A 141,671-nucleotide genomic window follows, 5' to 3' on the forward strand; every position below is an offset into this window, starting at 1 on the left:
GTTCTAAGCACGTATGCCAGTACTCTCAACTAGCTGTCTCACACCAGAATTAGACATTTATCCATATTTCTAAAGCATCACATTTCGACGTGTCTAAGGTTACGTTTATGCATTAACTCAGAATGGTTAAGGTTTGGGGTAGGCTTAAAACCAAAATCTCAACTTTCTATCAGTGTATTGAAACATGCAACCTTTGGCACCAGAGGCAGATGTTAACACCCATCCCTGTCCACAACTATAACCTGCTAGATGGTAAAAGCTCTCACTGTTGCCGCTGGTGGCCGGTTTCCATGTCATGGGCATGTGGGTTGTGTTTCTCTTGGTGTGGGTTACTCTTTCAGTATGTGGGATACTTATATTCTACTGGTGTGGGGTTGATGATTGTCTTTATGAAGGTCAGTGTATATATTTCACCCACCTCTACTTCCTGTTACCCATCACCCCCAGGGCCTGACGGACAGTAAGATTGTGGGCAGCGGCTTGCGGTTCAGCCCTATGTCGGTCCTCCGCGTGCCCAGCAAATCACAGCTCAGCCACCCCTACTCCCAGAACTTCTTGTGTCAGTCAGCTGATCGAACAGGACAGGATGTCTCTGATGGGGAGGGAGGACAAGACTCTGGTGTGGTGAGGAGGGAGAGGAGGAGGGACACGACCCTGGACTGGTGAGAGGGAAGTAGGTGGGGAGGAGGGAGAGGAGGGTGGACACGACCCTGGACTGGTGAGAGGGAGGTAGGTGGGGAGGAGGGAGAGGAGGGTGAACACGACCCTGGACTGGTGAGAGGGAGGTAGGTGGGGAGGAGGGCTGAGTAGAAGGTCCTACAATGTGATGCTAAAATCCCACTGATCTCAGATTGTCTTTCATTATAGGATCTCTGACCATGATGAGGTTACTGTTGCAGTATGTGGAGGATGATGAGTTTGTTGAGCCTTCAGCTCTGTGAGGAAGAAAGACATACACACACACACCTCTACCTGGGGACCCCACACCGACACACACCTCTACCTGGGGACCCCACACCGACACACACCTCTACCTGGGGACCCCACACTGACACACACCTCTACCTGGGGACCCCACACCGACACACACCTCTACCTGGGGACCCCACACCGACACACACCTCTACCTGGGGACCCCACACAGACACACACCTGTACCTGGGGACCCCACACCGACACACACCTGTACCTGGGGACCCCACACCGACACACACCTGTACCTGGGGACCCCACACCGACACACACCTGTACCTGGGGACCCCACACCGACACACACCTGTACCTGGGGACCCCACACCATCACACACCCCAGGGATCTCAAACTCAAATTGGGAATCCTGGAGTCCCAGGATTCATTTCCATGAATCTCCAAACCCACTCGGAATAAGAAAATACTTATTATTATTACTTATACTTACGCCAACTGACCTGGAAATAGGAAACCATTTCAACAAGTGTAGAACTCAAAGCAATGCCTCTCACCTCTTCCATTTTAACCTCAGAGTTAAACTACTGTACGTGTGTGGTAGCTGTGCCTAGTAGACCTAGCAGCGATAACCATTTTAGACCTAGTAGACCTAGCAGCGATAACCATTTTAGATGGTATTTGTGACTAGACCGTTTTCATGATCAGTGAAAATAAAGATGATGCAAGCCGATTCATGATTTCAACTGGCTGAGAATCGCTGCCTGCCTGTTTCTCGTCCCTACTGGGGCAGCTGGAGATCAAATTTCAATATTAAAACAATGTGGCAAATGTCAGAGAGACAGAAAGGTTTATACAAATCTCCACTGTTGAAAACTAAATGTTAGTCTAAAAGAAATGTGAGTTAATGTCTAGATGCTTTTTATAGTGGAGATCAAGTTTGTAAATTACCTGGCTGGGCTGATGAGACAGTGGATTGCGCAGTCATAGATTTAGCTGGTGGTAACTTGTGGAATAGACACCAGCTGGAATGCCGTTTTAACCAATCAGCATTCAGGATTAGACCCACCCGTTGTATAATCATGAAGGTAAAGAGTATTCTATATAGTGTATAATTTTGTTTGTATGTGATCTGGCCTATGTTAATAAGTCTGATGTTTTATTACTGTGTTATATATCTCCATCATCTTCAACTCAGCTTTGAGTCAGCTGTTTAGCCAAGACAACAATCCTTAGTCCAGAGTACAATAGTTGATTTTAGAAGACATTACCTAGAGAGGACTATAAATAGCAAATAGTTGGGTGATCAGTGTAGACGTAGCTGAAGAGAGACAGTCCACTTTAAGTGTATCCTCATTTAGACTCCTCTCACTCTCCCCTTATTCTGCCCCTATGCTGCTCCTGGCCTGGTTAGAACATAAGACAGGGTCCGTTTGACTAAAACTAGTTGACTCTTCTCGTGCAGCTTTGTGTAGAGAGCTGGACATCGATGGTTTATCAAAATTCTAGGTACTGGAATGCTTTTGAACTTTTTCATGATGAGACACGTCACATTGTATTGAAATTGTCTAATTAAGCAATAAGGCATGAGGGGGTGTGGTATATGGCCAAGATACCCCGGCTAAGGGCTGTTCTTAGGCACGACGCAACGCAGAGGGGCTGGATACAGCTCTTAGCCATGGAATATTGGCTATATACCACAAATCCCTGAGGTGCCTTATTGCTATTATAAACTGGTTACCAACCTAATTAGGTTGGTCAGCATTCAGGGCTCGAACCACCCAGTTTACAAATTGTATTTTAGTACATCTCCGAATATTAATGTACTTGGGAAATAAAGTGATATTTGATTTGAAATGCTGCGGTTGTTGGCGGGAACAAAAAAAACAGAGGGTGGCACATCCGCACACTTTATAATATAAACATAAAACCAAAAAGATTGGAGTGAGGCATGAAACAAGTGCGATGACTTGTCCCAGTTGTGCTTGGTGTTTGAGGACAAAGACAGAGACAGCTGACATACTGGGTTATTGTGTTTTACTCCATCAGTACAGAGATGAGGAGACGTCAGAGAGAGGACAGACGCAGCAGCTAAAGTGACAGAACACACACACACACAAGTACCTATTTCATCTCAACGCTGTTTAACACAATTCCTATGAAGGGTCGACGTGATCCATTACACTGAAAAAGTCCTCATTAGCAACAGATTAACAGCATGCTTTTGACATGAACAGGGTTCTGTGGCACTCCTAACCAATGTTAAAGCCACACTAAACTGTATGAAGACCCCGTATAATGTAGTCGGTATATATTCATTGATTTATTCAGCGTCCCCAGCGTTAACCTGGAACTAGATTTTACCCACATCCACAGTGCCCTCTAGTGGATTCACATTGTAGTACCGTCTACCAAGCGGTAGGGATGGAGATGCGGAACTATGGCCTGCCATTCAACTAGTATCAGGTCCTCCGTGTCACCCAAATCACATCACGGGCACGCGCACAACCAACAGTATGTGGACACCTGCTCGTCGAACACCCCCCCCCCCCCCCCCAACAAAAAAAACCAATCATGGGCATTAATATGGAGTTGGTCCCCCCCTTTGCTGCTATAACAGGGACCTATGGGGACGGTATTGTAGCTGTATAGCGGTCAGTTTTGTTTTTGTCTTTTAAAAAAAGGGACACACCAAACTGGCAGTTACGACTGTGTCCCAACTCAAGGACGCCATTTTGACAAGGGCATAGTAGCTGCACGTTCACAGCTATCGTCAACGAAAAAAAGATGTTTTGTAAAGTAAAAACAGAGTGATTGTAGCAGACAGTGTGGCCCTTGGCAGCTCACACATTCAGAAGCAGCAACACCACTTTATTACGCTCATAAATCACACAGCTATCAAACACCATTTTCAGCTAACAAAGTTGCTAACTTTTCTGAAGGGAAGGTTACACTGCTGAGAGCCCAGCGCTGCTTTGGAGTGTGTCACACTGGTCTGGGATACACACACACACACACACACACACACTTTGACAAGAGTATCCACACTAACCTGGTGCTCCCTCCTTGCACTGTCACCCACTGAAAGAGACATAAGACACGTTGATCCCATGATAGAGGCTACAGCTGAAGACTTAGGATTAGTGCTGGGATGGAGCAAAAGCCTGCATGCCCTGCAACCCTATTACACCCAACGTGACAATACAAGGCTACCAGGTTTGTGTGACTACCGCTTGTCAGATAAACCCAAGCTGAACTAAAAGAGTTATAAACAGGTCCTGTGTCAGTCTATAGGGCTCTATTCAATCCGTATCGCGGAAGATCCGTTTTACAGCGCGATTGAAATTTAAAGGCAATGTTCCCTCTTTAGCGGAGACTGCCGCATATGTCGGCTCAAATCGGGAATTACCTTTTATATATTTCTATGGCGCAATCTGCAACACTTCAGCTTTACAGACTGAATAGAGCCCCAAGATGTCATCCTACACGTCTAGCCAGCTCAAAGACAACGGCAATTCAGTGCCAACAGGTGAGTAACAGGCTTGCACTATACCATGTAGACTAGCAAGCACGAATACATAGCGACATAATAACGCGTTGGTACATACATGTTATCCAAAATGTTATAACGAGTGACATAAATAGATCTATTCCTTTTTAGTATCCATCTGAGGTGAAAGTGTAAACACAGCCAGAGAAGAGATATAGCTGAGGCCTAGATTTCATCCGATCGGGCCGAAAACCTCTTAAAAAGGCAACGTTCCCGCGTTCACGGTAAATGCTGCATACTGTGTCGGTTCAATCAGGGGGATCTAACATGGGATCAGAACGAATCCAGGCCTTAGACGCGCAGAGATATAGAGAGGGATAGGCATTACTCCTCAACGGGCTGAATGTCATCTCATACCAAATAAAATGTTACCTCGTCACTTAGTCGTCGTAGTGCGAGGTGCAAATGCAATTTAGGTACGATAAAATACTGTTAATATGAATAGCTTATCTGAGAACAAGCAGATGTCACAAACAACAGCAAATATGTAGACAGAGTTACACACACATTTAAATGCATCAGGATGGTTACATATTATATCGATTATGTAGGTATATTCTCCATATATAATCCGATTGCATATTATTGAGATTTACACCTTTGTACATGTTGAACCCTCAGCTTGGTCTCATTCCATCTCTTACTAAACAGCTCGGTAGAAGACAGACCTGGGTCAAATACTGTACTTTCAGAAACAATGGGCGCGCTTGATTTAGTTCGGTGGGACTATTCCATTGGTTCCATTGCACTGGACAAGCTAAATCAAGTGCACCTCAAGTTGTACGTATTTGACCCAGGTCTGGTCTAGTGATGAGGTGGAGGGAGGATGGGCCCCGCTGACAACTCCTCTCTCTTCATCTGAAAGCTACTGTTGGGTGACAGGAGTGAGGATAATAGCAGCTATCCAACTTGTGACGTCACTGGACAGTGAGAACAACACACTGCGTAGACTACAGACAAATATCCTCCATTCAACCTTTGGTCTACTTCCTCTCTACATCACGGAAAAGGACAGCTGGATATTTAGACTATGGCTAATGTTAAAAAAAAGGCACTAAGCATGTTACATTTCAAATAAACATAGAATGCCATGCAAAGTCACTTTGACCTTCAGCATGAGATGTCGGTCTGTTTCGACAAAAGGAAAAAAAAAAGAGAAATAAGGAGATTTACTGTGTAGCGTAGAATTCAGGCAGGTCTAAAACACAACGCGCACGGCTACTGGCTGGTTGAACAGCACGACTATGTGTTGTGTGGCGGTTCACAGCCGGTGAACCCAAAACTATGAGTGTGTGTGAAAGTGACGACAACCACAAGGGGGAAATAAACATATCGAGCACTTTGTGTTAACAGTCGATAAACTACATTATATGCCTCTAACACAAAGTCCCACTGATATCATGAGGGGACTATTGGAACAAACATTGGAGGAGAACCACTTGTGCAGCTACCAGATTACAGCCACGATGGAGAGATCCGAAGGGTTAAAGTCATGCTCGGAACTAAAAGATCACCCTTAGGCTAGTTAGCGACTTCCAGCGGGCGTCAAGTTTCTTCTCTTGACTGAGGATAACGGGCTTTCTTTTGAGATGTCATACTGTGGCAGTCTTGAATATTGCCTGTGAGATGAAGTTGCTCCCAAACATTGATCTAAGGTCAGTTGAGTGTGTTTTACTCCTAATGGTTAAGGTTAGAATTTGGGGAGGGGAGGCTGGTCCTAGATCAGGGGATAGGGGAGTAACTTCTCCCTAGAGCTGTTGACTGACTGACACCAGGGGTGTGTCGGCGTCAGAGCTGTCCGTAACTCACAGGCTGCTGTCCTGATTGGCCGGCTCACTGCACTTCCTGTGCCGGGGGGAAATGGAAGCCAGCTGGGTGGGGGAGGGGGAGGCGGTGGAGGAGGTGTCACTGCCTCCCCCCTCAGACCCCACCGAGGGGAGCGAGGTGAGCTGGGGGACTGGAGGTGCTCTCTTTCTGCCCAGAAATACTGCCCCCTCAAACCCTCCCTTCCTTCTCACCTCAGACCTAGCCTCCGCCACTGATCCTAACCCCGCCCCCTCCTCTTCCAGTTGGACCCTTCGCCAAGTGTCTCCTCCAGGACTGTCGGGGGGTTGCCGTGGCGATACCAAAACGCCCTCTTCGGCAGTGGCGCCACCTGTGACCACGGAAGCATTAGCAACGGCATCAGCATTAGCGGCGATAGCGCTTCGGCTAGCCCAGAGCTCCATGGCCGAGCCCCTCCGCTCGCCCTCCTCTCCCCCAGCCTCGCACAGTGACCGGGTTCGGGCCTCTGTACCTAGGCCTGCCCCCTGTCCGGGGCTCTCCAGCAGACCTGTCCCCAGGGAGAAGTTCTGGAAGTCTCTGTAGCTGTGGAAGGATTCTGTGCGGCGGGCGTGGGCCAGCAGGGGGCTCTCTCTGTAGGGTCGCAGGGCTCCGTAGGTGGCCGTCTCTGGGATGGGTTCCTGGGCCTGCAGCTGGAGGCTGGGACACACAGAAAGAGAATGGGGATCAGATAAATAGATATAGATGCCATGAAAAAGACAACTATACAGACAAACGTTCACAACATGAAGAGTCAGAAACAGATTACGGTGTGTAAGTGACCTGGAGCAGGACTCTCGGAGGCGGCTGTGCTGCAGCACCGAAGGCGCGGGGCTGATGTTGGGCGTGGCACAGCGGGAGGTGCTGAGGTCACACTGGTCCAATAGCTGCAGCAGCTCCTCCTCTGTTGGTCCGCCCACCTCTGTCAATCAAAGACATTATCACTTATCAGTGTCAAACTAAATGTGAAAGCAAAGTGTCAAAATGACACTATACAATCCATGGATATGTGCAATGGCCTCGGAAGCATCTGTTCCTATACATAAAATGCATTATCACTCCTCACCGTCAGTCTTCTTCTCCTCTCCCTTGTTGGCGGTGTCCATAGCGGTGGTGAGGTCCCACATCTGAATGCTGCCGTTGCCATGGCCAGTAAAGAGGTACCTCCTTGGTCTAGAACCCATCCTGCTAGAACCCTCGCACTCCCTCACCGTGAAACACGAGATGGTGGTCCCATCCACTGCCGCCACCTCACAGATCCTAGCAGGGACAACCAGGACAGACCACATCAGACCAGAACTGACTGCATTCAGACTACAACAGAGCAACCATCGTTCTGGTAGTTCAGTGTGTTTGAGCATAGTGCTAGCAGCACTTTGGTTAAAAGGTTGTATGACCATATTTGATGAATTTAAGTGTGTTTACTGTGAGCTGGATGAAAGTGCTAAAGGACCATGTTCATCAGACAAGGCTATAAAATAATGATGTGATCACACTCTCCGTAGTCCATGTGAGTAAGACCTTTGAACAGGTCAACATTCACAGGTCGCGGGGCCAGACGGATTACCAGGACGCGTACTCAGAGCATGCGCTGACCAGCTGGCAAGTGTCTTCACTGACATTTTCAACCTCTCCCTGACCCAGTCTGTAATAACAACATGTTTTAAGCAGATCACCATATTCCCTGTGCCCAGGAACACTAAAGTAACCTGCCTAAATGACTACCGACCCGTGGCACTCACGTCTGTAGCCATGAAGTGCTTCGAAAGGCAGGTCATGGCTCACATCAACACCATCATCCCAGAAACCCATGACCCCCTCCAATTCGCATACCGCCCCAACAGATCCACAGATGATGCAATCTCTATTGCACTCCACATTGCCCTTTCCCACCTTGACAAAAGGAACACCTATGTGAGAATTCTGTTCATTCACTACAACTCAGTGTTTAACACTATAGTGCCCTCCAAGCTCATCACTAAGTTAACCTGTTAGGGCTAGGGGGCAGCATTGACACGGCTGGATAAAAAACATACCCGATTTAATCTGGTTACCACTCCTACTCAGTAACTAGAATATGCATATACTTATTACATATGGATAGAAAACACCCTAAATTTTCTAAAACTGTTTGAATGGTGTCTGTGAGTATAACAGAACTCAAATGGCAGGTCAAAACCTGAGAGATTCCTTTACAGGAAGTGGCCTGTCTGACCATTTCTGGAACTTCTTTGCCATCTCTATCATTTACTAAGGATCTCTGCTCTAACGTGACACTTCCCACGTCTTCCATAGGCTCTCAGAGCCCGGGAAAAAAGAGAATGTCGTCATTCCAGCCCCAGGCTGAAACACATTATCGCCTTTCTCAAGTGGCCCATCAAGAGACACTAGCTTATGCGCGTGACCCCGACCGCCCCGCCTTTGGGATTTTTTCCTCTGTTTGCCGAAAAGGAGATTCCCTGTCGGAATATTATCGCTTTTCACGAGAAAAATGACGTAAAAATTGATTTTAAACAGCGGTTGACATGCTTCGACGTACGGCAATGGAATACTTTGAATTTTATTGTCAGGAATTGCGCCAAGCGCGACACTTCTTTACTATTTCGGATAGTGTCTGGAACGCATACGAACAAAACGCCGCTATTCGGATATAACGATGGATTATTTTGGACCAAACCAACATTTGTTATTGAAGTAGACGTCCTGGGTGTGCATTCTGACGAAGACAACAAAAGGTAATGACATTTTTATAATAGTAAATATGATTATGGTGAGTGCTAAACTTGCCGGGTGTCTAAATAGCGAGCCCGTGATGCCTGGGCTATGTACTTAGAATATTGCAAAATGTGCTTTCACCAAAAAGCTATTTTAAAATCGGACATATCGAGTGCATAGAGGAGGTCTGTATCTATAATTCTTAAAATAATTGTTATGCTTTTTTGTGAACGTTTATCGTGAGTAATTTAGTAAAATGTTAGCGAATTCCCCGTAAGTTTGCGGGGGGTATGCTAGTTCTGAACGTCACATGCTAATGTAAAAAGCTGGTTTTTGATATAAATATGAACTTGATTGAACAAAACATGCATGTATTGTATAACATAATGTCCTAGGGTTGTCATCTGATGAAGATCATCAAAGGTGAGTGCTGCATTTAGCTGTCTTCTGGGTTTTGGTGACATTATATGCTGGCTTGAAAAATGGGTGTCTGATTATTTCTGGCTTGGTACTCTGCTGACATAATCTAATGTTTTGCTTTCGTTGTAAAGCCTTTTTGAAATCGGACAGTGTGGTTAGATTAACGAGAGTCTTATCTTTAAATGGCTGTAAAATAGTCATATGTTTGAGAAATTGAAGTAATAGGATTTTGAAGATTTTGAAAATCGCGCCACAGGCTGGCAGTGGCTGTTACGTAGGTGGGACGAATTCGTCCCGCCGGTCCCATAGAGGTTAAGGACCCTGGTACTGAACACCTCCCTCTGCAACTGGATCCTGGACTTCCTGACAGGCCGCCCCCAGGTGGTGCACGGGGGCCTCTCAGGGGTGCGTGCTTAGTCCCCCCCTGTACTCCCTGTTCACCCACGACTCCAACACCATCATAAAGTTTGCCGACGACACAACGAAGGTAGCCCTGATCACGGACGACGATGAGACCGCCTATAGGGATGAGGTCAGAGACCTGGCAGTGTGTTGCCAGGACAACAACCTCTACCTCAACATGAGCAAGACAAAGGAGCTGATTGTGGACTACAGGAAAAAGAGTGCCGAGCACACACCCATTCACAACGACGGGGCTGTAGTGGAGCAGGTCGAGAGCTTCAGGTTCCTCGCTGTCCACATCACTAAGAACCTATCATGGTCTAAACACACCAAGACAGTCGTGAAGAGGGCACGAGAACACCTATTCCCCCTCAGGAGGCTGAAAATAGTGCAGCTGTCGAGTGGGCTCCCGAGTGGCGCAGCGGTCTAAGGGGCTGGATCTCAATGCTAGAAGTGTCACTACAGACCCTGGTTGGATTCCAGGCTGTATCACAACCGGCCGTGATTGGGAGTCCCATAGGGCGGCGCACAATTGGCCCAGCATCGTCCAGGTTAGGGGTGGGTTTGGCCGGGGTAGGCCGTCATTATAAATAAGAATTTGTTCTTAACTGACTTGCCTAGTTAAATAAAGGTTCAATAAAAAAATTAAAAGAGCATCCTGACTGGTTGCATCACCGCTGGGGTGGGTATGGCAACTGCTCGGGATCTGACCGCAAGGCGCTACAGAGAGTAGTGAGTACAGCCCAGTACATCACTGGGGCCGAGCTCCCTGCCATCCAGGACCTCTATACCAGGCAGTGTCAGAGGAAGGCCCTAGAAAATGTCAATGACTACAGCCACCCAAGTCAGGTCATAGACTGTTCTCTCTGATACCGCACAGCAAGCGGTACCGGAGCGCCAAGACTGAGACCAAAAGACTCCTTAACAGCTTCCACCCCCAAGCCATAAGACTGCTGAACAGTTAAGAAAATGGCCACCTGGACTATTTACAATGACCCCCTTATTTTATTATTATTTATGTTTGCACAGGTTCGATGTACACTCACTGGACTCTAACCACACACACACACACACACACACACACACACACACACTGCACTCCAACACACACTCCTATTCCTTCACATACGCTGCTGCTACTCTCTGTTTATTATCTATGCATAGTCGCTTTACCCCTACATACATTTACATATTACCTCGACTAACCAGTACCCCTTCACATTGATTCTGTACCGGTACCCATTGTATATAGCCTAATTATTATTATTTGTGTTACTATTTTTCTTTTAGTTTATTTTGCAAATGTTCCTTACTTTTTTTCCTCAACTCTGCATTGTTGGTTAAGGGCTCGTAAGTAAGCGTTGTATTCGGCGCATGTGACAAATACAATTTGATTTGGGTCGATGTTGTGTGGGGATAACTGATGAGTAGCACCTTTTCCCGGTGGAGGAGAGGCGAACAAACAGCTTGTTGGTGACGGGGATGACCTTCTGAATAAACACCTGCTGGTCATCTCTCTCCCCAAACGGACCTGAGGGGAAACCAGACCACACTGGTTAGATTGGGCTCTAGAACAACTGCTGTACCCTTTTCACACTATCATGTCCACCCAAACCAAACTGTGTTGGCTCAGATATTTTCTTTTCACATTGTCCTTTTCAGCAACTATGGGTAAGCAGGCCGGCTCAGTAGTGCTCGGTTGGGCTCACATCGGTTCAGCTCAGTAGTGTGAAAAAGCCCTTCATTGAAGGAGATGACACCAGTCTTACTGGGATTTTAGACCCACACGAACACTAGGCTTTAGACCAGGGGTGTCAAAATAATTTTGTCCCAGGGGCCGCATTCAGTCTTCAACAAGGTCCGGAGGGACGCACTGAAAATTGGTTGTATTTCCTCGCCATCAAAATTTGAAGAAATTTGTCCTCGAGCCATTGTTTTGGGAATTTCCTTTGCTCCCTGACTGTCTAGCTTTCATTTGCGTGATTATGAGCGAGCTGGAAACAGTATGAAGGTCGATCCATTATCATTTCTACATAGCTTGGATTTAGTTTTATTGATTTTAAAGCATATTGTGATTGTTTTTTATTTTTACTTAATTCACCCGTGGGTTTTATGTTTGACACCCCTGCTCTAGACCCTTTCCAGATAAAAACAAATGTTATCCATCCCTTCCATTTACCATATCTACAGTTGAAGTTTACATACACCTTAGCCAAATACATTTAAACTCAGTTTTTCACAATTCCTGACACTTTTAATCCTAGTAAAAAGTCCCTGTCTTAGGTCAGTTAGGATCACCACTTAATTTTAAGAATGTGAAATGTCAGAATAATAGTATACAGAATGATTTAGTTCAGCTTTTATTTCTTTCATCACATTCCCAGTGGGTCAGAAGTTGACATACACACAATTAGTATTTGGTAGCATTGCCTTTAAATTATTTAACTTGGGTCAAACGTTTCGGGTAGCCTTCCTTCCACAAGCTTCCCACAATAAGTTGGGTGAATTTTGGCCCATTCCTCCTGACAGAGCTGGTGTAACTGAGTCAGGTTTGTAGGCCTCCTTGCTCGCACACACTTTTTCAGTCCTGTCGACAAATTTTCTATGGGATTGAGGTCAGGGCTTTGTGATGGCCACTCCAATACCTTGACATTGTTGTCCTTATGCCATTTTGCCACAACTTTGGAAGTATGCTTGGGGTCATTGTCCAATTGGAAGACCCATTTGCGACCAAGCTTTAACTTCCTGACTGATGTCTTGAGATGTTGCTTCAATATATCCACATAATTGTCCTACCTCATGATGCCATCTATTTTGTGAAGTGTACCAGTCCCTCCTGCAGCAAAGCACCCCCACAACATGGTGCTGCCACCCATGCTTCACGTTTTGGATAGTGTTCTTCGGCTTGCAAGCCTCCCCCTTTTCCTCCAAACGTAACGATGGTCATTATGGCCAAACAGTTCTATTTTTGTTTCATCAGACCACCAGAGGGCATTTCTCCAAAAAGTACGATCTTTGTCCCCATGTGCAGTTGCAAACCGTAGTCTGGCTTTTTTATGGCGGTTTTGGAGCAGTGGCTTCTTCCTTGCTGTGCGGCCTTTCAGGTTATGTCGATATAGGACTCGTTTTACTTTGGATATAGATGCTTTTGTACCTGTTTCCTCCAGCATCTTCACAAGGTCCTTTGCTGCCGTTCTGGGATTGATTTGCACTTTTCGCACCAAAGTACATTCATCTCCAGGAGACAGAACGCGTCTCCTTCCTGAGCGGTATGACAGCTGCGTGGTCCCATGGTGTTTATACTTGCGTACTATTGTTTGTACAGATGAACGTGGTACCTTCAGGCATTTGGAAATTGCTCCCAAGGATGAACCAGACTTGTGGAGGTCTACAATTTATTTTCTGAGGTCTTGGCTGATTTCTTTTGATTTTCAAGTGATGTCAAGCGAAAAGGCACTGAGTTTAAAGGTAGGCCTTGAAATACATCCACAGGTACACCTCCAATTGACTCAAATTATGTCAATTAGCCTATCAGAAGCTTCTAAAGCCATGACATCATTTTCTGGAATTTTCCAAGCTGTTTAAAGGCACAGTCAACTTAGTGTATGTAAACGTCTGACCCACTGGAATTGTGAATCATAAGTGAAATAATCTGTCTGTAAACAATTGTTGGGAAAATTACTTGTGTCATGCACAAAGTAGATGTCCTAACAGACTGGCCAAAACTATAGTTTGTTAACCTGTTAGGGCTAGGCGGCAGTATTTGCACGGCTGGATAAAAAAAATGTACCCGATTTAATCTGGTTACTAATCCTACCCAGTAACTACAATATGCATATACTTATTATATATGGATAGAAAACACTCTAAAGTTTCTAAAACTGTTTGAATGGTGTCTGTGAGTATAACAGAACTCATTTGGCAGGCAAAACCCTGAGACATTTTCTGACAGGAAGTGGATACCTGATGTGTTGTATTACCTTTAAACCTATGCCATTGAAAAACACAGGGGCTGAGGAATATTTTGGCACTTCCTATTGCTTCCACTAGATGTCACCAGCCTTTACAAAGTGTTTTGAGTCTTCTGGAGGGAGATCTGACCGAACAAGAGCCATGGAATGATGATGGCCCATTAGACACCTGGCGCGAGTTCATGTTGGGTACCCTCGTTCCAATACGTTATAAAAGAGAATGCATTCGTCCACCTTGAATATTATTCATGTTCTGGTTAAAAAAGGCCCTAATGATTTATGCTATACAACGTTTGACATGTTTGAACGAACGTAAATATATTTTTTCCCCTCGTTCATGACGAGAAGTCCGGCTGGCTTAGATCATGTGCTAACAAGACGGAGATTTTTGGACATAAATGATGAGCTTTTTTGAACAAAACTACATTCGTTATGGACCTGTGATACCTGGAAGTGACATCTGATGAAGAGAATCAAAGGTAATGGATTATTTACATAGTATTTTCGATTTTAGATCTCCCCAACATGACGTCTAGTCTGTATCGCAACGCGTATTTTTCTGGGCACAGTGCTCAGATTATTGCAAAGTGTGATTTCCCAGTAAGGTTATTTTTAAATCTGGCAAGTTGATTGCGTTCAAGAGATGTAAATCTATAATTCTTTAAATGACAATATAATATTTTACCAATGTTTTCTAATTTTAATTATTTAATTTGTGGTACTGACTTGACTGACGGTTATTGGAGGGAAACGATTTCCTCAACATCAATGCAATAGTAAAACGCTGTTTTTGGATATAAATATGAACTTGATAGAACTAAAAATGCATGCATTGTCTAACATAATGTCCTAGGAGTGTCATCTGATGGAGATTGTAAAAGGTTAGTGCATCATTTTAGCTGGTTTTATGGTTTTGGTGACCCTGTCTTTGAATTGACAAAACATTACACACAACTCTTGTAAATGTACTGTCCTAACATACTCTAAATTTATGCTTTCGCCGTAAAACCTTTTTGAAATCGTAAAACGTGGTTAGATTAAGGAGATGTTTATCTTTCAAAGGGTGTAAAATAGTTGTATGTTTGAAAAATTTGAATTTTGACATTTATTTGGATTCAAATTTGCCGCTCTTGAAATGCACCTGCTGTTGATGGAGTGCACCACGGGTGGGACGCTTGCGTCCCACCTAGCCCATAGAGGTTAACAAGAAATTTGTGGAGTGGTTGAAAAACGGGTTTTAATGACTCCCACCTAAGTGTATGTAAACTTCCGACTTCAACTGTATGTCCCTTTCTCGTTTCCTCGCTCTCCCCAACCCTCTACCCATCCCTCCCTCTCTCACCGATGTCGTTGCCAGATGAGTAGCTGCCGTGGCTCTCCGTCTCCTCCAATGAGAGGATCTTAAAGGAGGCAAGGGGGGTGGAGCCAGGCTGCGTGGAGATCATGCCTCGGAACCGCGTCACCGTCCACGTCCGCACGTGGTTGTTGTCCGCACACACTAAAGGACACGCACACGGACGGACAGACAGAGACACACACAATGTACAGTACCAGTCAAAAGTTTGGACACCTACAGTACTCATTCCAGAGTTTTTATTTATTTGTACTATTTTATACATTGTACAATAATAGTGAATATGTCAAACCTATGAAATAACACATATGGGATCATGTAGTAACCAAAAAAAGTGTTAAACAAATCAAAATAGATTTTATATTTGAGATTCTTCAAAGTAGCCACCCTTTGCCTTGATGACAGCTTTGCACAGGCTTGGCATTCTCTCAACCAGCTTCATGAGGTAGTCACCTGGAATGCATTTTAATTAACAGGTGTTCCTTGGTAAAAGTTAATTTGTGGAATTTCTTTCCTTCTTAATGCGTTTGAGCCAATCAGTTGTGTTGTGACAAGGTAGGGGGGTATACAGAAGATAGCCCTATTTGGTAAAAGACCAAGTCCATATTATGGTAAGTACAGCTCAAATAAGCAAAGAGAAATGACAGTCCATCATTACTTTAATACATGAAGGTCAGTCAAGTGCAGTCGCAAGTAACAGATATCTCAACATCAACTGTTCAGAGGAGACTGTGTGAATCAGGCCTTCATGGTCAAATTGCTGCAAAGAAACCACTACTAAAAGGACACCAATAATAAGAAGAGACTTGCTTGGGCCAAGAAACACGAGCAATGGACATTAGACCGGTGGAAATCTCTCGTTTGGTCTAATGAGTCCAAATTTTAGATTTTTGGTTCCAACCGCCATGTCTTTGTGAGACACAGAGTAGGTGAACGGATGATCTTCGCATGTGTGGTTCCCACCGTGAAGTATGGAGGTTAATTTAGAATTCAAGGCACACTTAACCAGCATGGCTACCATTCTGCAGCAATACGCCCTGCCATCTGGTTTGCGCTTAGTGGGACTATCATTTATTTTTCAACAGAACAATGACCCAACACACCTCCAGGCTCTGTAAGGACTATTTGACCAAGAATGAGAGTGATGTAGTGCTGCATCAGATGACCTGGCCTCCACAATCACCTGACGTCAACCCAATGAGATGGTTTGGGAAGAGTTGGACCGCAGAGTGAAGGAAAAGCAGCCAACAAGTGCTCAACATATGTGGGAACTCCTTCAAGACTGTTGAAAAAGCATTCCTCGTGAAGCTGGTTGAGAGAATGCCAAGCGTGTGCACAGCTGGCATCAAGGCAAAGGGTAGCTACTTTGAAGAATCTCACATATAAAATATATTTTGTTTTGTTTAACACTTTTTTGGTTACTACATGATTCCATATGTGTTATTTCATCGTTTTCATGTCTTCACTATTATTCTACAATGTAGAAAATAGTACAAATAAAGAAAAACCCTTGAATGAGTTGGTGTGTCCAAACTTTTGACTGGTACTGTATATGAAGCACAGCCATTAAAATACAGATATTTAGACATAGAGATCATTAGCATACCTGTTATTTTCTTATCCTGATTACACAATGCTCAAACCTGTCCCAAAACCCTCCCCTCCCTCCCCTTCTTACCTGAGACCAGGTGTTTCTCCGAGAGCATGATCTTAGTGACAGGGGAGCGGTGGACAGTAAAGGTTTGGAAGAGCTGAGGTCCAGAGCCTACTGTCTCAGGGTGTTGAACTATGACCCGGACTGCTCCAGAACTGGTTCCATATGCTATCTCTATCCAGTTACCACTCACACCTCGAGAGAAAAATAGAGAGATAGGATTTCACAAAAGATAATTGCTCAGAAAGGCTGAAACCCAATGAAGATGGAAATACATGATTTGTGTGTGTGTGCGCATGCATGTACACGTAGGTATGTGTTTGAAAGTGTGTGTGTGGACTCACTGGTCTTGGGTGTGAGGTAGACACTGAGGGCAGTGATGGCGTCGTTAGACGGGTCGTGGTACAGCTCTGTCACCAACAGATCATTATCCTTCATCCTCAGAGGAAACTTCTGCATGTCTGAGAGAGAGAACCAAGAAGGTTTAGGGTCAATTCCATTTCAGTCAATGAAGGAAGTAAACAAAAAAAATCAAATTCCACTTCCTGAATTAAGCGTGTGTACCTATGTAGTAGATGGATCCGTTGTTGCAGCCCAGTAGCAGAAAGGAGCCGGCCGTGTCACAGCTGGTGATGGGAACTACATCCTGCACCTAATGGAGAGGAGAGAAAAGAAAAGGTTCAAATGATAGATCGAGATCTCTCTCTCTCTCTCTCTCTCTCTCTCTCGGCCAACGTCACGCAGGGCTCACACAACACTATGATTCTTTTCTCTGATGTTCATGGCTACTACTGTGCATCAAACAGTGGTAGGAAAAGTACTCAATTGTCGTACTTGAGTAAAAGTAAAGATACCTTAATAGAAAATGACAAATGTGAAAGTCACCCAGTAAAATAGTACTTGAGTAAAAGTCTAAAAGTATTTGGTCTTAAATATACTTAAGTATCAAAAGTAATTTTATTTTGATTGACAGATAGCCAGGGGCACACTCCAACACTCAGACATAATTTACAAAACGAAGCATTTGTGTTTAATGAGTCTTCCAGATCAGAGGCTGTAGTGTGAATGGGACCATTTTCCTGTCAAAATGTAACGAGTACTTTTGGGTGTCAGGGAAAATGTATGGAGCAAAAAGTAAAAGTTGGCAAAAATATAAATAGTAAAGTACAGATACCCCAAAAAACTACTTAAGTAGTACTTTACACCACTGACATCAAAAAAGGCAGAAAATGATGTTCACGGCACACATGTATGAACCTTAAAACATTCTTCTTCTCTAAGCCCTGTTCCCATCTCTCTCTCTCTCCCCCTCCCTCTCTATCCATCCTGACACACACACCCTATGTAATCCTACCTGCCAGTGCTGTGTGACAGCGTTCCAGACTCCCACCTTCCCAGTGTGACTGGTGGCCACCAGCTGGTTCCCAATGAAGAACAGATGATCTACGGGTACACCCAGACTAAACACACCTAGAGAGAGCGAGAGGAGAGAGAAACAATAAGACGCAAAACGCCCTCTCGCTTTCACAAAACACACAAACACACACACCTACCTATCTCGTTGCCACTCCCTCCGTCTTGGATGCTCCAGAGGATGATGTTGCTATTGGAGGCAGCTGCCACCATCTTGTCCTTATCACCATGGGGACCACCCACCACCTGTATAACAATAAACTTTATTGATAAAGCACCTTTCGGACAATACATTGTGATTTAGTGATGCGCAATCATAGCAGTGTAACCTTGGCGTTTAGGGCGATTCTCTCGATGGACCAGTCCAGATAGGGGCTAGAAAACACCTGCTGCCACCCCGACGACTCTTTTATCCTGAAGAATATACACGTTAATACACACACGTCAGTACACACACACACACACACACACTCAAGATTTATGAGGAGTACAATCTATAAATGATATCAACTCGGAGTCGATGAATCCGAATACAAATGCCAGTGTTACCTGTAGCAGATGACAAAGTGTGCATAAGCCACTACGATCCAGTTATGATGTCCAGCTACAATAAGCACCTTCCTAGGGTCCACCACAGCACCTGGACACATAACAAAGCACTTTACCTAATAACCTGGAAACATAACATTTGACCTTACAACCGAGAAACACACACAGTGCTGTACACAATGGTTGATAGTTGTATTATTTCCGCCTACCCATATTGTTAGCTACTTTTTACTGTATACTGAGCATGCCCTATACATTACCACGATCACGCTAAAGTGCTTACAAATGCAACATTATTACAAAATGTCTGTACACGACCATGCACAATGTATTTGGGTCAGGGTGTCAACAAAATGTCATTTGATCGTCAATATTACTAATAGGATAATTTGGCTGTGTTCTAAGCATGTGCGTAGGACACTGAACTCTAGCTCAAACCAGCTCTGATTCTAACACACACAGCCCAGAACTAAGTTAAGTGTGAACTTTTAACTTTGGTGCTTTTTACCCGACGTCAGGTCATGTTAGCTCCAGCTGTAACGCAGCCACACAAACGCCATCTCCTGACCAGCGGTAGGACTGAGGATTACTCTGATTGGTGGTTAAACAGGCACACGGTGTTCTGAGGAGACTGGGGAGTAGAGGACCACAGCCCCAGCCCTGCTCCACGCCTCATTACACAAACATCCTCGCCCACACCCTTGTTTTTGTTTTTTTAACCCTGCCCTCCTGCTTACCCAGTCTGTGTGGTCCCTCGGCTCCAGGGGGCCCGGGGAGTGAGGGGTGGGGGGGACAGGTATGGGGGAACCCCCCCTCTGCTCCGGTGGGACCAGGCCGATCCTCAGGGACAGGGCCCGAGGCTGCAGGGGTGGAGCTGAACTTACGGGCTGGGAGAGCTGTGGGAGAAACACATGAGTCAAGCAATCAACCAACAAACTAAGAAAAGAATAACTAGAATTCTACATGACGAACACATTTTATGAATGTCAAAAAGACCAAAAGTTCAAAGACCAAAACGGACGCTGGAAAGAACGTCACTAGAGCGCTCACCTTTTCCTTGTAAGCAGACAGAGAGATAGAGGGATAAGAGAGATGGAGGGAGAATACAATGACGTCCTGTAATTCACCTGTGCCAGAGGACAGAATTCCAGGTAAGAGGAGTTATGGGAATACGATACCTGGAGGGGGAAGGTATCCATGGAACAGAACACTGCCACAGGACGAACGTTCTATTTCCTCACACAGCAGCAACCTCCTCACTGAAGACAGCCACCGCAACACAAGAGGAAAAAGTCCGAAACACTGTAGAAACTTGATATATAAGCCACTAAATCAGCATTTAACAGCATGCTTACGCAGTAGGTAGAGCACTGAAAACTACTTGGGAAGTGGACAAGGTCAAACTATTAAGTGATGGTTAAATAACAATGTAATACCATGTAGAAGCACAGTAACTAGTCAGGTTAGTGCACGGAGGCCATACCTAACGGCGTTATCCCATAAAACTCAGCTTCATGGCGGAGAATGTTAATGTTTACCCCCCTATGAAGAGAAGAGAACATCAGCTCTAAGACTTTATAACCTGGACCAATATGCTTCTGCTAATATTTAAAGGATACTGTTCCTGTGTGTAGAGAGTGTCAGGTGTTCTTACCGTAAGTCTAACTCTTTGGTTCGAAGAAAATTCAAAATGGGCGCAAAGGCTGTCGGGTCCCTGTCAATAAATATCTGGAGGACAAGAGGCACGTTTCGAAACTTAATACATAAATATCATTGTTACAGTTTAATATCACTGTACGAGAGTACATGAAAGAGTATTTGTGGAACGTGTGACCAACGCTCTCACCAGACCCCCCAAAAAAACATGGACGAAAAATATGTTTGCCTTTCGCATAGAAGAATGTACTCACAGCTCCAGTTTCATCACGTAGAGTTGATATTCTGCCACTCAGCAAACTGAAACACACACACACACATAACCTCATATTCTAGTTAGCCCATAACAAGCTGATCTCAGCTTTCATTCTGGCTTTATGTCAAATGTGGGCCAGACTAGTCAAAACACTGTTTTTAATACATTATCAAGATTGAATCCTTGGGAGATCAACCTCGAAGTGAACTAGGTAACCTTTCCTGAGCTGACGCCAGATCACATCTTAGCAGATATGTGCAGAGGGAGGTAGACCCCACCTTGAGAAGAACGAGTCTGGGATCCACATCAGAGTCTGTCTAGAGGTGCTGAACCTGAGAGGGTAGATCAGACCAAGGATATAAGACGTACTGTATCACGACGCAATGGATTGTACTGTACAATAATACATACAAAATGTTCATGAATTCTCATGGGTTTTCATGTATTCCTCCGAAGAGGGACACATAGAAATACATAAAAGGGATGATATGGCCTATGTCCAAGGTGGAGTCAGGTTACATACACACTTAATACATTATGGAAAGTATTTACTGTGAGATACATGTATCATGATTGGGTAATGCTACTGCAGTCTGGTCTCAAGGTTGTGTTCGATTTCTCATCATGGACACAATGCAATTGCAATTTGTAACATATCATACACATTGTAATTCATAACATACGAAATGGATGATGGACATCCACAAATTAATACGTACCATAGGACACGTAACATCTCATACTAACTGGAGTGTGCCGGATTTAAGTTTAGTATGTTACGCCTACCCTCGAGTCTCTGGCTACTGGAACGCAGTCAATAATACAGGCAATCTACTACACATTCTCCAGACATCGCCGTAGTTAACTATATGAGCCTACATCCTGTGACAGATCATGGCCATTCGCTGCGGAACACCAAGATTGCATGTTGATACAATGTAAACACGCCTTGACAATACGAGCGCGTGTGTTGCGTGCTTTTCGTGCATTTTATCGCAGCTCCAATTCCATGTTCTCGTCTGCGACAGCATGCCATTGCCAACCTAAAAAGAAACGACCATTGCAACATGTCGAGTATGTCAATACCGTCCTCCATGAGCGCACATTGACAGTTCTATAGACTGTGAGGCTATTTAAACGCTGTAATACCTTGTCCCACCGACGTTCAGTTGAATAATTTCTCCCATCCCAGATGTTAAATTGACATTCGCGGCCATGTTTCCACCCCGTCCCGTGCGTGTGGGTCACTCGTAGCCAGCAGAATATGTCCAATGTTTCCAGTTTGGTGTGTCGATCTTCAGTTTACCCCCTTCTGCTCCTCGCTCCCCTACGTCTCCAAGCCTCCATAAAAATGTTCCACTTCCACGCAGCGATAGTTCCCGAATTCATAGGCTATGGTTGTGTGTAGCCTTTAGGCAATGGTCAGGCGAGTCTAATTTACCAAAGTTAGCCGATATACACGTTCATATGCATCCATGTGAGTTTGTAATATCGAGTATTTTAGGGTCTTCGAGCTGCTTTCTGTGTCGTGACGACTGTCGATGAGGTGGTCTGGTCGAAGGAACCGCTGCCTCTCCCACTACGGTCACTACGTCATCCCATATCTGGAGCCCTCCTCAGCCCGGAGGCCGTAGCCAGTCTTGCCATATTGAACCACTTGGGTCGCTTATTTGAATAGAATGAATATATTTTATTTTACTATTGTAATACTTATTTATGCATATACTTGAAAACAAAATGTCTAAATCATTCACATGTCAATTGAGGAATGAAGAATGTTGACATTCGTCAAATGGGCATGTGAAATATTGAGATGTCAAGTATTGATGTGTTTTATTTTATTTATTTTAACTATAAGGTCTACATTTCCAAATGTATCCGTAGAAAATTGAGACAAGTCATCATGCGGGTAAGAGAAATCAGTGTGCGTTTTGATATAAAGTTGCTACGTTTACAATTGTAACCCCATATACGGGAGGCAGCCCGGCTGCAAAATTAAGCAATCTCTTTTCACCTGGTTCTAACCGGGGCCAGATAATCGAATCCCCTCATTCTATTGAAGTACTTCTGAAATTTTGAATGGCGTCCTTGTCATTTCTAGCTAGCGACTACTAGTAGCTAATTTACGCACTGCGAGGGGATTTACAAGCGACAAATGTTACTTTCTTCCAAGTAAGTAGCTTAACTTTATCGTGTTTGTTAGCAATATAGCGCATAACTGGGTAACAAAAGGGGGGGTATTGCTGACTTGTTTATTAGTTAAGAGTTACGCTAGCTAACGTTACTGTAGCTAGATAACTTAATCAACTGTTTGATTAAGAACGTATCTTACTAGGCTAGCTGACGTTGATAACGTTAGCTAGCTAACTACAGTTTTCAGCTAGCCAACTGGTTCTTATCGAGGGTTCGTGCTAGACATATTTTCTAAATGTGTAACTTACAGTACGTTACCTGGAAAATGCTGTTAGCTAGCTGTGACCCCATGACTTTGTTTAACGTTGTCGAAGTGAAAGTTGGTCAATTAGCTAGCAAGTTATAGGTCGTTCTCTAACTTTAATGGCCTACGTTTGGGATAGAGAGGTGTACATTTGGTTAGATAAATAACGTTAGATAGGTAACTAACTTTAGAAGCTAACTAGCTAACGTTACAAGTGAAACATAACTAACAATGCCAGCTACTGTACAATGTCAGTCCACCGCATAACTGCATAGTAAGTAGGCCTAAGCTACTTTTCTACAGTTATGCTAGTCAATTTATGGCAGAGACTTTGTCTTTGCAACCATAGACATGAAGTGACGTAGCCAATCCCGACAAGGCTAAATTGATTAGTTCATAAGAAAAACTGTCTAATTTCATAGTACAGATAAAGTATTGATAACTATGAGTTGGCAGTGTGCTCCAAACTCAGAGAGAAATAATAAATGTGTCTCTTTTGCCAACAGTGCCTCATAGTCCTCAGGGTGTGTGAGTGGAAGGGTGTGCGGCTGCCACAGTTCCAGAAGTGGGAGGGAGAAAGGCCTTTGAACCCCAGAGAGGCACAATCTGCCACAAAGACCGGTATTATCGTGATGTCAGAGGAAGACGGTAAACCCGGCCAGGCTCTGGAGGCCAAGGCAGAGCCAGTGGCACCCAGTGGCCAGGGACCTGCGTCCGTGTCCACAACTGTGTCGGGGCCCCCTACCCCCACCGAGGATGAGGATGAGAGTGAAGACGAGTCTGAGATCCTGGAGGAGAGCCCTTGCGGCCGCTGGCAGAAACGCAGAGAGGAGGTGAGACGGAGACACATTGGACTGTCCATGAACTTATTGCAACAGTGTGAACCATGTTTCTGCCTCTGTTTTCTCCCCCCAGGTGAACCAGCGGAACGTCCCAGGGATAGACGCTGCCTACCTGGCCATGGACACAGAGGAGGGGGTGGAGGTGGTCTGGAATGAGGTCATGTTCTCTGAGAGGAAAAACTTCAAGCTGCAGGAGGTAAAGTATGTCTGGCTGCTACACCAACATCGCCCCCTTGTCGATCTGTCCTTGTCTAGTGGAGTTATCGTTGTACTAGAGCACATATCTTAATTTGTCTTGAATACTGACAAAACAGTTGATCCCATCTCTATGGAGACTGTTTAGTTAAATGTTGTCCCTATTCCTCTGTGAACAGGAGAAGGTGAAGTCTGTGTTTGACAACTTGATTCAGCTGGAGCATCTCAACATTGTCAAGTTTCACAAGTACTGGGCTGACATCAATGACATCAACCGTGCCAGGGTGAGTTCTGACTCGTCTATGAGAGGGAAGACTCTCCTTGTTTGGATCACGTGGTCTGGTTGCTAGAGTCAGGACTAAATGTGAGGCGTCAGTGAAATGATGGAACAATGTAACACATCATTTCAATGATTCTTCTTCCTAACTGATAAGTTGCGGTCTTCAACTCAGGTGATTTTCATCACAGAGTACATGTCCTCAGGAAGTCTGAAACAGTTTCTGAAGAAGACTAAGAAGAACCACAAGGCCATGAATGAAAAGGTGCAAATATCATAATACAATTTGCCCTGCCCACCAAGTCACCGATAACACAGTAGCACATCAAAGGATGTTTAGCTTTGCAGATAAGACATTCATTAGTCTACATGTAACAGAATGTATCATTTGTTTGTTTAGGCCTGGAAGAGATGGTGCACCCAGATCCTCTCAGCACTCAGGTCAGTTTCTCTCTCATACAGACCAACTCTGTGATAGCTGCAACACTAATAACAGGGCCCCATATTTAATCAAAACAGGTCATCAGGGTCATGTGCAGTAGGCACGAAACAGGAGAAAATGTTTTGTAATTGTGTGAAACATGGATGTACTACCTGAACTAATAATAAGAACAAGCATTTTGTTGAGGTGCCTTACGGAACACAAACCTGGTTTACTATGACAGACAAAAACAACTGTGGGGTTAACTAACTCCTATGGTCTCTGATGAGCCTCTGTTAGTTACCTCCACTCCTGTGAGCCGGCCATCATCCACGGGAACCTGACCTGTGACACAATCTTCATCCAGCACAACGGACTCATCAAGATAGGATCAGGTAGTGCTCCAGTCCTAAACACCTGGGTGGACAGCACCACACCAGCCCTGTATGGGTTTAGCTCCAGGTTATAAGATTATAAGGCTGCGTTTTACAGGCAGCCCAATTCTGATCTTTTTTTTCACTCATTGGTCTTTTGACCAATCAGATCAGCTCTGGAAAAAAATCTGATGTGGAAAGATCAGATGTGATTGGTCAAAAGATCAGAATTGGGCTGCCTGTCGAAACACAGCCAAATAGACTGACTGTCTAATCCAGTGTCTGTTGTCCCCCAGTGGCTCCAGACACCATCAACAACCATGTGAAGACCTGCAGAGAGGAACAGAAAAACCTGCACTTCTTCGCTCCTGAATATGGAGGTAAAGGCTCAGAATGACATGGATAGGTCAAATATAGGATCTTATCAGGAAATGTCTTTCACTAAAACCATTGCTTCATGTTTCTTCTCTCCATCTTCTCCCTGACCCCTGTAGCTGTTGCAGATGTCACCACTGCAGTGGATATCTATTCCTTTGGGATGTGTGCCCTGGAGGTGAGCTGGCACTCAAGTCGAAATGCATTTAAAATTGACGTCATCTCCGTGTGTCAGAACTTGTGACGTCATCTCCGTGTGTCAGAACTTGTGACGTCATCTCCGTATCGGGTTTATCTGATCTCTGCTGCACTGAGGCTTGTGTTGGTTGGGTGGATGGTGGTGATATCATTGTGTGTCTGTTGTATAGATGGCAGTATTGGAGATCCAGGGGAATGGAGAATCTTCCTACGTCTCTCAGGAGGCCATCAACAATGCCATACAGTCACTGGAAGACCCCCTGCAGAGGGTAAGAGTGTGTGTAATATTATTTGTGTGTACTATTATGGGGGGGTGTAATATTATTTGTGTGTGTTCCCTGCAGGAGTTTATTCAGAAGTGTCTGGAGGCTGACCCGTTTAAGAGGCCTACAGCCAGAGAGCTGCTGTTCCACCAGGCTCTGTTTGAGGTGCCCCTGTTGAAGCTGCTAGCTGCACACTGCATCGTCAGCCACCAACGTGAGTCTCTCTCGCACACACACTTCGCCACCAGATTGAGTCTTCACGCGCAAACAAACAGACGCGCTCACTCATTCTCTCACACAAACATACGCTGCATTGTCAGCCACCAGCTTGAGTATCTTCTCCATTCCTCTCTCAGATATGATCCCTGAGAATGCCTTAGAGGAGATCACGAAGAACATGGACCCCAACCTCATCATCGCTGAGATAAAGGAGGGCGTGCAGCTCAAGTAAGTTAAACTGTTGGTGCCTCTATCTTCAGCTGAGTACGCTTTAGAACTCAGGGTATTTTCTTCAGAGTCCTGTGCTGATCCTGTTTTTCTCATCAGGCTGTCTCAGTTTCCTGCCCTGGAGCTGGATAAGTTCCTGGAGGATGTGAGGTAAGGAACTCAACATCAGCTACTGAACAGGACCAGGAAGCTGTCCAGCCTATGACATATTTCCACCACTAGAGGGTGTAGCTGAACCAGATGGCTCATATACTTCTTTCTAGTTACTACTTTATTAGAGAAGCATCTTGTAATACACTATACAATATCTGGGGTGGCAGTATCTAGCGTTGACTATTATTGTGATTGCCAACATCTGAAATATAAGGTGTTTCTCCAGCCCTTCCCCTGTTCATACTTTTTGTTGAAGTAAAATGCTAAAATCTGTGTGGAAAAATGTATGAGAATACCTGAAAACTCTCAAGATTTGAGTTTTGAAGTTTTTTTGACCATCGGTTTTGACCATCGTGACGTAAGGTTTTGACCATCGTGGGTCTACACTTTAGCCTTAATAACATGTGTATAATTTACCTGTGCCATCATGAAATGAATGTAACCCCTCTTCCCTCTCTCCCTAACAGGAATGGTATCTACCCTCTGACAGCGTTCGGTCTGCCCTCTCGCCAGCAGCCCCAGCAGTCCCCTGTCAAATCCCCCATTGTCACCCCCTCTGTAAAATCCCCTACCCCAGAACCTTCGGAACTAGAGACACGGAAGGTGAGGGAGAGAATGGGAAGAGTGTGTATATCCCATCAATTACTTCACAATAGCAATATTTTATTTGTGGAACACCTTTCTGAACACCTACATTTCTGACCTTCTGCAGGTTGTTCAGATGCAGTGTAATATTGAGCCAGTAGAGGAGGGTGCAAAACATCATGTAAGTAGCTTTAATCTCATCGTTTTCAGTTCAGTGACTTAAAGATGGATGACGTCGACAAGCATGTTCTAGAGGCCAGTCTCTGAATGTGTAACCATCTCCTCCTCCTCCCTCCACAGCTGACACTACTGTTGAAGCTGGAGGACAAACTGAACAGACACTTAAGCTGTGACTTGTTACCCAGTAAGCACAACAGAAACAAAAAGACATGTCATTGAGCTGGGCAGGCAGTGGCTGGAGATCAAAGTGTATGTTCAGTTAAAGGGATACAGAATGCATACTGGGATCTATGCTATTTGCTGACCCAGTGTGTTTCTATAAGACAGCGCTTGGACCCTTAGGACTTCTATAAAAATAACACGACAATCCACAGCCACTATACTGCTCCCAAGGGGGCCAATAGGATCAAGTCTTACTGGACTGTCCTCTTCTAATGATGAATAGAACACAGGTGCACAGGCCAGACAGACCACAAGTCTCAATCAACCTATGCAGCCAGTCTCAAACTGTTATAGACAGGTGTTTGGGTAAGATAACATAGCCACACAGCATTCCTTTAAACAATGTCAGATTTGACAAGGGAAGGGATTTGAGTTGTAACCCTACCAGCTCTTGTCTGACCTAGCTTGTTGTGTATGTTGTCTGGGAATGGCAGGACTTTGGCCACGAAGCCTGACTGGGTGTGTTTTGTCTTTAACTCCAGACACTGGCCCTGCGCTAGTGTACGGTAACCCCAGCCTCATCCACGTCGTTGGGGCTGCTCCCATTGCACTCATCGCTGGCATGATCAGACTGTGTGTGTGTGTGCGCCTTGTATGTGAGATACCAGTGGATCTAGAGTGCAGATAAGGTGGAATTGGGTGGAGGGGGACAATACACGAAAGGCCATATTATGGGGTCCTTAGACAGTTCAAACACAGTATTATATTGTACCCCAAAGGGAATACAGGTCTAAGTTGGGCATCTACGTGGAACACTAATCTTCCCATAGCCAGGAGGGTGTGTTCGTATGACCCCGCCCCTCCCACACACGCATGACAGGCGTGTCTAGTGTTGCATGCCCGCGTGTTGAGAATGTCAGGCGTGTGTGGATGTTACTGGCAGCTGCTCCGTCTCTGGGGAGGGCTGGGGCACTGACACGCCCTGCAGGGCATACAAATGCAGGCGCTCAGAGATTTTCCTGCACGTACACAAACGCATACTCTCACCCATGCATAATCCTTAACTACCTGTCTTCCCACATCATACCTCCCATCAATACTTAAGCTGCTCCTATCATGGAGATGGGGAGGTTAAATCAGACAGAAGTCCATTGTAAGTCTGTTGTGTTTCTACCACATTTAAGATTGCATAGGAACAAACCTGTATGTATGTATGCTAACACTGACCCTACTGTTTCTGTTCCAGATGAGAATGTAAAGGAACTGGCTGTTGAACTGGTCCAACTGGGCTTTATCAGCGAGGTAAGTGTGTGTTTGAGAGAGACAAAGTTTGTGTAGGTGTTCTGTGGTAGAGCGGTGTAAGTGTTGTAGATGGCAGAGGAGAGGCAGTGAGTGGATTAGTGTCCATGATGAGCGTCCCACTCTAGCTCTGCTTGACCCCTATAAACACACAATCACAGGCAGTGTGTGCAAATGTCAGATTGCAGCTTCTGCTCTCTACTCTACTACAGATAGGGCTGTCTGTTTTTTTTAGATTCTCCCACTATGTACCTATAGCTTTGGAGAACGGCATACATAATATCTCCCAACCCCCCCAGCTCTTGACTCTTCTGTGTGAGCTCCCTCTATACGTAATGTGATTGATTGTCCTTACAGGTGGACCAAAGCAGGATGGCCACTGTACTAGAAGAGGCCTTCACCAAGTTCTTCAGCAGGAACGATTCCCTCAACCCTGTCACTGTGTCCTCATAACAGGATCACCACGGACCCCAACTCCAGTACCTCTATATACGCCTCTACAGGCACCTCCATAGGTGGTTTGAAATCAGATACAAATCTAATTTATGGCCGTGTGACTTGTCTGAACAGTCAAATCTGATTTTTATATTTTTTTCCCCTTCTTTTCTTCCCTTAAGTGGTTTTTACTGTTTATGTTATGTTGTTGCTTGATAGCTTCTCTGTTGAGTTTGACAAGAACATGTGGTAGCTAACTAGCTTTTGTTAATTGTTTACAAACGATTGAGTGTGCTAGAGAGCTAAACCGCTAGTTGATTGCTGTGGCTAGCCAAAAAAGCACTCATTTTGAAAGTTAAGTCATCTCATCCTTTTGAGGCTTTAAAAGTGTTTCTTAACTCTGATTTTGAACATTTAAAGCAACTGGGAAATGTCTATGCCAGGCATTGTCACCTTAGCTAACTACATAAGTGATAGGGAGCACCACCACCAATCAGCTTACACCACACCCCCGTCGTTAATGACAACTAGTGTACCCATGTCAGCAAATGACTGCTGTCTGAACACCCACGCATCTGATTTGGTCACTTAACTTTTTGTTTGGACAGTCAAAACCAGTTAAAAACCAAAACTGATTTTAGCATTAAAGATGCACTATGCAGCAATTGCCCCACCATTTCCTGGTTGCTAAAATTCAAATAGTTTGCCTAGTTTCAGTTTGTGACCAAACGAGCAAGTATAGTGTAGGGAATAATTGTCCCATCTAAACCGCTTGGAATGATCTTTTACATAACCAACAAGATTGTGTTTGAAGCTGGTATACAAAACTGAAAGTAAGATGCAAAAACGGAAACGGATCTACCCTACCGCTTCTTAGACTTGCTTTCAATCAAATGTATTTATAAAGCCCTTACATCAGCTGATGTCACAAAGTGCTCATCTGCCTTAAACCCCGAACAGCAAGCGATGCAAGTGTAGAAGCAGGGTGGCTAGGAAAAACTCCATAGAAAGGCCAGAACCTAGGAAGAAACCTAGAGGAACCAGGCTATGAGGGGTGGCCAGTCCTCTTCTGGCTGTGCCGGGTGGAGATTATAACAGAACATGGCCAAGTGTTCATAGATGACCAGCAGGGTTAAGTAGTAGTAATAATAATAATCATAATAATAGTGGTTGTCGAGGGTGCAACAGGTCAGCAACTCAGGAGTAAATGTCAGTTGGCTTTTCATAGCCGATTATTCAGAGTATCTCTACCGCTCCTGCTGTCTCTAGAGAGTTTAAAATGCAAGGTCTAGGACAAGGTAGGATGTCCGGTGAACAGGCAATGGTTCCATAGCCGCAGGTAGAACAGTTGAAACTGGAGCAGCAGCATGACCAGGTGGACTTGGGACAGCAAGGAGTCATCAGGCCAGGTAGTCCTGAGGCATGGTCCTGGGGCTCAGGTCCTCCGAGAGAATTAGAGGGAGCATACTTAAATTCACACCGAACTTAGGATAAGACAGGAGAAATACTCCAGATATAACAGACCCTAGCCCCCCGACAAACTATTGCAGCATAAATACTGGAGGCTGAGACAGGAGGGGCCGGAAGATGCTGGCCCCGTCCGACGATACCCCCAGACAGGGCCAAACAGGCAGGATATAACCCCACCCACTTTGCCAAAGCACAGCCCCCACAACCACCAACTTACTATCCTGAGACAAGGCCAAGTATAGCCCACAAAGATCTCTTCCTCGGCACAAACCCAAAGGGGGGGCGCCAACCCGGACAGGAAGATCACGTCAGTGACTCAACCCACTCAAGTGACGCACCCCTCCTAGGGACGGAATGGTAGAGCACCAATAAGCCAGTGACTCAGCCCCTGTAATAGGGTTAGAGGCAGAGAATCCCAGTGGAGAGAGGGGAACCGGCCAGGCAGAGACGGCAAGGGCGATTCGTTGCTCCAGTGCCTTTCCGTTCACCTTCACGCTCCTGGGCCAGAGTCCACTCAATCATAGGACCTACTGAAGAGATGAGTCTTCAATTAAGACTTAAAGGTCGAGACAGTCTGCGTCTTTCACATGGGTAGGCAGACCATTCCATAAAAATTGAGCTCTATAGGAGAAAGCCCTGCCTCCAGCTGTTTGCTTAGAAATTCTAGGGACAGTAAGGAGGCCTGCGTCTTGTGACCGTAGCGTACGTGTAGGTATGTACGGCAGGACCAAATCGGAAAGATGGGTAGGAGCAAGCCCATGTAATGCTTTGTAGGTTAGCAGTAAAACCTTAATCATCCCTTGCCTTAACAGGAAGCCAGTGTAGAGGCTAGCACTGGAGTAATATGATCACATTTTTTGGTCAAGATTCTATCAGTCGTGTTTAGCACTAACTGAAGTTTATTTAGTGCTTTATCCGGGTAGCCGGAAAGTAGAGCATTGTAGTCGTCTAATCTAGAAGTGGCAAAAGCATGGATCTATGAGAATGAATGTGAATTTGGCCGGGTCGCGCAAAAAGTAACATTGCAGCTCTAAGGTCTGCAGTGTTAATAAGGCTTAAATCTATGGGACCATATAGCCTTACGGGGCTGCCCGAGTCAGTCCCCCTCTGTTTACTTTTCTCTTTATAGTAGCAACTTGTTTTTGGAAGGAAGCCAACACAGTTATCATATGTCAGTATTACTTGTTTGTGTTTTAGAAATGCATTTAATGTCTTTGCCATTAGCCTTTTTTGTGGCTGTATACAAGCACACTTGCTCTCCGCCTTAAAGTTCTCTGCTTCTGTGTGGTCACTCGACGGCTATGCATGAATGTCTGCGGTGAACTTCGCTCTCTTTCTGAATGCTATAAGTGAGCCTTGTATACATTTGAGTGGGGTAGGGGAAGTTTAGAGTATTAATGTTACAAATGTGTCATCTTCACTTTTTAACAAACTGAAATGTTTACTGTGGTCTTAACTGATGGAGCCACACCCCCATGGAGTCTGAGCCAATAGTGTGGGAGGGATGGGGATTTACTGCCTGTCAATCAAAGCAGATTTACAGATGTCCAATGGCTGTAGTTGAGGTGACTGATCGGTGAACACTGTATTCGTGCCTCTGATTGGCTAACAACTTTATATAGTCTGTTAAAAATATTTTAAAAACTTCTTATACTGTACTTAATCTGGATAATTTAATGGTTTCCTTTGAATATATTCTGGCCATTGAGGTTTTTTTTGTGAACAGGTAATGATTTACTTTACTGTACAACCCAAAGAGGAGTTGATGTTGAAGTCCAAATATGAAATGTTGATATGAGTGGACAAACAGTTAATCTAGTGGCCTGGCTGTCTAACTCGTACTGCTTTAACTAAGCTGTTTATGTCTTGGCAACGCTAGTGCTGTTGAGTGTCAACGGTTAGGTAACCAGGTTCAGTAGAGCACAACGTTGTGGAATTTTGACATTGGAAAGTATTCAGACCGCTTAACTTTTTCCACATTTTGTTGCCTTATTCTATTAGACGTGGGGGGGGGGTTCTTGTCAATCTACACACAATACCCCATAATGACGAAGCAAAAAGGTTTAGACATTTTTGCAAATTTATACAAAAAAAAACATTTACATAAGTATTCAGATCCTTTACTCAGTACTTTGAAGCACATTTGGCAGTGATTACAGCCTCAAGTCTTCTTGGGTATGACACTACAAGCTTGGCACACCTTTATTTGTGGAGTTTCTCCCATTCTCTGCAGATCCTCTCGAGCTCTGTCAGGTTGGATTGGGAGTGTTGCTGCACAGCTATTTTCAAGTCTCTCCAGAGATGTTTGATCGGGTTCAAGGCCGGGCTCTGTCTGGGCCACTCAAGGACATTCAGAGACTTGTCCTGAAGCCATTCCTGCGTTGTCTTGGCTGTGTGCTTAGGGTGGTTGTTCTGTTGGAAGGTGAACCGTCGCCCCAGTCGGAGTTCCACAGCATGCTGCCGCCACCACCATGCTTCACCGTAGGGATGGTGCCAGGTTTCTTCCAGACGTGACACTTTGCATTCAGGCCAGAGTTCAATCTTGTTTTCATCAGACAAGAGAATCTTGTTTCTCATGGTCTGAGTCCTTTTTAGGTACCACAAAGGCCTGATTGGTGGAGTGCTGCAGAGATGGAAGAACCTTCCAGAAGGACAACCATCTCCACAGAGGAGCTCTGTCAGTGACCATTGGTTCTTGGTCACCTCCTTGACCAATGCCCTGATTGCTCAGTTTGTCTGGGCAGCCAGCTCTAGGAAGAGTCTTGGTGATTCTAAAATTCTTCCATTTAAGAATGATGCAGGCCCCTGTTTTCTTGGACCTTCAATGCTGCAGAATTTGTTGGTACCCTTCCCAAAATCTGTGCCTCGACACAATCCTGTCTCGGAGCTCTACGGACAATTCCTTCAACCTCATTGCTCTGATATGCACTGTCAACTGTGGGACCTTAGACAAGTGTGTCTTTCCAAATCATGTCCAATGAATTGAATTTATCACAGGTGGACTCCAATCGAGGTGTAGAAACATCTCAAGGATGATCAATGAAAACAGGATGAGTTCAATTTCGAGTCTCATGGCAAAGGTTCTGAATACTTATGTTAAGGTATTTCTGTTTTATTTTTAATGAATTTGCAAAATAATCAAACATGTTTTCCCTTTGTCATTGTGTGTGGATTGCTTAGGTAACTTTTGTATTTAATCCATTTTAAAGGCTGTAACACAACAATGTGGAAAAGTCAAGGGGTCTGAGTACTTTCTGAATGCACTGTGCAGAACCGTCACACCTATGAATCCTGTTAGCTGTATTAATTGCTTTTCTATCTGCAGTGTTCAGTACGTTGCACCCTCCTAAACGCAACCCAAGTTACAGAATAAGGCAGGTGCATCAAGTGTACTCAACAGCTTTCCCCAAAGCTGGATTATTCGCTGGAGGAATGGCAACAAGCTAACCAGTCAAACTACAGCGGATCACATGTCTGGTACGCAGAAATGTTTCTGTCCACTGTGACAATCTGTCTGGAAAAACTGCAACAGCAAAGTCCTCAACTAGATCCAACCTCACAATCATAACATTTGTTTTACAGTTACTGTATTCACAATCTGCATTTTTCTTTATACTGTATCTTTTACTTTATGAGGAGCACTTGGGCAGCGTATTTAGTGATTTGAGAAATAAGTGGGTCGGTGAGTTTAGTGATTGGGTTTGTAGTGTGCGTGCGTATGTGTGCCTTCTGACAAGTGTCTGAGCCTTTGCAATGTATGATTCGTTCATGTTTCTTTATTAAATTGTTTGGTATTCTGTACGATTAAATATGTAGGCATCACCTCTCCCTAAATGTCTGTCATTAGTTCCTGAATCTACTTTCAACTGGGAAGTTTTAACAGACGCTGCTAACACTAGCTAAGTGTATATCTCCACCTAGTCTGTGGTTTACTCTCACCTTATGACAGCTGTTGACCTGGTGTGAAAGTTTATAATCCTCACAAAAAATGCAGCCCCCATGCCTAACTCCCATGTACACACACAGCATATTCAATGGAATAGTAATAGTGTCATAGTCAATTACAATTTAAGAATGTATTTTTGAAATGTAGAAGGCAAATTGTAGTACAGTAACAAAAATGTATCCCTCTACCAATACACATAACTAAACTCGGGGCCCTGGGTCTGAACCCCACCCTGTGCAACTGGGTCCTGGACTTCCTGATGGGCAGACCGCAGGTGGTGAAGGTAGGAAACAACACCTCCGCTAAGCTGATCCTCAACACGGGTCCCACAAGGGTGTGTGCTCAGCACCCTCCTGTATTCCCTGTTCACCCATGACTGCGTGCCATGCACGTATTTAACTCAATCCAAGTTGCAGATAACAACTGTGGTAGGCCTGATCTCCCTACAACGATGAGACACCTCCTTGTAGACAGGAAAATATCCTCAACGTTGACAAAACGTAGGAGCTGATCGTGGATTTCAGGAGATACTGTAGCAGAGGGCGCACACCCTCATCGACAGGGCCGCAGTGAAGACGGTGGAAAAGCTACAAGTTCCTCAGCGTGCACAAAACATGAAATGGTCCATCCCCACAGACACTAGCGAAGAAGGCGCAACGGTGCCTCTTCAATCTCAGGAAGCTGAAGAAATTTGGCTTGGCCCCGCAGAGACTGTACAGGTGCATCAAAGCTGGGACCAAGAGCTAGAAGCTGTTTTTCACAGAGTAGTGTTAAGAACCTTTTTGTTTTGTACTTCTGGTTTTTATTTTCAATACTGACACAATTCGAACTTAACACTTGCACAGTATGGCCAAGCCTAATTGAACCACAGCCCAAATGGCAAAAACGTCCAGCTGATTCCGAGGAAACGAGCTTTGGTCAACTACTTTGGTTATGTTCGGCTATTGTTTACATATTGTGCATCGTGCAATAAGTCAAGAGATTGAAAATACAAGTGACAGAACCTACCGGCTCTCAAAAAGTAGGGTGAACAACACTTTCCTGTGGATAACCTATTTCCACCTACCACCAAAAAGACCAACAACATGTACAACTGCTACCTCAAATATTATTTTATTCAACATTCTGTCTTGTAGACTATTGTATCTTTTTTACAGTGACTTCTTTCAGACTGATATCATGGAGTAACCATGGTAACAGTCTGATGTTTAGGGAACTGCCCTATGTACATAGTCATTGAATACTGGTCATTTTAATAATGTTTACATAGTGTTTTACCCACTTCATATGTATGTACTGTATTCTAGTGAAGGCTCATCTTAGATGCACACCTTTTCTATACTGTCCATAATGTCTATACACACAATTATATAGGCTACAGATATTTACATTCCGGACACTGACATTGCTCGTTTTAATATATTTCTTATTATATTTCTTAATATTTTGGGGGATTTGTGTGTATTGTTAGGTATTACTGCACTGTTGGAGCTAGGAACGCAAGCATTTCCGATAACATCTGCAAAATATGTGTAACCGACCAATACTATTTTATTTGATACACACATACAGACATCTAGCTGACTCTTTTACCCCCAACCACTTCACACACACTGAGATTGAGATAAAACGTAACCCACTCACCCACCCTAATCTAATTTGCATACAAAAACTAACCTTTGTCCTCCCATGAACGCCCAGCTTCCGCTTGACAGGTAAAGCCCCTGACGTCTCCAACCCCGGAGGAGCTTTTTCATGAAAATACAAAATAAAGACGTAGGCCTGTCTGTTATCCTCCAAGAAATAGCCTATATCTTGACAAATATACTGCAACAGTATGTGTGGTTTCGGTAAGTGAACTTGAAATAACTTTATTTGTACCGGAGAAAGCTACCTTTGATGTGCACAGGTAAATTCTTGTTTTCACTTTGGCAAGGCAACCATTCTGTCACCCGATTAGATAGCCCTTTGTCATGACACTCAGTGCCTTCAGAAAGTATTCACACCCTTTGACTTTTTCCACATTTTGTTGTGTGACAAAATGGGATTAAAATGAATTTAATGTTGTTGTTTTTTAATGATTAACGATCTACAGAAAATACTCAGCAATGTAAAGTGGAAGTAAAATTGTAACATCTGTAAAAAAAAATATATATATATATATATGAAAAATACAACACTATATCTTGATCAGATAAGTATTCAACTCCCTTGAGTCAATACATGTTAGAATCACCTTTGGCAGCGATTACAGCTGTGAGTCTTTCTGAGTAAGTCTCTAAGAGCATTTCACACCTGGATTGTGCAACATTTGGCCATTATTATTTTATAAATTCTTCAAGCTCTGTCAAATTGGTTGTTGATCATTGCTAGACAATCATTTTCAGGCATAGATTTATAGATTCAGCCTAGTGTTGTAGGTTATTGTCCTGTTGAAAGGTGAATTCCTCTCCCTGTGTCTGGTGGAAGGCAGACACAGGCAGACACAAGTTTTCCTCAGATTTTTCCTGTGCAGAGCTGCATTCAGTTTCTTTTTTATCCTGAAAAACTTCCTAGTCTATAACAATTACAAGCATACCCCCTTTTTTTGTTTATTTTATAATTTCTTTTAACCTTTATTTAACTAGGCAAGTCAGTTTAGAACAAATTCTTATTTACACCAATCTACACCGGCCAAACCCGGACGCTGGGCCAATTGTGCGCCACCCTATGGGACTCCCAATCACGGCCGGTTGTAATATACAGCCTGGAATCGAACCAGGGTGTCTGTAGTGACACCTCAAGCACTGAGATGCAGTGCCTTAGACCGATGTGCCACACGGGAGCCCCCTAACATGATGCAGCCACCACTATGCTTGAAAATATGGAGAGTGGTACTCAGAAATGTTTTGTATTGAATTTGCCCCAAACATAATAACACCTTGTATTCAAGAAAAAAAGTGAATTGCTTTGCCGCTTTTGTCCAGTATTAATTTAGTGCCTTGTTGCAACAGGATGCATGTTTTGGAATATTTATATTCTGTACAAGCTTCCTTCTTTTCACTCTGTCATTTAGGTTAGTATTGTGGAGTAACTATAATGTTGTTGATCCATCCTCAGTTTTCTCCTATCACAGCCATTAAACTCTGCAACTGTTTGAAAGTCACCATTGGCCTCAATATGAAATCCCTGAGCAGTTTCCTTCCTCTCCGGCAACTGAGTTAGGAAGGACGCCTGTGTCTTTGTAGTAACTTGGTGTAATGATACACCATCCAAAGTATAATAACTTCACCATGCTCAAAGGGATATTTAATGTCTGTTTTTTTTTTTTACACATCTACCAATAGGTTCCCTTCTTTGTGAGGCATTGGAAAACCTGCCTGGTCTTTGTGGTTGAATCTGTGTTTGAAATTCACTGCTCGACTGAAGGACCTTACAATTATCTGTATGTGTGGGGTACAGAGATGAGGTAGTCATTCAAAAATCATGTTAAACTCTATTATTGCACACAGAGTGAGTCCCTGCAACGCATTATTTGACTTGTTAAGCACATTTTTACTCCTGTACTTATTTAGGCTTGCCATAACAAAGTGGTTGAATACTTATTGACTAAAGACATTTCAGCTGTTCATCTAGATTTTTTAAATGTATTTTTTTAACATAATTCCACTTTGACATTATGGGGTATTGTGTGTAGGCCAGTGACACAAAATCTCCATTTAAATTCAGGCTGTAACACAACAAAATGTGGAAAAGGAAATGGGTGTGAATATTTTCAGAAGGCACTGTAGAGTCATAAGACAAAGGTGTCTTCTGTACGGCGGGATTTTTGTTAAGAGCCCCGAGCTCTGTCTGAGCATTAACACCCATTACGCTTTTGGAAGCATGAGGACCTTGTCTTTCATATCAGCGAGAAATAATTGATACACATCTTTATAGGGTTAGTTTTCCCACACGGCCGTATCTCCACGTTACAGCGTGTGCTTGCGGAAGACGGACGTAAGACAGAGGGACCACATGTACTAATTAGCTATCTAGAATGCTCCAAAAACCTGTGGGTAATAGAAGGCCGCCAGAAACGGGTTGTCACTGAAAAATGATGTCGGCTGCAACTGTGATAAAGCCAGTTAAAATAGTGTACAGTGTTTATTTTGCATTTGTGAAATTATTTTGATGTGATATGAATGTAAAGGGCTTTATGTTTCTAGAACCATATCGCAATTGAGAATCGATTTGTGTTTAGATGGAGTATTTGGCTGTTTTGGCTGCCAGAACCAGTCTACCTCTGAAAATAACATACATAGTCCTTCGACCATGAGGAATAACGTTACGGTAGGCTCCTTAAGAGTACATCTTGGGATACCATTCTGTCTAGCCTGCCCTGCAGAAGTGTTCGTTTGCGTATTTCGAAAGTAAACTGATAATCTACTACTAATGCTTGGAACACTTGCTCTAACGTTTCAGATGCACAGAGTCTAGAGTGACACATTCAGTAGGCTATACTGTCTTCAGTATTGTGAACGTTTCTCAACAAATAAGTCGTTTCTCAACAAATAAGTCGAAGTTGGAGAGGCTTGCTGACTTTTGTATGTTAACTCTGTCATTCTCCATAGTGTTTACTGTGTACGCTATTAAACCGTGTGTGTTGTGTACAATCACCAACGTGTCTGTGTGTCAGATAAGGAGAAGGGTCCGGGGTGGCTGATGAAGAAGGGGTTTACTCTGATCCTAGTGGGCCACATCAACTTCATCCTGGGAGCCATCGTCCACGGCAGCATCTTGCGTCACATCTCCAAACCCAACGACCAGATCACCACCGAGTTCACCGCAGCCAACATCATCTCTGTCACTTCTGGACTGCTGGTCAGTCAGAGAACTATATTATGGGTTACTGTAGTAATAACTAATATCATGTGATGTTATAGATTTTTTTTTAAAGGTACGTTTGTTTTTCTATTTTCAGAGCATTGCAACAGGAATCATTGCCATATTGGTGTCAAGAAATCTGCCAGTTTGGAAACTTGTAAGACCATCACCATCCATAACAATAACATAATTTCTAAGCCATTAAGTCTGTAACCATCACCCCACTGATCTCCCTTGACTACTAGTTCTAGTCTTTTTAAGAAATATTTGTGTGTTGAAAATGCCTAACCACATACACTTCAAACAGACAGACATACCCCACCAGATACACCCCCAGGGGTTTCTTTACTGTACCCAAACCAAAAACAGATTTAATGCGTCGCTCAGTTATGTATAGAGACATGTTACCGTGGAATGCTCTGCTCCAAGGCAAAAAGCAAGTTTAGCTTAAAAAAAAAACACAAAAAAATATATATGGTATTACAGGGCCTCTCCTCTTCTAAAGATCAGGTTTAACTGTATGTATGAATATGTATATATGAATAGTGTGTAAATAGTATTTTTGTTGTCTCTTGGTGTCTTTGCAATATAACTCTATTATATATATTTGTTTTATGTAATACAAATATTATTTAAGGTCCTTGTCTATAACTGTTCTGTACTTTGTCATGTATTTGTACTTTTTATGTGGACCTCAGGAAGAGTAGCTGCTGCATGTGCAGTAGCTAATGGGGATGCTAATAAACTAAACTTGACTACACCCCTCTTTCCCTCCTTTCTTCTCTGCCTATGCCCCCTCTTCTTGCTCTCTCTCCTCCTTCTCTCCCCCAACTCCAGCACATAGGTCTCCTGATTAGTTCCTTCCTGAATGCCCTACTCTCTGCGGCCTGCGGCGTCGGGCTCCTATTGGCTATTAGCCTCACAATTACCAATGAGGGGCGGGGCCTCATGATGGGCTGCAACTTCACTGACCAGCCAATCAACGCCCGCTCGCCAGTCAACGCAGACTGCCCCTTCGACACCACACGGATATATGTACGTCTCTACCACTCTCTCTCTACCACTCTCTCTCTGCCCCTTTGACACCACACCAATATACTTATGTATTAAGTATCTCTCTCTACCTCTACTTATCTCTCTCTTCAGGACACAACCCTGTCTCTGTGGTTTCCATGTGTTCTGCTGGCAGGACTGGAAACAGGACTGTCCATCTGGTGCTTCGTAGTGGGACTGGTACTGAGGGGTTTAGGACCCTGCTCACAGGCATACCTCAAAGAACAGGTAGAACACACACATACAGTGCATTGGGAAAGTATTCAGACCCCTTGACTTTTTCCACATTTTCTTAAGTTACAGTGTTGTTCTAAAATTGATTAAATTGTTGTTTTTTTCCCTCATCAATCTACACACAATACCCCATAATGACAAAGAAAAAAACAGTTTTAATTAAAAAAAAAAGCATATTTATAAAAATATAAAAATAAATGAAATATCACATTTCCATAAGTATTCAGACCATTTACTCAGTACTTTCTTGAAGCACCTTTGGCAGCGATTACAACCTTGATTCTTCTTAGGTATGACGCTACAAGCTTGGCACACCTGTATTTGGGGAGTTTTCTCCCATTCTTCTCTGCAGATCCTCTCAGAGACTTGTCCTGAAGCCACTCCTGCGTTGTCTTGGCTGTGTGCTTAGGGTCGTTGTCCTGTTAGACTGGGGCGAAGGTTCACCTTCCGAGATCCTGGAGCAAGTTTTCATCAAGGATCTCTCTGTACTTTGCTCCGTTTATCTTTCCCTCGATCCTGACTAGTCTCCCAGTCCCTGCCGCTGAAAAATATCCCCATAGCATGATGCTGACACCACCATGTTTCACCGTAGGAATGGTGTCAGGTTTCTACCAGACCCGACGCTTGGCATTCAGGGCAAAGAGTTCAATCTTGGTTTCATCAGACCAGATAATCTTGTTTCTCATGGTCTGAGCATCCTTTAGGTGCCTTTTGGAAAAATCCAATCGGGCTGTCATGTGCCTGTTACTGAGGAGTGGCTTCCATCTGGCCACTCTACCATAAAGGCCTGATTGGTGGAGTGCTGCAGAAATGGTTGTCCTTCTGGAAGGTTTTCCCATCTCCACAGAGGAACTGGAGCTCTGTCAGAGTGACCATCAGGTTCTTGGTCACCTCCCTGACCAAGGCCCTCCTCCCCCAATTGCTCAGTTTGGTCGGGCGGTCAAAAGAGTCTTGGTGGTTCCAAACTTCTTCCATTTAAGAATGATGGAGGCAACAGTGTTCTTGGGGACCTTCAATGCTGCAGAAATGTTTTTGTACCCTTCCCCAGATCTGTGCCTCAACACAATCCTGTCTCAGAGCTCTATGGACAATTCCTTCGACCTCATGGCTTGGTTTTTACTCTGACATGCACTGTCAACTGTGGGCCCTTATATAGACTGGTGTGCCTTTCCAAATCATGTCCAATCAATTGAATTTAACACAGGTGAACTCCAAAAAAGTTGTAGAAACATCTCAAGGATAATTAATGGAAAGAGGAAGCACCTGAACTCAATTTCGAGTCTCTGAATACTTATGTAAATAACGTATTTCTATTTTTTATTTGTAATACATTTTTGCTTTGTCATTATGGGGTATTTTGTGTAGGTTGAGGGCCCAAAAATATTTAATAAATTTTAGAACAAGGCTGTAACGTATCAAAATGTGGAAAAGGGTAAGGGGTTTGAATACTTTCCGAATACACACACACACACCACACACACACACACACACACACACACACACACACACTACCCATGAATCCCCATCTCACCTGTCTCTTTTCTCTGTGCCAGCTGGAGGAAGAGGCTCTGACCAATAGGGCAGCAGAAGATCCAGAGTACTCACCCCAAGGCCAAAGCCTGATTGGATAGAGGACTGCCACAGTCAGGGAGGTGAGGGATCAGTCCACCGGTGTTTGACCCATCCCTGAGCCTCTACCCCCTAGCCCTTTCTCCTTTCCTATTTTATCTTTTTGTTTTAAAATAATCTTTATTCAAGTTTTTTTTCACATTTTACAAACATAGTACATTAATTAATATAAATGCTAACATTTTCACATCCATACATGGGTTCGTAATTAGGCTTCTTAACATGATTTACATATTTCTCCTTTTCCATTCCTCTAGGTGGTGCCATGGTGCCTAGTGCTACTTGTTTAGTAAATCCTAAAAAACATGAGTTCATGGGTTATGACTGCGCAATTACTGTATAACCATGTCATTTTAAGTAAATACCTGGTCATTTCTGTACTGTAAACTGAAACGCTACACATCTAATACATTTTTTTCAGATCTACGAAAGTAACTAATACCTCCTCTCTCATGCTCTCTTCCCAACATTGTTTAATGACGAAAGTGATGACTGAACCTCGTCCTCTTCAGAGAACCTCCCTGATGCCTATACCTCCACTCATACCAAAGACTCTCCTCTCCCTCTCAGTGAGCGGCTAGACTGTAAGATGACCATGTCTCTGTTAGAGGTCGACCGATTTATGATTTTTCAACCCCGATACTGATACCGATTATTGGAGGACCAAAAAAAAACCCGATGCCGATTAATCGACCGATATATATATATTTTTTGTTGTTGTAATAATGACAATTACAACAATACTGAATGAACACTTATTTTAACTTAATATAATACATCAATAAAATCAATTTAGCCTCAAATAAATAAGGAAACATGTTCAATTTGGTTTAAATAATGCAAAAACAAAGTGTTGGAGAAGAAAGTAAAAGTGCAATATGTGCCATGTAAGAAAGCTAACGTTTAAGTTCCTTGCTCAGAACATGAAAACATATGAAAGCTGGTGGTTCCTTTTAACATGAGTCTTCAATATTCCCAGGTAAGAAGTTTTAGGTTGTAGTTATTATAGGACTATTTCTCTCTATACGATTTCTATTTCATATACCTTTGACTATTGGATGTTCTTATAGGCACTTTGGTATTGCCAGTGTAACAGTATAGCTTTCGTCCCTCTCATCGCTCCCACCTGGGCTCGAACCAGGAACACATCGACAACAGCCACCCTCAAAGCAGCGTTACCCATGCAGAGCAAGGGGAACAACTACTCCAAGTCTCAGAGCGAGTGACGTTTGAAACGCTATTAGCGCGCACCCCGCTAACTAGCTAGCCATTTCACATGGGTTACACCAGTCTAATCTCGGGAGTTGATAGGCTTGAAGTCCTAAACAGCGCAATGCTTGAAGCATCGCGAAGAGCTGCTGGCAAAACGCATGAAAGTGCTGTTTGAATGAATGCTTACGAGCCTGCTGGTGCCTACCATCGCTCAGTCAGACTGCTCTATCAAATCATAGACTTAATTATAACATAATAACACACAGAAATACGAGCCTTAGGTCATTAATATGGTCGAATCCGGAAACTATCACATTTATTCTTTCAGTGAAATACGGAACCGTTCCGTATTTTATCTAACAGGTGGCATCCATAAGTCTAAATATTCCTGTTACATTGCACAACCTTCAATGTTATGTCATAATTACGTAAAATTCTGGCAAATTAGTTCGCAACAAGCCAGGCGGCCCAAACTGTTGCATATACCCTGACTCTGTGTGCAATGAACGCAAGAGAAGTGACAAAATATTGCCTGCTAACCTGGATTTCTTTTAGCTAAATATGCAGGTTTAAAAATATATACTTCTGTGTATTGATTTTAAGAAAGGCATTGATGTTTATGGTTAGGTACATTCGTGCAACGATTGTGCTTTTTTCACAAATGCGCTTTTGTTAAATCATCCCCCGTTTGGCGAAGTTGGCTGTCTTTGTTAGGAAGAAATAGTCTTCACAACGAGCCAGGCAGCCCAAACTGCTGCATATACCCTGACTCTGTTGCAAGAGAAATGACACATTTTTCCTAGTTAAAAGAAATTAATGTTAGCAGGCAATATTAACTAAATATGCAGGTTTAAAAATATATATTTGTGTATTGATTTTAAGAAAGGCATTGATGTTTATGGTTAGGTACACGTTGGAGCAACGTGTACCTAAGCGATTATATGCAACGCAGGACAGGCTAGATAAACTAGTAATATCATCAACCATGTGTAGTTAACTAGTGATTATGATTGATTGTTTTTTATAACATAAGTTTAATGCTAGCTAGCAACTTACCTTGGCTTCTTACTGCATTCCCATAACAGGCAGGCTCCTCGTGGAGTGCAATGTAAAGCATGTGGTTAGAGAGTTGGACTAGTTAACCGTAAGGTTGCAAGATTGAATCCCCGAGCTGACAAGGTACAAATCTGTCGTTCTGCCCCTGAACAAGGCAGTTAACCCACCGTTCCTAGGCCGTCATTGAAAATAAGAATGTGTTCTTAACTGACTTGCCTAGTTAAATAAAGGTGTAAAAAAATTATTATAATAATTATAATAATCTGCCAAATCAGTGTCCAAAAATACCGATTTCTGATTGTTATGAAAACTTGAAATCGTCCCTAATTAATCGGCCATTCCGATTAATCGGTCGACCTCTAGTCTCTGTATTTGTTCACGTCTGCTGAGAATGTCAAGCCTCCCCTTGATCCGCCAACAACATTTCACAAATGCAAAATGACAAACGCCTTTAGTGTAGAGATTATTCATGGGATCAATATCCTCGTTTATAGTATTCCGCTATGATCATGGAAATGATTGTATTTAATCACATTTGGCATTTATCATGCTTCATGCTCTGTTATTCCCAGGCTTGATTTTAACGGCTGGGCGTTATGCCTAAAAATCCTATCTGCATTTTTTTCTGATTTATGGGTAATTCATGATTTGCTTTGTTGTACAATTAAAGGTCAAATACACTGCATTTCAAACAGTCAGCAAAAATCTAATGAATTCAGGGCTTGTGAAGTTATACCTAGGCTAAATATAAGCCTTCCACAACCACAAGACCCACTAATATAGTTTAACCTGCTTTTTGCAGTAATCGCTGATCTGGCTTTGTAGTCTGTCTATGAAAATGCCCTTTTTGTTACAAAGTTAACACGAACCATGCATAATGCACATTCACTTATAATGACTAACTTCTTGTAACAGGCATTATAGAAAATTAACACTTGTCTCATAAACAATCTCTCAAGCACAAGCCCACGTGCCACTGAGTAACCAGCTAATCTTTATATTTCAAGTTTAGCCAACTTGGATCTATTTGCTAACAAAGTAGAACAGTTTGTACTACCTTGTTATGAACACACCCTTCTGTCCATCTCCCAACTGTTTGAACGGCATGCTAGCCTGTCAGATATTGAAATCAAGTGGTCTACCTTATTTCTCAAAATGAGAATGAATATTATTGCACATTTATAAAACACAGACTAGACAGCTAGTATAACAGTCGTTGGCTAAAATGCTGCTAGAGGTACGTGGTACTGCAATGCAGCGCATGACAAACTGAGCATTAATTTTCCAAAATTGATACTCCTGTTTTAGTAGTCTGCTCTCATGCAATTTGAGGAGTTGAGACATGAAAGGGTATCTTTAGAGGTTAACTTATCCTCTATTACAGTAAAAAATAATTTATCAATGTCTTTCGGTGTCCATATGACTGATTCTGTTGGACCAAACCTCAAATGCAAATAGTGACTAGCAAGTTGAAACCACTTGTCACAGAGTGAATGAAGTGATCTCTCATCTTTGTTGTTGTGAGTGGCAGGGAGAGGGGCTTGGTGTGTGTGTGTGTGTGTGTGTGTGTGTAAATGTTAAGGTGCACAGTCACAGCAGATGGAGCGAAGAAAACAAGACCAAAAAAGCATGAGAACAAGCGGACATAAACGCTCATAAAAACTAAAAATAAACATGATACTTTTTGCGATACAGGCATTTGGAATATCGCGCAAAAACACTAATTTGAATTAATTCAATATAATCGCCCAGCCCAACTTGATATATGTAGGAATATAGCAATAGCCTGCCCGAGAAGGGCTCTGTGGTTCAATATCAACTGTCTTGAATTGCATCCTCTCCTATCCCCCAGTTTTTTCCCCTGATGGTGCATATGAAGGAAAGGAAACGGGGAGAGGAAACCCCTTTAGAGTACTGAGACGCGCCCTGAGTTTGTTTCAGGCGTAGCTGGGGTGGGCTCACATTCCCCAACACCAGGCAGAAGCGATCAGCTCAGCGCTGGTGCGGTTAATCTGGGGCTGGGTTAAATCGAGCAGGGTGTAATCTTTGCATGCAAGGCTAATCCCCCCCAAACCGAGGGGAAAATCAATATTGACATAAGGAGGTGACTGACACTATAAAGCGGGTTACCTGTGCGTGCCCGGCTGAAGGTTGTCCCTCCAGGGTTAGGGTTAGGGTTGTTGTTGATACTACAGTAGTACTGGAATGTGGCTTTGGAGTGATAAGTTAATGTAAGGCTACTCATCAAGATGAACTGGATTTCAGAGTCTGAACCCTGGTAGATTGTCTGGATTGTGCTCTATCAGAATGTGGTTCATTAATGTTTTGTGTATAAGAGTTGGGTCAATATCCTATTTATTCAGTAAATGAAGTTAATTTCAATTAAGTTTTAATTTCATTTCACCTCCTGAAATAAACTGAATTGATCTACATTTAATGATGTACAGTTGAAGTCGGATGTTTACATACACCTTAGCCAAATGCATTTAAACTCAGTTTTTCACAATTCCTGACATTTAATCCTAGTAAAAATTCACAGTCTTAGGCCAGTTAGGATCACCACTTTATTTTAAGAATGTGAAATGTCAGAATAATAGAGAGAATTATTTATTTCAGCTTTTATTTCTTCCATCACATTCCCAGTGGGTCAGAAGTTTACATACACTCAATTAATATTTGGTAGCATTGCCTTTAAATTGTTTAGCTTGGGTCAAACGTTTTGGGTAGCCTTCCACAAGCTTCCCACAATAAGTTGGGTGAATTTTAGCCCATTCCTCCTGACAGAGCTGGTGTAACTGAGTCAGGTTTGTAGGCCTCCTTGCTCACACGGGCTTTTTCAGTTCTGCCCAAAAATGTTCTATATGATTGAGGTCAGGTCTTTGTGATGGCCACTCCAATACCTTGACTTTGTTGTCCTTAAGCCATTTTGCAACAACTTTGGAAGTATGCTTGGGGTCATTGTCCATTTGGAAGACTCATTTGCGACCAAGCTTTAACTTCCTGACTGATGTCTTGAGATGTTGCTTCAATATATCCACATCATTTTCCTACCTCATGATGCCATCTATTTTGTGAAGTGCAGCAAAGCACTGTGGATATAGATGCTTTTGTACCTGTTTCCTCCAACATCTTCACAAGGTATTTTGCTGTTCTGGGATTGATTTGCACTTTTCGCACCAAAGTACGTTCATCTCCAGGAGACAGAACGCGTCTCCTTCCTGAGCGGTATGACGGCTGCGTGGTCCCATGGTGTTTATACTTGCGTACTATTGTTTGTACAGATGAACGTGGTACCTTCAGGCGTTTGGAAATTGCTCCCAAGGATGAACCAGACTTGTGGAGGTCTACAATTTATTTTCTGAGGTCTTGGCTGATTTCTTTTGATTTTCAAGTGATGTCAAGCGAAAAGGCACTGAGTTTAAAGGTAGGCCTTGAAATACATCCACAGGTACACCTCCAATTGACTCAAATTATGTCAATTAGCCTATCAGAAGCTTCTAAAGCCATGACATAATTTTCTGGAATTTTCCAAGCTGTTTAAAGGCACAGTCAACTTGGTGTATGTAAAAATCTGACCCACTGGAATTGTGATACAGTGAGTTATAAGTTAAATAATCTGTCTGTAAACAATTGTTGGAAAAATTACTATTGTCATGCACAAAGTAGATGTCCTAACCGACTTTCCAAAACTATAGTTTAACAAGAAATTTGAGGAGTTGTTGAAAAACGAGTTTTAATGACTCCAACCTAAGTGTATGTAAACTTCTGACTTCAGGTTTCCTGAGGTTTTTGTACCAGAAGTTGCATCAGCTTTGTTTTTGTTGATTTTATGTCACACTGATCAATGTGTTCAAAGTTTTTATATATATATATTAAATCTGCTTCAAATGAATGTTTACTATTTGACTAATCATTGCCATCCTCAGAATTCCTTGACTGGGAAGAAATGCACAGCACAATCTCACACACACATCACTAGTGATAGGGGGGATTGTTACTGTTACATATCGGGATATTATTTTTGATGATTTATGGTATTGTTTTGACTATTTTTCACAAATTTTTATTTTAGCACTAGTTGGCTATACCCACATCAAAACTCCAGTATTTTTCATTCATAGCTTTTTCTCCATCTTTTTACAAAGGAAGACTATTTGTTTTCAGAACTTTTAGTTCCATGTCTGATCAACACTTAATTACGGCTCTTTCTTCTCCCAAACATCCGGTGAGCTATATGTTTGGAACATCGAAAAATCATAGTATTGAATCGCAATACATATAGAATCATGAGAATCGCAATACATATCATATCGGTACCAAAGTATGTTAATAATATATCGTGAGGTCCCTGGCAATCCCCAGCCCTACACATCACGAGTTTCGATCATAGGCTGCCTATTATTGAGTAGGCTTACAACTGCAATAGATAAATAGAAATCATATTGTGGGCTTTAGGCCTACTCACATATTTTACCTAGGGTGTGCTCGCCACATTACAGTTTGTTTACCTTACACTGAGTGTTGGCATTGGGGTGATGGCTGTAGGGGATGGGAATTTTCATCTCTATTCTGCAGCCTATTATGCAACCATGAATAAATGCACAGTATATATATATATATATATATATGTGTGACATTGGACATGATGTTAATTATATTTGTATTTCTCTATGATATATAATCAATTTAACTGATTGATGATAATCTTGCATAATGCAATCAGTTGGCTCTTATTGCGTTGCGCGCTCTCACTCAAAGCGCGCGTCCGAGAATAGATAATTGAATGGATTTACAAGCACAGCAGCAGCGACAGAGAGAGCGAGGTGCTTGTGTGTGTGTATTGTAACTGGAAGAAACAGCGGCGTAGAGCACTGCGGATCAAGCATAATTCAAATTGAAGGTGAAGTTTAGCTTTTTCTATTTGTGTGCAAACGGGCTTGAACAATTACATGTTTCTACGAAGCGTTTGTAACACTGACTGACAATTATTTTAATTGTTGAGGTACAGTAGCGACACGTTTTAATAACTGCTACAACGTCACCGTATCACGTTTGCGAGTTAGGTCTCGTATACAATGTAAGAATTACGAAAACAATTATTTAATTCCTATCAAAAAACAAATGGTAGCGTTAGCTCAGCTAGCGAACGGTAGGTGTTCGACTCGAGACACGTCGGTGAACGAGCCTTTGGGTCAGGAGATTGTCAGAATTGTCTTGGGGCTAGCAGGGATGTTTTTGGCTAGATAGAAAAACAATGTTCCACTGTATGGTTGTATTTTGTTGGTATTAACCGGCGTATCTAACGTTACATGATTATACACTCACTGAGGTTGCTTTATAGATATACCGTTTAAATTGCATTTCTTTGCGACACCAGTGACATAGTAATATCAACCCGTGATACGTAACATTACGAGAGCATGTTAGTTGCCCGGCCAACCTCTCACAACCGTGCGGCTAGGGGGATGGGTCGGCATCGATGGTCCGTTTGCAGGGGTTCAATTCTACTGAAAATAGTGTAAATTCAAGACGAGGATGCATGCTTTGCTAGGCATAATAGATTGACTCGACTGGAAGGGCGTGTGCGCAGCTGTTTAGTAGCAAATGAACGCCCCACAAACAAGGTTGTACCGCAAAAATGAATATAAATTGCTCTGTATAGAAACCACTGGCGACATCGGGCGACTGACACCTACAGGCCTGTATACCTAGGTGTGTGTCGTAGACCTATTGGACAGTATCATGTTGAAAATGTAATTAAGTGCCAGCAATCCAATCCTGACAAATGTATTTCCTAATAAATCACTGAGTGTACAAAACATTAAGAACACCTTCCTATTATTGACTTGCAGTTCTTGACACATGCCGGTGTGCCTTGCACCTACACTACCATACCCCTGTCAAAGGCACTTAATTTATTTATTTCACCTTTATTTAACCAGGTAGGCCAATTGAGAACAAGTTCTCATTTACAACTGCGACCTGGCCAAGATGAAGCAAAGCAGTGCGACAAAAACAGAGTTACATGGGACAAACAATCGTACAGTCAATAACACAATAGAAGAATTTGGATACAGTGTGTGCAAATGAGGTAAGGCAATAAATAGGCCAATAGTGGTGAAGCACTTACAATTTAGCAATTTACACGAGTGATATCTGTGCAGGTAGAAATACTGGTGTGCAAAAGAGCAGAAAAACAGAACAAATATGGGGATGAGGTAGGTAGTTGGTTGGCTGGGCTATTTACAGATGGGCTGTGTACAGCTGCAGCGACTAGTAAGCTGCTCTGACAGCTGACACTTAAAGTGATGGAGATATAAGTCTCCAACTAAAGTGATTTTTGCAATTCGTTCCAGTCATTGGCAGCAGAGCACTGGAAGGAAAGGCGGCCAAAGGGGGTGTTGGCTTTGGGGATGACCAGTGAAATATACCTGCTGGAGCGTGTGCTACGGGTGGGTGTTGCTATGGTGACCAGTGAGCTGAGATAAGGCGGAGCTTTACCTAGCAAGGACTTATAGATGACCTACAGCCAGTGGGTTTTGCGACGAATATGTAGCGAGGACCAGCCAACGAGAGCATACAGGTTGCAGTGGTGGGTAGTATATGGGGCTTTGGTGACACATCTTTTCTTGCCCATTCACCCTCTGAATTAGCACACCTACACATGTCGCACGGCTTAAAAAACATTTTTGTTTTTGTTTTACCCGTCTCCTCCCCTTCATCTACACTGATTTGAAGTGGATTTAACATGTGACATCAATAAGGCATCATAGCTTTCACCTGGATTCACCTGGTCAGTCTGTCATGGAAAGAGCCGTTGTTCCTAATGTTTTGTACACTCAGTTTATGTAAGCATATGTGTAACTGTTTTCACCCTTATCAATAACCTAGAAGTAGCGTAGATGTTTCAATTGAAAATGTAATACATAATGTAATATAAGTGACTGTAATAACTACAGCATTAAGTCTATTGAATCAGATATGTTGAAGATCTATTGGGACTTGTGTAAATGAGAGATGGGGTTGCTGTTTTTCAACTCCCTGGCTCTTGTCACTTCTACACATTTAGAGGACTTTCTTGCCACTTGTCTTACCACTCTTTTGTATTTGAACTTGTAGGTCTTGCTTGACGTGTTACTCGGCCATTGGACGTTCTTTGAAGAAACATTGAAGACTTTCAATAGGCAGTTTCTCATTTTCTTTGGAGAGAAGGACAGAGGACCATAGCTGGAGGTGGGGGGGGGAGGAGACGGTGGAACATCTAGGCTGATGATCTCAGCCCTCCAGCGGGTACAGACCCAGCCAGAGAGTGCCTGGAGGGGAGAGGCTGGCTGTGTGGATCCCGTAGCCAGGCAGGGTGCATTCTCTGGGGGATGGAAGCAGCAGGACTCCCCAGTGAGCTCCACAGATCTCCAGGGTATAATTGTGGAGAAGAAGAATAGCCCCGCTGTTCTCTAATCCCTCATCTCCTCTCTTCATCCCTCTCTCCCCCTTCCCTGCTTTGTGAATTGAGGATGAGAGTGAGGTGGGACTCACACAGAGACAGGGTCATGTTTAGGTCGTTCTTCCTCTGGTCCCTCTGCTCACCCTGTCTGTCTATCCATGCGGAGACAGCAGAGAGCCACAGTATGTTTACCTGTGAGCCAATAGGACTACGGATGTGCCAGGACCTGCCTTACAACACCACCTTCATGCCCAACCTCCTCAACCACTACGACCAGCAGACGGCCGCGCTCGCCATGGAGGTACTGACTATAGCTGTGTGTGTATGTGCTTTGCTGTTGCTCCAAAGGGATCCTGGTTTGTGAATGGAGAGTGACATGAGGTTGTAAGTCGAGCGTTTGGGCTGACATAGAAACCAACCGACTCAGGTTACTGGCTGTTCTCTCCTTCTCTTTTGTGACGGTCTTCAGAATGAATGAGCAAGGATAGGTTGTTAACGTCAGCAGGTTACTGGCCTTAATGCTCCTTATTTCTCAGCATATTTCTAGGCTGACATATTTTTGTTTTGTAATAGTTTTGTCTGTCTGCTGTGGCTTAGAGGGCATGTCAGGCACTATTTTCTGATTTGATGACTCATGTTTGCATCATCTGCTCGTCATTCCGTTTAGAGAGCCATTACAGTATGTTAACGTGATGGCGTACGGTTATATCTCCAGCCTTTTAATCATGCCCTCATCTGTTTTGTTACCCATCGCCTTAGTACACGTGTATAGCTCCCAAAAACCATCTACCTGTTGCTCTTAATCTTTGGCCTTCTTATATGGCCTCTCAATAAATCTAGTTGTAGCATGATGAGGATGACCTTAACTCATATTTTGCTGCAGTGGACCAGTTATGGAAATGGATTATGAATGAAGTGTAAAAGCCCAATCTGGTACAGAAATTCCCACAACAGCTGTTCCCCACATCAGAATCAGCCGGAACCATCACGGGGGGGGAACATGCTGTGCTTTTCTGCTTATTCAATCATTGAGCAATTTTTGTTGAATTTTATCAACATGTATTAATGTGAGGATTTAAATAGACATCTGTTGTTGAACTTTATTTAACCTAGTAAAGAAGTAACCTGAGCCCTACCCTTCAGCCCCGGAAGGCAGCTTTACAAAATGCAGTTGTTGCAACAGGAGGAGCTGCAATGTGAGACTGTGCTACTTCTCACTCCCAGTCACTCTGGCAGCATCGGTGGAGGGGCTCTGGTTGTGAGAATCCGCAAAGGAAATTGAATAATATCATTCACCGGACACTGGCTATACCCGCTCTGATTCATTGTGTGTGGAGAATGATGCCACGTACTTTATCTATGCTTCTGTGTTAGTCTAAGTAATGCCTCTTGCCGCAGGAAGCTGCTTCATCATGTTTTACATGAACAACAACAGTCATTAGCAGGCAGGATAATCCATAGTGACTCCTAGCCAACACATAGCCTGGTCTCTCTCACTCACTCTCACTCACACTCTCTCTCTCTCTCTCTCACACACACAGAGCCCAGTCAGCAGCACATGGTTTTCCCTAAGGGGACTGAGCCCTGTTGTTACCCGCACCATGGTTCAGTATTACCATGCCTCAGCCATCTGGACAGAACATAATTTCAGCTGTAAACCAACCTACTGTATTTTCCTATGTGTGCATGCGTTTCTGTGTGTGGCTGGCTTATATCTGTTTTACAAAACCCAGTGTAAGCCCTCTGCCTTTAGTGAACCACATCCAATTACTGCAACAGAAAGCATGTTATATCAAGTAGAGCTGTAGCCCTGGCTGGTACAGGGCTACTTTTATATGTTTCTATGAGGCCCTGGTACTGTGCTGTTTCCTGTGTGATTGACAACAGGTCCAATGGTGCCAGCTGACATTATTCACCAGTGCTAACTAGCCACTAATCTGCCCCACCGCCCCACAATGGAACGATTGATTCTCAGCGCAGAATGATTCTCCCTCACCCGATACTGCAGTCAATTAAGCCTGGGGGGAAGGAGATGGGAGAGAAAGGGAAAGGGCTGTAGAGAAAGGGGGAAAGAGTGTGTGAATGGGCAAATGAGCTCTTGAGTCACAACAGAGCACCCAATGTAAGCACCCACGAAACCCCCCTTCACACACATGATGACATCACTCTGGAGCTGGTCTGGTCTGACAGTTTTAATAAGGATATTTAATGAATAATAATGGAGTGGCACCCCCTTTCCCCTCTAATAATAACCCTGTACAAGAGAGAGGTAGGTGAGACCTGAGCTAAGGAATTCACTACCTGAGAGAGAGGGCAGGAGGTAGGATGGAAGAGCGGGAGAGTATGTGTGTGTGTTTTAAGGTAAGGGAGCGGGTGAGTGGGATTGAAAGAGAAAATGTCTCAGACTCTGGAAGAGAGAGCAGTGTGTGTGGGAGGTCTGTCTCTACCAGGGCCCCATGGTGTTCTTTTCTGCGTTTGTCTCTCTCCCGGCATGGGATCCTGGCTGTCTCTCAGCCCCAGACTCGACTATGCTGATTTAATCCACTACACTAAAACCTGGGACCACCACTGGGCCATCACGTCCTCCAAAACACACAGACACAATGTTACTGGGCCCTGTTGGTTGGCACGGCTGCCGACGAATTGGGTGATTACGCCATTCAAAGTCTGTCGGCGAAAAGAAGGGAAGCCTTTAGTATTTAGTCTTAAAAGCCGTAATTATTTTGCTGGTTCTATAGAGCGTTGTTGAAATGCAGAGAAACAATCAGAATAGCAAAGCATTTCCACCCACAGCCTTCACCGGAGACAGACAGTTTGGTGGGATAACGCCAGTTAGCCTAGCATAGTGAGGGGAGTAGTCTATCCATCTATACTGTGTGGGCTAGTAGTAACTTAATGCTAGCTGGTAGCTATATCCAATATGGTGACTTATCCTCTGTCGGCAGAGTGCCAAGTGCTGCTAAGTGCAGAGTAGAGCTGAGCAGCCCCCTGTTAAAAAGCATGTATGTATGGATAACCTACAGTGCATTCGGAAAGTATTCAGTCCTGTTGACATTTTCCACGTTTTGTTACAGCCTTATTATTACATTGTCCCCCCCCTCATCAATCTACACACAACACCCCATAATGACAAAGCAAAAACCATTTGCAAACATTTCTAAAAACCTGCTTTCGCTTTGTCATTATGAGGTATTGTGTATAGATTGATGAGGGGGAGGGCAATGTTATGTTATAGCCTTGTTATTACGATGTGGAGAAAGTCAAGGAGTCTGAATACTTTCCGAATGCACTGTGTGTGTATGTATGTGTGTGTACACACGTGCGCGCACACATACTACTATTCAAAAGTTTGGGGTCACTTAGAAATGTCCTTGTTTTTGAAAGAAAAGTACTTTTGTCCATTAAAATAACATAAAATTGATCAGAAATACAGTGTAGACATTGTTAATGTTGTAAGTGACTATTGTAGCTGGAAACGGCAGATTTTCTATGGAATATCTACATAGGCGTACAGAGGCCCATTATCAGCAACCATCACTCCTGTGTTCCAATGGCACTTTGTGTTAGCTAATCCAAGTTTATCATTTTAAAAGGCTACTTGATCATTTGAAAACCCTTTTGCAATTATGTTAGCACAGCTGAAAACTGTTGTTCTGATTAAACAAGCAATGAAACTGGCCTTCTTTAGACTAGTTGAGTTTCTGGAGCATCAGCATTTGTGGGTTCGATTACAGGCTTAAAATGGCCAGAAACAAAGACCTTTCTTCTGAAACTCATCAGTCTGTTATTGTTTTGAGAAATGAAGGCTATTCCATGCGTGAAATTGCCAAGAAACTGAAGATCTCGTACAACGCTGTGTACTATTCCCTTCACAGAACAGTGCAAACTGGCTCTAACCAGAATAGAAAGAGTGGGAGGCCCCGGTGCACAACTGAGCAAGAGGACAAGTACATTAGTGTCTAGTTTGAGAAACAGATGCCTCACAAGTCCTCAACTGGCAGCTTCATTAAATAGTACCCGCAAAACACCAGTCTCAACGTCAACAGTGAAGAGGTGACTCCGGGATGCTGGTCTTCTCCTCCACCCCCCTCTACCTTTTGCATGCCTCTCCTAGGGAAACTGTTAGAGGCATTCCGGAATGCCTATGTCTCCTTCATGCTTGTCGTCTGTGCAACTTGAAACAGCGGATGGATTATAATCACTTACAATGTATGACATATCCTTCACATTTAGTGGTGCTATCACACTGGCCATCTAATTCAACTATTTGGTTGATGAACGGGTGTACACCGCAATAGTGTCGCAAATATAGAGTAATCTAGGGGTTCGACATACTATGGTTACACATATGGTTAACATAGTATAATTTATGCAGACTTGAAAGGCAGGCATCAACATGGCCGAACGAGAGGCTGCCAGCAATATATAGAAATCGCTTTCTATGGGTACAAATCGCTTTCTACCGTGATAACTTTTTTCTTGTCGTCAAATCCCTGCCAAAAGTCAGGTGACCAAAGCGCTTCCAAATATGGAGTTGCAGGTTTGCCAAACCTGCCATGTTTGAGCATATCTCTCCTATGTACAAAACTTTATGGCAGTCATTTTACTTAAGGCCCTCGATTTGCAAATACAAATCAAAAGCTGTTTGTTTGTGGATAGTGAATTGCGTTTGTGAATAGCGATTTACATTTGTGGATTGGTGATTTACATTTGAATACATTTGGCATGATATTGATCCCATACATGGAGGAGTAGGAGTTGTGATGGTGCTTTGCTGGTGAAACTGTCAGTGATTTTTATTTTCAATCCAAGGCACACTTAACCAGCATGGTTACCACAGCATTCTGCAGCGATTCGCCATCCCATCTGGCTTAGTTCCACTATCATTTGTTTTTCAACAGGACAATGACCCAACACACCTCCAGGCTGTGTAAGGGCTATTTGATCAAGGAGGAGAGTGATGAAGTGCTGCATCAGATGACCTGGCCTCCACAATCACCTGACCACAACCTAATTTGAGATGGTTTGGGATGAGTTGGACCGCGGAGTTAAGGAAAAGCAGCCAACAAGTGCTCAGCATATGTGGGAACTCCTTCAAGACTGTTGGAAAAGCATTCCAGGTGAAGTTGGTTGAAAGAATGCCAAGAGTGTGCAAAGCTGTCATCAAGGCAAAGGGTGGCTACTTTGAAGAATCTCAAATATATATATATATATATTTAGATTTGTTTAACACTTTTTATTTGGGTTACTACATGATCGTTTTGTAGAAAATAGTAAAAAATAAAAACCTTTCAATGAGTAGATGTGTCCAAACTTTGGAACACAATGCAAAGCTCCTCAATGCAGCTCTAGTCTGAGGAGAGGGAGGAGAATGACGCTGTTATAGAAAATGCTAAGAGGGTGTAAATGGTTAATTTTGGGGTCGCAGTTTTATGTTCAAATCTTCAATGATCAAGGTCAGGATCTTTAAAAGGTAGGCGAATCATAGATCTGCGCTTGGTGGCCGCTTCTATCTATGTTGTATTGACTGTTATATAAGACCATTGTAACATAGGGGGAGTAGTTGATATGAGTCTTACATAACAGAATGGTGTATGATGCAGCCCAGATTAGGGCTGGCACAATTACTGTGTAATCATGTTACCGACGATTATGGATGAATACTGTCTTGAAAATAAAATCAGTCATAATAAGTCACCGTTTAAAAAAATATATATATATATATCTGAAGACTGGACGGCCGGGCATTTGTGCGGTTGAGTTGGTTTCCGAGGTAACATGGACTCTTTACAACGTGATGAAACTGAAACAAGCAAGGTGTTGTAGCAAATGAGTCTTTGGTTGCCTAGGCAACGCCCCCTCTCCCTGCAGCAGCAGCACACAGTCGAGAGGAGAAAATGTGTCTTTTTAAAATTCAAAACTATTATAAGGGTGACCTCGGTCATTTCGCTGACCAATAACCGTCATCCAAAATTCCATGACTGTCACAGCCTTAGCCCAGATGGCGGTGTGCTGTGGCAGGAGCTGTGTGGGTGGAAGTTGTGAGTGAGTCTCTAGGTGTGACTGTGGAGGGATGGTACTCATTGTGCGCTGTGGTGTATACACACTCAAATGGACAAAACAGGCCACTTCTTTATAGCCATCTCTTTCTCGCTCTCTGACCATCTATCCTTCCGTAGGAACATGTTTTGATTGCCTCTCCACAGTGGGGGGGGTGCGTGCGTGCACATTTGTGCCCTCTGACCTCCAGCAGGATGAGGACCATCAGAAGCCTCATTGTCAGATTGGTCTGTTTTCCCCTCATCACCTGTTACCATGGTACCCAGGGAGGAAATGCAGAGTGATGAATGCTGAGAGAAGAGGGGGAGGGAGGAGAAGAGATGTGATAAGAGGGATAGAGATGTGGCGGGATGGAGAGGAAGGGTAGAAAATGCATGTATGGGAATGCCAGGAATAGATGAGGCAGAGGAGGGTAAGTGGTCATGTGCTGGAATGCCAGGAACTGCTCTTGTCTGATCTGGACTGGGTGAAGGAGGGATGAATAAATCAAATGAATAAATGACTTGGAAAGAGGGAGTGTGGGAGAGGGCTGTCTATTATTATTCCCTCTCTTTTCAGAAGAGAGGAGTGCAGATTAAGGAGAGAAGTGCTTGTCCTCCTGCTCTATTCACGGCCAGCTCACTCTTTCTCTGGAACGCGTGAGAGCGGAAGGAGAGGGGCGGCCCATGGACAATAAGGTTAAGGAACGAGAGCAAAAATGATTGGAGAATGGAAATGGTTGCTGGAATGGGAGGGAGAAGGAAACGTTGCTGAAGGGTTTGGGTGATGGGGAGAGGAAATGAGTGACTAAGAGATGCAGCTGTAGGGTACGGGTGATGAAGAGAGAAGGACAGATGAAATGGGGATGTGATGGATGGAGAGGGTAAGAAAGGCGATAGAGAATGGGTGATGGAGAAAGGGCTGACAGTGTTTGACACTGTTTGGGCTGCAGGCTGGAAAAGAGGTTTATATAACTCCCACAAAATGTCTGAGTAAGAGTGTGGCTTTCTTTTTAAAAGGTGTATTGGCCTTTAAAGATGCCGTCCGCAAGTTCTCTGTCCCCTGTGGCAACGAGACCACAAACACAGCTGACCCAAAAACAAAGCTTTTTAGACACTACTAATTGAACCCATTTGTCTTCTTGGGTTTTACAGGCAGGCACACTCCTCAGTCCTCCAGTAGTGTCAGTAGACATTTTCTAAACGAAAATCAAACCTGCTATGTACTGTGCCTTTTAACGTTGCAGTAATGTGGCTCATTAGTATCTAACTCCAGTAAGCTCTCTCTGTCAGAGCGGGTGGTCTCAGCTGTAACTCAGACCCCGTGGTCTTAAACCGTGTGTGTTCGCGTGTGCCTGTGTGTGAGCCCCAGCACCATGTGATTGCGGTCTGTTTGTTAGTATCTGAAGTGTGAGCTGTCACCTTCACCAGAGTGGCGTGAAAGGTAAACATTTTTAAAAGAATAATTAGGGCACAGTAAGACCAGTCACCTGACCACTGGGCCATAGTACAGAGGGATAATCACACTGCTAATGACAGCTTTAGGAAGTGAGCTGCTGTGTGTGTGTTGGGGGGGGGGGTCTCATGCAGGGACAGTGCTCAGTCAGACAGAGGATGCAGGTTCTCACATTCTAAACACTCCAATACCTTTGACTCCCTAATCCACAGGGAAACTGCCATTCTTTTATCTCTTTCACTCCTTCATGTTCTTCTTTAAGCCAGATGCATTATACAGAGTCTTTGCAGAATTGGCAAACTGGCTTTCCTACTGTCACCCTAATCTTCAATGCATACACACACACACTGCTCCCTGAGACCCACTTGTGCAGCTTATTTTTCACTATCTGTGGCCAGAAGCCCCACCCTACCTCTTAAAGCGTCAGCATGCTTCAGTTCGGCTGTCGCCTAGCCGTACACTGCTAGTCGAACCAAACTAGTGGGCTCGCATAGTCCCTTAAAAGATCTTTGCTTGATAAATTAGAAAAAAGCAGCAATAGTACCATTGTCCATTTTGAGACGCCATAGCCGGTATACATTTCCTCAAAGTCAGAATTAATCAAATATGAACGCAACAATATTAATAATAGCCATATTTTTTTTACTACCGGTCAAGTTTTAGAACACCTACTCATTCAAGGGTTTTTCTATATTTTTACTATTTTCTGCATTGTAGAATAATAGTGAAGACATCAACTATGAAATAACACATATGGAATCATGAAGTAACCAAAAAAGTGTTAAACAAATCAAAATATATTTGAGATTCTTCAAATAGCCACCCTTTGCCTTGACAGCTTTGCACACTCTTGGCATTCTCTCAACCAGCTTTACCTGGAATGTTTTTCCAATAGTCTTGAAGGAGCTCCCACGTATGCTGAGCACTTGTTGGTTACTTTTCCTTCATTCTGCGGTCCAACTCACCCCAAACCACCTCAATTTGGTGGAGGCCAGGTCATCTGATGCAGCACTCCATCACTCCTTCGTAAAATAGCCCTTACACAGCCTGGAGGTGTGTTGGGTCATTGTCCTGTTGAAAAACAAGTGATAGTCCCACTAAGCCCAAACCAGATGGAATGGTGTATGGCTGCAGAATGTTGTGATAGCCATGCTGGTTAAGTGTGCCTTGAATTCGAAATAAATCACAGTGTCACCAGCAAAGCACCCCACACTATAACACCTCCTCCTCCATGCTTTACGGTGGGAAATACACACGCAGAGATCATCCATTCACCCACACTGCGTCTCACAAAGACACGGCGGTTGGAACCAAAAATCTCCAATTTGGACAGATTTCCATCGGTTTAATATCCATTGCTCAGGTTTCTTGGCCCAAGCAAGTCTCTTCTTATTGGTGTCCTTTAATAGTGGTTTCTTAGCAGCAATTAGACCATGAAGGCCTGACTCAGTCTCCACTGAACAGTTGATGTCTGTTACTTAAACTCTAATCTTTCCCTTGATCTTGACTAGTCTCCCAGTCCCTGCCGCTGAAAAACATCCCGACAGTATGATGCTGCCACCACCATGCTTCACCGTATGGATGGTGCCAGGGTTCCTCCAGACGTGAAGCTTGGCATTCAGTCCAAATCTTTTCATCAGACCAGAGAATCTTGTTTCTCATGGTCTGAGAGTCCTTTAGGTGACTTTTGGCAATCTCCAAGTGGGCTGTCATGTGTCTTTTACTCAGGAGTGGCTTCAGTCTGGCCCCTCTACCATAAAGGGCTGATTGGTGGAGTGCTGATGAGATGGAAGAACCTTCCAGAAGGACAACCATTTCCACAGAGGAACTCTGAAGCTCTGTCAGGGTGACCATCGGGTTCTTGGTCACCTCCCTGACCAAGGCCCTTCTCCTCCGATTACTCAGTTTGGCTGGGTGGTCAGCTCTAGGAAGAGTCTAGGTGGTTCCAAACTTCTTCTATTTAAGAACGATGGAGGCCAATGTGTTCTTGGGGACCTTCAATACTGCAGAATATTTTTGCTACCCTTCCCCAGATCTGTGCCTCGACACAATCCTATCTCAGATCTCTAAGGACAGTTCCTTGGACCTCATGGCTTGGTTTTTTCTCTGACATGCACGGTCAACTGTGGGATGTTATTTTGACCGGTGTGTCTTTCCAAATCATGTCCAATCCATTTAATTTACAACAGGTAGACTCCATTCAAGTTGTAGAAACATCTCAAGGATGATCAATGGAAACAGGATGCAGCTGAGCTCATTTGAGTCTCAAAGCAAAGGGTCTGAATGCTTATGTAAATAAGGTTTTATTTTTATAAATTTGCAAAGATTTCTACAAACCTGTTTTCACTTTGTCATTATGGGGTATTGTTTGTAGATTGAGAGGGAAATATTATTTAATACATTTTTGAATAAGGCTGTAATGTAACAAAATTTGGGAAAAGGGAAGGGGTCTGAATACTTTCCAAACACACGGTGTCTATACACTACCTTTCAAAAGTTTGGTCACTAAGAATTGTCCTTGTTTTCCATGAAAACAAACATGAAATGAGTTGCAAAATTAATAGGAAACGTTGACAAGGCTTTAAATAAAAAATGAAATTTTCCTTTCGTCAACGAATCCTCCACTTGCAGCAATTACAGCCTTGCGGACCTTTGGCATTTTAGTTGTCAATTTGTTGAGGTAATCGGAAGAGATTTCACCCCATGCTTCCTGAAGCACCTCCCAGAAGTTGGATTGGTTTGATGTGTACTTATGTACCATACGGTCAAGATCAATATGGTTGAGACCCGGTGACTGTGTTGGCCACTCCATTATAGACAGAATACCAGCTGACTGCTTCTTCCCTAAATGATTATTGCATAGTTTGGTGCTGTGCTTTGGGTCATTGTCCTGTTGTAGGAGGAAGTAGGCTCCAATGAAGCGCCGTCCACAGGGTATGGCATGGCGTTGCAAAATGGAGTGATGGCCTTCCTTCTTCAAGATCCCTTTTACCCTGTACATATCTTCCACTTTACCACCACCAAAGCACCCCCAGACCATCACATTGCCTCCACCATGCTTGACAGATGGTGTCAAGCACTCCTCCAGCATCTTCATTTTTTTCTGCATCTCACAAATGTTGTTCTTTGTGATCCGAAACACCTCAAACTTGGATTTGTCTATCCAATAAAACATTTTCCAATCTTCCCATGTCCAGTGTCTGTGTTCTTTTGCAACTCTGCCTAGAAGGCCAGCATCCCGGAGTCGCCTCTTCACTGTTGATGTTGAGACTGGTGTTTTGCGGGTACTATTTAATGAGGCTGCCAGTTGACGACTCTGTTGTGCACCGAGGCCTCCCGCTCGTCTTTCTATTCTGGTTAGAGACAGTTTGCCCTCTTCTGTGAAGGGAGTAGTACACAGCGTTGTACGGTATCTTCAGTTTCTTGACAATTCCTCACATGGAATAGCCTTCATTTCTCAGAACAAGAATAGACTGACGAGTTTCAGAAGAAATGTCTTGTTTCTGGCCATTTTTAGCCTGTAATCGAACCCACAAATGCAGATGCTCAACGAGTCTAAAGAGGGCCAGTTTTATTGCTTCTTTAATTCGAACAACAGTTTAAAGCTGTGCTAACATGATTGCAAAATGATTTTCTAATGATCATTAGCCTTTTTTTTTTAAATGATAAACTTGGGTTAGCTAACACAACATGCCATTGGAACACAGGAGTGATGGTTGCTGATAATGGGCCTCTGTACGCCTATGGAGATATTCCATAAAATAATCTCCCGTTTCCAGCTACAATAGTCATTTATATCATTAACAATGTCTACAATGTACATTATTTCTGATCTAACAGCTTGGCAAATTCCAGAATGTCATGGCTTTAGAAGCTTCTCATAGGCTGACTCAGGCTGACATCATTTATCAGGCTGAGGTGTACCTGTGGATGTATTTCAAGGCCTACCTTCAAACACAGTGCCTCTTTGCTTGACATCATGGGAAACTCAAAAGAAATCAGCCAAGACCTCAGGAAACAAAATTGTAGACCTCCACAAGTCTGGTTCATCCTTGGGAGCAATTTCCAAATGCCTGAAGGTACCACGTTCATCTGTACAAACAATAGTACGCAAGTATAAACCTCATGGGACCACGCAGCCGTCATACCGCTCAGGAAGGAGACGCGTTCTGTCTCCTAGATATGAATGTACTTTGGTGCAAAAAGTGCAAAGCAATCCCAGAACAACAGCAAAGGACCTTGTGAAGATGCTGGAGGAAACGGGTACAAAAGTATCTATATCCACAGTAAAACGAGTCCTATATCGACACAACCTGAAAGGCCGCTCAGCAAGGAAGAAGCCACTGCTCCATAACCGCCATTTAAAAAAAGCCAGACTATGGTTTGCAACTGCACATGGGGATAAAGATCGTACTTTTTGGGGAAATGTCCTCTGGTCTGATGAAACAAAAATATAACTGTTTTGCCATAATGACCATCGTTATGTTTGGAGGAAAAAGGGGGAGGCTTGCAAGCCAAAGGAACACCATCCCAACCGTGAAGCACGGGGGTGGCAGCATCATGTTGTGGGGGTGCTTTGCTGCAGGAGGGACTGGTGCACTTCACAAAATAGATGGCGTCATGAGGAAGGAAAATTACGTGGATATATTGAAGCAACATCTCAAGACATCAGTCAGGAAGTTAAAGCTTGGTCGCAAATGGGTCTTCCAAATGGACAATGACCCCATGCGTACTTCCAAAGTTGTGGCAAAATGGCTTAAAGACGACAATGTCAAGGTATTGGAGTGGCCAGCACAACTCCCTGACCTCAATCCTATAGAAAATGTGTGGGCAGAACTGAAAAAGCCCATGCGAGCAAGGAGGCCTACAAACCTGACTCCATTACACCAGCTCTGTCAGGAGGAATGGGCCAAAATTCACCCAATTTATTGTGGGAAGCTTGTGGAAGGCTTCCCAAAACGATTGACCCAAGTTAAACAATTTAAAGGCAATGCTACCAAATACTAAGTGAGTAAGTAAACTTCTGACCCACTGGGAATATGATTAAATAAATAAAATCTGAAATAAATCATTCTCTCTATTATTCTGACATTTCACATTCTTAAAATGAAGTGGTGATCCTAACTGACCTAAGACAGGGAGTTGTTACTAGGATTAAATGCCAGGAATTGTGAATAACTGAGTTTAAATGTATTTGGCTAAGGTGTATGTAAACTTCAGACTTCAACTGTATGTACAAACACACAGTGGGAAGAAAAAGTATGTGAACCCTTTGGAAATAGCTGGATTTCTGCATAAATTGGTCATCAAATTACACGATTTCATGTCTTTATTGATCACACCGTGTAAACATTCACAGTGCAGGGTGGAGAAAGTGTGAACCCATTTTTTTATTTAATATAACTGGTTGGCCCTACTTTGGCAGCAATAACCTCAACCAAATGTGTTCTGTAGTTGTGGATCAGACCTGCACAATGATCAGTAGGAATTTTGGACCATTCCTATTTCAGTTCAGCAATATTCAAAGGGATGTCTGGTGTGTATTGCTTTCTCGAGGTCATGCCATAGCATCTCAATCAGGTTGAGGTCAGGACTCTGACTGGGCCACTCCAGAAGGTGTATTCTCTTCTGTTGAAGCCATTCTGTTTTTGATTTACTCCTATGTTTTGGGTCGTTGTCCTGTTGCATCAACCAACTTCTGTTGAGCTTCAATTGGCGGACAGATAGCCTAACATTCTCCTGCAAAATGTCTTGATGAAGACATTTATCTTGGGGTGGCATAGTGGTTAGAGTGTTGTGCCAGTAACTGAAAGGTTGCTAGATCGAATCCTAGAGCTGACAAGGTAAAAATCTGTCGTTCTGCCTCTGAACATGGCAGTTAACCCACTGTTCCTAGGCCGTCATTGTAAATAAGAATTTGTTCTTACCTGACTTGCCTAGTTAGGTTAAATAAAAAGTTTAAAAAATACACTAATTTTTCCTTTGACGATAGCAAGCTGTCCAGGCCCTGAGGTAGCAAAGCAGCCCCAAACCATGATGCTCCCTCTACCATACTTTACAGTTGGGATGAGGTTTTGATGTTGGTGTGCTGTACTTTTTTTTTTTTTTTTTTTTTTTTCCACACACAGGGTTGTGTTCCTTCCAAACAACTCAAATGTAGTTTCATCTGTCCACAGAATATTTTGCCAGTAGCGCTGTGGAACATGCAGGTGCACTTTTGCAAACTTCAGATGTGCAGCAATGGGTTTTTTTGGACAGCAGTGGCTTCTTCCGTGGAACACGCTTCTTCCCATGAACACCATTCTTGTTTAGTGTTTTACGTATCATAGACTGGTCAACAGATGTTAGCATGTTCTTCAGCTAACACTCTAGGGTTCTTCTTAACCTCATTGAGCATTCTGCGCTGTGCTCTTGCAATAATCTTTGCAGGACGGCCACTCCTAGGGAGAGTAGCAACAGTGCTGAACTTGCTCCATTTATAGACAATTTGTCTTACCGCGGACTGATGATCAGGGCTTTTAGAGATACTTTTGTAACCCTTTCCAGCTTTATGCAAGTCAACAGTTCCTAATCTTAGGTCTTCTGAGATCTCTTTTGTTCGAGGCATGGTTGACATCAGGCAATGCTTCTTGTGAATAGCAAACTCAAATTGAGTTTTTATAGGGCAAGGCAGCTCTAACCAACATCTCCAATCTCTTCTCATTGATTGGCTTCCAGGTTAGCTGACTCTTGACTCCAATTAGCTTTTTGGAGAAGTCATTAGCCTAGGGGTTCACATACTTTTTCCAATCTACACAGTGAATGTTTAAATTATGTATTCAATATAGACAAGAAAAATACAATTTGTGTTATTAGTTTAAGCACACTGTCTATTGTTGTGGCTTAGATGAAGATCAGATCAAATATGATGACCAATTTATGCAGAAATCCAGGTTATTCCAAAGGGTTCACATACTTTTGTGTATGTAGATAGATATCTATCTCTCACACCTTTTTTTGTTTGTAGTTTTACCCCTTTTTCTCCCTAATTGGTTGTTAGTCTTGTCCCATCGCTGCATCTCCCCTACGGACTCGAAGCGAACGTCGAGAGCCATGCGTCCTCCGAAACACGGCCCTGCCAAGCCGCGCTGCTTTTTGATACGCTACTCCCTTAACCCGGAAGCCAGCCGCACCAATGTGTCGGAGGAAGTACTGTTCAGCTGGTGACCAAAGTCAGTTTGCAGGCGCCCGGCCAGCTGCAGGGAGTCGCAAGAGCACAATGTGACAAGGAAATCCCGGCCGGCCAAACCCTCCCCTAATCCCGACGACGCTGAGCCAATAGTGCGCCGTCTCCTGGTCACGAAAGGCTGTGACACAGCCTGGGATCGAACCCTTAGACAGCTGCGCCACTCGGGAGACCCCCAACAATTTTTAAAGATTTTACTGAGTTCTTTCATATAAGGAAATCAATCAATTGAAATAAATTCATTAGACCCTAATCTATGCATTTCATATGACTGGGAATACAGATATACATCTGTTGTTCAGAGACATAAAAAAAAAAATAGGGGCGTGGAACAGTAAACCAGTCAGTATCTGGTGTGACCACCATTTGCCTCATGCAGTGCGACACATCTCCTTCGCATAGAGTTGATCACGCTGTTAATTGTGGAATGTTATCCCACTCCTCTTCAATGGCTGTGCAAAGTTGCTGGATATTGGCGGGAACTGGAAAACGCTGAAGTACACGTCGATCCAGAGCATCCCAAACATGCTCAATGGGTGACATGTCTGAGTATGCAGGCCATGGAAGAACTGGGACATTTTAATCTTCCAGGAATTATGTACTGATCCTTGCGACATGGGGCTGTGCATTATCATGCTGAAACATGAGGTGATGGTGGCGGATGAATGGCACAATAATGGGCCTCAGGATCTCGTCACGGTAACTCTGTGCATTCAAGTTGCCATCAGTAAAATGCAATTGCGTTCGTTGTCCATAGCTTATGACTTCCCATATCATAACCCCACCACCACCATGGGACACTCTGTTCACAACGTTGACATCAGCAAACCGTTAGCCCACACAATGCCATGCACGTTGTCTGCCATCTACCCGGTACAGTTGAAACCGGGATTCATCCGTGAAGAGCACACTTCTCCAGCGTGCCAGTGCCCATCGACGGTGAGCATTTTCCCACTGAAGTCGGTTACGATGTCGAACTGCAGTCAGGTCAAGAACCTGGTGAGGATGACTAGCACACAGATGAGCTTCCCTGAGACGATTTCTGACAGTTTGTGCAGAAATTCTTCCGTTGTGCAAACCCACAGTTTCATCAGCTGTCTGGGTGGCTGATCTCAGACGATCCCACAGGTGAAGAAACCGGATGTGGAGGTCCTGGGCTGGCGTGGTTACACGTGGTTGTGAGGCCAGTTGGATGTACTGCCAAATTCTCTAAATTGATGTTGGGAGGCGGCTTATGGTAGAGAAATGAACATTCAATTATCTGGCTGACATTCCTGCACTCAGCATGCCAATTGCACACTCCTTCAACTTGAGACATCTGTGGCATTGTGTTGTGACAAAACTGCACATTTTTATAGAGGCCTTTTATTGTCCCCAACACAAGGTGCACCAGTGTAAGGATCATGCTGTTTATTCAGCTTCTTGATATGCCACACCTGTCAGGTGGATGGATTACCTTGGCAAAGGAGATAAGCTCACTAACAGGGATGTAAACAAATTTGTGGCCAAAAATTAAGAGAAATACTTTTTATTTGTGCCTATGGAAAATTTCTGTAATCTTTTATTTCAGCTCATGAAACATGGGACCAACACTTCACATGTTTATTTTTGTTCACAGAATAATCATCTGTCATTGCTTTTGACGTTTTTGCCAAGTTAGTTGTGCAATTTTACATCTAAGATGTTTGGTGCAATATTTCTCAATTAAAAAAAAGTAATGAAAAGGAGTTGTCTCCTGTTCAATGACAACAAGAATTTATTGAAGAATCCCTACTGTTGACCAATCACAGACGAAGGGGCGTAGACTTCGGCCCCGAACTTCAGCTTGCCTCCGGGAAAAATGTGTGCCCAAACAGCCGAAAAAACCCTTACCCAAGTCTAAAACAAACAAAAACGTCACAATGTTGTCTTAATATATACACAAACTCTTACGAACTGTTTCGGATGGGAAGCAAGCAGACGTCTTTACAACTACCTGGGGGGAGGGAGAGCAGGAAAGAGCAGATGACTGAAGGTTTATAAAAAAAGGGAAGCTGTAAAACAGATGAAAAAATTCAAGAGGGGGGGGGGGAGAGCTATATTTCTCTGACATATAGACATATTTCATGTTAGATTCTCTATCTTGTGTCTTCTGTATATGTAACAATAAAGATGTCTTAAAATAAAGGGATTTATCATTTTGGGGGTAAACCGGTTTCAGAATACTCAACTCATCATAATCCCCCTTTTAGAGCTGGAATGGAACAAAAGCCTGCACACCCTGTAGCGCTCTCCTGGACCGGGGTCAGGGATGGCCACCCCTGCTCTAAAGTGTTCCCCACCATCCCTAATCCAAAGGGTTGTGCGATCACCCAAGGCTTGTTTTAGGGGCCTTGGCTTTTGAAGTGCTCTTTGACTGTAACAGCAGAACATAAAAGTGCCACACAAATAAAACCCAACTCGACATGAATAGAGGTTTGATCGCCATTCTTATCCACCTCCTTTGACGGCACAATCAAACCACTTAATGTCAATGTTCTCGGGCAAGTCAGCCTCTCAGACCACATTAGACTCACTGGGCCATGTCAGATGGAGGACAATGTATCACTGGGGGAGAGGGAAAGGGGGCCAGCCACCATGCAAGCACAAACTCACAGGGTAAAAGAGACCACCAGTGGTAGACACACACAAAGTGGTAGAGAGAAACTGGTCACACACAGCATGAGAACACACTCATGCAGAAATAGGCCACTCAGCTGGCCGGTGTAACACAGTCGTGCAGAACGAGCTGTGCTGGATACTGCTGCCCCAGGCTCCTGTTAGGCCATGGCACTCAATAGGAATGGAGAATTTGTGTGTGCACAGTATATCACAGTGAAGGCCTTTCAAAGTGAGGTGCTTTCTCCTTCAGCTGCTCTGATAGTTAGAGCAGGATAAGGCCAGCTGAACCCTCTGATACACGCGCACACACACACGCACGCACACAAATGCTTATACACACACTCACCATCTAGGGGTGTCTGTTTGTGGTGCCAACATGCTCAGCTGTGAGCTTCGACCGTAAACCCAAGCTCACACGCTCTCTCTCACACACACACACTGGCATTTATGCATTGACAAGAGCTCACCATATGACATATTGACTGTTTCTGTGTGGTTCAGTCAGTGAGGTTGTTGTGCTGGGGTGTGCTGTTACTGTCTTAAAACATGTCTGGGAACTCATGCGTTGCTGCACCCATTTGCGTAAAGATCTTGAGCGCACCAATCGAACGATCAAAACCCACTCCAAATAGGGCAGGGAGGCCAGCGTATGCGCGCCCACACACACGGGTGGGAAGTGCTCTAAGTGCAGTGTTTTATTCCTCTAAATTTGTCTCGATTCATTACCGTCACATACTGCCTGAGCGATACTCATCGCTTCACAACCCACTAGCCTGAACAACTGGCCTCCTTTAGGCAACACAGTTACAATGGACAAGGATTGGTATGAAATATGTGATAAGTATTCAGACCCTTTCCTCAGTACTTTGTTGAAGCACCTTTTGGCAGTGATTACAGCCTAGAAACGTCTTGGGTGTGACGCTACAAGCTTGGCACACCTGTATTTGGGGAGTTGTCCAATTTGTTCTCTGCAGATGCTCTCAAGCTCTGTCAGGTTGGAACGGGAGCGTCGCTGCACAGCTATTTTCAGGTCTCCAGAGATGTTTGAGTCCGGGCTCTGGCTGGGCCAGAGCCCGAAGCCACTCCTGCATTTCTTGGCTGTGTACTTAGGGTTGTTGTCCTGTTGGAAGGTGAACCTTCGCCCCAGTCGGAGGTCCAGAGCACTCTGGAACAGGTTTTCATCAAGGATCTGTCTGTACTTTGTTCTGTACATTTTTCCCTCGATCCTGTAACTAGTCTCCTAGTCCCTTCCTCTGAAAAACATCCCCACAGCATGATGCTGACACCACCCTGCTTCACTGTACGGATGGTGCCAGGTTTCCTACAGATGTGACACTTGGCATTTAGGCCAAAGAGTTCAATCTTGGTTTCATCAGAGCAGAGAATCTTGTTTCTCATGGTCTGACAGTCCTTTAGGTGCCTTTTGGCAATCTCCAAGTGGGCTGTCGTGACTTTTTTACTGAGGAGTGGCTTCTGTCTGGCCACTCTACCATAAAGGCCTGATTGGTGGAGTGCTGCAGAGATGGTTGTCTTGCTGAAATGTTCCCCCATTTCCACAGAGGAACTCTGGAGCTCTGTCAGTGACCATCGGGTTCTTGGTCACCTCCCTTTGCTCAGATTGGCCGGGCGGCCAGATCTAGGAAGAGTCTTGGTGGTTCCAAACTTCTTCCATTTAAGAATGATGGAGGCCACGGTGTTCTTGGGGACCTTCAATGCTGCAGACATTTTTTGGTACCCTTCCCCAGATCTGTGCCTCGACACAATCCTGTCTCGGAGCTCTACTGACATTTCCTTCGACCTCATGGCTTGGTTTTTGCTCTGACATGCGCTGTCAACTGTGGGGCCTTATATAGACAGGTGTGTGCCTTTCCAAATCATGTCCAATCAATTGAATTTACAACCGGTGGACTCCAATCAAGTTGTAGAAACATCGCAAGGAGGATCAGTAAAAACAGGATGCACCTGAGCTCAATTTCGAGTCTCATTGCAAAGGGTCTGAATACTTATGTAAATAAAATATTTCTGTTTTTAAATGTACAAAAATGTCTAAACCTGTTTTCGCTTTGTCATTATGGGGTATTGTTTGCAGATTGATGAGGGGGAAAATATTGAATACATTTTAGAATAAGGCTGTAACGTAAGAGAATGATGGGAGTGTGTTCTTATGTCTCCCTGTATTTCTTTTCTCGCTGTTATTGAGATGTTTCTCATTCTCTCTGTTATCCGACAAGTCACTGTTTACCCTCACTCTGCGCGCATGCACACACCCACACACCAGGATTTCCGTCATGAAAATGTGGCACTGGACATTTGACCAGCAGCATTTTAATTCACGGGCATTTGAGAAATTTACCGGACCCATATGCATTGGGGCTTCCACCCACGGTACTCAGAATGACAGAAAATCACATTTGGAGTATGGTAATTCATCTTAACAGAACATGCAAGTTGAGGATGCAACGATGTGTGTCCTTACTGCGGACTTTGAAGATGCTAGAATAACTGTCCGCGTTTTACTTTTCGCCAGCCAAGAAGATGAGTAACCGCAGAATCACTAGCCTTTGCACAGTGGCGGTCGGTACCATTTAAGATGAGGGAGGATGAGCATGGCCTTATTCTATTACAGCCTATTGGATGACTGTAAATCATATTCCATTCACCCAGCTCAATATAACATCGATAGGTTTAGGCTAATGCATGATACGCAAATGTTCCCTGTACCCATCATGAGGTTGCTACAACCTAGACAATGAATGAAAGTTATCAACGTAGGTGCACAGGTCAAGAAAATGCATAAGAGTAATCAAGGTGACAGACGGGGACACATTCAATACCGCCTTGCACACATCTAGCTGATCTAGGGTGTAATTATTAGTCCAACAGTTGCAAATGAGAGCTTCTATTGGGCAAATTCGGGTACACTAGTGGACACCTGCTCGTTGAACATCTCATTACAAAATCATGGTCATTTTATTGACTTCTCCCCTTTGCTACCCAGATTTGTCCGTCGGACTGCCAGATAAAAATCCGCATTTCCACTGCTCCAGAGTCCCATGGCAGCGAGCTGTACACCACTCCAGCCGACTCTTGGCATTGCGCAGGGTGATCTTAGGTTTGTGTGCGGCTGCTCGGCCATGGAAACCCACTTCAGCTCCCGAACAGTTATTGTGCTGACATTGCTTCCAGAGGCAGTTTGGAACTCGGTAGTGTATTGCAATTGAGGACGCATGATTTTTTTAACGCGCTATACGCTTCAGCACTCGGCGGTCCCATTCTGTGAGCTTCTGTGGCCTACCACTTTGCGGCTGAGCCGTTGTTAGTTTTAGACGTTTCCACTTCACAATAACAGCACATACAGTTGACCGGGGCAGCTCTAGTATGGCAGAAATTTGACAAACTGACTTGTTGGAAAGGTGGCATCCTATGACGGTGGAGATTGCATGGCTGTGTGCTCTATTTTTATACACCTGTCAGCAACAGGTGTGGCTGAAATAGCCAAATCCACTAATTTGAAGGGGTGTCCACATACTTGTTTATCCCCGTTTTCATTCCATATGCTTCCGTTTAAGAAATGTTGTTTAGCAGAATGAATACACCCCTGATCTCACACACACACACAGTAGTTGGTGTTTGCCACTAGAACTGCCAAAATTGGGCGCACTGCCTTCCGACTGTATTAATCTACTATCCCCCATTGTAGAAAAGCTAACTTTCTATTGGTCAGCTGGTCAAGTAAAAAATATAACTCTGGGACAGTTGTGGGACGATAGATCCCAAATTCATACAACCAGTAGTCCTAGGCTACATTAAAAAGCTATGAATCTGATGCAACAGATCAGAACGTTTAGCTTAAAATGTTAAACGATTTGTTTCTTAACATTATTAGGCAGTGTGCTACGTGTGAATGTGCCTTTTGGCTACTGGATACTGAAGGAAAGTTGATAACCAATAGAAGCTAAGAGGGAGAGGAAGTCTTTATAAAATAATTGCCTCCACGGGTATGGTCGGACTTTGCCTAGGCTACTTTGAAGCAACGTAAAACATGCCTCGTAGTAAAACATTCAGGTTTCAAACAATTAACTACGGTATACGTTTTCAAAAGGCATACTGCCTCCAGCTCATTGTGAAGTGGTGTGTGACGTACTGATGAAGCCTACCTTCCGTTGCCTATGCGTTTGAATGGCGAATGGGAAGCGCACTTCAATTACCAGTTGAGAAATGAACATTTTTAGCCCTTTTTAAAAAAAATGTTTTTTATCGTAGCCAAAAAACTATTTTTAACACATGATTGCATTAAGAATTATTGTGCAATGATTTGGCTTCTCCCCAGACAATTTTATGTTTTTCTATTTCTTTTTTTAACAGCCAGCATCCGGCTATTATCGGCTAATGGAAACCCTAACACACACACACACACACACACACACACACGTGCCTGCTCTTATTGTCCAAATTGCACACAAGGACAGACCGATGTATGACAGGCCCTCTGTGTTTTAATGTATGAACTCTTATGAGGTGACATTTAGACCGTCTAAAGCCCTCACACTGATCTCCTGACTACTAGTCAAACGCAAGAAAATCCCCTCTGTGTGCTTCGGTCTCACTGATTCTGTTTCGCTGATGGTGACTATACCTTCCGTATACGGGAGGTGTGCGTGTGTTTTTTCTGTGAGCCCTGACATGCCTAAGGAACAGCACTAATCCCTTTTCACAGCATTAAAGTGATAGACAGAGCAAATTAGTGGGATTTTGTGTTTTGCATTCAGCGTGTGTTTTCACAGAAGGCTCATTACATAGATTGCTAGGGCTGGAAGGCAAAAAAGCGCTGAAGACAAGCATTAGCTAGTTGCTAGAACAGGAATGGACAAGCTCCGTCTTTCTATGCCAGAGTGTCTGCTTGTGTTTCTTCTTCAAACCAGCATCTGATTTAGACCTGGGAATTTTGTCTGTGTCCAGACTGTGCTCTGATGCGATGGCTCTCTGTGAATATCTCATATCCTGGCCTAAATATTGATGGGGCTCCTGACGACAGCTCTTTCTCGCTCCTTGGATGGCTATTTAGAAAGGAACAGGAACCTAGATGTGTTTCTAGGGACTTTTCATAATAAGAAGTGTCTCAAACTGTTTCCCCTCCACAAACCAAACGGGTCTTTCCCCTGTGGGAGGTGTGTGTGTGTGTGGTGTGTGTGAGAAAGATTTACATGTAAGCTGAGCCTCGTCAAGCAGGTTCCCCCGACCTCAACTGCAGCGTGGGAAACTGGAGCTGTGCCTGTTGGTTTGTGTGTATTTAGCGATCAGTCTCTCTCTCACCCTCCCTTCTCACCTCTCTTCCTCCATCCCCCTCTTCTCCCTCAGCCCTTCCACCCCATGGTGAACCTGCAGTGTTCGGAGGACCTGAGGATGTTCCTGTGTGCCCTCTACGCTCCAGTCTGTATGGAGTATGGACGTGTGTCCATGCCCTGCCGAGCCCTGTGCCACCGCGCCAAGAGGGACTGCCACAAACTCATGGAGATGTTCGGAGTGACCTGGCCAGACGAGATCGAATGTAGCAGGTACTGTTTGGGACCGTCCCTAGGTTGACCTTACAATAAAGAATGCAGACCAAAGAATTAACTCTTAACAGGATCTCTGCCTTTTGATTGACCATTAAGCGCTCACCCTAACCCTACCATAACCATTACCTACTCGCTCAACCATATCCTATGAGGAAAGTTAAATGGGCTGTCCAGACACCCTCACTGACCAGGGACACCACAATTACTTACCACCCCAACCACATTTTGTTCATCTTGGATCTCTCCCCCTCCCTCGCTCCCCCCCCAGGTTCCCAGACTGTGACGAAGCCTACCCCCGTGCTGTGGACCTGCAGACCAGCGTGGACCCCACAGACATCTCTCCCATGTCCATCCAGAGGGACTATGGCTTCTGGTGCCCCCGCGAGCTCAAGATGGAGCCTGACCTGGGCTACTCGTTCCTGGGCACGCGCGACTGCTCGGCCCCTTGCCCCAACATGTACTTCCAGCGCCCGGAGCTCACCTTCGCCCGCTACTTCATCGGCGTGGTGTCTATCGTGTGTCTCTCGGCAACGCTCTTCACCTTCCTCACGTTCCTCATCGACGTCACGAGGTTCCGCTACCCCGAGCGGCCAATCATCTTCTACGCCGTCTGCTACATGATGGTGTCACTGGTCTTCTTTCTGGGCTTCCTATTGGAGGACAGGGTGGCGTGCAATGCGGCGAACCCCGCCCAGTACCGGGCGGCCACCGTCACGCAGGGCTCACACAACAAGGTAGGTGACCCATCCATCTGCTTAGTGATTGATTAATTAATACATTATTTTCTCTGATGTTCATGGCTACTACTGTACATCAAAAAAGGCTAAATTATTTTCCCGGTGCACATGTAAAACATTCTTCAGTCTTCTCTAAGCCCTGTTCTCGTCTCCCTTTCCCTCTCTCTTCTCTTTCTCCTCTTTTCTTTTTTCTCCTCTTCCCCACCACTCTTTTCCCTCTTCTCTTCTCCCCATCTCCTCTCTCTTCTCCGCTCACCTCTTTCTCTCTCTCTCTCTCCAGGTGTGCTCTCTTTTCTTTATGGTGCTGTATTTCTTCACCATGGCTGGCAGTGTGTGGTGGGTCATCCTCACCATCACCTGGTTCCTGGCGGCCGTTCCCAAATGGGGCAGCGAGGCCATCGAGAAGAAGGCCCTGCTCTTCCACACCTGCGCTTGGGGCCTGCCCGGCTGCCTCACCGTGGCCCTGCTGGCCCTCAACAAGATTGAGGGCGACGGTGTGAGTGGGGTGTGCTTCGTAGGCCTCTACGACGTCACGGCGCTGCGCTGGTTCCTGCTAGCACCGCTCTGCCTCAACGTGGCGGTGAGCGTTCATTCTATTAATATTTATTCAACTAGCTCCGTAACTGACTAAACAAAGGATAAATAAATGCAATGTGAATAACTGAAGATGGCCCCTTCAACCAATAAGCCATGCTCTAATCTAAACTAGTCCCTGTCTATCTGCCTCTAGGTGGGTGTATCTCTGTTACTGGTGGGCATCGTGGCGCTGAACCGTGTGCGTATGGAGATCCCTCTGGAGAAGGAGAACCAGGACAAGCTGGTGAAGTTTATGATCCGTATTGGGGTTTTCTCTGTGCTCTACCTGGTACCTCTGCTCACGGTGATATCCTGCTACCTGTATGAACACAGCAACAGGGCTGTCTGGGAGACCACCTGGGTCCAGGAGCGCTGCAGAGACTACCACATACCCTGTCCCTACCAGGTAGCTGTGTGTGTGTGCCCGTACTCACTCTCGCTCTCTCTCTCTGGCTCTCTTCCCCCTCTCTGGCTCTCTTCCCCCCCTAGTTTACAGCTCCTATTACCAGTTCCTCTCTGCTTCCCGAGTTCTGTAACGCACACACACTAACTTTACTCTGCCTAACCCAACTTCACAGTATAAAGTTTCCTCCTCTGACTCCCAACCACTCTGTGCTTCCTCTTAATTAGTAAGTACTTGCAGTTAGGATGACCACATGTCCCAAATTGTGTGGGACAGTCACACATTTTGTCCCTTTTGTCCCGCGTCCTGCAACCAAACAATCATTTTATCAACAAATTAAAACACCAGTAATTTAGGGAAAAAAATCTTTGTGCCGTATTTCAGACTTCACATTCACTAGCTAGGTTTCCATCCAATTGGCGACAGATTTTCATGAGAATATTCTACAATCCACCAAACTGACTTGTTACAGATAAAAATCAGTGCATGATGTCGTAGTACACACAATGTACTTTTTCGCTTAAGTTTTCATGTACCGAATAAAAATCAACATTATCTTTCCATCGCATTTTTAACACTACCGACAGTTTTGTCACGAAAACCTTTGCGTTAAATAGCAAACGTGCTTACTCTTGGCACGTGCGCTCTAGCCAACAGCTCTCCGATAGTGCAGTTAAACTAGTCTATATGAGATCATTATGGATAAGGGTGAGAATATTTGTATTTGTCAAACGGCAGTCTAGCATCGATCATCATGTCACCAGAAGTTCATCCTAAAGTTCATCCTGTGAAGTTCATCCTAAATTATTTCATCTGTAGCCTAGTAAGTCGTAGTGGGAGGACCACACACCATCTCATCGCTTGACTTTATTTACTTCGATATGATGGTTATTATATCGATATTTGCGCATAAAGTTGCTTCCACTGCCATTTCTCGCATAATGAATTTCTCAGACATAAAAACATCCCACCATGTCGAACGAACACGTCTGCCAGCGTTTATAAAATTGTACCGAAACTTCCTGATTCCATCACACCTGTTGTGATTTATTTTTATTTATACGGTGTGACTTTATTCGCAGAAAAACTGTGAATGACAACGTGGTTACTGATGAGAATTGCGATTCCAACCGGTCTATTCTACATTGCCCTCATCACAAGATCAAAAGGATGTGGGACTGGTGATCATAAACACTTCTCCAATCGTTGATGAGCTCTTATATTTTGCACAGCGCAAGATGAGACGTAGGCCAATCACATTTGTTAAATCCTTTCGGGCTAAATTCCAGCTAAACTTGAAAAGGACAGTCAACTACTTACAAAAAGCGTGCTTCTAACAAAGAGATACAAAAGTAAGTAAATAGCCGTATTAGACTGAAAGGCTCTCCATGCTCATTTGTAACAATTTTCTACTACTTCACTCAATCCCGTTTTAAGTCTCCCTTACTAACTGTTTTACATTCCCTGAGACCAACCAGAAATGTTTCCTTGGCCAAATATTCCCAGATTTTCATAAAACAGCCGCACATTTTGTGCAAGGTAAAAGTGTAGGCTAGGTGCGCTTCAATTAGCTCGCTTGGTGCTTGCTTTTTGTTTGTGTGTGGGGGGTGCTGCCAATTGTTTTTATTGATGTAGGCTACACTGTCCCGCAAAATCATTCCATTGTCCCGTATTTTGGTGTTTTAAATGTGGTCACCCTATCTGCAGGTTGTTGAGAGTGAGCTGGGGGAAGGGAAAGAGGAATGATTGCTTCCTTCTTTCTCTCTCTGAGGGCTTGTTCAGTCACGCTTAGCTGGCCGTTTTGTGCGGTGCCTCTGTAATGGTTGTGGGAAGAGAGGGGGGAGGATAGGGTTGTTTTATGTCATCGGGCACTAAATGAATAACAGAATGTAACACTTGTGCTCACTCACACTGTCTCTATTGGACACACACTGACTGCACACAGATTACCAGTTGGTGAAAGCCTTTCATCTTCCCGGCTGATATCGGTTGAAAGTGGATGTGTATCTGCCTCTGCAATAGAGAGGTTACGTTATTAATAAAGTTGTGAAGAATGGACATCACAGCTGCAATAGTACTAATAATACTGTTTGTCTATCTCTTTGTCTCTGTCTGTTTCTGTCTCACTCTCAATTCAATTTCAAATGCTTTATTGGCATGACGTAACAATGTGCGTATTGCCAAGGCATACATACTGCCAGGAAAATAGTCAGGAAAAGCTTATCTTTGTCTCTTTCTTTATTTTTATTTAAACGTCACTATTTATATATATATATATATATATAGTGACGTTGAATTGATTGATGTGTGAGCTCTACTCGAGAGTGAAAGCGCTGGTGTGTGTGTGGTTATATAGGGTACGAGCAGGTGCTTAGGTTTGTCTGCTGTATGAGGGTGTGTGTATGGCCTCCCCATGCAGTGACCCCCTCTGTATTTCATAGTCGCTCTGGAATTCCAATTTTGCTCCATGTCACCTGATCGCGCCCAAGGAGGTGTGTGTGTGTGTGTGGCGCATTTTGATCAGTGATGCTATTTATCGCCACGAGGGAGTTTCATTACATTACAACGGAACGATTTGATTTGTGTAATGTTGGCTAGCTAGCTACATAGTTGTCTTCGTATCAAGGATAAAGGTGTAGGTGTAGCTTTGAGAAACTAACTTTGAGAAATTAACAAGGTTAGCTAGCCAGCTGTATTCGTTCGTTCGCGCCGTTTTCCAAACGGCGTCAACACCACAGCCACTGCTAGCTAGCCAACTTTACCAACTAGCAGTACTGATTAAACTAAATACATTACAACGGAACGATTTGATTAGTGTAATGTTAGCTAGCTACATAGTTGTCTATGTATCAAAGATAAAAGATAAAGGTGAACGCAGCCACTGCTAGCTAGCCAACTCTACCAGCTAGCAGTACTGTATAATTTTTTGTCAATAAGATTTTTGCAACGTAAGCTTAGCTTTCTGAACTTTCGAGTTGTGTAGCTAGCAGGACTGACTTTGTGTTAGCTAGCCAACGTTTAATTACTTCTGCGTTATGAAAGGAACTAGACACGGACACGAATGATCCATTGGTAGTTTGTTGTAACCAAGTATTGGTGCTAACCGTGTGTTATTGGATGCTAGCATGCTAGTTAGCTACGGCGTCATAGGACACGTTGCACTGGGTGGGTTTCACGGAAGAATACTGTACCAAGTTATCTAGCTGAATAAACTAAGTTTGAGCCTATTCCTGGAAACATTGAACCACTGTAGTTTACATCAATTGTAACTTCTAAAGTGGAAGTTGGAAAAGTTATATTTGAGTGTTTCAGTGAATGGTTAGTGAGGGAGGCCCTGCTCTCTCGCTTTCCCAGTTTAGTTAATTTTCATTCCAATCACCTTTGCATTAGCGTAGCCTCTCCTGTATCCTGTCAACTATGTGTCTGTCTATCCCTGTTCTCTTCTCTACACAGGCCACACAAACGCTTCACACCGCATGGCCGCTGCCACTCTAACCTGGTGGTCCCAGCGCACACGACCCACGTGGAATTCCAGGTCTCCGGCAGCCTCTGGAACTGCCGGTCTGCGGCCAACAAGGCAGAGTTCATCTCAGCCTATGCTACCCTCCAGTCCCTCGACTTCTTGGCGCTGATGGAAACATGGATTACCACAGAAAACACTGCTACTCCTACTGCTCTCTCCTCGTCTGACCACGTGTTCTCGCATATCCCGAGAGCATCTGGTCAGCGGGGTGGTGGCACTGGAATCCTCATCTCTCTCAAGTGGACATTCTCTCTCCCCTGACCCATCTGTCTATCTCCTCCTTTGAATTCCATGCTGTCACAGTCACTAGCCCATTCAAGCTTAACATCCTTATCATTTATCGCCCTCCAGGTTCCCTTGGAGAGTTCATCAATGAGCTTGACGCCTTGATAAGTTCCTTTCCTGAGTATGGCTCACCCCTCACAATTCTGGGTGACTTTAACCTCCCTACGTCTACCTTTACTCATTTCTCTCTGCCTCCTTCTTTCCACTCCTCTCCTCTTTTGACCTCACCCTCTCACTGTCCCCCCCTACTCCCAAGGCAGGCAATACGCTTGACCTCATCTTTACTAGATGCTGTTCTTCTACTAATCTCACTGCAACTCCCCTCCAAGTCTCCGACCACTACCTTGTATCCTTTTCCCTCTCGCTCTCCTCCAACACTACTCACTCTGCCCCTACTCAGATGGTATTGCGCCGTCGCAACCTTCGCTCTCTCTCTCCTGCTACTCTCTCCTCTTCCATCCTATCATCTCTTCCCTCTGCTCAATCCTGCTCAATCCTTCTCCAACCAATCTCCTGATTCTGCCTCCTCAACCCTCTCCTCCCTTTCTGCATCCTTTGACTCTCTATGTCCCCTATCCTCTCGGCCGGCTCGGTCCTCCCCTCCTGCTCCGTGGCTTGACGACTCATTGCGAGCTCACAGAACAGGGCTCCGGGCAGCCAAGCGGAAATGGAGGAAAACTAGCCTCCCTGCGGACCTGGCATCTTTTCACTCCCTCCTCTCCGCATTTTCTTCCTCTGTTTCTGCTGCTAAAGCCATTTTCTACCACTCTAAATTCCAAGCATCTGCCTCTAACCCTAGGAAGATCTTTGCCACCTTCTCCTCCCTCCTGAATCCTCCTCCCCCTCCTCCCTCTCTGCGGATGACTTTGTCAACCATTTTGAAAAGAACGTTGACGACATCCGATCCTCGTTTGTTAAGTCAAACGACACCGCTGGTCCTGCTCACATTGCCCTACCCTATGCTTTGACCTCTTTCTCCCCTCTCTCCAGATGAAATCTTGTGACGGCCGGCCGCCCAACAACCTGCCCGCTTGACCCTATCCCCTCCTCTCTTCTCCAGACCATTTCCTGAGACCTTCTCCCTTACCTCACCTCGCTCATCAACTCATCCTTGACCGCTGGCTACGTCCCTTCCGTCTTCAAGAGAGTGAGAGTTGCACCCCTTCTCAAAAAACCTACACTCGATCCCTCCGATGTCAACAACTACAGACCAGTATCCCTTATTTCTTTTCTCTCAAACTCTTGAGCGTGCCGTCCTTGGCCAGCTCTCTTGCTATCTCTCTCAGAATGACCTTCTTGATCCAAATCAGTCACGTTTCAAGACTGGTCATTCAACTGAGACTGCTCTTCTCTGTGTCCCGGAGGCTCTCCGCACTGCTAAAGCTAACTCTCTCTTCTCTGCTCTCATCCTTCTAGACCTATCTGCTGCCTTTGATACTGTGAACCATCAGATCCTCCTCTCCGAGATGGGCATCTCCGGCGCGGCTCACTCTTGGATTGCGTCCTACCTGACAGGTCGCTCCTACCAGGTGGCGTGGCGAGAATCCGTCTCCACACCACGTGCTCTCACCACTGGTGTCCCCCAGGGCTCAGTTCTAGGCCCTCTCCTATTCTCGCTATACACCAAGTCACTTGGCTCTGTCATATCCTCACATGGTCTCTCCTATCATTGCTACGCAGACGACACACAATTCATCTTCTCCTTTCCCCCTTCTGATAACCAGGTGGCGAATCGCATCTCTGCATGTCTGGCAGACATCAGTGTGGATGACGGATCACCACCTCAAGCTGAACCTCGGCAAGACGGAGCTGCTCTTCCTCCCGGGGAAGGACTGCTCGTTCCATGATCTCGCCATCACGGTTGACAACTCCATTGTGTCCTCCTCCCAGAGTGCTAAGAGCCTTGGTGTGACCCTGGACAACACCCTGTCGTTCTCCGCTAACATCAAGGCGGTGACCCGATCCTGTAGGTTCATGCTCTACAACATTCGCAGAGTACGACCCTGCCTCACACAGGAAGCGGCGCAGGTCCTAATCCAGGCACCTGTTATCTCACGTCTGGATTACTGCAACTCGCTGTTGGCGGGGCTCCCTGCCTGTGCCATTAAACCCCTACAACTCATTCAGAACGCCGCAGTCTCTGGTGTTCAACCTTCCCAAGTTCTCTCACGTCACCCCGCTCCTCCGCACACTCCACTGGCTTCCAGTTGAAGCTCGCATCTGCTACAAGACCATGGTGCTTGCCTACGGAGCTGTGAGGGGAACGTCACCTCCGTACCTTCAGGCTCTGATCAGTCTCTACACCCAAAGAAGGCACTGCGTTCGTCCACCTCTGGCCTGCTCGCCTCCCTACCTCTGCGGAAGCACAGTTTCCGCTCAGCCCAGTCAAAACTGTTCGCTGCTCTGGCACCCCAATGGTGGAACAAGCTCCCTCACGACGCCAGGACAGCGGAGTCAATCACCACCTTCCGGAGACACCTGAAACCCCACCTCTTTAAGGAATACCTGGGATAGGATTAAGTAATCCTTCTAACCCTTCCCCCCCCAAAAAAATATATAGATGTACTATTGTAAAGTGGTTGTTCCACTGGATATCATAAGGTGAATGCACCAATTTGTAAGTCGCTCTGGATAAGAGCGTCTGCTAAATGACGTAAATGTGTTTTTAGACGACAGGTAGCAACCCCGTCTCTCTCGCCCTCTCGCTCTCACACTCACTCACTAACACTGGGTTGGGATGTGCAGAAGGGATGATTGTCTTTGAGCAGTGTGCTGTGCATTCGCTTTCTTAAGTTGAGTAGTTGTTTTGATCTGCCAGTGTTTCTGATCTAACAGACACACACAGGCCGTGTCCGAATACCCGTACTTGCGTTCTAAATAGTAGGCATTTTGGGTATGCGAAAAAAGTATGTTTTATAGTATGTGCAATATTGAAAATGTAGTATGCTTTAAATGCCAGGATGTCAAACTCATGTTGGCATTCTATCCAGTAGAACTATTAAGGATGAGAATCAGACGAGGGGATGCGCTGTACCAAAATGAACCGATGGCGGGAATCAACGCAATTGTGTTTTAGATGAGGCAATCTCAGTAGGATGACCATAACATGTTGTTTTAAAAAAAAAACAGTATGTTTAAAAGGTATGTAGTATGATTAGTACAAGCTATGCAGTTTTTGTCCATTTTGGACAAGTCACCCACTCACCCCCCCCACACTCTCTGTCTAGGTTGAGCAGACCAGTCACCCAGATCTGACCCTGTTCCTCATTAAGTACATGATGATGCTGGTGGTGGGGATTCCCTCGGTCTTCTGGGTGGGCAGCAAGAAGACCTGCTTCGAATGGGCCAGCTTCCTACAAGGACGCAGACGCAAAGAGTAAGCAGAGAGAGTGTTGTGTGTGTGTGTGTGTGTCTGAAATGACGATGCCACGAGCAGCACCTCCGATATTGCGATGAGAGAACTTTAGCCTCTCGCGTCAACGCTCTTAGTTGTTGCAGAAATTGACCCACTATGCTGTTTACTTTGTGCACCTACGTCATATCGCTGGTCCTACCTTAAATGTGCGTATTTCTAATTTCAAACCGGTAAGTTGGCTACTTAGTAGTGTAGAATCACTCGCTAGAAAATATAAAAATGAACATTTTGAGCAACGTGGATGTGAAAATGTAATTTGGTATAAATTGCATAGGCTTAAAAGCCTTATCATTCCATCCTTGCACAAACACACTTCCCATAACCCGGTCTCCATGGTGATTAGGTTATTTTCTGCACCTGTTCTCCCACCCTCAATTACAGAACATTAACCCCTTCCTCCTCCGCTCGCCCCATCCCTCTCTCCTTCCTTCATCTCTCCGTCTCTTCTCTGCGTCTCTCCCACCCCTCTGCCTTCCCTCTTTCCCTGCCGTCCTCTTTGTCACTCACTTTCTCTCCCTACTCTCTACCATCCCTCCTCTGCCTTGCCCCTCTCCCTCCCCCTCCACTCACTCCATGCCTCACCCCTCTCACCCACCAACGCCTCTCTCCCTGCACTCCTCCCTCTCCCCTCCCTTCTGCAGTAGTGGGGTGAATGAGAGCAGACAGGTGCTCCAGGAGCCAGACTTTGCCCAATCTCTACTGAGAGACCCCCACACCCCCATCATCAGGAAATCACGGGGAACCTCCACCCAGGTAAGACTGGCACCATGACCTTGTCACCTCACATGTTCCTAGTAATAATAATGTTATGTAATATAATATCACCCTAACTAATACCTGTTTTTAATTCCTAATCCCCACCTCCCTCCAGGGCACCTCCACCCGTGCCTCTTCCACTCACCTGGCCATCCTGGAAGAGCCTGATGACCCTAGACACGCCCCCGACGACCGTGGACCAATCCACTCTCTGGGCCATGCCTCCTCCACCCGCAGCAAGGCTGGCAGTGTGCACAGCAAGACCAGTTACCATGGCAGCCTGCATCGCTCCCGAGACGGACGGTAGGAGAGGGAGAAAAGGAGGGAGGGTTGGCTACAGATGCCACCATATATATGAACAGTTTTTACAGTCAAAAATGATTACGTGATAACTGGAATCCGGCTTCCCTGTTTTAGGTATGGCACCTCAAGAGATCCTCGTCTGTAGACAGCTTCTTATCCATCTGTTATATAACTGAGATAAAAGTTCCTGGTGTAAGACTTCATCAGTTTAGAGAGCACAGCTGACATACCTGCTGGTGTGGGTGCGGTACATAAAGTGCTGAGCTACTGAACTAACCTTTCCTTCCCCCCCTCTTTCCCCGACCCCCAGCTACACACCCTGTAGTTACAGAGGCGGCGAGGAGCAAACGATACCCCCCCACAGCAGCATGCCTCACCTCGACCATCCGCTGTCCACTCACAGCAGCCTCCACCGACTGGAATCCCAATCACGGCACAGCAGCCAGCGTGATCTCTCCGTTGCCTCACCCACCCTTATCACCCACGGGACGAACGGTGGCCGCGTCGCTAATAATGACGATGGAGCCAGCGCCTGACCGGAATCAGGAAATGTCATCACCGCGGAACAGGAAGTTGTGAGTTGTTGACCCGCTCCCCACCTTTGACAGACACATAGGTTCCTCCCATTCAGGAGGAGGTGGTGTGGCCTTCAGTTTGACTGACCGATGGATCACTCCTGGACAGCCTTTCACTGAGGTTGCTAACTAGCGAGATGATAATTGCTAACCCTCAGTCAAGCAGTGGGCATTGGACTGGGCTCCCTACGGAGAGACTGGTTAGAGACCGAGAGCCAGCCCACTATGGATGACGTGGGTTGTGTGCAGGGGTTGCAACAAATTATTTTCATTCCATTTAACTGTTCCAACCAGCAAAATAAAGTTATGAACCGGTTCGAATCCCCCAAAAATATGTTTTATATAGGTCCTTTCTGTTCCTTTTTAAACCTCAGAAATATATATATTTTTTACATTTAGCTCAACATTAAATGACTTCACCAATGGATGGAGCAGCTTGCTATGGCGTGGGCATGCTATGTACATGCATTGGACAGACAAGTGTTGCGTAGTGTATGAGATGCGACTGAAATTTTGCAGGTGAGAAGAGTGCTGGGCATGAAGAGCTGGGCATCTTGTTGTTATGACATGCATTATCTGAATTAGGCCCACAGAATTATACCTACGGAGGAGCGGCTTCTATGGAGTAACTTTGAATGTCTTTGAACTTCAGAGTTGGCTTGACTAACGTTGAACCAGAGCTAGCCCTTGATCATGACTCATTTCCATTACATTACACATAATATCGCCTAGACCAGAGCTAGCTAGCTAGCTAGCGAACAAGCTTGTGTGTGTGCAAAGCGCCACCAGACATAAAATTTAAACTGCTTTTTGTAGTTAATAAATCCAATGTAAAACCTGATGACTATAGTATCCTTAACTACCATTGAACAAGTTAGTCCATTGTCCTCTAATAAAAATGTCTGAATCATTTTCAGCTGGCAGGCAGACACTGGAATACGTTTCTGAGTGACAAAGCGAGGGCTTTGCATAGGTGCTTTGGTGCATTTTTTTGTGGGACTGGAAGAGGAAAAAAAAGCCCTGTAAGGCTGGGGGTAGAAAGTAAAAGAACATTATTAACCGCTTCCCATGCTTTTAAAATAACGGTTCTGATCCGGAACAGTATAGATCACTTTCGTTCTCGGTTCTGTCCCTCGAAATGTTTCGTTCTTTTACGGTTTTCGGTTCTGTTCCCTGAACCGGTTCCAACCCCTGGTGTGTGTGTGTGTGTGTGTACTCTGATACACAAAGCGATTAGGAGATGAGCTGTCATTGTCTGTTACGGTGCTCTTGTGCTGTGGAACTACTATTATTATTTTATACTGTGAAGATTGGCTGTGAATACTGCTGAAAAGATGAGCTACTAGTATTTGTGTGCTTGCGTGTGTACATGCAGTGCGGTACATTAAACCGCGCTATACTCCCACCAGGTGGAGAAAAAGTAGGGAAGTGTATAAGAGAGAAAGGAAAGGAAGCTAGGGGAGAAAGTGTGGCTTTGAAACAACCCTTAGGCATTCCTGTTGATTTTAATATGGTCGTTCTGTCACCTTGCCTTCCGATGGGCTTGGTGGAATTCATACCATATTGCTGCTGGAGTTCTTTGGGAATAGTTTCAATTTGGCATTCAGAAAGCTACGGAAGAATGATCGAAAGGGAAGGGAAGGGGAGGGAGGGCGCTCATTTTGCTGCTGCTCCAGAGCTTAGCAGAGGAATGTGGGGGGGACTTAAGGGGAGTGGGATTTGGGGGGGGGTGTACATAAAGTCTTTACTACTGACAGGAGGGCTCTGTGTGAAACGACAGAGGGCCTGTTCCCCCAACACTAGAATAAAGGACTACTAGAAGAATACACCGGAGAGGGGGAAGAAAAAATGTATTATAAGGGAAAGATGGAGCGTTGATCCTGTTTCTCTTTCTTGCGTTCTCTCTTATTTTTCATATCGGTCTCTCACTAATGCACATACAACTGCAGTAGTGCTCCCCATCATGGCCTTAGCGTTCTCATCACCACGAGGGACTTTTCTCACAACCCCTTAATCTCTCAGCCTACCTCACCTCTATCCCCAGCCTTACCTGTGAACATCACACACACCACAATGGACAATAAACCCACCCTTGCCTCTAACCCAGCCTACCTCATCAGTCCAGAGGTACCTTCAACCATGCCTGCCTCTCCCCAGTCACCTGATTGCTGCTTCTGCTATTGTGTCTTAATATTTCACTGCTGCTCGTGTGCGTGTGTGCGCCTATGTGCGTGTGTGCGCCTATGTGCGTGTGTGCGCACCTATGTGCGTGTGTCCGGAAACTGTCTCCTGACTTCTACTTTGGTGTTTTTCCACCTGATGCCTAATACTTTACCCATGGTGCTTCACCACACCAAATTGCTCGTCAAGGACGTGTCCACTGGGCGCCTCAAGATACATGTGCTTCTGCCTGTCTGTCTTTCTGTAGTGTGTTGTTGAGCAAAGTAACATATTTCGGCATGTCTATCAGGGATTGGTTTTGTCAATTGCATTGTAACCAATTACATTATGCAGTTCCCATGTTTCCAGTACCATGTAAAAATGTTGGCTTACAGTAAAAAAAATGTACGGTGCTTATGTGTGTAAAGGTGGACTGAAATACTCTGCGTGTGGATTCAGACACTCAAATTCCCTTCTGTGCCTGCTTGTTTGACTGACTGTGTTTCAGTTGCCTCCTCATTCTCACTCACCTTCAGTCACCTAAGCTCTTGGCCTTAACCCTGGTCCTGGAGTGACCAGGTGTTGCAGGGTTTAGTTCCAACCAGGCACCATATCTCTTATCACCTCTCCAATTGAGTTAATTGATCAATATCTGATTGGCTATATTTCACCTTCATGTCTCCTAGGTGTGAAGCAAAAAAAATGTCAACTCAAAAACCTGCAGCATTCCAAGACCTGGGTTTTCTACCCCCACACTAGGGAATTGGAACAATAGCTTACTCTGTATTCGGGATGAGGGACATGTTGTACCTAGTTCCGCTTGCTCTCTCTCTGTACATATCACAGCTTTCCTATAGGAGAAGAAAATAAAAGATGGAGCACTTTAACTGTGGTTAGCTCTGTCTGAATGTGTATAGATGTCAAGTACAGTTGTAGAGTTATGCAAGAATTGAAATAAAGCTTTTTGTATGAAATGTGTTTGGGATCATTGGTTGGGGTGTGTCTGGGTAGAGATACTGTGGATATAATGATGAGATGCTTGTGTCTCTGCTCTAACAATGGGATATTTCGTGGTCCACAGAGCGGAACAGGGGTCTGTCAAGCTCCCGCCTATTCATCTCTTTGGATTTGGTGAATACATCTTGTAATTTTGAGGGGTGTTTGCTGTTGATTCAACCGCCTGTATTCAATGGGGAGTGAGATGAAATTCAAGACGGTCTTTGCATATTCGTGAAGCTAGCATAGCAACTCCGACTATGTTTCAGTTTTTTTTCTCAAAGTTACCAGGATGTCACGTGCATCACGCATATCAGTACACTGTGTGCCGCTCACTGCACGATCAGCTCAAACATAAATATCACTGTCATGTCTACCTCTGTTTTTATTGTTTTATTTGGGATGCTTATCAATCAATAATCCTATAAAAGTGGGGGGGGGAAAGCCACATTAACATATGCAGCCTAAGAAACAAGGTTCATGAAATCGATAACTTGCTAGTAACAGATAACATTCATAGACTATTTCTGAAACTCACTTAGATAATACCTTTGACAATACAGCGGTATCAATACATGGTTTCAACATCTTCAGAAGAGACAGGAATGCCAATGGTGAGAGGTGTTGCCGTGTATGTGCAGTCATATTTCTGTAAAGATTAGAGAGGATCTCGTGTCAAATGCTGTTGAAGTAATATGGCTACAGGTTCACCTGCCTCACCTAAAGCCTGTTCTTGTGGGAAGCTGCTATAGACCAAGTGCTAACAGTCAGTATCTGTATATTTTCTTGGTAACCTAAATATATACAGGCTTTCATCAAGCTGCCCACTCAAGAAAAAGCTTCAAACTGTAACCAATGCCTGCAACCTGGTTCAGGTTATCAGTCAACCTACCAGGGTATTTACAAACAGCACAGGAATGAAATCATCCACATGTATTAATCACATCTTTACTAATGCTGCAGAAATCTGCTCTAAAGCAGTATCCACATCCATCGGATGTAGTGATCACAATATAGTAACCATATCTAGGAAAACCAATGTTCCAAAGGCTGGGTCTAATATAGTCTATAAGAGGTTATAAAATACGTTTTGTAGTGATTCCAATGTTGAAGATGTAAAGAATATTTTCTGGTCTGGGGTGTATAATGAGGAGCAACCAGACGGCTTGACACATTTATGAATTTGCTTATTCAGGTTACTAATAATCATGCACCCATTAAGAAAATGTATGTAAAAACTGTTCAATCCCTGTGGATTGAGGAATTGAAAAATTGTAAGGTTGAGAGGCAAAAGGAATGTTAAGTCTGGCTGCACAGCTAATGAAACCAAGATGAATGATAAAGAATGCTAGTATAAAGCGTTGGAGCATTTTAAATGAAAGTTTTGGGAAAAAATATGTTTGACCAGATACAATGCTATTTCACAGTAAACAAATTAAAAACAGATTTTCAGCACGATTATAGGGAAGGGCATTCAACATGTACGGCACTTACACAAATGTCTGATTTGGCTTCGAGAAATTGATAAGATTGTGGGAGCTGTTTTGTTAGATTTCAGTGCACCTTTTGACAATGTCGATCATAATCTGCTGCTGGAAAAACACGTTATGTCTTTATGCCCTGCTATATTGTGGATTGAAAGTTACCCATCTAACAGAACACAGAGGGTGTTCTTTTAATGGAAGCCTCTCAACATAATCCAGGTAGAGTCAAGTATTCCCCAGGGCAGCTGCCCCTTATTTTTTCATTATTTACTAATGACATGCCACTGGCTCGGAGTAAAGCCTGTGTGTCTATGTATGATGATGACTCAACACTGTACACTCCAGCTACCACAGCAAGTGAAATCACTGATACACTTAACAAAGAGCTGCAGTCAGTTTCAGAATGGGTGGCAAGATATGTTAGTCCTAAATAAAAGCATTGTATTTGGAACAAATCATTCACTAAACCATAAACCTCAAGTAAATATTGTAATGAATAATGTGGAGATTGAGCAAGTTGAGGAGACCACTTGCTTGGAGTAAACCCTGGATTGTAAACTGTCATGGACAAAACACAATGATGCAACGGTAGTTAAGATGGGTAGAGGTCTGTCCATGATAAAGCGCTGCTCTGCCTTAACAACACTATCAACTAGGCAGGTGCTACAGGCCCTAGTTTTGTCACACCTGTACTATTGTCCAGTTGTAGGTCAGGTGCCACAAAGAGGGACTTAGGCAAATTACAATTGGCCCAGAACAGGGCAGCACTGCTGGCCCTTAAATGTACACGGAGAGCTAACAATAATATGCATGTCAGTCTCTCCTGGCTCAAAGTAGAGGTGAGATTGACTTGTAAATACTACTTGTATTTGTAATAGGTATTGACATGTTGAATGCACCGAGCTGTCTGTATTTATAAGGATCTGCCCCTTTTTTTCAATTTTAACCTAAAATGGCATACTGTCATGGCTCCTCTGCAGTGCAGGGGCGGTTTCCCCTGCAGGCAGAGGGTCGTTAGTGATTGCAGCTGGTGTGATTGGAGCCACCTGGGCTCAGGGTATTTAACAAACTGCTCCACTAACCTCTGTCTTCCTCCTTGCTTGGCTTGCTCTCTCTCGCCCCCTGCTCCTCCAGGTATGATCTGGTTTAATTTCCACTCAGTCATGTTTACACACACATATTCACGCATCCATGCACCCTACATACACCCTACATTATGACATTTCCACACCTCATTCCTTTTTCTTTGTTTAGAATTAATAGTTTTGTTTTATAATAAAGAACTTTTTGAATTGGCCTATACCGGTTGTTGATGTCCTCTCATTTTTGCCACAGGCTATGAGCCGGCCTGTGACAATACCCAAATCTAACTACCTGTAGCTCAGGCCCTGAAGCAAGGATATGCATTTTCTTGGTACAATTTGAAAGGAAACATTTTGAAGTTCATGGAAATGTGAAAGGAATGTAGGAGAATATAACACATTAGATCTGGTAAAAGATAATGCAAAGAAAAAAATATTTTTTAACCATCTTTGAAATGCAAGAGAAAGGCCATAATGTATTATTCCAGACCAGGTGCAATTTAGATTTTGGCCACTAGATGACAGTGTATGTGCAAAGTTTTAGACTGATCCAATGAACCATTGCATTTCTGTTCAACATGTTGTATCAAGACTGCCCAAATGTGCCTAATTTGTTTATTAATAACTTCATGTTCAAAACTGTGCACTCTCCTCAAATAAAACTGTGCACTCTCCTCAAATAAAACTGTGCACTCTCCTCAAATAAAACTGTGCACTCCCCTCAGACACCCATGCATACCCCACAAGACATGTCACCAGAAGTCTCTTCACAGTCCCAAAATCCAGAAGACTATTGGTGGTGCACAGTACTAGATAGAGCCATGACTACATGGAACTCCATTCCTCATCAAGTATCTCATGCAAGCAGTAAAATTTGATAAAAAATGAATAATAAATGCACCTCATGGAACAGCGAGGACTGTGAAGAGACACACACCCACATGATTGCATATGCACTGTACACATGGATTTTGTGTTGTAGATATGTGATAGTATTATTCTACCTTTATTTCAACAAGGAACACAGACTGAGACCAAGGTCTCTTTTACTGCTGGGCCCTGCGTTTACATGTTTACACATACAGTTTAGGTACAATGATTAAGAAACTACACAAGATAAACAACGATCGCAGATAACAAACAAATACAGCAACGGATTACATTTACACATAGGTTATTCCCCTAACAGCCCAATAACTTGCATTACCCGAAACAGGTACAAGCAATACAAAAATAAAAATCCTCCAATAAATATTTTAAATGGGCAAGGGGGACAAGAGTCAAGTTTAAGTTTAGTCTGCAGGCTATTCCATAGGCAAGGAGCGTAACAGGAAAAGGCAGCCATACCCAACTGTGGAAATCGCATGGGCCTCAAGTGTAATCCATGCTTGAGACCTGGTTTTAGGAATTCTAATTCTAATATTGATGAGTGATGATAAATAAGAAGGTAGCTAGTTCAGAAGTGCTTTATAGACAAACACGAGAGCATGTTTTCGTCTCACGGACAGCGAAGTCCAACCCACATTTTGATATAAAACACAGTGGTGAGTTCTGTAGCTACCACCCGTAATAAACCTAAGTGCGCAATGATAAGTAGCATCCTGCGATTTAAGTGTTGATGCCGTTGCATGCATGTAAATAATATCCCCGTAATCTATAACAGACATAAAATTAGCTTGCACATTTTGTCTTCTATTTGTTGAGGACAAACATGTCCTGTTTCTATAGAGGAAGCCTAGCTTGACTTTTAGCCGTTTACAAAGTTCGTCAATATGCATTTTAAAAGACAGTTTATCATCCAACCATATCCCTAAGTATGTATATGCAGAGACCTGATTAATTCGAGAACCATCTAAGCTCGTAAGTGCATGATGGTAGAGAGCACGCACTTAATATTTTGTGAAATCTGTTGTGAAATGTATTTTAATGTTGTTAAAATAATGTATCATCATCACTATACAAAAGAAGGCTATAAGAAGGTCAGTTTTTCTCAATCAACCATCCACACTTCAGTCCAGTAGGGGGCGGTAATGCATCACAAGCCATGCCAACCGACACGATTCTCCCCAGAAGAAAAAGGTTCGGAGCATGCGCAGAATGCTTTTCATTTCGTGGCCTAGCCAGAGCGTTCATAGAGATAGTATACCTCAGTGAGCCAGAGAGGTTTCAAACTTTCATTTGCATAGTATTACGCACCTAACAACATAACTAGCTACAAACGTGAAACGACCCTTCAAAAAAAGAAAGAGAAAAAAAAGAAAGGGAAACAGCCAATTAAAAAAAATGGTAAGCAAACAGCATATTTAGCCCGTTTTGTGCCAACACAGCAACAGTTTCCTTTCGTCTTTGCAAGATCATGGCTCGCTAACGTTAGCTAGCTTCAGCAAGAGATTATGGCTACGTATAGTTAATGTTAGTTCATGTAGCTACAGTACTGCTTTGCGTCTTCCTCCGCTTTAAAGAGCGACTGCACCTAAAAACTACCTTTTGTTTTGAAAATGTCCTATGACATAGGCTATGTGCCATCGATATGAGTCAAACATTCATTCTAGTGTCAAAATTGACTAAGTGTAAGTAGTATAATTTTGGTAATAAAGCCAGTCGTTCAAAACGGAGATTTGCGAGATGATAGGAAGCAATGGTATGCAACAGCTGTCTTTGGGTTGGCCAATAGAGGCTGTAACACTGAGCTAGATGCTACATCCAGTAACGGTATAGCATTCGGCTCAGAGTTAAATGCTGCATATTATCTGTCTCAGATGCCATGTTCAAGACAACTGGGAACTCGGAAAAATACGGGGGCAAATCATAACCTCTGATCTTCAGGTCGGAAAGTAGGAGTTCTAGGATGAGGCCCAAGTTGGATGACCGTTCAAATCGATTTTTCCCTTTCGGAGCTATTTTTTTTTACCACCAAGTTACCAGTTCTGAACGCTAGGGTGTCGGGATTTTTCTGAGCTCGCAGTTGTTTTGAACGCAGCATGAGTTACAACATCTTGCATAACATCCGGCTCAGAGTTAGATCCAGTATCCGTAGGGTGACCACGTTATAAAATAGATAATAGGATGATTTTGCAGGACAGTTAAATTTCCATCTAATTGGCGCCAGATTTTACTGCGAATATTCTAAAACCCGCGTTTACCTACCAGAGATGTTTGCATAAAATGTACTTTTTGCGCATAAAGGGCTGTCCGTGATTTTTTTTAATTTAACCATTATTTAACTAGGCAAGTCAGTTAAAGAACAAATTCTTATTTATAATGAAGGCCTACTAAAAGGCAAATGACCTCCTGCGGGGATAGGGTCTGGGAATAAAAATATATGTAAATAAAAATATAGGACCAAACACACATCACTACGAGAGACAACCCCACATAAAGAGACCTAAGATGACAGAATAGCATGGCAGCAACACATGACAACAACAGGGCAGCAGCACAAAACAGGGTACAAACATTGTTGGGCACAGACAACAGCACAAAGGGCAAGAAGGCAGAGACAACAATACATCACGCAAAGCAGCCACAACTCTCAATAAGAGTGTCCATGATTGAGTCTTTGAATGAAGAGATGGAGATAAAACTGTCCAGTTTGAGTGTTTGTTGCAGCTCGTTCCAGCCGCTAGCTGCAGCGAACTGAAAAGAGGAGCGACCCAGTGATGTGTGTGCTTTGGGGACCTTTTAACAGAATGTGATTGGCAGAACGGGTGTTGTATGTGGATGATGACGGCTGCAGTAGATATCTCAGATAGGGGGGAGTGAGGCCTAAGAGGGTTTTATAAATAAGCATCAACCAGTGGGTCTTGCGACGGGTATACAGAGATGACCAGTTTACAGAGGAGTATAGAGTGCAGTGATGTGTCCTATAAGGAGCATTGGTGGCAAATCTGATGGCCGAATGGTAAAGAACATCTAGCTGCTCGAGAGCACCCTTACCTGCCGATCTATAAATTGTCTCCATAATCTAACATGGGTAGGATGGTCATCTGAATCACAGTTAGTTTGGCAGCTGGGGTGAAAGAGGAGCGATTACGATAGAGGAAACCAAGTCTAGGTTTAACTTTAGCCTGCAGCTTTGATATGTGCTGAGAGAAGGACAGTGTACCGTCTAGCCATACTACCAAGTACTTGTATATGAGGTGACTACCTCAAGCTCTGAACCCTGAGGTAGTAATCACACCTGTGGGGAGAGGGGCATTCTTCTTACCAAACCACATGAACTTTGTTTTGGAGGTGTTCATGATGACGTAGTGTACATAAAATAACTTTTGTGGTTACAATAGAAAATACAAGTTAATGGGTTTTCATTGCATTTTCAACTCTACTGATGGGTTTTGTCACAAAAAATGTTGTGTTATATAGCGAATGCACACACTATGGTCTTGGCACGTTCTGTAGCCAACAGCTCGCAGATACAGTGTGGGTAGGCTACCTACATGATGATATTATTATAGGGCTGGGCAGTATACTGTATTTTACTATATACCGTGCCAATTTTAGCATGTAAATCTTGGTGGTAGGGAAAAAAAGTGGGATGCATGCCAGCAAAGCCACAACACTAAACAATACATGAATTGTATTATAACGGTGATAAATGGTGCCCACAAACAGCCTACATAAAGCTGTCCCAACAGCAGTCCCAACATCTTACAACGGCTACACCTGGCTATCAGCGGAGCCTTGTGTGGCAGCGAAACAGTTAATTCAGCCTCGTTTACTTTTTTTTTAATATAGCTGATATGGATGACTTGCTTAAACAAATGTGGTTTCTAATGACAATTGAGATGTACAAACTATGGCATAAGGGGACGACAAGTGGATAAGAGGCGATCCGTAATTTCGATTAAGACATTAATGAGCGAGCTAGGATGGACACAGTCAATATAACTATTTGTTTAGCACTTTTGAAATGTACAGCGACAGATTTCAGAACATGGGCCGTTCTTAGTGTTCTCACTGTACACCAAGTCAGAACCCTAGGATAAATAAAGGAGGAATATAAGCAGACATTGAAAGCTCTTACAATATTTGATGATTACATTTCTCTAAAACAGGTTATAGGCTACATGTGCACCACCAAGTCAGAACAGTAGGTGAAATTAAGAGAGGTAAATAGACCAAATTATTAGGGTGAGGCACATGGGCTACTAACATCTTACTACACAACATACACTTATTACTTTCTTAGCTACAGTATACATATCTCCCTGGCATATTACATAATTTATGCAGCAGCATACAATACATTTTGGACTCACCTTGTTGTGCTGTGCTCACTTGAACAGGAAGGTAGCGCGGCGGTCCTCCGTGGGCAAATTTTGCCATCAAAGTCTGGCATTCTCTGGATTTATGGTGCTTTCAAAATAACTGGGAACTCGGGGGGGAAAAAAACAAGGTCGAATCATAATGATCTTCAGGTCGTAGCTCTAGAAAGAGGCCGGATTTACAATTCTGAGTTGGATGACCGTTCAAAACGTATTTTCCCAGTCAGAGCTCGTTCGTTTATTCCCGACTTCCCAGTTGTCTTGAACTCACTGAAGTCAAGTTTTTGCAGTTCCGAGTTAAGTTGTTTTGAGCGCGGCACATATCATGCTTCATTGACAGCATGGCCAATGTTGAATGTTAATCTTTTTAAACTTGGAAAAGAGACCCTTAATCCCAGATTTGGGACCACACAGCCATTCCACTGAATAGCAGGCTAGTGATTGCTTTGCAATGCTTGCCGTTAACGTTAGCCACTTTCACTGATTCCTTCCAAACTACTCATTGTTGATTTTGCGATTTCCAACTTGTTGTGTAATGTTTACGCCCAATGGCCGATGAGCACCGATACGTTTTGTCTATAATTTCTCGTTATTATTTCTCTTCATATGACGAGGATTAAAAATGATTTTCTAGTAGATTGTCGACTTGATTCATGATGATGACTGCTAGCTAAGATTTTGAAAGTATGATGTCAGTCCAATCAAAGCTACTGTACATATAACGTGATTTGACGTCATTTTATCTGTGGCCAATGACCTTGAGCCGCCTTGGATGGGCACTTCTAATGTCAGCACCCAAGGGGCTAGAATTTTCTAGCTTTACCCATAGACTTGGCGGTGACGTAGTGTCCCTATGAGTGACAGAACACGGTGCAACGCTCCATATTTACTGCTGGCTTGCCCCACCACCACAGAAAGCACTGAGCTAGGCTGAAACACCTGCATTTTTGAGCTGCTTTACTCAAGAAAACAAAAAAGAGACCATGTTTGTATGCGGCTTTATTAACTCATATATACTGCTCAAAAAAATAAAGGGAACACTTAAACAACACAATGTAACTCCAAGTCAATCACACTTCTGTGAAATCAAACTGTCCACTTAGGAAGCAACACTGATTGACAATAAATTTCACATGCTGTTGTGCAAATGGAATAGACAACAGGTGGAAATGATAGGCAATTAGCAAGACACCCCCAATAAAGGAGTGGTACTGCAGGTGGGGACCACAGACCATTTCTCAGTTCCTATGCTTCCTGGCTGATGTTTTGGTCACTTTTGAATGCTGGCGGTGCTTTCACTCTAGTGGTAGCATGAGACGGAGTCTACAACCCACACAAGTGGCTCAGGTAGTGCAGCTCATCCAGGATGGCACATCAATGCGAGCTGTGGCAAGAAGGTTTGCTGTGTCTGTCAGTGTAGTGTCCAGAGCATGGAGGCGCTACCAGGAGACGTGGAGGAGGCCGTAGGAGGGCAACAACCCAGCAGCAGGACCTCTACCTCCGCCTTTGTGCAAGGAGGAGCACTGCCAGAGCCCTGCAAAATGACCTCCAGCAGGCCACAAATGTGCATGTGTCTGCTCAAACGGTCAGAAACAGACTCCATGAGGGTGGTATGAGGGCCCGACGTCCACAGGTGGGGGTTGTGCTTACAGCCCAACACCCTGCAGGACGTTTGGCATTTGCCAGAGAACACCAAGATTGGCAAATTCGCCACTGGCGCCCTGTGCTCTTCACAGATGAAAGCAGGTTCACACTGAGCACATGTGACAGACGTGACAGAGTCTGGAGACGCCGTGGAGAACGTTCTGCTGCCTGCAACATCCTCCAACATGACCGGTTTGGCGGTGGGTCAGTCATGGTGTGGGGTGGCATTTCTTTGGGGGGCCGCACAGCCCTCCATGTGCTCGCCAGAGGTAGCCTGACTGCCATTAGGTACCGAGATGAGATCCTCAGACCCCTTGTGAGACCATATGCTGGTGCGGTTGGCCCTGGGTTCCTCCTAATGCAAGACAATGCTAGACCTCATGTGGCTGGAGTGTGTCAGCAGTTCCTGCAAGAGGAAGGCATTGTTGCTATGGACTGGCCCGCCCGTTCCCCAGACCTGAATTCAATTGAGCACATCTGGGACATCATGTCTCGCTCCATCCACCAACGCCACGTTGCACCACAGACTGTCCAGGAGTTGGCGGATGCTTTAGTCCAGGTCTGGGAGGAGATCCCTCAGGAGACCATCCCCCACCTCATCAGGAGCATGCCCAGGCGTTGTAGGGAAGTCATACAGGCACGTGGAGGCCACACACTACTGAGCCTCATTTTGACTTGTTTTAATTACATCAAAGTTGGATCAGCCTGTAGTGTGGTTTTCCACTTTCCTTTTGAGTGTGACTCCAAATCCAGACCTCCATGTGTTGATAAATTGGATTTCCATTGATTATTTTTGTGTGATTTTGTTGTTCATTCAACTATGTAAAGAAAAAAGTATTTAATAAGATTATTTCATTCAGATCGAGGATGTGTTATTTTAGTGTTCCCTTTATTTTTTTGAGCAGTATATATATATATTGTTTGCAAACTGATATGTGACACGAATCATTACCAAAATAACATGCAAAATAGGCCAGCCCCACCTGCCCTGAATGACTATATACCCGGTATTGATGCATGGATCGGTTTGGGTTTTTACTTTACCTTCTGTAACGGTATTTCAATGTTTGGTTTGTTAAATGTGACATTGAGCTCAGGCAGATGTAATGTCCGTTTTTATAGTTTACTCCGTTTGCTACTTGAGTCGTCTTTCTGCTTCCCAACTCAAGCCCTGCCACTCAAGGAAAGAGCAGTTACTCTACCACGGCGTCACATGCACTTTCTTGCCGTTCAGTCTGCAGTCTGCATGGTCAGATAGATGCAACAAGATGTTGGTGAAAACAATGCTGCTTTCCACAAGTACACTATTCGTTTTTGTATCGAAATGTCTGCTAGTTTGTGACTATTGTTAGCCGCTAATGCTAATCGCTAGTTGTCTGGCTAGCTAGTTTGATAAGTCGGAGCAAACGTGGATGGCTGGTGTAGGCCTAGATAAGCATATTGTTTGCAATGGTATCTTAACTCAGAGAGGAATATGTGAAACATGAATATGTTAGCTAGCTACATGAGGTAAGAACATAGAATGTAACATCTAATTAGGGTCCCCTGGAAACGACCAACACTTGGGTTTTATACCCTGTCAAGAATTCCTCCGAGGCTTATTCATTCGTTGTCATGTCGAACAACAATGAATTCAAGGTGCTGCCCAATATATATTCCAACTATAGAATTAGGATAATAATTATATTTTCATAATTCCAACAGTTCACCGATTAACTAAGCCTATAATATTTTCCCATGTCATGCAGCCCTGCGTGGTACAGTGTGGAAATGATGATAAAAGTGCAAGAAATGCAGACATTTTAGAAAATGCTGAACATTATTTTTGTTTGAAGTTGGATTGAACCGTATAAAACTATCAGAAAGCCCAATTGAAATCACATATGTGTTGCCACCCTTGTCATAAACTACTCAAAGCATATTTTGAACTTGAATTAATCCAGAACATAAAATATCGTCAAAAATGAGAGATATTGTTTTAGCCATATCGCCCAGCCTTAGATTATTATGGACAAAATATATTATCTAAATTTGTCAAATGGCAGCCAAGCATCGATCATCATGTCACCAGAATAAGACCCTCTATTTATTGGAAAGTAGTATCAAGCTCATTACCTTGCACTTTCACCACCCTGTGAAGTTCATCATAATTTATTTCATCTGTAGCCAAGAAACTGCATGCTTTCCGAGTCGTAGAGGGAGGGCCACACAATACATTTGCATAACTCCAATTTACTTCGATATGATGGTTTTTATATCAATATTTGATCATAAAAGCGTTTCACATAATTCATTTTACCTACACAAGATCCCACCTTGTCAAGCGTAATTTGATTTGTCGACATTTGGAACGTTTACCACATATTTCCATCAAGCTTTTCGTGACTTTTTTTTATCCGACATGTACTTTACTCGCATGAAAAGTTTGGATGGAAACCTGGTTAGTGAAGCCTACATAAATACAAAATGTTGTCAACGTTCTTCACATTTTACTGCTGAAATGTCCTGACTCTATCTGCATTCCAATCATTTAATCTCAATCAGTTTCATGTAAAGTTGCATTTAGATCTACAATTACTTTTTTGTGAGCAAATTAAAGATGATGGTGTTAACTAAGGTTGTGGTGGTCACGACATTTTGTCAGCCGGTGATTGTCATGCAAATAACTGCCGGTCTCAAAGACCGTTAATTAACATAAACGTTTAGCATCTCCTGACCTTTTGGTACATCTACATTTTAAAAAGTCAAATAAATCCATTTAATATGGCCTACACCATCACAATAAATCCATCATTTATTTTCGACAGATCTAAAGGCACAGGATATGAAGAAAATGTAGCCTATTTCAGAAGAACAGAATAGGATATTCAGAGTTGTCCTTTGTTAGGCCCTGATCTGGCTGTGGAGTACACAGGGGCGATTCTGAGGGGGGGGCAGTGCCCCTGTGACAACAATTTTGGACCCCCTTGTGGCCCCCCTAAATGTGGAGTATGAAATTATTTTTACATAACTAATTTTTGCTATCGTTCTTTTTTTACATCCATTATTAGACAGGGGCAACGCGGAACACTAATGATTATGAACATGGTCTTTTGCCTGCTAATGCCTGCAATGCAGTGAAGAAAACCATATGACAACAATAACGTCTAATGTAACTGGCCCCTCTAGCAGTACAACTGGCCCCAGCTTGGCCCCCCAGTTGAAATGGTCTAGAACCGCCACTGGGACTACAGTTAATTTAGCAGACAAGATTTACTTCGAATTCCGTGGCATTATTGTATATTATTTTATAGTATGAAGAACACAATTGAGCATAGCTGAATAAAATAAAAATGATATTTTCTCCAAATTATTTCACAGGGATTGCACACATGCAGCTGTTCTGTGTTGAGCAGTTTAAAAAAAAAAAAGGTCCTATATGATTATAAGTTATGCAACTTTAGTTGTGATACAAACGTTAGGCTATATGCTTTGATTTTTAATACATTCTAAGGTTGCATGATGTGACTAATAATGATTTGAGAAATGTTGCATGAAAGGCATGGGCTCTGCTTTGTTTCTTGCACAGGCTGCACACACTTCACCAGTCTCTCAGTCACAATTTAACAAGCACTTGATAATATTCTCACCCATCAAACAATTTAATTTAGTCTTTATATATAGCCTATAGGTGGAATAATGTTTTATTTAGAATGGCCCACACAAAAAAAACGAGTCCGTAGACTGCATTCGAATAGCGAGTGGATGTTACGCTTGTTTTTAATATGCCAGCATAGGCAGCGCGTCCATAAGGCTAGGGGAATGTAAGCTTTTCCTAAAGTAAATTGAATAAAGTTTCCAAAATTATATAACCTTTAATTAATAGCCTACTCCCGTCTATACAGAAATACAGTAATTTAAAATAGGCTACTAAAGCATGATTTGGCCACAGAGGATAATTTAGCTTATTTTAAGAAAATTTTGTAAAAAGTTGTGTATTCTTTTAAATCTTATTCCCTACAGTTGGAAGGAAAGGCAGCGCATGCAATTTGGGCAGATTTTTGTTGAGTTGCGACTGTCTGTGAAAAGTAGAGGCCAAAGTAGGCATATCGCAATATTTCTAAATACAATTGCAGAAAAACAAAGTTATTGCTGTAAAGAGAAGACAACTAAAAGACAGATTAGTCTTTTCATTATCAAAATTCTCAATTTAATTGAGCAAACAACAGTGTAGTCTATCTTATTGGCGCCAGCAGAGAGGATCGGCAATATCCCCTGTGAGTGCACACTGAGCATATTCACTGTTTATCAGTGTTGGGTCAGGGCTACTTAAGTTCGTTTTTTTGACAATATTTTCCTCCTCCAGTTTAGATGGATGTCAGATTCTACTTGTCTCCCCTTCTCGTAGGCCTGTCATATGCACCACATTGTTTTTATTGAAAGGTTTGTCGTATTAAAAAAGATTCTGCTAATGTCTCCAGTCATGTAAAGTGTAGTAGAACTGCATGAAATGTGTTTTTAAAAGGCCCAATTTTTTTCCATGCAAAGAAAGAAGAAACGTATATGATATACCCTAGGCCTAAACGCACTTAGCCATGTATTGAAGTCTCTTTTTTAAAAATTATTATTAAAAAAATAATAATTTGCGAACAGTGATTGAGTTATATTATTAGTCTAAATTATGACTATCCAAATCTACTCATCACATTAGGAATAGTAGGCTATCTTACACAAGTCTGCAATGTGATAATGCATATTTAATGCATATTTATGGTGAAAATTGGCTTCTCCAAACTTGAAACTCACGCGTGCTATGTATGCCAGGTTGTAAAGCAGATTTAATGTGCTTCATTTTAAGAATTGAGCAATCGTGAGGCGTCCCTCACGACGCCAGGACAGCGGAGTCAATCACCACCTTCCGGAGACACCTGAAACCCCACCTCTTTAAGGAAGACCTGGGATAGGATAAAGTAATCCTTCTAACCCCCCCCCCCCCCAAAAAGATATAGATGTACTATTGTAAAGTCGTTGTTCCACTGGATATCATAAGGTGAATGCACCAATTTGTAAGTCGCTCTGGATAAGAGCGTCTGCTAAATGACGTAAATGTGAGATGGCTGGGATCCTCTTTTTAAATAGTTGCCAGTCAAAACTCTGTTTTCACATGCGATTGGGCTTATAAGAACACGTTTCACTAGGCTAACCGTGAGTTATTTGGCCACTTTAGTTGTCGCTATGATTTGAAAAGGGCATGCTGTTTCTTGCCTTACTGCACATGCTGGGCATCATTACATTTGACAATTATTATTATTTTTAATCCCCTTTTCTCCCCAATTTCGTGGTATCCAATTGGTAGTTAGTCTTGTCTCATCGCTGCAACTCCCGTACGGACTCGGTAGAGGCGAAGGACAAGAGCCGTGCGTCCTCTGAAACACGACCCAGCCAAGCCGCACTGCTTCTTGACACAATGCTCGCTTAACCCAGAAGCCAGCCGCACCAATGTGTAGGAGGAAACACTGTACAACTGGCGACCATGTCAGCGTGCATGCGCCCGGTCCGCCACAGGAGTTGCTAGAGCGCGATGGGACAAGGACATCCCGGCCTGCCAAACCCTCCCCTAACCCGGATGACGCTGGGCCAATTGTGCGCCGCCCCATGGGTCTCCCGGTCGTGGCCGGTTGCGACAGAGCCTGGACTCGAACCAGGATCTTTAGTGGCACAGCTAGCAACTGCGATGCAGTGCCTTAGACCACTGCGCTACTCGGGAGGCCTGCCCATTGGGGAGTAGCAGCGATGAAACGATTGTAATTGGATCGCAATTGGATATCACGAAATTGGGAGAAAAATGGGGTAAAATTTAGTGTCTGATATGAATTCCAGAAACTTGTTAGTCTCAGCCTCTTCCCTGGGTGAAACTATATCTAAGAACCGGTGTTGTACTGTATTACTATGGGGTGGCATAGGTCAACACACGTATCCTTCTACAGCTACATATACAGTGCATATTCAGACCCCTTGACTTTTTCCACATTTTGTTACGTTACAGCCTTATTCTAAAATTGATTTAATAAAAAAAATACTCCTCATTCTACACATACTGCCCCATAATTATAAAGCGAAAACAGGTTTTTAGAAATGTTTGCAAATTTATAAAAAAAAACAGATACCTTATTTACATACAGTTGAAGTCAGAAGTTTACATACACCTTAGCCAAATACATTTAAACTCAGTTTTTCACAATTCCTGACATTTAATCCTAGTAAGAATTCCCTGTCTTAGGTCAGTTAGGATCACCACTTTATTTTAAGAATGTGAAATGTCAGTATAATAGTAGGGAGAATGATTTATTTCAGCTTTTATTTCTGACATCATATTCCCAGTGGGTCAGAAGTTTACGTACACTCAATTAGTATTTGGTAGCATTGCCTTTAAATTGTTTAACTTGGGTCAAACGTTTTGGGTAGCCTTCCACAAGCTTCCCACAATAAGTTCTCCTGACAGAGCTGGTGTAACTGAGTAAGGTTTGTAGGCCTCCTTGCTTGCACACGCTTTTTCAGTTCTGCCCACAAATTGTCTATAGGATTGAGGTCAGGGCTTTGTGATGGCCACTCCAATACCTTGACTTTGTTGTCCTTAAGCCATTTTGCCACAACTTTGGAAGTATGCTTGGGGTCATTGTCCATTTGGAAGACCCATTTGCGACCAAGCTTTAACTTCCTGACTGATGTCTTGAGATGTTGCTTCAATATATCCACATCATTTTCCTACCTCATGATGCCATCTATTTTGTGAAGTGCACCTGTCCCTCCTGCAGCAAAGTACCCCCACAACATGATGCTGCCACCCCCGTGCTTCACGGTTGGGATGGTGTTCCTTCGGCTTGCAAGCTTCCCCCTTTTTCCTCCAAACATGACGATGGTCATTATTGCCAAACAGTTCTATTTTTGTTTCATCAGACCAGAGGACATTTGTCCATGTGCTAACCGTAGTCTGGCTTTTTTATGGCGGTTTTGGAGCAGTGGCTTCTTCCTTGCTGAGCGGCCTTTCAGGTTATGTCGATATAGGACTCGTTTTACTGTGGATATAGATACTTTTGTATCTGTTTCCTCCAACATCTTCACAAGGTCCTTTGCTGTTGTTCTGGGATTGATTTGCACTTTTCGCACCAAAGTACGTTCATCTCTAGGAGACAGAAAGCGTCTCCTTCCTGAGCGGTATGATGACTGCGTGGTCCCATGGTGTTTATACTTGCGTACTATTGTTTGTACAGATGAACGTGGTACCTTCAGGCGTTTGGAAATTGCTCTCAAGGATGAACCAGACTTGTGGTGTACAATTTTTTTGGGCTGATTTCTTTTGATTTTCCCATGATGTCAAGCAAAGAGGCACTGAGTTTGAAGGTAGGCCTTGAAATACACCCACACCTACACCTCCAATTGACTTAAATGATGTCAATTAGCCTATCAGAAGCTTCTAAAGCCATGTAATCATTTTCTGGAATTTCCAAGCTGTTTAAAACTTCTTATGGCTCAAATCCCGTTAACGGGATCAATTTGACAACATCTGGTGAAATGGCAGAGCGCCAAATACAAAAACAAATATTACAAATATTTAACTTTCATACATTCACAAGTGCAATACACCAAATTAAAGCTGAACTTCTTGTTAATCTAGCCACCGTGTCAGATTTCAAAAAGGCTTTACGGCGAAAGCAAACCATGCTATTATCTGAGGATAGCACCCCATCAAACAAACAAAGACAATCATATTTCATCCCGCCAGGCGTGACACAAAAGTAAGAAATAACAATTTAATTCATGCCTTTCCTTTGAAGAACTTCTTCTGTTGGCACTCCAATATGTCCCATAAACATCACAAATGGTCCTTTTGTTCCTTTGTTATATCTCCAAAATGTAAATTTATTTGGCGTGCTTGATTAAAAAAAACACCGGTTCCAACTCACGCAACATGACTACAAAATATCTTATAAGTTACCTTAAATCTTGATCCAAACATTTCAAACAACTTTCCTAATACAACTTCAGGTGTTTTTTAACGTAAGTAATCGATAAAATTTAAGACAGGATAAACTGTGTTCAATACCGGAGGAAAACAAAGAAAGCGCGTTCCAGGTCGCGCGCATCAAAACATTAGAGCCCTAGGCTGGACCCTCGTTCTGGACAGCCGTACTTCTTAATTTCTCTAAAGAAAAACATCAACCAATTTATAAAGACTGTTTACATCTAGTGGAAGCTATAGGAACTGCAAGCATATTTCTATTAAAACGGGCTTACCATAGAAAACCAATGGAAAACAGATTGACCTCAAAAAAAGAATCCCTGGGTGGATTGTGCTCGGGGTTTCGCCTGCCAAATCAGTTCTGTTATACTCACAGACATTATTCAAACAGTTTTAGAAGCTTTAGAGTGTTTTCTATCCAAATCTACCAATTGTATGCATATCCTAGCTTCTGGGCCTGAGTAGCATGCAGTTTACTTTGGGCACACTTTTCATCCGGACGTGAAAATAGCGCCCCCAAGCCTAGAGAAGTTAAAACCACAGTCAACTTAGTGTATGTAAACTTCTGACTCACTGGAATTGTGATACAGTGCATTATAAGTGAAATAATCTGTCTGTAAACAATTGTTGGAAAAATTACTTGTCATGCACAAATTAGATGTCCTAACCGACTGGCCAAAACTATAGTTTGTTAACAAGAAATTTGTGGAGTGGTTGAAAAACGAGTTTTAATGACTCCACCCTAAGTGTATGTAAACTTCTGACTTCAACTCTTAAGTATTCAAACCCTTTACTATGAGACTCGAAATTGAGCTCAGGTGCGTCCTGTTTCCATTGATCGTCCTTGATGTTTCTTCAACTTGAATGGAGTCCACCTGTGGTAAATTCAATTGAATGGACATGATTTGGAAAGGCACACACCTGTCTATATGAGGTCCCACGGTTGACAGTGCATGTCAGAGCAAAAACCAAGCCATGAGGTCAAAGGAATTGTCCGTAGAGCTCCGAGACAGGATTGTGTCGGCATAGATCTAGGGAAGGGCACCAACACATTTCTGCATTATTGAAGGTCTTCAAGAACACAGTGGACTCAATCATTCTTAAATGGAAGAAGTTTGGAACCACCTAGACTCTTCCTAGGGCTGGACGCCTGGCCAAACTGAGCAATCGGGGAGAAGGGTCTTGGTCAAGGAGGAATGGGAGAAACTCCCCAAATACAGGTGTGCCAAGCTAGCATCATACCCAAGAAGACTCGAGGCTGTAAACGCTCCCAAAGGTGCTTCAACAAAGTTCTGAGTAAAGAGTCTGAATACTTTTGTAAATGTGATATGTAAGTTTTATTTTTAATACATTTGAAAAATGTCTAAACCTGTTTTAGCTTTGTCATTATGGGGTATTGTGTGTAGATTGAGGGGGGGGGGAAATATTTTATACATTTTCGAATAAGGCTGTAACGTAACAAAATGCGGAAAAAGTCAAGGGGTCTGAATGCTTTCCGAATGCATTGTACAGTCGTGGCCAAAAGTTTTGTGATTGTCACAAATATAAATTTTCACTAAGTCTGCTGCCTCAGTGTCTTTAGATATTTTTGTCAGACGTTACTATGGAATACTGAAGTATAATTACAAGCATTTCATAAGTGTCAAAGGCTTTTATTGACAATTATATGAAGTTGATGCAAAGTGTTGCCCCTTCTTTTTCAAGACCTCTGCAATCCGCCCTAGCATGCTGTCAATTAACTTCTGGGCCACATCCTGACTGATGGCAGCCCATTCTTGCATAATCAATGCATGGAGTTTGTCAGAATTTGTGGGTTTTTGTTTGTCCACCCGCCTCTTGAGGATTGACCACAACTTCTCAATGGTCTGGGGAGTTTCCTGGCCATGGACCCAAAATATCGATATTTTGTTCCCCGAGCCACTTAGTTATCACTTTTGCCTTATGGCAAGGTGCTCCATCATGCTGGGAAAATGCATTGTTCGTCACCAAACTGTACCTGGATGGTTGGGAGAAGTTGCTCTCGGAGGATGTGTTGGTACCATTCTTTATTCATGGCTGTGTTCTTAGGCAAACTTGTGAGTGAGCCCACTCCCTTGGCTGAGAAGCAACCCCACACATGAATGGTCTCAGGATGCTTTACTGTTGGCATGACACCTTGTCTTCTCCGGACAAGCTTTTTTCCGGATGCCCCAAACAATCGGAAAGGGGATTCATCAGAGAAAATGACTTTAACCCAGTCCTCAGCAGTCCAATCCCTGTACCTTTTGCAGAATATAAGTCTGTCCCTGATGTTTTTCCTGGAGAGAAGTGTCTTCTTTGCTGCCCTTTTTGACACCAGGCCATCCTCAAAGTCTTCGCCTCACTGTGCGTGCAAATGCACTCACACCTGCCTGCTGCCATTCCTGAGCAAGCTCTGTACTGGTGTTGCCCCGATACCGCAGCTGAATCAACGGTCCTGGCGCTTGCTGGACTTTCTTGGGCGCCCTGAAGCCTTCTTCATAACAATTGAACTGCTCTCCTTGAAGTTCTTGATGATCCGATAAATGGTTGATTTAGGTGCAATCTTACTGGCAGCAATATCCTTGCCTGTGAAGCCCTTTTTGTGCAAAGCAATGATGACGGCACGTGTTTCCTTGCAGGTAACCATGGTTGACAGAGGAAGAACAATGATTCCAGGCACCACCCTCCTTTTGAAGCTTCCAGTCTGTTATTCGAACTCAATCAGCATGACAGAGTGATCTCCAGCCTTGTCCTCGTCAACACTCACACCTGTGTCAACGAGAAAATCACTGACATGATGTCAGCTGGTCCTTTTGTTGCAGGGCTGAAATGCAGTGGAAATGTTTTTTGGGATTCAGTTCATTTGCATGGCAAAGAGGGACTTTGCAATTCATCTGATCACTCTTCATAACATTCTGGAGTATATGCAAATTTCCATCATACAAACTGAGGCAGCAGACTTTGTGAAAATTAATATTTGTGTCATTCTCAAAACCTTTGGCTACGACTGTATACCGTAGCTAATACAAAGCACCGGCAGCAATGTTTCAACTAACCTTTACTTGACAATACTTTCTTTGTTCCCGATTCAGAAGTAGCTTGTCTCTTTATAAATGTCTGAACAGTTTCAAGTGGAACTCCAAAATACTGAAAATTAAAAAAAGATATTAAATCCACTTTTTGTACAGAGTGAGAAATGCCTCTTGCATGTGTGTAGCTCTTTGTTTGGGTCACATGGCTGCGTTGCTTAGAACTGATAGTTCCTGCAAATATGTTGGGAAGTGCGAGATGCCAACCAGCTAAAATGGTGAGGGAACTCCTCATGAATATTAACTTTTTATTGGAGTTCCACCTGCAACTAGAAACAAGCGTTTCCGAATTGATAACGAAGAAAGTAATACCAAGTAAAAATTGGTCTACAATTTGCTGTTTACCCTTAACACTAGCAGCATGTCAACGGCTATCCACAACCTGTAACAGCTTATGTTGGACTACTTCATATGATTTATTAGCTAGCTAACGTTAGGTTGCTAGTAGTGATGCACCGATATCCAATATTTTCCTTGCCATAAAAAACGATACCGATATTTACAATTTTAGCGGCCTTTTAAGCATTCTAGTACAGTTAAATGGTTAACACACACACGGACGCAGCGGTCTAAGGCACTGCATCTCAGTGCAAGAGTCGTCACTACAGTCCCTGGTTCAAATCCAGACTGTATCACATCCGTCCGTGATTGGGAGTCCCATAGTGCAGCGCACAATTGGCCCAGCGTCGTCCGGGCCGTCATTGTAAATAAGAATTTGTTCTTAACTGACTTGCCTAGTTAAAGGTTACACACACCACACTGACTAAAAAGTTATTTTGTTGGCATTTACGTATGTCCCCATTACCAGTAAAACATAATCAAAACCTATTTCTTTCATTTCCTTGCTGTGCCGTTTCGTTGTTCATTTCTTCAGTCATTTCATTCTCAACCAGGATTTCTATGGAACGCCGTTTGGGTCTTTCCGTGTCATAAAACGATACACGTCAAATTAGCTAGCTAACTATATAGCTAGGTGTCATCTAAAATAACCCTCATTTATAAGACAGTTCTTATTTGATTAACTTCATCGGGGTAGGCGGCAGTATTTTGACGTCTGGATGAAAAGCGTGCCCGTAGTAAACTGCCTGCTACTCAGGCCCAGAAGGTAGGATGTGCATATTATTAGTAGATTTGGATAGAAAAAACACTGAAGTTTCTAAAACTGTTTGAATGATGTCTGTGAGTATAACAGAACTCATATGGCAGGCAAAAACCTGAGAAAAAAATCCGACCAGGAAGTGGGAAATCTGAGGTTTGTAGTTTTTCAAGTGATTGCCTATCCAGTATACATTGTCTGTGGGGTCATTTTGCACTTCCTAAGGCTTCCACTAGATGTCAACAGTCTTCATGCTTCTACTGTGAATGGGGAGAGAATAAGAGCCATTGGAATCAGATGACTGAGAAAATGACATGAGCTCAGACAGGCGCGCGCCCGTGAGAGTTAGGTGTGTTCCTTTTCATTTCTGAAGACAATGGAATTGTCTGGTTGTAATATTATCAAAGATTTATTATAAAAACATCCTAAAGATTGATGCTATACATCGTTTGACATGTTTCTACGAACTGTAATGTAACTTTTTTTTGACTTTTCGTCTGAACTTACTGCGCGAGCACAGTGCATTTGGAATGCTGGATTGAACGCGCGAACAAAAAGGAGGTATTTCGATGTAAATATGGACTTTATCGAAACAAAACAAACATTTATTGTGGAACTGGGATTCCTGGGAGTGCATTCCGATGAAGATCATCAAAGGTAAGTGAATATTTATAATGTTATTTCTGTCTTTTGTTGGCTCTGCAATATGGCGGGTTTCTGTATTGGTTGTGGTTGTTACTGAGCACTCTACTCAGATTATTGCAAAGTGTGCTTTTGCCGTAAAACTTTTTTGAAATCTGACACAGCGGTTGCATTAAGGAGAAGTGTATCTATAATTCTTTGAATAACAGTTGTATATTTTATCAACGTTTATGATGAGTATTTCTGTAAATTGATGTGCTCATTCACCGGAGGTTTTGGGAGGCAAAACATTTCTGAACATTACACGCCAATGTAAAATGGGGTTTTTGGATATAAATATGAACTTTATTGAGCAAAACATACATGTATTGTGTAACATGAAGTCCTATGAGTGCCATCTGATGAAGATCATCAAAGGTTATTGATTCATTTTAGCTGTATTTCTGGTTTTTGTGACGCCTCTCCTTGCTTGGAAAATGGCTGTGGTTTTTCTTGTCTAGGTGCTGTCCTAACATAATCTAATGCTATGGTTTAGCCGTAAAGCCTTTTTGAAATCGGACAGTGTGGCAGGATTAACGAGAAGATTATCTTTAAATTGGTGTATAATACTTGTATGTGTAAGAAATTTGAATTATGAGATTTTTGTTTTGAATTTGGCGCTCTGCTATTTCACTGGCTGTTGGCGAGGTGGGACGCTACCATCCCACATACCCTAGAGAAGTTAATGGTGGTCGGACCCATCTATGTGAAGCCAACCACAATAAGGATTAGCCACAATAGTGGACTTTGCAGTTAGCCTTTAAAATAAAAATATGGCATTCTATTTGTATTCATTTGCATTACTGTCAATTACATACTTTTATTTTGAAGGTAAACCACAAATTCCACTATTGTGCCTAATCCTTATTGTGGCTTAGTAAGCTAATACTCACAAGGATTCCTAAATCATTGCTAAGAATAATGAAAATGACCTCAGGTTCTACTGGTTCTATTGTTTCAGGCTGGTTGTATTGATGCTAGCTAGGTACCAAGCTAAAGCTAGCTACCCCAGAAGTTGCGGTCGAACAAATGATGCTTTATTACCAACGCAGTATTGTAAACACATCGTTCGTGGCCGGTGTTTGCAGACTTTTTTTGTACAGCCTTGACAGTGCTACTGTATCTTTTTTCACACGCAAAGACCCAAACGGTGTTCCATAGTATGTATGTCGTGAAGCTAATAGCAGTGACGCTATTACTGTGTAACTCCAGTAGGGCAACATCTGAAAAATAGCGCACTTGGTAGTGTGTACTGGTGCTTGACCAGTCGGCGATTGCCAACATCAACCACGACAGAGAACGGTTGATTGTCAAGGGCAATGAATTCCGTTATCTTGGCTTTAATGGATTTCGCCTTTGAGTTGTCTCGCTGAAATTGTGTTACTCTTTCAAATGACTGCTCGATCCACACAGCAGACATTGTGGGCTAGTTTAGGAATGCTGTGTTGCACATATACCGTAAAATTTTACTTGCCGTTATTACGTCACGTACCTACGTTATATAGGTATGCACGTCAGCTTTGACATCGGTTTTGCACATCGGGATGTTAAACTGCACATCGGGATGTTAAACTAGACATCGGCCGACACCGATGTTGGCATTTTTAGCTAATATCGTCCGATTCCGATATGTTCACCGATATATCGTGCATCCCTAGTTGCTAGCTAAACTTTGCCTTTGCAACCATGAAAAACACTTAAAATGACTAAGTTACACATAATACATGTTTTTGTTTTATATTGAACTGTCCCACTTGCTACTATACCTTTTCATAAATCTAGTGTGTGTTGTATACAAATATTGAACTTGACCCACCTACATTATATCTGTTGTCATTATTCTAGGATTGTGAGGACAGTGCCAGCATGTCTCTTCCCCACCACCCTGATCCCGAACGTACAGAGTCACTGGGTCCTGATTGTAACGGTGGAACTCTTGCATTGTTGCTGGAAGACTGCATTAATCTGCTGGGGCCAAATGCAGAGTCTATGAAACTGGAGGAGGTAGCGTAGTAGGCCTACATTACCAAATGATGTAGTTTGTCAGTGTTTATTAATCCATTCGACACCACCTACATTCTGTTTATGTTGTGTTTATTTTAGGATTGTGAGGACATTTCCAGCCTGTCTCTTCCCCACCAACATGAGCCCAATATCCCCCTCAAGTGGGTAACAGTACTGCTGGAAGACTGCAGGAAATCACTGAGTCCTGGGTGTAACAGTGGAGCTCAGTGGACACTACTGCCTCTCAAGAGAGTTAGAGTACAGGTGGAGGACTGCAGGAAGAAGCTGGGGCCAAATGCACAATCTATACAAGTTGAGGTTGTTGATAGCAGAGGATCAACTTATCCAGGTATTTGATCAAATTTGCAAACCCTTATTATGCATATGGTTAGATTTGACTTGTGTTGATGAACTTGATGCTGACTCTCTTCTCTGTGTAGCCCAAGACCCTCTCCCTCACACAGGTGTAAAGCCCCACCAACATGGAGAGCTTGGAGAGAATTCATCTGCATCAACCGAACATAGAGAGATCTCTGCTCCAGGAGAGCTTGGCGAGAACTCATCTGCAACAGATCTTAAACTAAAGGATGCCGACAAAACAAAAAGACCTCACCACTGCTCTCAGTGTGGTAAGAGTTTCAAAACATCAAATGATCTAAAAGTACATCAGAGAATTCACACTGGAGAGAAGCCTTACCACTGCCCTTATTGTGGGAAGGATTTTGCTCAGCTTGGTTATTTTAATGTGCACCTGCGACAGCACACTGGAGAAAAGCCTTACCAATGCTCTGAATGTGATCAATGTTTTTCACGTCCTGACAGTTTTAAATTACACCAAAAAGTTCACATGAAAAATCATGCTGAAAAGAAGCCTTACTACTGTTCTGACTGTGGAAAGAATTTCTCTCAGGTGAGTTACTTTAAGATACACCAACGAATTCACACTGGAGAAAAACCCTTCCACTGCTCTGGCTGCGAGAAGTGCTTTACTACATCAGCTGAATTGAAATTGCATGAGCGGGTACATTCAGGAGTTAAACCTCACCCCTGTGCTGACTGTGGGAAGAGTTTTTCTGTACTTTCTCGATTACGAAGACATCAACTTACACATACTGGAGAAAAACCTTTCTCCTGTCAACAGTGTGGAAAAGGTTTCCCTGAGAAATTTAGTTTACAAACACACCAGCAAATACACATAGGAGAGAAGGCTTTTAACTGCTCTGACTGTGGGAAGAGTTTTACCTTAAAACGTTACTTAACAATTCATCAAAGATCACACACTGGACAGAAACCGTACAAATGCTCTGTCTGTGGGAAGGAATTTGCACGAGGCAGCAACTTCATAGCACACCAGCGAGTACATACTGGAGAGAAGCCATACTCCTGCTCCTTTTGTGAGAAACGATGCTATACATCAACTGATCTAAAAATTCATCAGAGAATGCACACAGGAGAGAAACCATTCCCTTGCCCTGATTGTGAAAAACGCTTCAGTGCAAAAGTTCAACTAACAGCTCATCAGAGAGTGCACACAGGCGAGTTGCCTTACTCATGCAGTGAATGTGGGAGGGGCTACCCACACCTGCAAAGTTTGAAGTACCACCGGGAAAAACAACACAAATTGAAAATCTCACCACTGAAGAAGAAGACTAAGAAGAGCACAATGAAATAACATGATGTGCTGCATTTCTCATTGTCAATCCGAGCAAGATATTGTTGAGTCAGTTGATACTGGAAAGGGGCTTTGTATCACAGTTAACAGTGTGAACTGAGAAGTTCAACATTAGGATCCCCTTCATACACCAGAGAACACACACTGGAGAAAACCCTTGAAAGGTGTCATTATGTGTTAATCTATTCTTTGCTATTTAGGTGGCAGTGTACGACACAGGGCCAGTTTCCCAGAAACTAGTCCCGGATTAAGCTATTTCAACAGAGATTCTCCCATTGCGCAAGAGGTGTGTGAAGATGCTTAGGAATAATTTGTGCACTGATTACAGACCAGTCATGTATAGCAGCAGGCTGCCCACTCAATCAGTAATATATTGATCTTTGCTATGTACAGCCCTGCCTCATGTAAGCAGTTACTAACAAGATTTTCCTCAATCTGCGTATAGGATAAGATGGTTTCTTCCTGTGTTTGAAGCATTCAATGAAAAGAACACCTTCCCTACAATCAAAGGTAGGGGAGGTTTGATAATGCTGTGGGGTTGCTTTGCTACCTCTGGTATTGGGTCCCTTGAGCGTGCGCAAGGCATCATGAAATCAGCAGGTTTACAGGTGTTTTTGGAGTCCAATGTTAAACCCAGTGTCCAAAAATGTGGCCTCCATTGAAGGTTGTGGGTGTTCCAGCAGTACAACGACCCCAAAAAAACAAAGCACCCAGGAATGGTTCAAGAAGAGAGACTGTTCTGGAGTGGCCAGCGAATATTCCTGATCTGAATCACAACCAAAACCTATGGCGAGAGTTGAAACAGAGGTTGCTGCAGGTTACCCCTCAAACATTGAAGAATTAGAGCACTTTGCTACTGAAAAGTGGGCCAAACATCCAGTTGAAAGGTGCAGCAAGCTCATTGATGGTTATAATAAGTGTTTGTCTGCAGTTAACTTTGCCAAAGGATGTGCAACCAAGTAGCTCCAGGGTGTCCATGCCATTTGTCTTTTATTTTCTCAATTAAAATTGTAAATCTAAGTTTACAACAAAATTGGTTCTGCAATGTTGAAAATCCAGTCAGCTGTGGCCAAAAGAAGGGAGTTATTTGAAGGCCCAGTGCAGTCAGAAAAGTGATTTATGTGTTTTATATATGTTTCCACACTGAGGTTGGAATAATACTGAAATTGTGAAAATGATAATGCCCTTTTAGCGTAAGAGCTGTTTGAAAAGACTGCCTGAAATTTCAACCTGTTTTAATGGGATGGAGTTCTGGCCTCTGGTGACATCACCTGGCAGTAAATGAGTTAATAGACCAATAAGAAAGAGTTGCAAACCTCTCTGCCAATAACAGCTAGTTTTCAGTTTTACACTCCCCACAAAGACCACACCCAGACAGTCCTAGCAAAATTCTTGCTTGAGAAACGGGTCTTTGCTACAAAGCTATTTTTGTTTGTTTTTCATTTAAAATGGTCATAAATAATCACGGTAAGGTACTTAATTGCTATCTAGAAATGTGATATTGAGATAAAAACGGCTGCATTGGACCTTAAAGAAAAGTGCAAGGATGCCAATATATTTGTCCGAAACTGTGCTGTACAATATTCAAATCCTGCTGTATGTGCCCTCTTGACTCGTGAAAATGTTAGTTATTTTGCTGCTTACTCTGCTTCCCCCCCATGGGACAAATGTCAACAAGGGCCCTTGGAATCATTTTAAATATTGTTCAGTGCTTCTCATGTCTGGCTTGTCATTACTGGGATCTTGTTTTAAATGATTTAACTAAAAATGAAGTTTAGTTACTAATACTGAATGTGTGTTTGGATGAACTGACAGACCTTTGTGTTTAATGTACTATATTCTAGATGTAAATAAAATATTTCCACAAGTATACAACACTTAACATCTTGTCTTTTGATTTCAGTTAGATTTGTATGTATTAGCTAGATAAAGGTAGTGATATAAATCTGCCTTAGACCTAAATTCAATCATTTCCACTAGTAGCATCACCTTGCTGTATGATTGCCTATGTGGGAGTTTCACCATGTTGCTTTAATCTTTTTAATCCCTTCAGATTTACACAAGTGCCAAGTAGGACAGGGTCAGTTAAGTATTGGAATCCTCCCTTGTCAACGGGTTTTGAATATATTGTATTCCATAATGCAAGCAACATTCATGTAGTGTAATTGGTGTGTGTAAATTGTTTTAGTGTGTACAGTGACTTCAATGTATCTAGATTGTGTTGGACTACCAGAAATAGTTGTTTCATTGTATAGATCAGACTACCAGAAATAGCTGTTTCAACCCAGATGACATCTGAGGTTAAATATTTTATTTATTTCAGTGAAAACAATAAGAGATTAACCAATTGCAATCTAATCAAAGTATTTTTATACAAATTGATAAAACACATGTTCACTTTTTAATTAAAAAAAGTAATTTGTAATTTACTCAGTCACTACAGTGCCTGCTCCAGAGTCAAATGGCGGCGAGCTTTACACCACTCCAGCCGACACTTGGCATTGCACATGGTGGTCTTAGGATTGTGTGCGGCTGCTCGGCCATGGAAACCCATTTCATGAAGCTCCCGACAAACAGTTATTGTGCTGACGTTGCTTCCAGAGGCAGTTTGGAACTCAGTAGTGAGTGTTGCAACCGAGGACAGACGATTTTACATGCCAGGCACTTCAGCGGTCCCATTTTGTGAGCTGTGTGGCCTACCACTTAGCGGCTGGAGAAGTTGTTGCTCCTAGACGCTTCCACTTCACAAATACATATGCAGTCTCCGCTAAAGAGGGAATATTGCCTTTAAATTTCAATCACGCTGTAAAACTGAACTTCTGTGATGCGGATTGAATAGAACCCTACATTTAGCTCAATATGCAAACTACAGATCAATTGTGTTATTGAATACAGGCATAATTGGCCTTGCTCATCAATGCCTCATACTATACTGAACAAAAATATAAATGAAAGATTTTACTGTGTTACAGTTCAGATGAGGAAATCAGTCATTTGAAGTAAATAAATTGGGCCCTAATCTATGGATTTCACATGACTGAGATTTATTTACATTTTTTATTTAACCTTTATTTAACTAGGCAAGTCAGTTAAGAATGATGGCCTACACCGGCCAAACCCGGACGATACTGGGCCAATTGTGTGCCGCCCTATGGGACTCCCAATCACGTGAGGCACTCTGTTCACAATGTTGACATCAACAAACCGCTCGCCCACACAACGCTATACATGTGGTCTGCGGTTGTGAGGCCGGTTGGACATACTACCAAAGTCTCTAAAACGACTTTGGAGGTGGCTTCTGGTAGAGAAATTAACATTAAATTATCTGGCAACAACTCTGGTGGACATTCCTGCAGTCAGCATGCCAATTTCATGCTCCCTCAAATTGAGATGTCTGTGGCATTGTGTTGTGTGACAAAACTGCACATTTTAGTGTGGCCTTTTACTGTCCCCAGCACAAGGTGCACCTGTGTAATGATCATGCTGTTTAATCAGATTCTTGATATGCCACACCTTTCAGGTGTGTCATAACGAGAACCGCACACTAACAGGGATGTAAACAAATTTTAGCTAAACATTTTAGAGAAATAAGCTTTTTGTGCATATGGAACATTTCTGGGATATTTTATTTCAGCTCATTAAACATGGGCCCAACACTTCACATTGCATTTATATTTTTGTTCAGTGTAGATGAACAGAGAAATAGCGCAAAAGTCATAAAAGAAACAGGACCATGTCTGCCAGCCATGTCCATTGTTTGTATTTAAGGGCCGGACCATCTTTTATTGGGGTGGGCTGGAACAAAAAAATAAATAGGGCCTATTTTACATTTGTGTAATTAGTAGGCCTACCTTTCATAGTATTTCCCCTAATCTTGTGCGACGTGCATACCACCTCTTTGTTGCTTCATTCTGTCCTCGCTCTCAACAGTTAAATTAAGCACGTTTCGTTTTGCTCATCTTCATCATAGCAATAATATACGACTACAATAATATGCAGACGGCGTTCACTTCTCTTCAGACAGATTTAATGGTTATGGGTTTGAATAAATAACTCTAGACTATCGCCATCGCTCGTTCTCTCTTATTTAAAACTCCCCGCGAGTTATTTTGGTTGCCGTTTTTAACATTCAGCAAAGAAGAGCAAGCTTGCTTCCTTCTTCCAGTAGTCTATTAGTATAAGTAATTCAAACGTTTTTTTAACAACAAGCTATTCTAGTCCAGTTTTTGCTGGGACTCCACAAGAGCTAAGGAGAGAGGCCAGAGAGCAGGTGCGTATTGTGCAAGAGTGAAGACAGGTTAAACGTTAGAAGCTTATGCATATTAACCCATCATTCATTAGCCAAATATAGGCTAAACTGCATTGAATTTGTTACCTAAAGAGGTAGGCTAGGACATCTATATATACACTGAAAACGGGTTACCGTGAATTTGACAGTAGCTTACAGGCAGCTAGCTCAGTGGCAACAACAATTCAGTATTTCATATTACAGTACACCTACGGTAATCAGTGGCGATTTTAGCATGTAAACCCTGGTGGGGCAAACTCAAATATTTTTTGGGGACATATGCCAGCAAAGCCACAACACAATACAATAATTTCATTATAATGGTGGCAAACGGTGCCCACAAACTGTTACACCTGGATATCAGCGGAGCCTTGTCTGGCAGCGAAACAGTAAATTCAGCCTAATTTACTGCATTTATTATTTTTTTAAACATAGCTGATATGGATGACTTGCCTAAATAAATGTGGTTTCTACTGACAATTGAGATGTACAAATTATGGCATTAGAGGCTATCAGTAATTTCGATTAAGACAATGAGCTAGCTAGGACAGATAATGTCAATATAACGATTTTCAGCACTTTTGAAATGTACAGTGACAGAATTCAGAATATGGGCCGCCGTTCTTACAGTATTCTCCCTGTACACCAAGTCAGAACCCTAAGATAAATAAAGGAGGCATATAAACAGACAATGAAAGCTCTTACAATATTCAATGATTACATTTATCTAAAACAGGCTATAGGCTACATGTGCACCACCAAGTCAGAACAGTAGGCAAAATTAAGAGGGGTAAATTAGACCAAATGATTAGGGTGAGGCACATGGGCTACTAACATATTACTACACAACATACACTTAGGTATACTGTAGCTAAGAAAGTATTACTATCTCCCTGGCATATTACATAATTTATGCAGCAGCATACAATACATTTCTGGACTCACCTTGTTGTGCTGTGCTCACTTGACCAGGAAGGTGGCGCGGCAGTCCTTCGTGGGCAAATTTTGTCATCAAAGTCTGGCATTCTCTGGATTTATGGTGCTTTCAAAACTGGGAAACTCAGGGGGGAAAAAAACAAGTTTAAATCATGATGTCAGTGATCTTCACGTCAGAGCTCTAGAAAGAGGCCAGCGTTCCCGACTTGGAATTCCGAATTGGATGACCATTCAAAACGTATTTTCCCAGTCAGAGCTAATTTTTTTCAGAGTTCCCAGTTGCCTTGAACTCACTGAAGTCTGAGATTTCCCAATTCCGAGTTTACAGTTGTTTTGAACACGGCAGAAGTCATGCTGGATTTGCATGGCTAATGTATTCTACCTTTTATGTCCCACTGTGTTAAATGTTTATCCTTTTAAGCTTGGAAACTAGACCTTTAAATCCAGACTTGGACAACACACCCACTCCACTGAATAGCAGGCTAGTGATTGCTTTGCAACACTTGCAGTTAGCCACTGATTCCTTCCAAACGACTCATTGTTGAATTTGCGATTTCCAACTTGTTGTGTAATGTTTATGTCCAAGGCCGATGAGCACCGATACATTTTATCTATCATTTCTCTTCATATGCCAAGAATTGAAAAGGATTTGCAAGAAGATTGTCAACTTGTTTCATGATGATGACTGCTAGCTTGCTAGCTAAGATTTAGAAATGATGATGTTGACAAGATCAGTCCAATCAAAGCTACGGTAGATATAACATGATTTGATGTAATTTTATCTGTTGCCAATGACCTTGAGCCTTCTTGGATGGGCACTTCTAATGTAACTCCATGGCATCACCCAAGAGGCTTGAATTTTCGAGCTCTATCCGTAGATTTTGCGGTGACGTAGTGTCCCCATGAGTGACAGAACACTGAGCCAATCACGGCGCCACTAGAGAACATTACCAACCCCTAAGCTCCGTATTTTCCGCTGGCTGCCCCACCACCACTAAAAGCACTGAGCTAGGCTGAAACACCTGCAAACTGATATGTGAATACATGTCACATATCAGTTTGCAAACAATGTAACAAAAATTCTAATGCCAAAATAACATGCAAAACAGGCAATACATATTTTTGGGGCTTAACAGATGGGGCTCAAAACAGGTGGGGCTCTGAAATTCATTGAGGGGAGGGGTTTGTACTTCACAGTATTTTACTGTAATTACAAGGGAATGGTGCAAGGAGGTTGGCTGCTAAATAAAGTGTTTACAAATTATAGCATATTAATGAATATTTGGTGTTTTATATCGCTTGCCCTTCTAAAGGCCTTAACAAAAGCTTCCAAAATGGCAGCGACTACAGGGCAAAACAGACTAAAAGGACATGGCAAAATGCTCAACTTTTATACATAAGAGATGAGTAACGCAAGATATGTAAACATTATTAAGTGAATGAGATACCGTAGAATAGTATAGAAAACAGTATATACATATGAGATGAGTAATGCTAGATATGTAAACATTATTAAAGTGACTAGTGTTCCATTCCTTAAAGTGGCCAGCGATTTCTAGTCTATGCCTATAGGCTGCAGCCTCTAATGTGCTAGTGATTGCTGTTTAACAGTCTGATGGCCTTGAGATAGAAGCTATTTTTCAGTCTCTCGGTCCCAGCTTTGATGCACCTGTATCGAACTCGCCTTCTGGATGATAGCGGGGTGAACAGCCAGTGGCTCGGGTGGTTGATGTCCTTGATGATCTTTTTGTCCTTCCTGTGATATCGGGTGCTGTAGGTGTCCTGGAGGCCGGGTAGTTTGCCCCCGGTAATGCGTTGGGCAGACCGCACCACGGTCTGGAGAGCCTTACGATTGCGGGCGGTGCAGTTGCCATACCAGGCGGTGATACAGCCCGACAGGATGCTTTCAATTGTGCATCTGTAAAAATTTGTGAGGGTTTTAGGTGACAAGCCAAATTTCTTTAGCCTCCTGAGGTTGAAGAGGCTCTGTTGCGCCTTCTTCACCACACTGTCTGTGTGGGTGGTCCATTTCAGTTTGCCAGTGATGTGTACGCCAAGGAACTTGAAGCTTTCCACCTTCTCCACTACGGTCCCGTCAATGTAGATAAGAGGGTGCACCCTCTGCTGTTTCCTGAAGTCCACAATCATCTCCTTTGTTTTTCTGACATTGAGTGAGAGGTTGTTTTCATAGACAACTATGATGACACGCCAAATGTGTTTGATGGATTGCGGGAAAAGAGCATGAATAGGCTTTTATAGGCTACATTCCAAGCTGTCTTCCAATGGTGCGACTGCTGTCGGCATCCAAAGATTATCCAACTTGAATAAACGCTTGGAGGTAAGGATGAGAGCAGTGGTGTAGTCTACGGCGATATGGATATCACTTATTATTGGTATCTACATAGCCCATTGATGTGATTCACACTGCTGCTCTCTCATTTAGCTATTTGCACCTTACGGATTGTGGTTGTTGTGGATGGCTGTTGACAAATCTAAATGTGTATTTGAACCCAATAATGGTTGAATTCAAGAAGTTTAAGCTGCCTATCAATCATTGTTTTTAAAACCAGTGGACAGCCAGTGAAAAATATGCTCTTGCAACAGCTGCATAGTACAGATCCCAGCCTATGGAATAAAAGTGGGGTTTTATTGCTCAATCTAATTCATGCTGATAAAAACAATACATCCACAGGTCTAGTGGACACATGCTCAAACTCGCACACATTTGATAGACAAAGGGGCAATCTGTAGTTGCTACATCCATTTTTGGACTTATAAATTATATATATTAATGTAAAGATATAATTTAATCATATTATATGTAGTAGAAAGCGATGGGTTAGAAGAAGCCTACATAACCAACCCATAAAGCAAAATTTTACATCCATATACGTATGGTCAGCTATGTAAACTTTAATTTATACTGCAATAGATAGTCATTCAAATGGTAACATACCTTTTTGTCTTCTTCTAATGCCCCTTAATTAAGGGGAAAGTAATCTAAAAGTAACAATGTAAACAGATGACATTACTGAGCTTGGGTAATCCAAAAGTTACGTTACTGATTACAATTTGGGACAGGTAACTAGTAACTGAAACGGATTACATTTAGAAAGCAACCTACCCAGCCATGTGCGTCACATTTTCTGATCAATCGTAAATTGGCTTTAAAAGGGATGCTGTAACTACTAACAATCAATGGCCCCACTGATCGCGTGCGTGAATGGATTGTGTGAATGGTTTCTTTGAAGGTTGAATACATGCATTTTGTGAGCTTTGATTACACTATTGTAACAAGTGTGAGGTCTCCTTATCTCTTTCCTTGAAAGAGAAACAAACACTTCCCTTTCCAAGAAATTTCACAGGGCGAGCTGAGGAGAGGTGCAGAAAATGTCATTTGCAGCTGCACATTTAATTTTAACCAATGTCAGATGAAGAGCACTTTCAAAGAAGTCTTCGCAACAGCTTCTCAATCCGTATCGCTGAAACAGAGCCACTGGCCGCCCCAACCACCGTTATTGTTATCGAGCTGAGGAGCGTCATGGTAAAAAAATTGCAGTACATATTGCGCTCTTCTATTGTGCGTCCAATGAGGTCTGAGAGGGGGAAAAACGGCGTTGTTGTTGTAATATCGCAAGCGGACGCGGCAGTTTCACCATGAAGGATTCTAGCTTTAACAGGTAATTTCCGATTGAGCTGTAGCACAGCTGTTCAGCGTTAAAGATTGAATCAACTTGTGCATAGGAGTGTTAGTTGTATGGGGAAGTGGAGGACAAGATGGCCCAGTCTGAAGACAAACCTCAGTGCAGAAAATATTTACCAGGTAGACTAAAATAAAAAGTAATAATAAAAAGTGACATAATGAGAATAACAATAACGAGGCTATATACAGGGGGTACCGGTACCGAGTCAGTGTGCGGGAGTACAGGTTAGTTGAGGTAATCTGTACATGTAGGTGGGGTGAAGTGACTATGCATAGATAATAAACAGGGCGTAGCAGCAGTGTACAAAAAGGAAGGGGGGGGGGGGGGGGGGTCAATGTAAATTGTCCGGTGGCGACTGTATTAATTGTTCAGCAGTCTTATGGCTTGAGGGTAGAAGCTGTTGAGGAGCCTTTTGGTCCTAGACTTGGCGCTGCGGTACCACTTGCCGTGCGGTAGCAGAGAAAACAGTCTATGACATGGGTGACTGGAGTTTCTGACAATTTTATGGGCTTTCCTCTGACACCGCCTATTGTATAGATCCTGGATGGCAGGAAGCTTGGCCCCAGTGTACTGGGCCGTTCGCACTACCCACTGTAGTGCCTTAATGTCAGATGCCGAGCAATTGCCATACCAGGCGGTGAGGCAACCGGTCAGGATGCTCTCGATGGTGCAGCTGTAGAACCTTTTGAGGATCTGGGGACCCATGCCAAATCTTTTTCGTCTCCTGAGGGGGAAAAGGTTTTGTCGTGCCCTCTTCACAACTCTCTTGGTATGTTTGGACCATGATAGTTTGTTGGTGATGTGGACACCAAGGAACTTGACTCTCTACCCGCTCCACTTCAGCCCCGTCGATGTTAATGGGGGCCTGGTCGGCCCACCTTTTCTTGTAGTCCACGATCAGCTCCTTTGTCTTGCTCACATTGAGGGAGAGGTTGTTGTCCTGGCACCACACTGCCAGTTCTCTGACCTCCTCCCTATAGACCATCTCATCGTTGTCGGTGATCAGGCCTACCACTGGACAGGACCAGGTAATTTGCCCCTATGTGTTATTCTGAAGTGTGATCTGAATGCAATGTCAAACTTGAATATAGCAAATGCAATTAACTTGCTTAAAATCACAGCAGCAATGCCACAGTGAAATGAATGCAGCAGAAGTTCAGATCAACGAAACGCTTGAGTAAAGGATGGGGCAGCATTTAACCACAACTTTAATTAAGCTAAAACAAAGTCTAAAAAACATCAATGAAATATACAACTTCAAAGTTGAAAAACAAAAACAGATCAGTTGACAAAAAGACAAACCATTGTGCCATTACACTAGCTTGGAGAACATTTACTCAACAACAAAAAAATATAATTCAGTTGCAAATCAGACTGTAAAGTATTACAGGAGTGAACAAAATGCATACCTGTAGGACTATCAAAGATGAATGTGACCAAAGGAAAGAACATAAGGTGCACCAACTATAGACCGTTATGGTTAAAAAAAATACGTTAATATGCAAGTAATCTTTTTTTACAAATAAAATTCAAAAGTTATAAACATTTAAGTCTTCTGAACGATATATATACACACACAACCGGTCAAAAGTTTTAGAACATCTCATTCAAGGGTTTTTCTTTATTTTCACTATTTTCTACATTGTAGAATAATAGTGAAGACATCAAAACTATGAAATAACACATATGGAATCATGTAGTAACCAAAAAAAGTGTAAAAACAAATCAAAATATATTTTATACTTGAGATTCTTCAAAATAGCCACCCTTTAACCTTGATGACAGCTTTGCACACTCTTGGCATTCTCTCAACCAGCTTCACCCGGGTTGCTTTTCCTTCACTCTGTGGTCCGACTCATCCCAAACCATCTCAATTTGGTTGAGGTCGGGGGATTGTGAAGGCCAGATCATCTGATGCAGCACTCCATCACTCTCCTTCTTGGTAAAATAGCCCTTACACAGCCTGGAGGTGTGTTGGGTCATTGTCCTGTTGAAAAACAAATGATAGCCCTACTAAGCCCAAACCAGATGGAATGGCGTATCGCTTCAGAATGCTGTGGTAGCCATGCTGGTTAAGTGTGCCTTGAATTCTAAATAAATCACACAGACAGTGTCACCAGCAAAGCACCCCCACACCATAACACCTCCTCCTCCATGCTTTACGGTGGGAAATACACACGCAGGGATCAACCATTCACCCACACTGCGTCTCACAAAGACACGGCGGTTGGAACCAAAAATCTCCAATTTGGACTCCAGACCAAAGGACAGATTTCCACCGGTCTAATGTCCATTGCTCGTGTTTCTTGGCCCAAGCAAGTCTACTATTCTTATTGATGTCCTTTAGTGGTGGTCTCTTTGCAGCAATTCGAACATGAAGGCCTGATTCACACAGTCTCTGAACAGTTGGTGTTGAGATGCGTCTTGAACATTCAACTCTGTGAAGCATTTATTTGGGCTGCAATTTCTGATGCTGGTAACTCTAATGAACTTATCCTCTGCAGCAGAAGTAACTATGGGTCTTCAGTTCCTGTGGTGGTCCTCATGAGAGCCAGTTTCATCACAGCGCTTGATGGTTTTTGCAACTGCACTTGAAGAGACTTTCAAAGTTCTTGAACTGTTCCATATTGACTGACCTTCATGTCTTAAAGAAATGATGGACTGTCGTTCTCTTTGCTTATTTGAGCTGTTCTTGCCATAATATGGACTAGGTATTTTACCAAATAAGGCTATCTTCTGTATACCCCCATACCTTGTCACAACACAACTGATTGGCTCAAACACATTATGAAGGAAAAACATTCCACAAATTAACTTTCAAGAAGGCACACTTGTTAATTGAAATGCATTCCAGGTGACTACCACATGAAGCAGGTTGAGAGAATTCCAAGTGTGCAAAGCTGTCATCAAGGCAAAGGGTGGCTATTTGAAGAATCTCAAATATAAAATATTTGTTTAACACTTTTTTGGTTACTACATGATTCAAAATCATCATAGTTTTGATGTCTTCATTAATCTGCAATGTAGAAAATAGTCAAAATAAAGAAAAATCATTGAATGAGTAGGTGTTCTAGAACTTTTGACCGGTAGTATGTACGCATGTATATACACAACCGTTCAAAAGTTTGTTTTTGAAAGAAAAGCACATTTTTTTGTCCATTAAAATAACATCAAATTGATCAGAAATACAGTGTAAACATTATTAATGTTGTAAATTACTATTATAGCTGGAAACAGCAGATTTCTTTAATGGAATATCTACATAGGCGTACAGAGGCCCATTATCAGCAACCATCACTCCTGTGTTCCAATGGCACGTTGTGTTAGCTAATCCAAGTTTATCATTTAAAAAGCTAATTGATCATTAGAAAACCCTTTTGCAATTATGTTAGCACAGCTGAAAACTGTTGTGCTGATTAAAGACGCATTAAAACTAGCCTTTTTAGACTAGTTGAGTATCTGGAGCATCAGCATTTGTGGGTTCGATTACAGGCTCAAAATGGCCAGAAACAAAGACCTTTCTTCTGAAACTCATCAGTCTATTCTTGTTCTGAGAAATGAAGGCTATTCCATGCAAGAAATTGCCAAGAAACTGAAGATATCATACAACGCTGTGTACTACTCCCATCACAGAACAGAGCAAACGGGCTCTAACCAGAATAGAAAGAGTAAGTAATGTTTACACTGTATTTCTGATCAATTTGATGTTATTTCAATGGACAAAAAATGTGATTTTCTTTAAAAAACAAGGACATTTCTAAGTGACCCCAAACTTTTGAACGGTTGTTATATATATATATATATATATATATATATATATATATATATATATATATATATTAAATATTTATATTATATATATAGTAGGTGTTCTAAAACTTTTGACCGGGAGTGAGTGTGTATGTATGCATGTACAGTGCCTTGCAAAAGTATTCATCCCCTTTGGCATTTTTCCTATTTTGTTGCATTACAACCTGTAATTTAAATTGATTTTTATTTGGATTTCATGTAATGGACAGACACAAAATAGTCCAAATTGTTGAAGTGAAATTAAAAAAAACTACTTGTTTCAAAAAATTCTAAAAAAGAAAACATAGAAAAGTGGTGCGTGCGTATGTATTCACCCCCTTTGCTATGAAGCCCCTAAATAAGATGTGGTGCAACCAAGTACCTTCAGAAGTCACACAATTTGTTAAATAAAGTCTACCTGTGTGCAATCTAAGTGTCACATGATCTGTCACATGATCTCAGTATATATACACACCTGTTCTGAATGGCCCGAGAGTCTGCAACACCACCTGTTCTGAATGGCCCCAGAGTCTGCAACACCACTAAGCAAGGCGCACCACTAAGCAAGGCGCACCACTAAGCAAGGCGCACCACTAAGCAAGGCGCACCACTAAGCAAGGCGCACCACCAAGCAAGGCGCACCACCAAGCAAGGCGCACCACCAAGCAAGGCGCACCACCAAGCAAGGCGCACCACCAAGCAAGGCGCACCACCAAGCAAGGCGCACCACCAAGCAAGCGGCACCATGAAGACCAGGGAGCTCTCCAAACAGGTCAGGTACAGATCAGGGTTGGGTTATTAAAAGAATACTTGAAACTTTGAACATCCCAGAGAGCACCATTAAATCCAATATTAACAAAAATGTGAAGAATATGGCACCACAACAAACCTGCCAAGAGAGGGCCGCCCACCAAAACTCACGGACGAGGCAAGGAGGGCATTAATCAGAGATGCAACAAAGAGACCAAAGATAACCCTGAAGGTGCTGCAAAGCTCCACAGCGGAGATTGGAATATCTGTCCATAGGATCACTTTAAGCCGTACACTCCACAGAGCTGGGCTTTACGGAAGAGTGGCCAGAAAAAAAGCTATTGCTTAAAGAAAAAAAGACGCAAACATGTTTGGTGTTCGCCAAAAGGCATGTGGGAGACTCCCTAAATATATGGAAGAAGGTACTCTGGTCAGATGAGACAAAAATGTAGCTTTTTGGCCATCAAGGAAAACACTATGTCTGGCGCAAACCCAACACCTCTCATCACCCCGAGAACAACATCCCCACAGTGAAGCATGGTGGTGGCAGCATCATGCCGTGGTGATGTTTTTCATCGGCAGGGACTGGGAAACTGGTCAGAATTGAAGGAATGTTGATAGCGCTAAATACAGGGAAATTCTTGAGGGAAACCTGTTTCAGTCTTCCAGAGATTTGAGACTGGGACGGAGGTTCACCTTCCAGCAGGACAATGACCCTAAGCATACTGCTGAAGCAACACTTGAGTGGTTTAAGGGGAAACATTTAAATGTCTTGGAATGGCCTAGTCAAAGCCCAGACCTCAATCCAATTGAGAATCTGTGGTATGACTTAAAGATTGCTATAGACAGCGGAACCCATCCAACTTGAAGGAGCTGGAGCAGTTTTGCCTTGATGAATGGGCAAACATCACAGTGGCTAGATGTGCCAAGCTTATAGAGACATACCCTAGGAGACTTGCAGCTGTAATTCCTGCAAAAGGTGACCCTCCAAAGTATTGACTTTGGGGGGTGAATAGTTTTACACGATCAAGTTCTCTGTTTTTTTGTCTTATTTCTTGTTTGTTTCACACACACAAAATATTTTGCATCTTCAAAGTGGTAGGCATGTTGTGTAAATCAAACGATACAATCCCCCGAAAAATCTATTTTAATTCCAGGTTGTAAGGCAACAAATTAGGAAAAATGCCAAGGGAGTGAATACTTTCGCAAGCCACTGTATGCATGTACAGTATGTATATAATGTAAAAAGGGTCTATGTTTACAGCAGCCCTCTCCACAAATATTAGGCTACAGAAAAATGTAAAACAAAAAATGATGTTTCCAGCTCAGTTCGGTTGTCATTAAACTACAGCCCTCTCCCGTCCATCACTCCCACACTGAAACATCATCGGTGGGCTCAAACTCTGAAATTTGTAAGATTTATGTGTGTTTCCATCAAAATGTTCTGTCCTAAGAAAGCCCCAAATCCTTGAGACAAAATATAGATTCACTAATCTGCGTCCTCAAATTCAGCATCATGGAGAAGTTGGTGGAATTTCAGCTTAATTGCACACTTTTTCTGGTAAGGTAACCGCTTGAGGTGAGGGAGAAGGCTCATGAAAAACATCTCATCCTCATTGTCTCCCTGTCCAGCTGTTTGCCAGGAATCTTTCCATGTCATCTCATGCAAGTTGTTGTCCAAAGGTGGTGACATCTTGGTATCAACCACACTTCCATCAAGATCAATCAGGACATCAGAGTTGCTAGTTGTGTCATCTTTTCCATCATCAAACTCCTCTGTGCTATTGTTGCCGCCAGTGCCTCTACCTCGCTGTATGTATGGGATCAGAAATGCCATTAATTCACTGTATCGCCATTTTTTGAGGGCCTTCCCTTTGCCACCACGAATCCGATCTGCTTTCACTTTCCTTGTAAACACATCCCTCAGATTTCTCCATTTCTTTCGGGCATCTTCCTCTGGAACAAAAAAAGGAGGACATGCAAGTTACCATCTGACAGTAAACTGTTTTTTTTTTAAACTTTTCTTTATGGCTATAACAGTGTAATAAATGGTTTATGACATGGTCCTTTTGATGAGCTGTGTTCACACACATTTAGTCTTCCAATTTGGTTACCCCCTAGTCTACATATTTGGTTAGTTGAAACACAACACTGAGTCTATTGTTTAGCTCAATGGAAACACGCCACTTCGGCCTAGTTTGGTATAGGCTAAAGCTGAGGGATGGTGTAGGTATAACGCTCAAACTCTCGGTGGCATTCTGCTTTCTCCCTTATGCTTCCAATACTGTACCGCAAGCGGCGCGTGTTAATGTTCAGATTCCCCTACAGAAGACGCATTTGTCCAATGACTTATGTGTAATGGAATAGAGTCATGATCAAGGGCTAGTGTAGGTGTAACCACTCTCAAAAAAAAAATCATAGAGCTATGGATGTGTTAAGGTCCCCATTCTCTGAAGTGTACAGTTATGCAGTCAGTGGATAAAAAGGTGTGCACTACCATAGCTAAGAATTTCACTCAAATGTTGACATTATATTGAACTCCAATTTTGACATTACCAACATTGGAGTTAAATTCAAATCAACTTATTTATCACAAGCGCTGAATACAACAGGTGTAGACTTCACAGTGAAATGCTTACTTAAGAGCCCTTTCCCAACATCACAGTTAAAAAGTAAATGTTTTATTTTTTGAAATAGTAACAATAAAATAAAGAGGCAATATACAAGGAGTTAATGTGCAGGGGTACAAGGGAGTTGAGGTAATATGTACATGTAGGTAGGGGTAAAGTGACTAGGCAATCAAGATAGATAATAAACAGAGTAGCAGCAGCATACACTGATTGTACAAAACATTAAGGACACCTGCTCTATTCATGACATACTGACCAGGTGAATACTATGATCCCTTATTGATGTCACTTGTTAAATTCACTTCAAATCAGTGTAGATTAAAAGGGAGGAGACAGGTTAAATATTATTTTTTTTAAGCCTTGAGACATGGATTGTGTATGTGTGCCAAAACATTTAAGTGCCTTTGAATGGGGTATGGTAGTAGGTGCACTGGTTTGTAACAAGAACTGCAACACTGCTGGGTTTTTCACGCTTAGTTTCCTGTGTGTATCAAGAATGGTCCACCACCCAAATGACATCCAGCCAACTTGACACAACTGTGGGAAGCATTGGAGTCAACATGGGCCAGCTCCCTGTGGCATCCAAAAAACGGACTCAGAATTCAAACGTTGCACAGCTGACAGGCCATGGTTATTGAATGATATAAATCATGAGATATTTACATATATAAATGTAATGCATTTTTGCTCCATTCATTGTTTACATTTGATGGTGAGCTAATGAGCTAGCTTGCTAACAAGTAAACAAATCGTGACACACTGCCACAATGCTACTCTCCACGGTATATTGACATAGGCACGCAGCATACTATAATACAATGTAACTAACTAAACACATTTCATTAACAGAACAATAAAGACGAAGATTTGCAATTTTTTTTACAAACAACTGAAACTAACCAGGCAAAACAGTAGCTAGCTATACCTGGAGGTTACCCTCGCTAGCGAGGCCGGTCTGAATGTTGTTTGCAATCTATTCAATAGTCAGATATGTCATACTTAATAACTAACGTTAGTGATGGCATTGACAAGTTAAAAACAAGTTAAAGAAGTTAAACTCGTCCTAGCGCTAGCTATCTAACGTTACTTAGCCAAAATGTATGCTAACGTTGTTAGATAATCAGATCATACCTTTCAGTCCCAATTGTTTACCCACAGCCTTCCATGCGTCTAATTTTTTTACCGGGTCTCTATATGAAGTCAAAGTTGAGTTGTATAATTCTGGGTATTCAGAAACCGCTGATATGAGCCTTTCTGCAGCCATCCCAAGACTAGTTACCTAGGTAGCCAGACCACTGCATGGGAACCAAAGATGTTCTATTATATTGACAAGATAGTCGAGTAACCTCTCTAAAAGTGGAAATGCATTTCGTCAAATATGGAAGAGGCCCAATCAGATGGGGACATTCTAGCCAATGAGAGGACCGATACGCGTGTGAATAACAGGCACAACTCGATTTATTTAGATGGCGAACGATCGTCCACTTATATCAGTGCATCCTTAACAAACTAACCATTACGAACTTCTATTGATCAAATAAGCCTCACATAGCAAATTAGCAATGACATTTTTTGTTGTCTAAATTCGACACTCTCTGAAACTAAATTTCCATCCACAGTTTTTATGTGAGTAAAGTAATACTTAATAAAACATTTTATAATAATAACGACAGCTGTGTTTGAAGGAAGTTTCGGTACAATTGTATATGCTGACAGATAATTTGTTCATTCGACATGATGGAATCTTTTTGTGTCTAAAATTAATTATGCAGGAATTGGCTGTGGAAACGCCTCTATGAGCAAATATTGATATAATAATCATCATATGGAAGTAAACTTGGAGTCAGGCGATGGAATTATCCATAAACGCATGGACCTTCCACTTTGACTCGGGGAAAGCACGCAGTTTATTAGGCGACAGATCCGGTGAACAGGTCAGGGTTCCATAGCCGCAGGCAGAACAGCTGAAACTGGAGCAGCAGCACGGCCAGGTGGACTGGGGACAGCAAGGAGTCATCATACCAGGTAGTCCTGAGGCATGGTCCTAGGGCTCAGGTCCTCCGAGAGAAAGACAGAAAGAGAGAGAGAGAATTAGAGAGAGCATATTTAAATTCACACAGGACACCGGATAAGACAAGAGAAATACTCCAGATGTAACAGACTGACCCTAGCCCCCCGACACATAAACTACTGCAGCATAAATACTGGAGGCTGAGACAGGAGGGATCAGAAGACACTGTGGCCCCATCCGATGATACCCCCGGACAGGGCCAAACAGGCAGGATATAACCCCACCCACTTTGCCAAAGCACAGCCCCCACACCACTAGAGGGATGTCTCCAACCACCAACTTACCGTCCTAAGACAAGGCCGAGTATAGCCCACAACGATCTCCGCCATGGCACAACCCAAGGGGGCGCCAACCCAGACAGGAAGACCACGTCAGTGACTCAACCCACTCAAGTGACGCACCCCTCCCATGGACGGCATGTATTGGCTATACACGCACTGTAAACCTAACTGCAAAATGTTGTCTGTAGCGCATGTGCCAATACCAGAGTGGGCACAATCACTATATAACACAACATTTTTAGTGACAAAACCATCAGTAGAGTTGAAAATGCGATGGAAACCAACATGGGAATTTAACCGCAAAATACATTTTCATGTGCACTACGTCATCACGCACAGACTTTAATTTGATGGAAACACATCTCTAGTGGGAAAATGCACATATTTTATTTATGCAGATTTTATAATAGTCGCATGAAAATCTTTCGCGGTTGGAAGAAAACCTAGCTACTGACTTCCATGGTGCGGCAGGTAGTTTAGTGGTTAGAGCGTTGGGAAAACGCTCTAACCAATTGAAAGGTTGCTGGATTGAATCCCCGAGCCGACAAGGTAAAAATCGTCGTTCTGAGCAAGGCAGTTAACCCCCCCCAAAAAAAAAAAAAATTTGAATGGAAGGAGGGTGGACAGGGAGTTAAAAAAAGAAACCCCAAAAGGGTCTTCGAGGAACCATTATACGGGGTTCTTTGAAGAACTTATGGGGTTTCCCACAAAAGGTTCTTCGAAGAACTTTTAGGGGTTCCCCCACAGTTTCAATTTGAAGAACCCCTAAAGGATGCTCCAGGAACTTTTTCGTTATTCGTTAGTACTTTATATTATTATATAAATTATTTCGATACATATTCAGAGCCGAACATCAACCCAACTTACCTTTTTAACTGTTGTTGCATTCAAACTTGGCACCAGCATTTTCAGTTGCAAAGTTCCCCGAAGAACTCCAGCAACAATGGGGGTTCCTCGATTAACCCCACCTCCTAAGAAGTTCTTTGAAGAACCTTTTGGGACTGTTTTTCATTGCCAAGAACCCTAAGGTTCTTCGAGGATCTTAGAAGAACTCCTGTTGAACCCCTAATTTTTAGACTGTGGAGTTGCCGTAGGCTGTGATGCAGTCTGACAGTATGTTCTCGATGGTTCTCCTGTAGAACACTGTGAGGGCCCTCTGGGACAGGCCGAATTTCTTCAGCATCCTGAGGTTGAAGAGTCGCTATTGTGCCTTCTTCACTACTGTGTCTGTAGTGAACATCCTGGTCACTGTATTTTTTTAAATCTTTCAAAATAAGAGTCCTGTCGGGTATATTTAGCAATATGAATAGTTAAGGCTGATAGAAAATATTATTATATCCAAATTCACAGAGGATACACACGCAGGTTCGTCACTGCTATTATTCTGGCCCTTAATTTGTGGAAAATTGGTCTTATTCTGATATGTTATAGAACACACATATTGCAATGTACACACTTTTCTGTACATTTTTGTCATAGTAAAAATGTGGTCCATTCTACTCAGGAGCACATAGTATCCAAATCCACAGAGTTTACATGCCCAGGGTCGTCACAGCTATTTTTGTGGCCCTGTAATGTGCAATAGTATGTTCAATATGCATATCAGAGTCAGAATATGACCTATTTCCCACAGACAACATTATGTTGTTCTCTCTCTTTCTTAGAACAATGTGTTATTCAGCTCCCAGGCCAGGCATAGCCGCGGGAAGTAAGGGTGCTGAGGGTGCTGCAGCACCCCCTGAAAATATCGGAATTTAAACAAATATTTAAAAAAATATATACTTTTTTTTTCTCTCACATAAGTATTGCACTGGGCCTGTACATGTCCTGTATTAGCAGATTGATCTAGCTGTCTGTGCCACAGGCCAATTTTTTTATCTGCTGCACCCCCAGGCCCAAACATCTTACTGAAGCTATGGATGAAGGTTACACAATTCTCCAAACAGGTTCTGCAGTGGAGGAGCCAGCTCCATCAATACCTGAGAGTAAGTCAACCCCTTCACAACTACAAAATCCTCTAGTACATTGTAGTAGACTTTCTTAGCCATAGCGACTTACAGAAGTGAGTGTGTACATTTTTGTACTGGTCCCCCGTGGGAATCAAACCCGCAACCCTGGCATTGCAAGCGCCATGGTCTACCAACTGAGCCACACAGGATCCTACTAAAGCAAACATACATTTCTTAGTCAACAAATACTGTATTTATTTTTAAGTATTTATTTTATGTGGCCTTGGTTCTGTGATGAAGCTGTGGGACAGTTTGTAAGGGAGGACGTCACTAAATCATTAACTAAGGCATGAGAAAGCAAAGACGAAAGCACTGTGCGATTCTGTTGGCGCGTGTAAAGCTGGTGAGACTGAGTGGACGATGGTGAAGAACAGTGGAGTAAAAAGGGCTAAAGTTGGAAATTAACAGTAGTTTATGGTTGGAGTGCGATTCGTGAGCAAGGATGTTTTTTTGAGTGGCCCGTTCTCGGTCTCGAAGATGGTGAAGAACGATTTGGGAAAAGTGGAATGATGTGATGTGGAAAGCTATGATTTCAGAGTAGGGCACCAGTTAAAGGTGTTATCACTGGCATCTCATTGGACATAGAGGCTGTGTGGTCTAGGGATAACATGCCAGGAGTGGTAGACGCACGTCGCTTGACCAGAATGACAGACAAAAAGAAGGAGAAATGCCTATCGGTTTTACTGTTGTTTGATGAAATGTTTCTCCCGACTCATTGACAACTTGAGTATGTGAGATATGCAGTGAGACCGTATGTACATAAGCTGCTGAAGTGTTACAGTTGTAAAAGGTTTGGACACCAGGCAAGTGTTTGTCAAAGGAATAAATATGTCATAGTTGAATAGTCAGATGAAGCGCGTTGCTGTTACTATTATGGGAATCACGTTCCCGGAGTACCCTTTGTTGTGACTTTCATTAATCTGATGACTTATTTATTCAATCCACTATGTTTAATTGTTATCCGATTAAATAATCATGTAACAATTAGCTGATTTGGAATTTGGGGCACCACGGAAGAAGTTGTTTAATGAGTTACCATCTCCTGAATTAAACCCAAGAAGAGATATATATATCAGTTATATATTGATAAGTCACTTATTAATCATTACCTCATATCAGTCTCATTCTGAACATTGCAGACCTCTTGAATCCGCAAGAACCCCAGCCTTTTCTGATTATTCAGTACTACACAAATTGAGTGTCACGTCCTGACCATAGTAAGATGTTATTTTCTATGGTAGAGTAGGTCAGGGTGTGACAGGGGGTGTTTTGTGGTTTTTTGTCTGTTTTCTATATCTATGTTTAGTTCTAGTTTTCTATTTCTATGTTGTTGTTTTTTGGGTTGATCTCCAATTGGAGGCAGCTGGTCCTCGTTGTCTCAAATTGGAGAGCATATTTAAGTGAGGGTTTTTCTTCCTGGGTTTTGTGGGTTATTATACACTGCTCAAAAAATAAAGGGAACACTTAAACAACACAATGTAACTCCAAGTCAATCACACTTCTGTGAAATCAAACTGTCCACTTAGGAAGCAACACTGATTGACAATACATTTCACATGCTGTTGTGCAAATATAATAGACAACAGGTGGAAATGATATGCAATTAGCAAGACACCCCCAATAAAGGAGTGATTCTGCAGGTGGTGACCACAGACCACTTCTCAGTTCCTATCCTTCCTGGCTGATGTTTTGGTCACTTTTGATTGCTGGTGGTGCTTTCACTATAGTGGTAGCATGAGACGTAGTCTACAACCCACACAAGTGGCTCAGGTAGTGCAGCTCATCCAGGATGGCACATCAATGCGAGCTGTGGCAAGAAGGTTTGCTGTGTCTGTCAGCGTAGTGTCCAGAGCATGGAGGCGCTACCAGGAGACAGGCCAGTACATCAGGAGACGTAGAGGAGGCCGTAGGAGGGCAACAACCCAGCAGCAGGACCGCTAACTCCGCCTTTGTGCAAGGAGGAGCAGGAGGAGCACTGCCAGAGTCCTGCAAAATGACCTCCAGCAGGCCACAAATGTGCATGTGTCTGCTCAAATGGTCAGAAACAGACTCCATGAGGGTGGTTTGAGGGCCCGACGTCCACAGGTGGGGGTTGTGCTTACAGCCCAACACCGTGCAGGACGTTTGGCATTTGCCAGAGAACACCAAGATTGGCAAATTCGCCACTGGCGCCCTGTGCTCTTCACAGATGAAAGCAGGTTCACACTGAGTACATGTGACAGACGTGACAGAGCCTGGAGACGCCGTGGAGAACATTCTGCTGCCTGCAACATCCTCCAGCATGACCGGTTTGGCGGTGGGTCAGTCATGGTGTGTGGTGGCATTTCTTTGGGGGGCCGCACAGCCCTCCATGTGCTCGCCAGAGGTAGCCTGACTGCCATTAGGTACCGAGATGAGATCCTCAGACCCCTTGTGAGACCATATGCTGGTGCTGTTGGCCCTGGGTTCCTCCTAATGCAAGACAATGCTAGACCTCATGTGGCTGGAGTGTGTCAGCAGTTCCTGCAAGAGGAAGGCATTGATGCTATGGACTGGCCCGCCCGTTCCCCAGACCTGAATCCAATTGGGACATCATGTCTCGCTCCATCCACCAACGCCACGTTGCACCACAGACTGTCCAGGAGTTGGCGGATGCTTTAGTCCAGGTCTGGGAGGAGATCCCTCAGGAGACCATCCGCCACCTCATCAGGAGCATGCCCAGGCGTTGTAGGGAGGTCATACAGGCATGTGGAGGCCACACACACTACTGAGCCTCATTCTGACTTGTTTTAAGGACATTACATCAAAGTTGGATCAGCCTGTAGTGTGGTTTTCCACTTTAATTCTGAGTGTGACTCCAAATCCAGACCTCCATGGGTTGATAAATTGGATTTCCATTGATTATTTTTGTGTGATTTTGTTGTCAGCACATTCAACTATGTAAAGAAAAAAGTATTTAATAAGATTATTTCATTCATTCAGATCTAGGACGTGTGATTTTAGTGTTCCCTTAATTTTTTGGAGCAGTGTATTTTGAGTAGTATTTGTTTCTCTCTGTGTCACGGTTTGTTGTTTTTGTCAATTCAGTTATTTATGTTTTGCAAAGTTTCATGGATTTAATAAAATGTGGAACTACAACCACGCTGCACTTTGGTCTGCTCCTTTCGACAGCCGTGACAGAATAACCCACCATCAAAGGACCAAGCAGCCTGCCCAGGAGCAACAGAAATGGACCTGGGAAAAGGTTCTGGACGGGAAATGACCCTGGAGTCAGGCTGGGGAGTATCGCCGGCTGAAGGAGGAAATTGAGGCAGCGAAGGAGGAGCGGTGATATTATGAGGCACTATACCGACCACGAGGCAAGTGCGAGAGGCAGCCCCCCAAATTTCTTGGGGGGGGCACACGGGGAGATTGGCAGAGTCAGGGTGGAGACCTGAGCCAACTTCCCGTGCTTACCGTGGGGAGCGAGTGACGAGGCAGGCACCGTGTTATGCGGTGACGCGCTCTGTGTCGCCAGTGTGCACTCACAGGCCGGTGCGATCTGTGCCCGCACCCTGCAGTTGTGGAGCTGGGTTGAGCATCCAGCAAAGACGGGTTGTGCCAGCCATACGCTCCAGACCTCCGGTGCGCCTCCACAGCCCAGTACGTCCTGTGCCTGCTCCTCACACTCTCCCTCCAGTGCACCTCCACAGCCCAGTACGTCCTGTACCTGCTCCTCGCACTCTCCCTCCAGTGCACCTCCACAACCAAGTACATCCTGTGCCTTCTCACAGGTTGGGTCCTGTCAGTTGGGAGAGCTAAGTGTTTTTAAATGTTACATTTAAATGTTCAATGTTATGTCTATGTCCTCTTTCGTTGGCTTAGTCTTGTTAAATGTTTTTAGATGTATAGGTTTTAAAATGCGCAGCAGATCACAAGCAAATGTCTCCCCTTCAAAACGTTAGTGATCAATTTAGTGATACCTGAGCCCTGCCCGTACCCTACCTGTTGATGAAAAAAACAGACCCTACCCAGCCCTAACCCGATGTTTGATGTCGGAGACGATCAGGCTCGGGACAGGTAGCAGAGCTCTACCTCCTGTACTTCTGTTCACCCAGGAAGTACTGTTGTGCACGACTCCAACACCATAATTAAGTTTGCTGACGACATGATGGTGGTAGGCCTGATCGACAATGAGACTGCCTATAGGGAGGAGGTCAGTGACCTGGCCTCAATGTCTGCAAGACAAAGGTGCTGATCGTGGACTACAGGAACGAGCACACCCCATCCACATCGGCGGTCTTGTGGTGGAGCGGGTCGAGAGCTTCAAGTTCCTCGGTGTCCACATCACTAATAAATTAACATGGTCCACACACACCAACACAGTCGTGAAGAAGGCACGACAATGCCTCTTCCCCCTCAGGACGCTGAAAAGATTTGGCATAGGCCCTCAGATCCTCAAAAAGTTCTACATTAAGAGCATCTTGACTGGCTGCGTCACCGCTTGGTATGGCAACTGCTTGGCATCAGACCGGAAGGCGCTACAGAGGGTAGTGCGTACGGTTCAGTACATCACTGGGACTGAGCTCCCTGCCATCCAGGACTTCTATACCAGGTGGTGTCAGAGGAAGGCCCTAAAAGTTGTCAAAGACTCCAGCCACCAAAGTCATAACTGTTCTCTCTGCTACCGCACGGCAAGTCTGGAGCCAAGTCTGGAACCAACCGGACCCTGAAAAGCTTCTACCCCCAAGTCATAAGACTGCTAAATCGTTAACCAAATAGCTACCTGAACTATCTGCGTTGACCCCCTTTTGTACAACTCTTTTGACTCATCACATACGCTGCTGCTACTGTTATCTCATATTATATATCCTGTTGCCTAGTCACTTATATGTACATATCTACCACAATTACCTCGTACCCCTCCACATCGACTCTGTACTGGTACACCATGTATATAGCCAGGTTATTGTTACTCATTGTATTTATTCCTCTTCATTGTTTTCTATAATATTTCAATTTTTCTCTGCATTGTTGGGAAGGGCCCTTAAGAAAGCATTTCAATGTTAGTCTACAACTGTTGTTTACGAAAGCATGTGACAAATAAGATTTGATTTGACCATGATGTAGTGCATTGTGGAGGATGCCGCGGGCTCTGGAGTCTGCCATCCTGATGACGTACTGGCACACTGCTGCTGCCTTCTGAACTCTCTTCACTGGATCGTCTAGAGCCAGGAGAAGAAGTGGCTGTTGTGTTGTGAAATAAATTATGGCTTAACAGCACAATGACATAATTGACAAATGCTTAGAGAACATCACTATTTAAAGCCCCCATGCAATATTTCTGATTTCATTTTAAATCGTCACTGTATGTCTAATAAATGACTGTGTTTATTTCATGAAAAAACCTCCAAATATATTTTTTATCAATTATTATCCTAAGCATCCTTTTACCATTGAAATGCTCATTCTGATCATGTGGGCGTGTTGATACAAATGTTATATATTTACGTACACAACCCTGATAGGCGGATAGGATTGTCTAGAGAATGTACAGCCTACCCTTGCTTACCGGTCGTCACTAGTTACCACAGCCATAAAGTCAAAATTGTCTATATCGTAAAAATGTATGTAAACAAAGATTCACTTTTTGGTCTTAATTTAAGGTTAGGGATGAGGTAATCAATGTAGTTAAGGTTTAAAATCTGATTTTAAGAAGATACATTTTAGAAATAGGCAGGGTTTATGACTTTCTGGCTATGGTAACTAGTGACCACCCCGCTTATCCCTTCAAAGTAGGAGGATACATATGTAAATAAAAGATGACGGGGTCATTGGTCAGAATAATCAGATCAGATTGTGATGTCATGCTATGGGCCAAAAACTCAATTCCACCTGAACAAAAAGGTCTTACACTGCATTATCATATTTTTCACAATTTAAGAGTGTAATTTCAACTTCATAGTGTGGAAATGTCATTAACTGCACTACCCCTTTAAAGACAAGGAGACCTACTGATCTTCCAGGCACTTCTCCCTCCCTCCACTGCGTATTGTAAAGAGGAAAGCTCAAGCATATGGTTGTAGAGGGGCTGCTGGCTGGGCACCTCTGTCCTGCCCAGGCAGGTCTCAGACTCACACGTGGGGCATAGTCAGCTATGGTAGGCAGATCCATCCACTGCTGAGCACCTTTCTCCACCTTTCGCATTTCTACCCAAAGGAATTTGAACGAGTAAAACCTTGCCATTGACATAGAGGTTGAGGTTGTATTTTTTGGTGTTCAAGCCTTGAGCTTTGCTTGTGTCCTTACATTGTGTATTACTGTGCATGGTTGCTGCTGAAGCTTTCGTCCACTTATCTAGTCCACGAGGGAAAAA

At 43.2% G+C, this 141,671-nt stretch overlaps 5 protein-coding genes across 16 annotated transcripts; 4 read left to right on the top strand and 1 right to left on the bottom strand.

Moving 5' to 3' along the window:
• Positions 1 to 948: 948 nt before the first annotated feature.
• LOC106610746 (BTB/POZ domain-containing protein KCTD3) lies at positions 949 to 22,265 on the bottom strand. Of its 3 annotated transcripts, XR_006770925.1 has the most exons (20): positions 21,836 to 22,265; positions 20,965 to 21,018; positions 20,685 to 20,730; positions 20,429 to 20,502; positions 20,258 to 20,316; positions 19,953 to 20,033; positions 19,512 to 19,670; positions 18,775 to 18,865; positions 18,555 to 18,639; positions 18,366 to 18,471; positions 18,167 to 18,282; positions 17,377 to 17,464; positions 17,157 to 17,273; positions 16,837 to 17,007; positions 15,147 to 15,302; positions 11,268 to 11,364; positions 7,363 to 7,556; positions 7,080 to 7,218; positions 3,930 to 6,956; positions 949 to 966 (listed from the first exon to the last, which is right to left on the bottom strand). XR_006770925.1 is itself a non-coding variant. In XM_014210273.2 (19 exons), the coding sequence occupies exons 1-19, from the start codon at positions 21,901 to 21,903 to the stop codon at positions 6,281 to 6,283; spliced, it is 2,577 nt and encodes an 858-aa protein (XP_014065748.1). In that variant the 5' UTR covers positions 21,904 to 22,265; the 3' UTR covers positions 2,946 to 6,280. The 3 variants fall into 3 exon arrangements, 2 of the variants coding, with proteins under 2 accessions (XP_014065748.1, XP_014065749.1); XM_014210273.2 differs by lacking the exon at positions 949 to 966 and having other exon boundaries at positions 2,946 to 6,956; XM_014210274.2 differs by lacking the exons at positions 949 to 966; positions 21,836 to 22,265 and adding an exon at positions 21,406 to 21,810 and having other exon boundaries at positions 2,946 to 6,956.
• Positions 22,266 to 22,307: 42 nt separating this feature from the next.
• Positions 22,308 to 30,471, top strand: LOC106610747 (nuclear receptor-binding protein). Of its 2 annotated transcripts, none has more exons than XM_014210275.2 (18): positions 22,308 to 22,595; positions 23,630 to 23,956; positions 24,039 to 24,161; positions 24,340 to 24,444; positions 24,613 to 24,702; positions 24,838 to 24,878; positions 25,159 to 25,253; positions 25,529 to 25,612; positions 25,727 to 25,785; positions 25,976 to 26,074; positions 26,150 to 26,282; positions 26,425 to 26,515; positions 26,615 to 26,665; positions 27,136 to 27,271; positions 27,381 to 27,434; positions 27,554 to 27,617; positions 28,842 to 28,897; positions 29,252 to 30,471. In XM_014210275.2, exons 1-18 carry the CDS (start codon positions 22,500 to 22,502, stop codon positions 29,345 to 29,347), a joined length of 1,800 nt encoding a protein of 599 aa, XP_014065750.2. In that variant the 5' UTR covers positions 22,308 to 22,499; the 3' UTR covers positions 29,348 to 30,471. The 2 variants fall into 2 exon arrangements, with proteins under 2 accessions (XP_014065750.2, XP_014065751.1); XM_014210276.2 differs by lacking the exon at positions 22,308 to 22,595 and adding an exon at positions 22,666 to 22,858.
• A 5,974-nt stretch (positions 30,472 to 36,445) lies between these two features.
• LOC106610818 (keratinocyte-associated protein 3) lies at positions 36,446 to 43,235 on the top strand. 2 transcript variants are annotated; one of them, XM_045723401.1, is made up of 7 exons: positions 36,446 to 36,595; positions 39,403 to 39,587; positions 39,688 to 39,747; positions 40,428 to 40,625; positions 40,737 to 40,871; positions 42,431 to 42,529; positions 42,764 to 43,235. In XM_045723401.1, the coding sequence occupies exons 1-6, from the start codon at positions 36,583 to 36,585 to the stop codon at positions 42,506 to 42,508; spliced, it is 669 nt and encodes a 222-aa protein (XP_045579357.1). In that variant the 5' UTR covers positions 36,446 to 36,582; the 3' UTR covers positions 42,509 to 42,529; positions 42,764 to 43,235. The 2 variants fall into 2 exon arrangements, with proteins under 2 accessions (XP_045579357.1, XP_014065906.1); XM_014210431.2 differs by having other exon boundaries at positions 42,993 to 43,235.
• A 6,298-nt stretch (positions 43,236 to 49,533) lies between these two features.
• Positions 49,534 to 88,842, top strand: LOC106610748 (frizzled-3). Of its 3 annotated transcripts, XM_014210277.2 has the most exons (10): positions 49,534 to 49,674; positions 51,894 to 52,519; positions 74,936 to 75,132; positions 75,404 to 75,869; positions 76,153 to 76,452; positions 76,603 to 76,854; positions 83,887 to 84,035; positions 84,716 to 84,827; positions 84,946 to 85,133; positions 85,444 to 88,842. In XM_014210277.2, the coding sequence occupies exons 2-10, from the start codon at positions 52,289 to 52,291 to the stop codon at positions 85,667 to 85,669; spliced, it is 2,121 nt and encodes a 706-aa protein (XP_014065752.2). In that variant the 5' UTR covers positions 49,534 to 49,674; positions 51,894 to 52,288; the 3' UTR covers positions 85,670 to 88,842. The 3 variants fall into 3 exon arrangements, with proteins under 3 accessions (XP_014065752.2, XP_014065754.2, XP_045579358.1); XM_014210279.2 differs by lacking the exon at positions 51,894 to 52,519 and having other exon boundaries at positions 49,537 to 49,674; XM_045723402.1 differs by lacking the exons at positions 49,534 to 49,674; positions 51,894 to 52,519 and adding an exon at positions 50,843 to 50,865.
• A 4,672-nt stretch (positions 88,843 to 93,514) lies between these two features.
• LOC106610749 (zinc finger protein OZF) lies at positions 93,515 to 116,756 on the top strand. 6 transcript variants are annotated; one of them, XM_014210282.2, is made up of 7 exons: positions 93,516 to 93,716; positions 113,049 to 113,207; positions 113,307 to 113,556; positions 113,648 to 113,836; positions 115,080 to 115,165; positions 115,325 to 115,389; positions 115,544 to 116,756. In XM_014210282.2, the coding sequence occupies exons 1-6, from the start codon at positions 93,714 to 93,716 to the stop codon at positions 115,349 to 115,351; spliced, it is 714 nt and encodes a 237-aa protein (XP_014065757.1). In that variant the 5' UTR covers positions 93,516 to 93,713; the 3' UTR covers positions 115,352 to 115,389; positions 115,544 to 116,756. The 6 variants fall into 6 exon arrangements, 3 of the variants coding, with proteins under 3 accessions (XP_014065755.1, XP_014065757.1, XP_014065756.1); XR_006770927.1 differs by having other exon boundaries at positions 93,515 to 93,716; positions 113,648 to 115,165; XM_014210281.2 differs by having other exon boundaries at positions 115,325 to 116,756.
• Positions 116,757 to 141,671: the final 24,915 nt, after the last annotated feature.

Source organism: Salmo salar, chromosome ssa09 (genome assembly GCF_905237065.1).
Source record: "Salmo salar chromosome ssa09, Ssal_v3.1, whole genome shotgun sequence".
Lineage (NCBI taxonomy): Eukaryota > Metazoa > Chordata > Actinopteri > Salmoniformes > Salmonidae > Salmo > Salmo salar.

What these genes read in the sequence shown, in the direction of transcription:
- LOC106610746 (XM_014210273.2), bottom strand. Translation starts at nt 21,903, where the DNA reads ATGGCCGCGAATGTCAATTTAACATCTGGGATGGGAGAAATTATTCAA. An exon ending in GAATCGCCCTAAACGCCAAG is followed by an intron (nt 18,472 to 18,554) that starts GTTACACTGCTA and finishes ATTGTTATACAG; the next exon opens with GTGGTGGGTGGTCCCCATGG. An exon ending in CTACCTCACACCCAAGACCA is followed by an intron (nt 17,008 to 17,156) that starts GTGAGTCCACAC and finishes TTTTCTCTCGAG; the next exon opens with GTGTGAGTGGTAACTGGATA.
- LOC106610747 (XM_014210275.2), top strand. Translation starts at nt 22,500, where the DNA reads ATGTCAAGTATTGATGTGTTTTATTTTATTTATTTTAACTATAAGGTC. An exon ending in TGAGACAAGTCATCATGCGG is followed by an intron (nt 22,596 to 23,629) that starts GTAAGAGAAATC and finishes TTTTGCCAACAG; the next exon opens with TGCCTCATAGTCCTCAGGGT. An exon ending in TTGGGATGTGTGCCCTGGAG is followed by an intron (nt 25,786 to 25,975) that starts GTGAGCTGGCAC and finishes TCTGTTGTATAG; the next exon opens with ATGGCAGTATTGGAGATCCA.
- LOC106610818 (XM_045723401.1), top strand. An exon ending in CTGTCACTTCTGGACTGCTG is followed by an intron (nt 39,588 to 39,687) that starts GTCAGTCAGAGA and finishes TTCTATTTTCAG; the next exon opens with AGCATTGCAACAGGAATCAT. An exon ending in AGGCATACCTCAAAGAACAG is followed by an intron (nt 40,872 to 42,430) that starts GTAGAACACACA and finishes TCTCTGTGCCAG; the next exon opens with CTGGAGGAAGAGGCTCTGAC.
- LOC106610748 (XM_014210277.2), top strand. Translation starts at nt 52,289, where the DNA reads ATGAGAGTGAGGTGGGACTCACACAGAGACAGGGTCATGTTTAGGTCG. An exon ending in CGCTCTGCCTCAACGTGGCG is followed by an intron (nt 76,453 to 76,602) that starts GTGAGCGTTCAT and finishes ATCTGCCTCTAG; the next exon opens with GTGGGTGTATCTCTGTTACT. An exon ending in CACGGGGAACCTCCACCCAG is followed by an intron (nt 84,828 to 84,945) that starts GTAAGACTGGCA and finishes ACCTCCCTCCAG; the next exon opens with GGCACCTCCACCCGTGCCTC.
- LOC106610749 (XM_014210280.2), top strand. An exon ending in AGTCTATGAAACTGGAGGAG is followed by an intron (nt 113,208 to 113,306) that starts GTAGCGTAGTAG and finishes TGTTTATTTTAG; the next exon opens with GATTGTGAGGACATTTCCAG. An exon ending in CAGAGGATCAACTTATCCAG is followed by an intron (nt 113,557 to 113,647) that starts GTATTTGATCAA and finishes TTCTCTGTGTAG; the next exon opens with CCCAAGACCCTCTCCCTCAC.